The sequence below is a fragment of the Mustela lutreola genome, chromosome 13, assembly GCF_030435805.1.
Source record: "Mustela lutreola isolate mMusLut2 chromosome 13, mMusLut2.pri, whole genome shotgun sequence".
Lineage (NCBI taxonomy): Eukaryota > Metazoa > Chordata > Mammalia > Carnivora > Mustelidae > Mustela > Mustela lutreola.
In genome coordinates this window covers 76,957,405-77,101,125 of record NC_081302.1, presented here as the reverse complement: position 1 = coordinate 77,101,125, position 143,721 = coordinate 76,957,405, and the positions used below count along the sequence as shown (strand labels likewise).

At 44.6% G+C, this 143,721-nt stretch overlaps 2 protein-coding genes, 1 long non-coding RNA gene and 1 pseudogene across 3 annotated transcripts; all 4 read left to right on the top strand.

Annotated features, from left to right (window-relative positions):
- Nucleotides 1-24,396: 24,396 nt before the first annotated feature.
- On the top strand, nt 24,397-51,805 carry LOC131813497 (ubiquitin carboxyl-terminal hydrolase 12-like). The gene is made up of 6 exons (XM_059143802.1): nt 24,397-24,626; nt 30,113-30,189; nt 30,308-30,391; nt 44,183-44,380; nt 47,177-47,255; nt 48,623-51,805. Exons 1-6 carry the CDS (start codon nt 24,414-24,416, stop codon nt 48,722-48,724), a joined length of 753 nt encoding a protein of 250 aa, XP_058999785.1. The 5' UTR covers nt 24,397-24,413; the 3' UTR covers nt 48,725-51,805.
- Nucleotides 51,806-68,803: 16,998 nt separating this feature from the next.
- On the top strand, nt 68,804-121,502 carry LOC131813500 (uncharacterized). The gene is made up of 8 exons (XR_009346849.1): nt 68,804-68,891; nt 69,303-69,386; nt 69,511-69,615; nt 87,580-87,712; nt 104,882-104,988; nt 116,821-116,883; nt 117,610-117,694; nt 118,177-121,502. It is a non-coding gene; the product is annotated as an uncharacterized LOC131813500 (long non-coding RNA).
- Nucleotides 95,311-98,233, top strand: LOC131813495 (proton-coupled zinc antiporter SLC30A5-like; annotated as a pseudogene).
- A 7,794-nt stretch (nt 121,503-129,296) lies between the features above and the next one.
- LOC131813498 (ral guanine nucleotide dissociation stimulator-like) lies at nt 129,297-135,257 on the top strand. The gene is made up of 6 exons (XM_059143803.1): nt 129,297-129,402; nt 129,818-129,875; nt 130,274-130,381; nt 131,970-132,163; nt 132,750-132,809; nt 133,743-135,257. The coding sequence occupies exons 3-6, from the start codon at nt 130,289-130,291 to the stop codon at nt 133,954-133,956; spliced, it is 561 nt and encodes a 186-aa protein (XP_058999786.1). The 5' UTR covers nt 129,297-129,402; nt 129,818-129,875; nt 130,274-130,288; the 3' UTR covers nt 133,957-135,257.
- Nucleotides 135,258-143,721: the final 8,464 nt, after the last annotated feature.

The window sequence follows — 143,721 nt, the reverse complement described above, 5'->3', positions numbered from 1 at the left end:
AGCCTCCTTGCATCCATGGTTTCTGAAGAGAAATCAGTTGTCAGTCTTACTGAGGTTCAGATGTATGTGATATGAGGTATTTTTCTCTTGCTGCTTTCAAGATTCATCAAATTCAGCAAGATTTTGGTTATGTCTTCAGATATTCTTTCTGCCCTCTTTTCTCTCAAAAATGACATATGCCATTTTTGTGGGGTTCCAATTCTCCATATATTAATACTCTTGTTAGTATCTCAGAGGTCCTTGAAGAGTGTAACCTTTTTTTTTTAATCCTCATTGTTTTTCTTTTTGTTCCTGAGACTGGTTAATCTCTATTGACATATCTTCGAGTTCATGTCTTCTGCCTGTTCAAATGTGTTGTGAATTCATTTCATTTGTTATACTTTTAAATTCCAGGATTTCTATTAGGTTCTTTACTATAACTTGTATTTCTTTATTGACATTTTTCTTTGGTGAGACGTCATTCATATGTTTTCCTTTAGGAATTTCCTTTAGGAATGATTTTGTATGTTCTGTAATGCCTGATATAAGTCATTGTCTACTAAGATCAATGTCTAGGCCTCTACAGGTATAAGGTTACTATGATACATACACAATGCTTCTTATCTCCCATCCCTGTTGTCTTTGGGGATTCTCCTGATGTACATGTTGATATGTTTGATGGTGTCACATGGGGCCCTCCGTTGATTTTTCTGTATTCTCTTTTCATTGACTCTTCAGCCTGGTTAATTTTAATTTCTTATTCATACAGCATTCTCTTGATATCCTTTATTAGTTCTTTGGGCACATTTAAGACCTTAATTTAATACCTTAGTAATTCTTAACATCTAGCATTCCTCAGGGATAGCTTTTATCAAATTCTTTTTCTCCTCTCAAAGTGCTATGGTTTCCTGTTTCTTTGTATGCTTTGTAACTTTTTAAAACAGATTTTTATTTATTTATTTGGCTGAGAGAGACACAGTGAGAGAGGGAACACAGAAGGGAGTGGGAGAGGGGAAAGCAGGCTTCCCTCGGAGCAGAGAGCCTGATGTGGGACTGGATCCCAGGGCCAAAGGCGGATGCTTAATGACTGAGCCACCCAGGCATCCTGTTTTATACCTTTTTGTTGAGAACTGGACCATTTGAATATTATGGTGTGGAGACTTGGGAATCAGATTCTCCCCTTTCTCAGTGATTGCTTTTGAGGGTTGCTGTCATCTCTTTGTGTGGTGACTTTTCCAAAATGACTTTGCAAAACCTGTGTTCTTTGCTTTGTGTGGTTACTGCAGTTTCTTTTACGTTATATTTGGTCAGCTTGTGACCTGGCAGAGATTTACTTAAATGTCTAGGTCTTCCCTCCCACCACCCAAAAAATCCAGAAAGGGAAGTTCATGCAGCCCAGGAGGGTGGAAACAAACGCAGGTGTCTCTGTTGTTTCCCTAGGCTGCCTCCAGTATGATAAGATACATAACCCTAATGTTAGCAGGGCAAGGTCCCCATTGCCCACCCTGGCATCAGCCAGCACTCAAGGCACATGGGCCCTATGCCTGCCTGGGCTGTGAGTCAGAGGGACAGGGGCTGTTTGCTGGTTCATGCACTCTACTCTCTGACCTGGGTTGAGTATCCTCTGTCTTCAGCAGCCACACCCCTGGGTGGTGTAAATGCTCTGAAATAGTTGATTCTCATGGGTTTCCATGATTTTGTGGAGGTATTGATCCCTGGAGCTTCAATTTTCTGTGACGTCACTCCACCCGTGGTTATATTTTGGACATGCCGTGGTGGCAGCTGCAGTCAGTTCCTGTCTGTGTTTGACAAAACTATTTAAGTTTGATGACATTTTAACTTTATATTAGGGTGAGCAGGAGTACATTTAGCCTAGAATCTGGAGTATGAACTCTGTTGTAGTAACAGTAACTCAGGAAATAATTTTTATTTCCCTTCAATTTAATAATACCTTGTCTCTATATAGTGATTTTTGTCACAGAAATGTGACAGGCTTTACAAATAGGTCATTATTTGTAAAAATGGAAGTGTTCACGTTTTTGTAAGTGGAAAGGAACTGAACATGTGTTTTCTGATTGAGCGTTATCATACAACCAGTTATCCTAGTCACGTGTCCAAACTTGGCCTAGTACCAGTTCAGGGTTCCTTATTTTTTATAGAGCAAAATATTCTGTTCTATTATTTGGTAAAATAGAATAGAAAAATGATAAAAAGAATATTGTAGAGCTTAAAGTAATGTCACATTTCTTGTTATTTGTTTGATCAGAGTAGGTGAATCTCCACAGAGAGGCTGTAAAAACCAAATCTTAACCTTTTTTGTCATAAGTAAGGTAGCATTAAGGGAGTTCAGGTATGGTTCTGTTTTAAATGTGTATCTGTACGTGAGAGTGTTGTATAATTTTCTCAGGAATGGTTTTTGGCTTTGATATAAATAGGATTTGTAAAATTCAGTGTACTCACTCAAATTAAGCATGCCATTATATGAAGCTTGGTCATATTGGAGAACTTTCTTTTTGATGTTCTTGTTAAGCTGACTGGAGGCTTGGCAGAGTAATTTGTGCTAATCCCAGTGTCACCATCATAACTTTCTGACAGAGGTGAATTAAGGAGAGCGTTTTCAGTAACTCATTGTCTTGTGAACACTTAAGAGATTAAAGACGTGGATTTTTGTTGTTGTTGTTTTTGGCACCAAGTCAGTGTTATTACTTTCTCATTCTTTGACTGATTTAAAAGTGAATCTGAATCTTATTTTATTCTCTACATATCAATATTCTCTACAAATAACACATTTATTTGTGAAATATATAGCTAATCATTTCACTGAAGATGTTAGATCAAGTAATACAGAGATCATAGCTTTTAACATCTAATAGGAATATTGAGGTTCTAATGGATATGTGAACTTCTGGAGGTGAAAATTACCTGTCTGATGTTTTTGGTTTGGTCATTTATCATTGAATTATAATGATTCAGATATGTAACTTGCTTAGCTTCTGTCTCTTACATGGTGTGTTTGTGTATATATTATTGTTAGGTGGAAATGATTATATAAGTGCAGGTCTGAGTAAATTGAAATTTGCAGTCATTTGGCCAGTGATTAATCATAGAATTGAATTTTTCATAGTTGCTTGGATGGAGAATGTTACCTGTGTAACTTACATGTCATGTATATGCCCCTAAGGCGGCTGCTGACGAAGGGAGTAAGCTGCTTTAATTTCTTCTGAAAAGAACTATATTCTTGAAAACTTTGAAAACTTGCCAGAAGTCTTCCCTGCTGGGTTGAAGATTTTTGGGGTGCTGTGTAAGATAGAGGGAAGTTGGAGGTACACGTGAACATGCACATATGCACCATTGGGTAAAAAGTTTATATGGCTTCTCCTTCTCCATGGAACTTACAAAGAGGGCTTTCAGAAGACCTGTGATGGTAACAGAGGCCAGAGCCCGTCGGGAGTGTGATTGATTTCCAGAGGTTGATAATTGGTTGTATAGTAGTTTGGAGATACGAAGGTGTTTTGAGTTCTCCATTCGTGTTGGAGACCATCCCACCCTCTCTGTGTGCACCATTTATACCATGTGATGTCTTGCCAGGGTTGGCTTTGCTTTGTGCTGATCTCGGATTCTCAGACAGTACTTGCCACCCTCTGTGACATGCTTTGAGGGGGCCTTGCCACTCTTAGGCCTGGCCCAATCTTTAGAAGCCCATGTACTTTCTGTGGAGCATGTTTTCTCTTTGATGGCCGAGTTAAAACCAGAGGAGGCCACTGTAGAGGTCCTAGACCAAGATTCTTAGAATGATGGTGCACCAGTGTGGAGTGTCCAGATACTTTCTCAGTTATTTTGGCAATGTCAGTCTCTTGGGGGGTTGATCTGAAGTTGGGACTAAGAAGGAGTAAAGAAACTATTGGTTTAATGCCTACTGTGCCAGGCATTGTTCTGAATATTCTATACATTTTTTAGAAAAGGCCATAATAAGTATGGGTTTTTTCATCTGCCCTGTTTTCCACATTTGGAAATTGGAGCACAAGGGTGTGAACTGTTTTGCCTTAAGTTCACACCATGATTGTGAATCCATTTTGCTGCTGTCTTAGAATTATAACATGTTAGATTCACAGTAGATGCCATAAATCCGGTCTCTCTTACCTTGCTGATGAGAAAAGCAAGGCAGGAAGCTTAGCTCCTACTAGGCCAGGAAGGCAGGCCTCCTGCTTACAGGCCATTACTGAGTCCATGGCACAGCCAGCATTTGGAATGGTTAAGGCTCTACTCATATTCTCTGGGCTTTTGTTTCACCAGCCTGTAAAGCTAGAATCGAAGTCCCTCTGAAGGAAAATTCAAGGCTTGGCTCTTTTAGTTACATCTGTTTATGAAGCCTTTCCCTATTCTGCAGCTCCCAGAGTCATTCCTGTCCTGATAGCCTATAGTACATACTGCATACTAACATATTTGACATTTGTTTTCCCCTCTGTAACTTTAAATTTATTTGCAATCATTTTCTATCTGGTTTCATGAAAAACCAGTTTTTATTCATTGTATACTCCTCAGCTGGATCATGACTTCACGATTCTTTCTTACCCTTTTAAATCTTTGGTAGCACGGTATATATCAAAACTTCTTTTTTTTTAAGATTTTATTTATTTATTTGACACATTGCTAGACACATGGGGATGGGAGGTACTGTAGATTTTGAGGTCTTGCTTATGAGATAACCAAGGTCCAGAGAGAGAAGCATTTTGCCTCAAGTTGTTTCAGCTAGTTATTCAGAAGGCCGGGACCAGAGAGACCCAAGTCTGTACCTTTCCTAGGTCAGTGCCATAATAGTGTACCATGGTCTTGCTGCAGCAGCTCCCCAACTGATCCAACCCATTCTTCCATGAAATATTTTCTGTAAAACAACATTTCCTGTTTTTAATGTTAGTTTGAATTTCTAGCATTATATTGGCAGGAATATTGACTAAAAAATACTACCCAGGGAGCCTGGGTGGCTTTGTCAGTTAGGTGTCCAACTCTTAAGTCTCAGTTCAGGTCTTGATCTCAGGGTCATGAGTTCAAGCCCCACTTCGGGCTTCATTTAAGAAAAAGAAAAAATATTAATTACTATTAACCTGGATATTCTTAGGCCTAGCCGTTGAGTTTTTTCTCTTTTCCGACTAATTATCTTATTAAGACTTTCTCTTCTTGGCGGGTATTACAGGGATTTTCCGTAAAGCTCTGCTCCACGTGTGCGTAGCCTCCATCATTATCAGCGTCCCCCGCCAGACTGGTACTTTTTGACATAACTGATGAACTGCACTGAAATATCGTGATCACCTCAAGTCCAAGTTTATGATACTGTTTACTTTTTGTATACAGCCTAAAGAAACGTATAATGACCTAGTCATCATTACAGTATTATACAGAATATTGACATTTTTCAGTGTATGTAGTTCTTTTTTTTTTTAAAAGATTTTATTTATTTATTTGACAGACAGAGATCACAAGTAGGCAGAGAGGCAGGCAGAGAGAGAGAGAGAGAGGGAAGCAGGCTTCCCGCGGAGCAGGGAGCCCGATTCGGGGCTTGATCCCAAGACCCTGAGATCATGACCTGAGCCGAAGGCAGCAGCCGAAACCACTGAGCCACCCAGGTGCCCCTAAATAGAATTTCTTGATCCATGCTTTGGTTTCCTGAGGAAGTTCTTGCGAACTAGTTTTTAGTCATATTATTAAAATCCTTTACTCTGCACTATCATCCTTTATTTTCCGGTAATGTTAGGGAGTCAAAGGGAACATCGTTTTTAAAGGATTTCTCTGTAATGCCTCTATAACTGTGAAAACTTAATACTACAGATACTAAGATCTCTGCTTTTGTTTTTGTTTTTTTAAAGGGCGCCAATGCCTCGGCATTAGAGAAAGAGATTGGTCCAGAACAGTTTCCAGTCAATGAGCACTATTTTGGATTAGTCAATGTAAGTACCCGTTGATACTTAGTCTTCACCAGTACCTTTGGAAATAGTTTTTAAAATAATGCATGCATCTCATCATTTATTAAAGGGAAATTGTTTATTTGGCTCACTAGGCTTAAGGCCAAGAAACTTGATTTGAAATTCCCTTTTTAATGAAAGAGAAACAAAGTTGCCCAAGGCCATAAGATTTTTAAAATGGTTTTTAAATTTTTTCTATTTTGTGTCAGAATTTTTCATAACTTAAATTTTGTATGGCTTACACCAAATGATCTCTTGATTCTTTGAGAATCCTTTAAATGCCTAAATATAAGTGGTCCAAATGTATAGTTATAATAACCTTTTGTAAATGCCTCCCTGTGTCTGTAAAGTATTTGTCAACTTCTGGCCGTGTTTAACTAGTATAGATCTACAAGGGCAAAATACAAGTAAAGGGTACATTCCCCAGGCTTGTGGAGGTAATTCTAGTAATTATGCATTATTAAAACTTTGGAAGAACTTTCTTTTAGAACTTTTAACTCTTTTCTGAATCATCAGCACACACCACAAATCTGTGTTGTAGGGTACTATTAGGTGGGTCCAGGGTGAGTGTTCTACGCTATAGAGAGAGAGAGTAATTCGGGTGACAAAGAAAGTTCCATTGAACACACCTGTGTGTTACTAAACACTAGTATTTAATTGTGATGTGTGAGGTGGATTTCTTGTGTGATTTGAAGCAAGCAGTTTAAGTGGTGTGGGTGTTTCGTTTTTCGTTGGGAGTCCTCTAGTGGGTGTGAAGCTTGTGACCGAATCAGCAGTCCCCAGTCCACAGTGCCCTCTCCCCAGAGGAGGCTGGCCATTTTCCCTGGAATCTACCCCTGTGTTCTAGATCAAGTGCCTATGCTGCTATTAGAAACAGTCCATTGGGGCGCCTGGGTCATGAAGCATCTGCCTTTGGCTCAGGTTGTGATCTCAGTGTCCTGGGACCGAGCCCCGAATCAGGCACCCTGCTTGGCAGGAAGCCTGTTTCTCCTTCTCCCACTCCCCCTGCTTATGTTCCCTTTCTCACTCTCTCTCTGTCAAATAAATAAATCTTAAAAACAAAACAAACCAGTTCATTGACTTCCTGTACGGTAGGTAAGAAACTTAGCCCTCTTCTAGCACCATCCCCGCCCATTCTCTGGCATGGAATTCACCACTGCTTTATTTTTCCACATCCTTAATTTTCATTTATTCATTTTCATTAAATTTCATCCTTAATTTTCATTTATTCCAAGTCTTCAGCAGCACTAACAAATGCAAAAAGACTTCCTCAGTACCAGTTTGCACTGCATCAGCCCCAGAATGTTAACATTCCTCTGGAGCCCTGTCATCCTGCCTTGTGGCCTCTGCTTCCTTTTCGTTACCCTGGACATACCTTCGCTTCTCTCCTTCCCTGGATCCCCTCTTCTGCTTGGGTTTTTCCCTGCTTTGTGGAACGTGTTCTGTAGTAGCTTCTTTTTTTTTTTTTTTAAGATTTTATTTATTCATTTGACAGACAAAGATCACAAGTAGGCAGAGAAGCAGGCAGAGAGAGAGGAAGGGAATCAGGCTCCCTGCTGAGCAGAGAGCCCGACGTGGGGCTCGATCCCAGGACCCTGGGATCATGACCCGAGCCAAAGGCAGAGGCCCCAACACACTGAGCCACCCAGGTGCCCCCTGTAGTAGCTTCTTTAGGGAGGGTGCACAGGAAGTGACTTTGAGATCTTGTGTATTTAAGAATGTTTTGGTTACTGGGACACCTGGTGGCTCAGTTGGTTGGACGCCTGCCTTCGGCTCAGGTCATGATCCTGGAATCCTGGGTTCGAGTCCCGCATCAGGCTCCTAGCTCCATGGAGAGTCTGCTTCTCCCTCTGACCTTCTCCTCGCTCATGCTCTCTCTCACTGTCTCTCTCTCAAGTAAAAAAAAAAAAAAAAAAAAAAGAATGTTTTGGTTATTGTCAAAACTAGATGGAGATCCTAAGTTACAACCTTCCTAAGAATTGTAAGGGGGTTACTCTGTGGACTTCTGGCTTCCGTTGATATCGGCAGGACTGATGCCCTTCAGATTCTTCATCTCTTCTGTGTGTGGCTTTTGCCCCTTACAAAGATGTTCTGGGAGGATTTCCTTTCAGAATGTGAATGGATAGCCAGTGTTCTGAAATTTCATGATGCGTCTTCATGTCTCCCGCTGTTGTTGTGGTCCATTTAGATCCTTAGGCCCCATGATGCGATCCTTCATGTCTCCTGCTGTTGTTGGCTGTTTATCAACCCATTTTCCTCAGTTCTAGAATATTTCTGATACCAGTATTTGGATAATTGCTTCCAATCAGTGTAAATCTCTTTGTTCTTTTTTCATATAGTCTTAGTTGCATATTGAAATGCAGATTGATTCTCTGTTTTCCCTCCTTTTTCTTCCATTTTTTGATCATCTGATATTATTCTACATTTTGGACTATTGCCCTTTTTGGTCCAGTTCATTGCACTTTTTATTTCGTAGAGTGTTATCTTAATTTTTTTATGTTTTTTTTTCCATTCATGTTTTATTGGGCCCCTTTCAGCCTGGAGCTGGGCCCTCCGGTGCTGCCCACCCTCCCCGGCTCTGTCCAGTTGCCCAAGGGCAGGGCAGGGCAGGCAGAAGGAAGGGGCTGGAGACAGATCATTAGCCCTCTCCCCTCCCCCCGGGGGAGGGCCATCCCAGTCTCCAGAGCTGGCCCCAGGGCCACCAGTCCAGCCGCCCCCAGCCAAATCCCAGCTATGGGGCACTGGGGGCGGCCCTCAAGGCCGGGCCTCTGCGAGCTATGTGGCCGGCGTGTGCCCGTTGGCCAGCCGCCCAGCTGTCCGGCTCCGAGGGCCGTCGGTTGGGCCGCCCCAGGCCTGGCAGCCGCGCCGTTCTTCAGCGGCAGGTGTTCGGGGACCGCCTCCCCGTCGCTCGAATCGGACTCCTCCACGTCGCTGCGCACGTCCTTCTCCATCCGGCCTTTCTTCACGAAGCTGTAGATCATGCGGAGGATGAGGCACGACCAGAACACGTGCAGCAGCTGCAGCATCACCAGGAGGACGTTGAAGAAGTAGTAGCCGAAGAAGGGGCCCCACTTGGCGATGGACTCGTAGTAGGTGGTGTAGAGGATCTGCGTAGGGAAGAGCACGAGGCGAGTATAGAAGAAGGAGGCAATATTCTGTGTTTTTTCCCAAGATATTATTTATAATTTTTGTTGGTGAGGTTTTCTTATGCTTACTGGATTGTTTTGAGCCCCCCCCCCCCCCCCCCACTGTTTTAAACTCCGTCTTTTCTAATGGAAACTTTCCTTAAATTTCATTCACACATACAAGTGAGATTCTGAAAAGCTGATTGGGACTTGGTGTACTATGGGTGGAGCTTGTCTGCTGTGGTTTCCTCTAGGGTGACCCTTGGCAGGCAGGTGTTAGAAATGGCTGCATCATCCCACCTCCCATTCCAATGGCTGGAGCATTTCCTCTGGGACTCTTAAACTTGGTGCTGAGGGACTTTCAGTTTCTGTCAGAGGTAGCTTAGTTCAGGGTTTTGTTGAGCCCTCTGTTTTCTGTTTGGTGCCTCACTGCTGTCCTCTGCTGTCCTTAAGGGCTTTTGAACCGGATTCTTCTGTGCAGCTTCTGTGGAGACTAAACCTGCAGTTGAAAGAAAGGGTAAGTGTCATCTAGGGGTCTAAATGGTCCTTTTAAAGGACTTCTGACCAGACCGTGTTTTTAGGGGAAGCTCGACCCCCTTTTTCTTGGCCTTTTGAGTTTTTGCTTAATATCTTCTTTTACTGTCATATTATTGGGGTTTTGTGGGGAAGGTGGGGAGTTGACTATTTAATTTCCCTGTTTTAACACGATCTGGGCCTCTTCTCACGTCTTAAGCATCCGTGCTTATGAGTAGAGGTGTCTGGTGATTGGAAGCCTGGTGTACATTCTGGCAATTCTGGCAAGGGCAGCACCCTAGCTGCTCCACTCCCATGAACTCCTTCCCTACGGCTCCCACCCGGATTCGGTTCACGTTCTTACGTTGATGTGTGTCTAGAATTGTGTCTCAGAAGGACCCATTTTCTTCAGCAGAGGAACGTTTTATATATTGAAGGCTGTTTTACCTTTAATCCTCTCCAGTTTAAATATTTCAGTCTCTCTGTTTTGTGTCTGACTGTAACTTTTTCTGTAGATAGACTCAGAACAACTAACACAACATCCTTGAGAAAATTTATTATAAAATGAGTTCTGAAATTAGTCTATTTTTTTGTTATGCTGTTTTTTCTCTGGTATATTGCTCTGTGTCAGCTGTGTAAAAAAAAAAAAAAAAGGATTTCTAAGAAGGTTTTATTTTTATTATTATTCTCCATGGATCAATCAATCCACATTAATAGGGTGGTATTTGTGCTTCTCCCTGAAACTGACTAACTGATACTGAGTAACACCTAAGAGAAGCAGGAGGGAGTGGAGTTAGTAAGAGATCTTTAGAGGAAGCTTTGTCTTTTATCCCTTCCAGAGACTCATCTAATGGGTAGAAATGTAGTTTCTGATCTCTGTGCCTAGTTATTATGAAAAATTGGGATCTCTGAGGTAGCCAGCGCTCCAACTATGAAAGATTGATGAACACCTGAATTATATTGAGAAATTAATTGGTGGTCAGAGTAGATGCAGCAGAACTAGTATAGTGTTTAACTCTGTGATTTAAACTTTCAGGCTACCTTCCGACTGTCTTCTATACTGTTAACTTTATTGTATAGGTCCTGTTTTGCAGCTCTTAAAATATCATCACTCTTTCTCTGTCCCCACCCCCCCCCCCCGCGCCTTCTTCCTTTTTAAGAAATTTTTGGAGTTAATCACACTATAGGAGTCCCTTAAAAACGAAGGGTGGAGCTTTGTGGGTGGAGGGTAGGAGAGGGTAGCTTATTTAATTCAGAGGTAACATTGTGACTTTTTTTTCCCTCTCTGTACCTGTCTACAAGGTAGTTAGTGTTGAAACAACACTGGAATGTAACTGCTTTAAGAACTCTGGTTTATCTTTTCCAATAATTGAATTTTGTTAAAATGAGGCACACATGTATTTTCTTTCTTTTATCAGTATGCTCTTAGCTAAGTATGCATTTTCAAGGTTTATTTTAATTGCTTCTAACAAAAAGCTTACACCGAGAAGGGTTTCTATCAGAACTGCCTGTTTGGAGCCTTTTTGTGACTGGCTTTTTTTGTGACTTTTTGTGAGTGGCACAATCATTCACTACCACTTGCCTTTGGCAAATAGTACATGTATTGGGGCACTTAGAAAATCAGACATTTTTTTTTTTTAATGGACAGAAGAAAAATAACCACAGTTTAATTAACTGGCAGAAAATTCAACATAGGGGTTACTTTCCATATTGTTAGTATAACCTATTTTCCATTACTTTCAGTTGCAGTTATCTTTTTTTGGAAGAATATTTTCACAGAGGATCGCTTTGATGGCAGTTCTTTCTTACTATTCTGATATCTGTCACTGTACTTTATGTAATACATTGAGTGGGGATTTCCTGTTGGTTTAATTCTTGTGAATGCTTTAATATTTCTGATGTTATTAGAAAGCAGGAGGAATACTACTGTGGAGTGGGGGTTCAGAAACTATCTGGAGTAGGCAGGGTAGCCTTTTGAAAGCTTTCTGTTGCAGCAGAATATCCTGCTTAAATGTCACCTTTATAGGGTCAGCTAACTTCTTTGAAAATGAATTGTTTTGATCCAATGAACCAGATTGCCTTTTTCCCCTTGTATCTTTTAGCTAGTGAGTACTTCTTTTTGTATGTAGATAGAAAAGGGGTGATTTCAGTTAGCAGTATCTCTTTCCTACTTTTGTACAGTCTACCTTTTTAAATAGTCTTTTCTCATTGTCTTATGATATGGTTCTGTATTAATTTTCTAATACAGTAGGAGCCAACAGACATGTCGCCTCAGCAAATCTATTTGTGAGGTTACAGTGGAAGGTGCTTTCCCCTAAGATCTTTGTTACGAAATAACAGTTGAGTTCCTAGACCATCTTACAAAAGGCTTTTTACACCTGGTCATTGGTTCGAATTGGTCCAGGGGACAGGAGCATTGTGAAGAACAGCGACAAATAAAAATGAAACTTTCTTTCCATTTGCGGGTTATAAAAGGACATCCTCAAGAATAAAGTTGATTACGCAAATGTCTTGGTTCTGTTTTTGTTTGAATTGATTGTCATTTTGTTTCTCTCCACCCGATGGCCATAGGCTACTTGAGGGTTAGATTATCAGAGATCCCAGAGAATGTTTACATTAGATCTGAGAGAACAGCTGTGTCCCAAGTCCTCTGCTGAGATTGGATCAAGTGTCCAGCCCTGTGGCAGGGTCTGTGAAAGGGTTTGTGATTGACAGCCTTGCAGAATGTATGTAGAGAAGTTATTTTCTGTAAGAAAGGGTGGGGCAGCGGAGTTCAGGGGTATGTGGTGAGGAATGCATTTCCACTAGCACATGGAAGGACACTTTTAGATCTGGTCCACTTGGCTGTGGTGAGACTGGTGAGTAGGGGCATGTTGGGTACAGTGTTCAAAAACAGGGCCACCTAAACAAACTGTAGTAGGGGAAGAGGGTCTTTCCTTAGAAGGGGATGTTCATATCCTTAGAAGAGGATAGGCATCATCGTCACCAGCCTCCAGCATGGGGGACAGTGGAGAATTTAAATATTTTAAAACTTTTTTTTTTTTTTTAGGCGATACTGTTAACATAATGGTGGTAAACACCAGTAGTCTCCAAATGATATACGTAAGATGAACGATTGGGCTGTGGAAAGAAATACAGAATTACTAATGTTTATTTTTATCTAAAAATGAAAGTGTATATATACCACATCTTCTTGATCCATCAAAAGAAATGAAATCTTGCCATTTGCAACAACATGGATGGAACTAGAGCGTATCATGCTTAGCGAAATAAGTCAAGCAGAGAAAGACAACTATCATATGATCTCCCTGATATGAGGAAGTGGTGATGCAACATGGAGGCTTAAGTGGGTAGAAGAATAAATGAAACAAGATGGGATTGGGAGGGAGACAAACCATAAGTGACTCTTAATCTCACAAAACAAACTGAGGGTTGCCGGGGGGAGGGGGTTGGGGAGAAGGGGGTGGGATTATGGACATTGGGGAGGGTATGTGATTTGGTGAGTGCTGTGAAGTGTGTAAACCTGGTGATTCACAGACCTGGGGATAAAAATATATGTATATAAAAAATATATGTTTATAAAAAATAAAAAATTAAAAAAAAAATAAATACAAAAAAAAAAAAATGAAAGTGAAGCCTTACTAATTCTTGTTTTTAAAGATTCTTTTATTCATTTTATGGAGAGAGAGTGTGTGCACCCAACCGGGGCTGGAGATAGCTGGGTGGAGGTGGTGGCAGAGGTAGAGGGACTTCCCGCTGAGTGTGGAGCCCGCGGAGGGTGGAGTCCAGAGGGTGGTGTCGGATGTGGAACTCCATCCCAGGACTCTTGAGATCATGACTTGAACTGAAATCAATATAGTCAGATGCTCAATTGACTGAGCCACCCAGGGGCCCCAGCCTTATTAATTCTTATTAAATGTTTGATACTAGTATCCACACTCTATCCATGTGTGAAGTGGTCCTATGTCACTTCAGGTTCCATAGCACTAAAGAGTTGACAGTGTAACTGTCTCTTATTCATTTATATGTTTATAAACTAGTACAATTTCAAGGTAGATTTAGAGATGATACGATTTAATTTCTGTTAATCTAATTTTTCAAAATGGTCAAATGACTTAAAAAGATAGTTTCAAAAATAACAGTGCCGTGATGAAGGCCAGGGAACTGTTGTTAGTGCTGCAGGTGGATTATTGGTTTAGTTCTTTTCAAGATTTTAGGAGGTGGGCCCTGTGTTACAAACCCCGTTTATAGCCGAGGACGCGGATAAGCGGAGTGGCGTGGCAGTTTCCAGAGGTCAGAGAGCAGAAGCATACTTGGACCTAGACAGTTTGCTTTCAGAGCCTGTTCACTTCGATGCTGAGCGGTGCTGCTTTCAAGGCCGATGATCACTCCAGTGAATTCAAGCAAATTTGGTAGATAGGATGGAGAATTTAATTTCAAAAATACAGTAAGGCCGTAAAGGAAACTTTCCCCCTTGGACCTGTCTATGCATCTGTGTATCTATCTTTGATTGCCATTAAAGCCACATTCAGAAATAACTGAACATAAATTCAGACCTCAATCGAATATTAAAATCTTTAGCCCACAGTTTATCACACGGTGCACTTTGTTTCATTGCTGTCACTTAAATATTAATAATTTTTAGTGAAAACAAAATTAATGTAAATAAGAAAAATTTTACATATTTACTTTGTCTCAGTCACATTTGTTACACAGTTGACGGTTGAACAACACAGGTTTGAGCTGCCTAGGTCCATCTATGTGCAGTTTGCTTTTTTTTTGGTACACAGTATAGTATTGTATTTTCTTTTATGATTTTCTTGATAGCATTTTCTTTTCTCTAGCTTACTTTATTATATATAATACACATAACATACAAAATGTTTGTTAATTAATTGTTATAGGTGAGGCTTCTGGTAAGCAGTAGTCTGTTATTAGTGATGTTTTTGGGAAGTTGAAAGTTACACACAGATTTTTGGCTATGTGAGGGGTTAGCACCCTTAACTCCTGTACTGTTGAAAAGCTGACTGTATGTAATGTATATTTTTATGTATATAAATTTACATTTTATAAAAGTGTATTTTCATGTATATGATGAACCATATAATTTTTATTTGTATTTATTAGGGATGTGTGTTCAAGATAATCTTAGTGATGGGGCTATGATAAAGATTTGTGGAGGAGCAAAAGGCAGTAGAGGATGTCATTGTGTCCAGTAAGCAACTGAAAAAGTCAATGTTCAGACCATGAGGAGAGTGGTGGCTTTTAAAAATTTTCTTCCCTTTATTTTGAACCTGGTTATACGTTTGATCTTCAAAACAAGCTGAGAAGACATAGGGTAGGTTTCAACCCTTAAAGCAATGTCTTTTTTGGAAATTGAGCATTCAGAAACAGGAGTGTGGGGGAAATCATCGCAGACAATCTTTTGCATGAAAGCTACACACTAGAGAGATACATTTTTAGGTTTTAGGAACTTGGAGGAAAGTTACTGTCAGGGAAGCTGAAGACAAATTTTCAGAGTTATGAATAAGATCGAAAGTTACTGCTTGTTCTGGAGAAATTGTAGTAGTTTCAAGCTTTGATTTTTCTTTAATGGGATTGATGAAGATCAGTGCAAGACCATAAGAGAAGACCCCAGAGAACTGATTATAATGTTACTCATTGCCTTATGTTCAGAAGATGAGCAGGAGTCTACCTCCCAGCATTCTGTATAAAAGAATAGACTCCCTCTGGTTCCTTAGCTTATCATTCCATTTGCCTCTTTTTTTATAATTTGGTCAACCTTTATTATAAATTTTTCTAATATACTGCAAAACGCTGTCTTTTGCTGTTACCTGTTCTGTGGAAGTCATTCAAATCCCTGTTGCATATTCTTTAACAGAAGTGTCCAGTGATGGAGAGTGACTCTTCTCTCTGATGGCAGAGGCATAGTTTGTTGGTCATTAGCTTCATTAGACTGTGATACAAATACTAGTATTTTTCAGACTAATTAATACTGAATAATCGGTAAATTAATCTTAGTAATACTGTAGATTCTACTGCAGGTGTACTTAGCCCCCGGATAAGCTTTATTAAAGTATATCCAGAGTTACATTTATCGGTAGTACCAATGCATCATCTCCTTTTCATCTACTTCTTTTAGCATTTACCTAGAAAGCCTTTAAAGCACTTGTTTTTATGGAAACCACTTCTTGGCTCTGACCACCAATAGGAATGTAAAAATCATATATTCTCATTGGGCCTCATGTTCTATTCTTTTTTTTTTTTTTTTTTTGTAGTATTGTTTAACTCATTTCTCTGTTCCTTAAATATCTTGTAAATTGGTAGATAGGTCTAGACATGTGATTGAAATTTATTAGTTTAAAAAAATGTAGTACTTTTGTTTTTTAAGACAGGAATTCTTCCTAAGAGTTGCTACATATTTCTGCAAGAGACAAAGGTTTGGCTGTTCATTTTTATTTTTATTTTTTTAAAAATATTTTATTTATTTTATTTGACAGACAGAGACCACAAGTAGGCAGAGAGGCAGGCAGAGAGAGAGAGAAAGAGAGGAGGAAGCAGGCTCCCTGCTGAGCAGAGAGCCCGATATGGGACTCGATCCCAGGACCCTGAGATCATGACCCGAGCCGAAGGCAGCGGCTTAACCCACTGAGCCACTCAGGCGTCCTGGCTGTTCATTTTTTTTTTTTTTTTTTTTGATATTTCCCCCATTCTTTAATTTTTTTTTAAATTTTTTATTTTTTATAAACATATATTTTTATCCCCAGAGGTACAGGTCTGTGAATCACCAGGTTTACACACTTCACAGCACTCACCAAAGCACATACCCTCCCCAATGTCCATAATCCCACCCCCTTCTCCCAAACCCCCTCCCCCCAGCAACCCTCAGTTTGTTTTGTGAGATTAAGAGTCACTTATGTTTTGTCTCCCTCCCAATCCCATCTTGTTTCATTTATTTTTCTCCTACCCACTTCTGGCTGTTCATTTTTAATTTGTAGTGCACTGGGGCTTCAGATAGTTTTTCAAGTTCCCATCAGCCACTAATGCTTTTGGTATCCATTGATAATTATTTCCTACTTCATTATTTGTAGTCATTTCTTCTGAATTTATTAGCTGGATTTATTCTATAAGCTGGACCTTCTTCATCAACTCGTTAATTCCCTGTGAACTATAGTTCTTACAAGAAAGACAAGATAAGGGGCAGCTGGGTGGCTCAGTTGGTTAAGCGACTGCCTTCGGCCCAGGTCGTGATTCTGGAGTCCCAGGATCTAGTTCCCCATCAGGCTCCCTGCTCAGTGGGGAGTCTGCTTCTCCCTCTGACCCTCCCCCTTCTCATGCTCTCTTTCTCAAATAAAAAACACAAGATAAGGGGCACCTGGGTGGCTCAGTCAATTAAGCATTCAACTCTAGATTTTGGCTCAGGTCATGATCTCAGGATCCTGTGATCAAGTCCCTTGCCTGTCTCCATGCTGGGTGTGGAGCCTGCTTGGGATTCTCTCTCTCCCTCTGCCCCTACTCTCTACCCCCGTGCTCATGTGCTAGCTCTCGGGGCTGGGGGGAGGGAGGGAACAAGATAAAACTTTGAGGTTCTCTTTTTATATATGAGTTTACAGCATCCATGGAGTCTAATGAAAGGTTTTATAAAATATCATTATTAATTCATAAATATTTATATGTTTAATATGCCTTTTATCAATTGCAGTATTTCTTTTGAATGAAATTTGGCTCTTGAATCGGTACAAAATATATTCCAGGCTGATCTACATTTGTATATTTCCTGTCCCAGACCTAGTGTAGCCATATCTGTAAGACATCCTAGTTCCTTTTTGTGGGAAAAAGGTTCTTAAAGACTACAATCTGTGTGCCAGGGAAACTTGTTGCTGCTAGGCCTTTCAGTGGATAGAAGTTGAAAACACACACACACACACAAACACGAGTTTATACTAATACTTCAAATTCCAATTTAAGGGGCGTCTGGGTGGCTTAGTGGGTTTAAGCCTCTGCCTTTGGCTCAGGTCATGATGCCAGGGTCCTGGGATCAAGCCCTGCATTGGGCTCTCTGCTCAGTGGGGAGCCTGCTTCCCTCTTACTCTCTGCCTGCCTCTCTGCCTACTTGTGATCTCTGCCAAATAAATAAAATAAAATCTTAAAAAAAGAAATTATTAAAAAAAAGATTTCTTCTTTTTATTCTTAGACTATTTCAATATGCATGGATAGTAAAAACTCCATGTTTTAAAGTTGCTCGAACCAATTTTTTGTGTAGTTCTCCCATGGACTGGATAAACATTTCGGTGTCACTGATCTCTGTTTCCTTTCAGCTTTAGGAATTTCTTTTTTTCCTCTGAGATATTTTCGATTTAATTTAGTTTAAAAAAAGATCAGTGCAAAGTAAATATTTTTAAAAAGGTACTTTGATTCCTCTCTACTCTTCCTCTTTCTCTATATCCATTTTTATTAGTTTTTAATTTATCCTTCCTGGTTTTTAAATATAAGTAAATGTACATGTCTGTGGATGTGTTTGACATTACCCTTAAAAAAAAAAATACTTATTTTTAGAGAGAAAGTGTGTGTGCAAGTTGGGGTTGGGTAGGTCAGTGGGAGAGAGAATCTCCACAGATTCTCCGCTGGGCACAGAACCTGAATTGGGGCTCGATCCCACAGCCTGATACCATGATGAGATCAGCTCCTGAGCAGAAACCAAGAGTCTGGTGCTTAACCGTCAGAGCCACCCAGGCATCTTGACACTGCCCCTTAAAACAGTCTCCTCTGCCTAGGCTTTTTAGGTTAGTGAGGATGTGACCTCACTGCCTGGTAGTGCTTTGAGAAGTGTCCTCTGCCCTCTTCTTACACTTTCAAAGTCTCCCCATGTCCTCATCAATCAGCTCTCGGGTGTTTTGTCAGCTCGCTTTGGGAACCAGTGTCTGTTAGTGGGAAGGAAAAAGGAAGACAATGAATGTTGATCAAATTGTGTGTCATTTTCTCCTAAGGTAGGATTATTTCCCCCCATTATTAAAGAGGAGGTCGTTAAAGTTCAGTAGGCTGTAGTTACACACGGCTGGTAAGAGGTCGGTTCATGTGGAGGATTCAATGCACCTGAAGTCTGTTTGTAATATATCAAGCGTGATGTGCAGGTATCTCAGCATTTCAGTGGTGGTTGTGCTAGCATACTGAAAAGTTGTTGGTGTTGTTTTTAAGATTTTTATTTATTCATTTACTTGAGAGAAAACACAGTGTGGGGGGATGGATGGTAGGAGCAGAGGGAGAAACAGACTCCCCACTTGGCAGGGAGCCTAATGTGGGGCTTGATCCCAGGACCCTAGGATCATGTCCTGAGCAGAAGGCAGACAATTAACTGACTAAGCCACCCAGGTGCCCTTGAAAATTTTTAATCTAACATTTCAAAGGATCTCATTTTATTTTGCTTTTTATTATTAATATTTTTTAGATTTTTTTAATTTATTCATTGGAGAGAGAGCAAACATGAATGGTGGGTGGCGGGGGAGAGATGGGGGGAGGGTCAGGAGGAGAGGAGGGAGCACACTCCCCACTGAGCAGGGAAACCTGATGCAGGGCTCAGTGCTAGAACCCTGGGATCATGAACTGAGTTGGAGGCAGACGCTTAAGCAACTGAGCCACCCAGGGACCCTTTGTTTTTATTTTTTGATGGCACTTAAGAATCTGATAGAAAACGTCACTTTTGTGTCTTTTCAAAAGAATTTTTGAGAGTTATATTTTAAAATGTATAATATATGAAATGCTTAATATCTACAATGTAACAATGGGAATTGAAAAAAGAATTATAAAGAAGTCTAAGCCTTTTAAGTACTCTTACTGTTTAAACTGTATAGTTTTTAAAATTAGTTTTCATGAAGGCCAAATTTATTACATATATTTTCCTTCTGTTTTAAGCTGAAACCAATGCCTGGAGCATCCGTTTAATGTTCAAATGGCAGATTAGTAGACAGAATAATTATTTCTACTCTCAGATACCTTGTAATTTATGAGGACCATAAATTCCCTATCTTCTCTCTGTTTTCTTAACTATACATGGAAATTCATTCTCTTGAAAATGTGTTGCCCCATATTTAACAAATTTTTTTTTTTTCCTATTCTAGTTTGGGAATACCTGCTACTGTAATTCAGTTCTTCAAGCACTTTATTTTTGTCATCCATTTTGGGAAAAAGTTCTAGCATACAAGAGCCAACCTAGGAAGGAGAACCTTCTTACCTGCCTAGCAGACCTCTTCCATAGCATAGCCTGAGTTCTTGAAGGATGACAAGAATATTCATGTGGCTGGAGTGGAGTAAGAGCAAAAGGGCAAGGGCCTAGAACTTGGGCTTTAATTTGAAAGCCATGGTGAGCGGTTAGGGTTGCTGAGCAGGTGGGTGATGTGTTTAGATCTGGCTGCTGGGTGGTGTGGTAGCATGAGCGGGCATGGGCCGCATGAGTACAGCCCAGGAAGCCAGCCAGGAGGCTCTTGCACTAACCTAGGTAAGAAGTAAAGCCCTCTGTTCTACACTGCTAACTTCCCATAGCCACTCTACCATTCTAGAAGACTCAAAACACAGACTGATGAGCTACTTGTGTGCTAGCTAGCAGTGACTTGGCTTGGGATCACTTCTGGGGGGCTTGAAAGTCCCATCAGCTGGCACGTGTAGCTGTGTGCTCTGACTCACTGGGTCTTAACAGCACAGGTAGTTCACGCTATTGTTTGGGCCCAGATTTCTTCCCATGTTGTCATAGCTGTTTCCGCCCCTGTTGTTCATTTGGAAGTTTATTCATTTGGTAGTTCGTTCGTTCGTTCATTCATACAACGCCAAGCACATCTAAATATGTGGCAGGCATTGTCCTGGGTGCTGGAGATACAGCAGTGAATGAGACAGAAAAGATCCTTATTCTCAAGAAACCTGTATGTGCTTAGCGATGCTTCAGGTGATGCAGAGAGATACTGATATAAATATGTGAGAATATATATTTAAGGATTGGTCTTCCTTAAGTGAGGAAATTATTACAAATAACACCTGTTAAATAGATGTGAGTGAATAATTCCCATGTTCATTTTAATCCTGTTTCTCCAAAAGAGCGTAAAAGATTTTTGTATTAATAAAAGCTAACTATTTCTGAATTATGAAGAACACATAACATTTTTACACGTTGATTTAGTTTCCCCCCCCCTTTTTTTTTTTGCATTAGTGTTGCATCTATTTGGGACTTTAATAATTTATACCTTTCATATTCATTTATTTAATAATGAATTGTCCCATTAGACTGTCAGTTCCGTGATGAGGGGAAGTCATTTGTTTTTGCTCATCATTGTATTCCCAGCATGTAATCTAGTTCCTGGCACGTAGTAGGTGCTTACTAAATATTTGATGAGTGAGTGAGTGAATGAGTGAATTTGTTTAATTTGCCAAAGCAACTTTGAAGCCCACCTTTCCCATCATGCTACTTAGCAGAAAAGAAAGCAAACCATAAGGAAACCAAGATTTTAGAAATTAAGTGTACTACAGTTTATGGGTCTTGTCTGTGGCTATTTAGTTGATGTTGTTTTGCTGTTTATGTGGTTCTGGTTGAAGTTTTAAAATCTGTATTGACTACTCAGGGATAGCGAGAGTCTGGCACATTTACCATAATGTGTTTATAAAAAATGGACTGCCAATTATTTTAAATATTTCAACAAAATGCTTTAAGAGTATTTTCTGGTTTACTCTATATCTCATTTCCAGAGTGTTCAAGTCAGTTGAGGTATGTCTGTGCATGTGAAGTCCTTTGTTCTGTGTTAAAAGAACATCTAAAAAAAGTTGTTTCAAGTTTTAAAAAAACAAAAGTATTTGCCTATTTTTGCTTTATAAATTATTTTGAAAGACAGACATAGATGCTAAAATAACTTCTAACAGGAAAAAAAATGAGACTTATTGTTTATTGTTTTTTCTTAACCAGAAATTTTGAAATTTATATCTTTTAGTTATTTTCTAATTTTATAGTTTATTTTAAATATTCACAGCCAAAATACATTCATTACAACTTTGGTTAGGGGGCGCCTGGGTAGCTCAGTGGGTTAAGCCTCTGCCTTCGGCTCAGGTCATGATCCCAGGGTCCTGGGTTTGGGCCCCGCATTGGTCTCTCTGCTCCTCAGGGAGCCTGCTTCCTCCTCTCTGTCTGCCTGCCTTTCTGCCTAGTTGTGATCTCTGTCAAATAAATAAATAAAATATTTTTAAAAACCCCAAAACTTTGGTTAGAAAAATACTTGATTTCATGGGAAAGAGACTACTTTAGACTGTGGCATTGAGCCAGCATATAGAGAGCCAGCATATAGAGTAAATTGTTCATATCTCACTTTAACTAGGCCCTTAGAGTTTTTATAAAATATTTTTATGGTGCTCTCCCATTATCCTTCCTTTTAGATTCCTCGCTGACTTTTCCAATTTGTTTGTATTTTCCTTGAAGACTAATCAACTCTAGCCTATTTCCTTCTTAGCAGACATGGGTGGTTCTTTTGTGACCTGGTGATAGATGAGTAAGTGAGAGATAAAAAGGGGACTTTTAAGGGTGTCCTGTACACTTCTAGAAGCTGCCCAGACACTCAAAGTGTCAGGGTTGGTGAAGGAGCCGGGATGGACAAAGAGGCCAGGAATCAGGCCTTTAGGAGGTGAGGGGAAGTTGACAGATGACCACAGAAAGAAGGAAGTTCAGGGTAGTATGGCCAGACCTTAACAGGTTTTTTGACTGAGGGTGAGTTTTTCATATGCAAAGCAAAGTGTAATGATTTAGAAGTGGCTGCAGAGAGCTCAAAAATGCCAGAGGCTGAAAAGATGGGGAGTTTAGAGCAGAACAGTTGTTTCTGGTGGGAACAGCAGAAAGGGTTGAGAAAGAAGAAAATCCCAAGGATGAGGAAGGAAATAAGGAACAATAAACGACTCAGAGTAATAGAGGATGGGAGAGTGGGGTTGGGAGGTAGACTAGTATTTTCAGGGATGAGGCATCATTGCACTGAGAGGCAAAGTGAAAGGTGATTGACTTCAGTTACCCCAGCCTTGCCTAGACCCATCCAGCGGTGGAACCATCTAAGGGTTCTGACCATGACTTGGTTTGTCTCAGGAAGATAGAGTAGACAGCTGGGAGGTTTTGCAGTGAGCTGTGTCAGTGTCGGGAGTGACACACAGACTTCTGGCGGCAACAGGGGATGGGGAATGGTGTCACAGTCTCTTGGATCTGACCCTCATGGGCAAAAACCACTGGACACACAATACCAAATTATCATCAGTTAAATGTTAACGCCACATAGGCTAATGCAGTATCTCTCAGGACTCAAGGCTTTCATTGTTCTTAAACATAAAGGGCTTGTTGGAGGCTAATCAAATCCCTCAGGACAAGTTTACAGAAGAGAAGTGGGGAGTGGCTCTTACTGCGTTAGTATTATTGAGTTTGACTTGAACTCCAAGAAGGAGGTTTAATAAATTGCCTGTGACATACATGTAATGAAAGGTCGAACCATCCTAGGAATCCAGACAGTCTTGCTCGAGCAGCTGCACCTTACATCTGAGGCTCCTTACAGGTCTTTTTGACACCAAGAGTGAAATGAGTCTTTATTTGTTTTGACTGTACCTCCCAAATCCACATTTTCACTAGTTCCCATTCTGTTTGTACAGTAACTTTGCAAGAGAAGATGGTATTCCGTTTTCCAGACCAGAAAATCAAGGCCTTTTTGATTACCATAAGATTGAACATTTTCTCACATTTTTTAACTTTTTGAATGCTGTTTCTATAAATTGTTGATTTCCACACTTGGTATTTCCTTTTATATAAGCTCTTAATGTGTTGAAGCTGTTAATAGTTTTTATGTTTTTTTTTAAACCTTTTCAGTGATTTCTAATGCACAGAAACTTAATTTTATGCAGTCATAACTGTAGCTTTTCTAAAATGTAATTTTTTTTCTTTTTATCTTAGACTTTGCCTAAGTTTTGTTCCTAATTTGTTGTCTTTTATTTGAAAAATGTCAGCTGTGATATCTTTGGAATTTATTAAATGTGCCTTGAGTATCTAAAGGTAAAATATTGCTGGCCAGGTCTTCTCAGTGTGTGTGATCGCTGAGCAGCAGGTGCCAGTTGTGGGGCAGGGCCTCCCTGGGCAGGCTGCTTTGTATGCAGCAGCAGGGCTGCTTGGGGACTGCCTGCTTTGTGTCCTGGGCCTGCCACTTCCTGGCGGCATGACTTTCCCTCTCTGATCCCATTCCCTCATTTGGAAGATGACAATAACAGCGTCACAGAGTTGTTAAAAAGAGCACCTGCAACACTGCCTGTGAAGTCCTTACCTTTCAGTTTCAGTGGTGTGATGTCCAGTGCTGGGTATAAAGCAGTTCATGTTAGTGACTGGTTTTCGGTGATATTTTTCATTTGTATAGTTACAGGGAACATTTCACAGAGTTACAAAATCTCACTTTTAGAGACTATCTGGATTGAATAGATCATTTGTGATACTGATGTTTCCTATACCTGACTGCAGATCAGAGTCCCCTGGAGGAACTTTGGAAAGTTCCAGGTTCCAGGCCTCACCTCTGACTGAATCCCTAGGATGCAAGGCCCACAATTCTCATGGATCACTTAATATTGTTGCTTTAAAAAGAAGATCCTCATTTGTCTTAACTGTATTTTCTCCAAGTTTAGTCATATGTTTTTGTGAAAGATAATCTGTTTCTTGTACATGACTGACAATACCAGACGTTTGTATTTAGTTCTGATAGAATATTGGATATTTGTTTTACATCTAGTTTTAATCAGGTTATTAATTTTGAAGTAATTCTCTAATATATTTTTATTTTTAGAACTTTTTGACAACTACATGCAGCAAGATGCCCATGAATTCTTAAATTACCTGCTAAATACAATTGCTGATATTTTACAAGAAGAAAGAAAGCAGGAGAAACAAAATGGCCATTTACCTAATGGTAATATTGACAATGAGAACAACAACAGCACACCAGACCCAACGTGGGTTCATGAGATTTTTCAGGGAACACTGACAAATGAAACCAGATGTCTTACTTGTGAAACTGTAAGTATGTCATCAAATTTTTTATAGAGCAGATTGAATTCATTTTTATTAAAACTTCTTAGAGATGGAATGTGAGAGATGAACATGAAGGTTGTAATTTCTTAGGTGTAGCATAAATGAATTATCAAAGCTGTACTTGCTCTCGTACTCGGTATGCTCTGTAGTAATGCTGCTTATAAACAGTGAATACCTGAGCTGACTGAAAAATACTTACTGCGGTTTGGACTGTAGTTGACTCTTGAACAACAGGTGCTTGAACTGCATGGGTCCACTTATTTGTAGATTTTTTTTTTTTTGTATACGTATAGTACTGTAAATGTGAGGTTTTTAAAAATAATTTTCTTAACGACACTTTCTGTAGCTAACTTTATTATAAATACATACTATGATACATACACAAAGTGTGTGTTAATCAAGTTTTATGTTATCAATAAGGCTTCTGGTCAACCGAAGGCTCTTATATTTAGCTTTTGGGAGACTCAGAGATGATTTTCAACAGTGGCAGCGTGGGTAGGAGGTTTCGGTACCTGTCACTCCCCCTGCATTGCTCAGGGGTCAACTGTATTTGTTTTTATTTCTGTGTAAGAGGCCATAGAGTCATGTTCTGGAAATTGTTCGTCTATGTCTTACTTAAGTCCATAAGAAACTTACAGGTCAGGGAGGTACATTAATTTGTTTTCCCTTTTCCTGCAGTTATGTTTATTGTTGATTGTTGGAATAAAAACTAAAGCATACTGTGTACACTCAAGCAGGGGGAAATACCCACTGCTGGATACTTCGTAAAGCAGAGCAGTAGGGAAGAAGCCTGAAAATGGATTTTATGTGGGGTCAGATAGCCCAGTCCTTTCGTAGTATCATTACCTTCTTAAGACATTTACATTTTTAAAGAATTTGTCCTTTTTTAAAAAAAATCTAACATTTCTCATAATGAGTTTATCTGATGTTTCCTTCTAACTGAGACGCAGGTATGCATTCTTGGCTGGAGTGATTCAGTTAACGTGTCTTTCTCAGGGTCTCACGTGTGGGCACACAATATCCGTCTGCCTCTCGTTGGTAAAATTTTGATCTCTCATTCAAGGTGTTGTTCACTTTCTCCGGTTGATAATGTCTTGTTTTTATGCCTTGGTAAAGGCATTCTGTGGGGAGACACAAATATTTTGTTCACCAGAATCTCCCGCAACATTTAGCATCCACTCAGGTCCAGTCCTACTATGATGGTTCTACAACTAGTCTTTAATAGCACAGAAGAGTAGCATCATCCATTGGAAAAGAGAATTCACAAGCAAGAAAAATAAGACAGATGTTTTATGGATGTTTGGAAGAATAGCATGGTTACTTGTTTATCTAAATCAGATAAACATACCTAGTATGTTGAGTGAGGCCAATAGGAAATTACATTTTTTAATTAATGGACTTCAGAAAAATTGAGTAGAAAGTACAGAAAGTTCCCAACTCTCTCTCTCCTTTCTTCTACTTTCCCCTATGATTCATGTCTGGTATTAATGAGGTACATTTGTTGCAGTTGATGGACCGATAATGATACATTATTATTATTATTATTATTATTATTATTATTTTAAGATTTTATTTATTTATTGGACAGAGAGCACAAGTAGGGGAAGCAGCGGGCAGAGGGAGAGGGAGAAGCAGGCTTTCCGCTGAGCAAGGGGCCAGATGTGGGGCTCGATCCATTCTGGGATCGTGACCTGAGCCGAAGGCAGATGCTTAACCGCTTAACTGACTGAGCCACCCAGGCGCCCCATGACACATTAACTAAAATCTGTAGTTCATATTTTGAGTTCAGTCTTGGTATTGCCTGTTCTGGGGTTCCATCTGTTTTGAGAAATGTATAATGACACGTGTCTGTCATTAAAGTATCATACAGAGTAGTTTCACCCTTTGTTTCACAAATTCATCCCTCCTTCCTCTCCAAATCCCTGGCAACCCCTGATCATTTTACTGCCTCCATAGTTTTGACTTTTCCAGAATGTCGTATATTTGGAATCATAGAGAAGTAGCTTTGTAGCTCATTTCTTTTTTTCACTTAATTACATTTCATGATGTGGATATTCTGCAGTTTATCCATTCACCTATTCACTTATCCATTCACCTGCCTCCCAAGTTATGATGACTATTGCTTTGTCTGCTCTGGGCCTTGTGCTTCTCCATATAAACTATAGAATCACACAATATTTAAAAACTAGCATTGTTCACAAGATAGTGTGCTGTGATTTCAAAGGGGATTGCCTTGACTCTGTAGATGAAGTTGGGAAAAACTGCGTCTTCACAGTCTTGAGTCCAACTGTCCATTTACATGGACTTTACATTTATCTACATCTTCTTTGATTTATAAAGAAATCATCTTGTAGTTTTCATGTTGATCTTGTACATATTTTATGTTGTTATGTTTGTATAGATGAGTGGGGTTTTTTTGTTTGTTTGTTTTTGGCTCTAATAGAGTAAGTAATATTGTAGTTTCTTTCTCTCTCTCTCTCTCTCTCTCTCTCAAAGCAAATGGTGATTGTTTTGGTTCCACCATGAATTAAAAGATAGAGTCTTTAAATAGAACTATGACCTATACCAATTAATGATCTATTGACTGTTGATTATGCATTGATCTGTTTAACTATAATCAGGCATTTGGAAAATGATAGTTGTCAGTAGTATAACTTTAGTTAATGAAGGACACAGTAGTAATAAAATTCTTTTGTGGAAATACATTTTTATTGGTGACCCTCTCTCACATCAAGTGAAAGAGGTATAATTGAGTGTTTAAATATATTAATATGTTGTGAAGATCTTTTTGGGTTAGAGTAAGGATTATTGCTCACTGCTGCAGCCATTAGTTAATTGTAGTAAGAGTTTGGGCAATGTTTGATGGCAGGAATTGGTCTCAGTACTCATATTTATTCGATCTAACCAACTCCATTTGTTTTTTAACACAAGTTTTGTAGATCTTATAAAGAAGAATTTTATTGGAGCTGAGTTCTAAGTAAATATATTGTCCAATTATTAGAGCAGTGTTTTGCCTGGAATCATAGGTACAATCAGGGAACTTGACAGTTGCTTTTGATGCTTATGATGGAGTTTGGTCTGTGTTAGAAGATATGTATAATTCATCCTCTTCGATAAAACAGAAAATAATTAAATTTGTTTAGCATGTTGAGAAATGCAGTAATAGGTGAAGCTGGCAAAGTAGATTTGGGAGGGTTTGGGGATACTGTGATATAAGGTCTTTGAAGTTTATGTTACAGACTGAGGATGATGGGAGTGAGGATTAGATGGAGAAAGTGATATCACCCATTCTTGTTTTGCTCAAATATTTATTAATTTTACTTGTAATGGATGGATAGTGATCCTTCCACCCATTCCTCGCTCGCTAGGTCCTCCTGTGGTCTGCAATATGTATTTGCAGATAGTCTCCCAAGAATTAAGGGTATGAATTGAGAATATTTCCTCAAAATCTCAATCGTCCTCTTGCAGACTCAGTAAATGATCATTAGTACCATGCCTTTATCAAGTTCAGCTAGAGGAATGAAATTGAGAATTTCTCAGAATGAATATATAGCATTTCTTCATTTTGTTTCGTACAACTATTTGAGTACCAACTATGCCAGGTAGAAGATGGGTAGAGGTTGGCGGAAGATGAGTAAGACCTTAATTCTGATCTCAAGATGCTCCCAGGTGAGCATGCAGGCTTCCAACAGATAGGTAATTCCAGTACAGTATGTTGTAGTTCAAGTAAGCATGAGTCTGTGGGAGTCAGACAACAGTGGAGCTGACCTATCGAGGTGTGAGTGGGACAGAGTTGTGCAGGTTCAGAGTGGGCTTCCTGGAGACAGTGTTCATATGGCAGATGTTAGTAACACAGTGGCTAATGTCGCAGTTGGTAGAAGATTGGGTTTCTGTAATGGCACCCTCTTCTTGTGTTCTTCTGTTCTTTGATGCTTTCTTCTGGTCCCATTCTTTTTCTGCTATTAATCCTTAAATTGTGGGCTTCCTCAGGCTTTTGTTTTGGGCTGCTTGTCGCTCTGCCTTGGGAGGGTCATGTTCCATTTTGTTATCGCCTGTGCTAATGACTCCCCACCCACATCTCTAGCCTATAGGGCTTTACTGAGTCTTCCACATCCTGGGTGTGAACTGACGCTAGAATGGGGGAGTCCAGCAACAACCAGACGTGTTTACCAACACTTTAAAGAGTTAAATACTGCCCCACTTGGTAGTTTCCCAGTACCAACAGAACTGTAAATCCAAACGTAGTAACTCAGATATATCCAGGTGATCCAGAACAATCGTTATGTCAAAGTTTGTATGCTATAATAAAGATCAAAATCTAAAATGAAGACCCCTGAGGCCGTGCCTGAGAACCACAAACCTCATTTTGAGAAACACCAGACTCTCTAATCTTTATTTCTCTTTAGCCTACACATAAGGCCCTGCTCAGTCTGGCTTTCGCCTGTCTGTCCCATACTATCCCTTGACATCCTACCCTTCTTCCTCCCAAAATGGGCTGATTCTTTTTCCTTAGCACCTCACGTTCCCTTTCCTCTCTCTGTGAGGAGTCTTTCTTTTTCTCTTTTTCACTGAAACCTTTGAGATCCAGATCATTTCCCTCGTGGTGTCCCTAGAATGTGCATACATGGTACCCATAGCTACTCCTGTTTGCGTAAGTACATAGTATGTACAGCCACGTAATCTGTCACAAGTTAATGATGCTGATCTTAAAAAATTGATGCGCCAGTGAAGCAGGAAGGCATTTACTGCACTGGCCCTTGTGTGTGAGAGGTACAGTCAAGAGATCTCCTGTTGTGTGCTAACCTTAAGCATAGAGTCTTTGAAGGGAAGAGCTAGGAAAATTGATGTCTGTAGTTCTGTCCTAATCCAATTCAAATGAATAAGTAATAACTTGAATTTTTTTTAATCAGATGAGTTACCCATAATTCAAACAGAACTTTATGTTAGATTTTATTTTTGAAGAAGAAGAAGGATTAAAGGAGGTCATCGATGAAGACTATAATTTGGTCGTCAGTAAAGATTGTAATTTGGCATTTTAGGCAAAATTATTTCCTTGAATAATAAAACAGCACAGGTGTGATGCCCTTTGCCAAGTGTCCCCATTTCGTCTTAGCCCGTGTTTTTTTTTTTTTTTTTTTTTTTTTAAGAATTAGTATATATGGGCAGTTTGTTTCTTGTGTCACCATAATACCAAGGTTTTGGAAAATGATGTGATTTCCCATCCTCATCTTTGCTGGAAAGGGAATCAGTCACAGGTGGACGTTGCTGTTTCGCCTGTACGTGTGTTGAGAGTCCTTTACTCAGTGTCCTTTTGGATAATCCGGATCCAGTAGATTTCTTTTGAACTCGTGGAAGATGATTTCTTCATGTACTTACTACTACTAATAGAATGAATGCATTTAATTCTGTCACTTCAGAACAATGATTTACTGACAGTTAAAGAAATCAAAGGTAATTCCCTATTTTTACAGATAAGCAGCAAAGATGAAGATTTTTTAGACCTTTCTGTTGACGTGGAACAAAACACATCGATCACTCACTGCTTAAGGTAAATGGAGAGTTACTTATTTTGGAAGTTTAATGAATATCTTTGGTTTAGAGTACTTTTAAATGAATACACAGTTTTCTGGTATAGACTAAATAAATTTATCTTGAATTTTACACAGGGGTTTCAGCAACACAGAAACTCTGTGCAGTGAGTACAAATATTACTGTGAAGAATGTCGCAGCAAACAGGAAGCACACAAACGGTAATGTAATGTTTTTAAAATTTGGTAGTAGTTCTCTGGCAGTGGGTCATGTAGATGGGCTTTCCGAGCTGAAAGTTATGCCTGAAAATCTACAGAGTAAAAATGCCTAGTTTTATCATTAAGTAATTAAGACTCACTAAGTTATTCCTGGGTAAGCAACAGTCAGCTCTGCAACCTCCAGTGATTTTCTCCACTTAATGAAATTTTTTAAGAATCATCAACCAGGGGCACCTGGGTGGCTCAGTGGGTTAAGCCTCTGCCTTCGGCTCAGGTCATGATCTCAGGGCCCTGGGATCGAGTCCCGCATCGGGCTCTCTGCTCAGCAGGGAGTCTGCTTCCTCCTTCTCTCTGCCTGCCTCTCTGCCTACTTGTGATCTCTGTCAGATAAATAAAGAAAAAAATCTTAAAAAAAAAAAAAGAATCATCAACCAGTACAGTTAAAATACTTGACTTTGGAGCTTGCATGCTTTATGTAAACTTGGTCTTGGTGAGGAGAAAGAGTGGGGAAGATCCTTTTCCTCGCCTCTACTGTCGCTTCTGCTAGCCCCACCTAGGATCTTGTGCTCTCTCTCATTTGGTATTTGGTGTCGAGGAATGGAATCGCGTCATCACCATTCTTATTATTTTACTTTTTATTTTGGAACAATTTCAAGCTCAACAAAAAGTTGTATGAACAGTACCAAGAATGCTTATTTACCCCAAACCACTCAAACGTAAGGTATGATGTCCTGTGATCGTGAACACGTGAGTGGCTTCCCTGCCAACAGGGAAGTTTCCCTATTGCCATAGTCACCCCCCTGGGGCAAGTCACGCTGTCATGTTAACTGTTCTAGTAGAAGGTATTTCATTAGCACGGATGTCCCAGTACTGTCCTTTCTGGAACAAAATGATCCAGTTCAGAAAACACTTTATCTTTAGTACTCATGTCTCTTTTGTCTTTTTACATTTGAAACAGTTTTTTCTTGGCTTTAAAAATTTCGACGCTTTTGAAAATTATAGATTTATTTTATAGATTGTCCCTCTTTGGGTTCATCTCAAAGATTGCCCCTCTTTGTGTTCTTATGATGAGGTTCAGGTTATGTATTCTGGTGGGCATCTCACAGAGGTGATGCTCTATTCTCATTGTATCCTCTTATCCATGATTCCAATTTGTCTCACGTGTGGGGTCCCTCAGACCACTCCTGAGACACACTGGAAGGACTCGCGAGACTCTGCATGTATGATCAGGCCAAAGCCAAGACTTGTTACAGGGAAAGATGGCAAAGCATCTCCGCAGAGCAGAAAGCCAGGGGAGCTTCCAAGAGTTCAGTGCCATGGAGTCCCGCAAGACACCTAACCTCCTTCAGTACTGAGTAGGACATAGGGGAGGTGTCGTCTCCCCCAGAGGCTCATTATAGACCTAGTGTTCAAGGTTGTAAACTGAGGGTCAGACATGTAGGTACCCCTCTGTCTTCCAGAATTCTAGACCCTCTGAAGGAAAGGAGGTGTTGAGTGTAAACCATATTGTTTGTCCAGACAATTTAGGCCTGTTGAGACACTCCCATCATTTAGGGAATGGTGGGAACACTCCTCAAATCCAAATTCTCGTATGTTAACCAAGGACCGTCCTTGCCAGCAGGCCTTTCCAGAAATAGTCTGAGGCCTGCGAGGTTAACACTTTCCTTCCTATCCAGTTATTCAGTTATCTGGTGCTGTTCTGTTAGAGCACTTGACCGTGGTGATGTCTCCCAGAGGTCTTCACTATTAAGCAATGGTTTTGTCCATTTATATAATTCATAAGTATTTTGAGTGGAGGTATTTTGAGGTTGTAAATATGCCCATTCCTCATCACACTTCTAATTTTTTTCATTTTCTAAATCTCAGCATGGACTCAAGGATTTTTTTTTTTTTTTTTAAATTCAGTGGGTAATGCTCCATTACCATTCGGCCAGTGGGGACCCCTTCAAGCTATCACCTGTGTCTTTTTGGCATGTCCCATATTCTTGAGTGACCCTTTACTTTGTAGCGTAACAAGATGTTCCATGCTCGTCTTGTACTCTCCTTGCCCCGACTCTGGTATCAGCCATTTATCCCAGGAGGCCTGCTTTCTTACAGGAGGACGATGATGTTTAGGAAGCAGGACTTTGGTATATAGGTATGCTCACTGATACCAGGATGTCTGTGTTTTCCTAAGCCCCCTAGTGAAAAGAGCTGGACGGTGTGTGTGTATGTATGTATGTACTCCACACATGCTTACGTCTACCTGTCTATATTATCATGGATCTGTCTATATTGAGAAACCATGAAGTCACAATTATATCCACAGTTTCAGCTGACACCATAGGGTTCATTCTAGTTTTGTCCTTTATAATATTCATAATTTCCTTCTGACAGTACAAATTGGTTCCCAGTATCCTTCTGTATTTACTTACTTGGTTAGTGACCCTGTCCATAACTGATCTTACCCCTCAACCGTTATGCGTGCACACAACTCCATATTGCACAGACATGCTTTCTGCTCTGCTCAGTCTTCTCCTCTCCACTGCCTGCCCAGATATCTACCCTGGAGGGCCCTACCTACCTAAATGGCTACACTGAAACATTCATGAAAGGAAGAAGAACTTAGATTTTTAAATGACTGTATTTTGACACATGTATCTATTAGGAAGGGAGAGGTTTTAGGTGATGGGCCCAAGTAATCAAAACAGAGTACTCATTGTCCCCTTCTATTAGTGACGATGATTAGAGTACCTCCCCTAAGTTTGGTTATGTCATGGGGGTTGATAAATTAGATTAACCCTGAAAATGTTGTAGAAGGTGCCTAAGACTATTGGTTAAGGAAAATAGAGTTGAGGACTAAGTGTAGCTCAGAGGAGTGCAGTGACAAACTTCTTTGGCTCCATGGAGGTAAGTGCATCTGTGAGCATGAGCTGATCTTCATCCAGAATCACAAATAGCCAGACATGAGTAATTAGAAATTGTCCAGCAACTCCAGCTGCTTGTTTTGAAGACATCCATGTGAATTTAATATAGTATTTAATGGTACATCTTTTATTAATATGTGTGGGAAATACATATACTCTGTCAAGAAATTAGAAAACACAGATTAAGTATAAATCAGTTAACAGTCGTTATTTATAGAAGCATTGTTAACATTTTTGTGTGTATCCTAGATTTTTAAAGAGTGTATGTGTGTACATATGTAATTCTTGAAATGGATTTGAATTCTATGTAGAGTTTTATAATTTTTTCCCTTAATAAATTACAGACGTGTCAGTGAAAGTAAACTTTTACATCATTCTTCAGAGGTGCTGCATAGTACTTTTTATATGGGCATGCCATAATCTACTGAGTTTCTCAATCTAATAGTTTAGATTGTTCCCTTTTTTCACTGCTATAAGGCTTTGATAAACATATTTTGTGTGTATACCTCTACCCATACACACATTTTCACACAGGTTTTAGGCTGTTTCTATAGGATAAATTGTGTGTGGGTTTATGGAAAGATAGCAGTACAGAAATCATTTTCTACTAGGATCTAGTGTCAGCCCTTCTGATAACTTGCATTGTGATATTGGGCAAGTCATTTAACCTTTTGGGTCTCACTGGATTAGTTGCTCTCTAAGATCCCTACCAACTATAGAAGTCTATAGTTTCTAGTCTCAGAATAAAAGAATAAGATAGTGGATATACAGATCATCATTCTAATTAAACAAAAATCATTTTGACATTAAAATGTTTCAGTCTGGGGGTGCTGGGTGGCTAAGTTGGCTAGGCATTTGACTCTTGATTTCAGCTCAGGTCTTGATATCAGGGTTATGAGACCGAGCCCCCACGTGGAGTCTGCTTGGGATTCCTCTCTCCCTCTCCTCCTATCCCCCTTCCTGCTTGTACACATTCTCACTTTCAAGTAAATAAATAAATAAATAAGCAATGATTTCAGTCTGTTTGGAGGACAAAAACCACATGATCACCTCAGTGGATAAAGAAAAGGTATTTGATAGAATTCAACACCTGTCTATGATAAAGAAAAAACACTCAACAGACTAGGGATAGAAAGAACATACCTCAACATAATGAAGGCCCTCTGTGACAAGCCCACAGCTACCATACTCAGTGGTGAAAAACTGAAGAGCTTGTCCTCTTGGATCCAGAACAAGACAAGGATGTCTACTCTTGCCTCTTTAATTCAACATAGTGTTGGAAGTCCTAGAGCAGTTAGGTAAGAAAAAGAAAAGAAAAGAAAGACAGCCAGATGGGAAAAGAAGTTAAATTATCTCTGTTCACAGATAATATGATCTTGTACGCAGAAAACCCTAAAGATTAAACAACAACAACAAAAACCCTTGTTAGAACTAGTAAGTATTCAGCAGAGGTGCAGATACAAAATCAGCACGTGAAAGTCCATTGCATTTCTGTACCCTGACTTGAACAGTTAGTGTATAATCTGAACAATCTGAAAAGATTGTTGAACTATCTGAACAATCTGAAAAGAAAATTAGCAAAATAATCCCATTTACAGTAGTATCAAAAAAGAATAAAATATTTAGAAATTGACTTAACAAAGGAGGCCAAAGACTTATGCACTAAAAAAATAGAAGATATTGCTGAAAGAAATTAAAGAAGGTAAAAAATCAATGAAAAGATACTCTGTGTTTATGAATTGCAAGACTTAACGTTAAAATGGTCATAGTACCCAAAGCAGTCTGCACATTCAATTTAATGCCTACCAAAGTTTCAATTGAGTTTTCTGATGACATAGGGAAAAAAAAATCCAAAATTTCATATGGGAAATCTTAAAGGACTCTTAAAGCCAAACAATCTCAAAAGAAAAAGCTGGAGACCTTATAGTTTTTAACTTCAAAACATATTATAGAGCTACAGTAATCGAAGCAGTGTGGTAGTAGCAATAAAGACAGACATGTAGGCCAATGGTATAGAATAGAGAGCCCAGCAGTAAATCCTCATTTATATAGTCAGATGATCTCCAAGAGTGCCAGTGCTACAGATAGATAAAGTATAGCTTCAACACATATTTTGGGAACACTGGATATCCACATGCAAAAGAATGAAGTTGGACCCTTATACCATATACAGAACTCAATTCAAAATGGATTAAAGACCTAAACGTAAGGCCACAACTATAAAACTCCTTAAAAAAGAAACACATGGGAAAATCTTCATGACATTGAATTTGGTAATCGTTTCTTAAGTAGGACACTGAAAGCATAAGCAACAAAGGCAAAAATAAGCTGGACCATAACAAACTCAAAAACTTCTGCATAACAAAAGAAACAATAAATGGAGTGAAAAGGCATGAATGGGAGAAAATACTTGAAAACCAGTATGTGATAAGAGGTTAATATCCAGAATACATGAAGATCTCCTATAGCTCAACAACATAAACCAGGGACTCAATTTAAAAATGAACAAGGACATAGGGTGGTCAGTGGGTTAAAGCCTCTGCTTTGGGCTCTGGTCATGATCCCAGAGGCCTGGGATCAAGCCCCACATCGGGCTCTCTGCTCAGCGGGGAGCCTGCTTCCCCACCCCTTTCTGCCTGCCTCTCTGCCTACTTGTGATTTCTGTCAAATAAATAAATAAAATCTTAAAAAAAAATGGACAAGGAACTTGAATGTTTTCCAAAGAAGATAAAAAATGGCCAACAAGCATATCAGAAGACACTTAACGTCACAGATCATCGGAACTGCAAATCAGAACCACAGTGAGGTATCCCCTCATACTTGTTAGAAAAGTCACATCGCAAAAAGAAAATAAGTGTTGGTAATGGGGAGAAATTGAAACCTTGTATACTGTTGGTAGGAAGGTTAAGTGGTGCAGCTGCTTTGGAAAACAGTATGGAGGCTCCTCAGAATACTAAAAACAGAATTACCACATGACCCAGCATTCTTGCTTCTAGATACACCCAAAAGAATTTGAAAACAGTGTATCAAAGAGATTATATGTACTCCTTTGTTTATTGCTGCAGTGTTCATATTAACAAAGAGGTGGAAACAACTTAAATGTCCATCAACAGATGAATGGATAAAGAACATGTGGGATGGACATCTAGTGGATATTATTCTGCCTTAAAGCAGAAGGACATTTGGTTATACCACCAGGTGGATGGATCTTGAGTGTATTATGCTAAGTGAAATAAGCTAATCACAAAAGCCAAAAAGACACATTGTAATCACAAAAAGACAATTTCTGGATGACTCCAGTTATATGAAGACTCTACGTGGTCACATTCTTAGCAACAAGTAAAATGCTGGTTGCCAGGGTCTTGGGGGAGGGGCAAAGGAGAGATGTTCAGTGGGTGTAGAGTTTCCGTGTGCAAGATGAGAAAGTTCTAGAGATCTGTTGCACAACAATGGTGCTAATTGGAAACACTGCTATACTATACATTTAGAAAGGGTTAAGGTGCAGTTTATGTTACGTGTTTCTTAACCACAGAAGAAAAAGGCATGTGGTTTGGCCTTCATTCAGACTATATATGTTCCTATATGCAGACAATGTGTTCCTCAAAACCAGAGGTTTCAGTATTGGAATCCTCAAGAATGAATTTGGCAGATGTTACCTTAAAAGAAGTATTCCATGATCAAATGAGTTTGCTCTATAATAAAATTTCCTCTTCATTATTTATTCATGCTTCATATTACAGACTCTGAGAAGACTCACAGAATGGGAGAAATTTATCTTTTTATCTATCTTTATGCAGAATTTATCTGCGCAGGGACTCCTTTTACATGGCCCACCTGTTGGACTGTATAGGGCTGTATACCTGGGCTTGGCAGATGTAGGTGAACAGCCAGAAGCTGATGCCCAGTGGGAGGATAAAGCCCCTGAGGAAAAGCAAAGTGCTTTCCCTCAGGGAACTGGAATGTGAGGATTAGGATTCCGATGGCTTTGCTTTCCAAGGTGTTTTCCTGTCCTCTGGGCGTGGGGGTGGTGGGGGATGTTTTTGAAGCTGCTCTGCTGTCACTCTTCTCTGCCTCAGAGCAGGGTTCAGTGAGTGGCTGCACCGGGGGCTGAGCCGGCCTGACTGGTTCTCTGCTAGGCGTCCTTCCTCTCTTCACTCTTCACTTCCAGGCCTGGGGCCGGCCGTGTGAGGCATCGGGGAAGACCCGTGCGGTGCCCGGGTCAGCAGCATTGAGGTGTCATGGCCTTTGTCTCCCGTCTACTCTGGTCTAGTCATTGAGGTCCTTCCTGTTTCTGAGGGCAAGTTCTTCCGTTTTGCTCCATTTTCACAACCAGCTCCATATCCGATTCTTCCATGTGCAGGTCCTAGTCACGGCTAGTGTCATGTTGGCAGCCTTGTCGTGGCCACAAGCCCTGTCACTCCTGGCATGTAGCCTGCTGTAACAGAATACCATAGACTGGGTGCGTGACAAGCGCCAGGGGCGTCCTTAGAGTTCTGGGCGCTAGCAGTCCCAAATCAAGGCGCCAGCATGCCCTGTGCCCGTGAGGGCTCTCTTCCTGCTTCCTCGAAGGTGCCTTCTCACACCGCGTCCTCACGAGCTGGAACGATGCTGGCAGACTGTCTCGGGTCTCTGTTATAAGGATACCAGTTCCATTCCTTAGGGCTCCAACCTCATGACCTAAGTATCTCCCGAGGCCCCGCCTCCTAGTACCATCACGTTAGGTTTTGAGCATGGGACCTTCTTGGGACTTTCGGGGGCTGACTTTCCTCTCAGTGCTGACAACTCAGTCATATGGTGTCTTCGTCACCTTTGGTCTAGCCTGTGTCCCCCTCTCACTCCTTAGCCTGCCTACCCCAGGTAGGCTTCTGGATGGGATAGTATATGAGAATAATGGGATTTCATGTGTGTACAACTACGGAACTCTTCTGTGTGGTCATAACTTCTCTGCTGGGGCGCCTGGGTGGCTCAGGCAGGTAAGTGTTTGCCTTTGGCTCAGGTCATGATCCCAGGGTCCTGTGATCCCCCCACCCCCTGCTCAGCGGGGAGCCTGCTTTTCCCTCTCCCTTTGCTGCTCCCCTCCCTCGTTCTCTCTCTCTCTTTCTCTGCCAAATAAATACAAATCTTCAAAAAAAAAAAAAAAAAAAAAAAAGAAGGACTTCTCTGCCAACAGAATTTTATTAAGTTCTTAGGTGCTTGTGTTAGGATATTAAATTTCGCTCTGGCAGAGTTTGCCTATTAGTGCCCTTTGGCCCACATTCACCATACAGCCCTCTTTGCTGGGCTCACAGGGCTTATACAGATGGGAAGATATACTTTAAAAGAGTGGCTTCTGGCTTTTCTTGACCAGGGGGGAAGGGTGAAAAATCAAAACAGCAGACAGCTTTGGAACCTGACACCTGCGTTCCTGGGGCCATATGTTGTCTCTGTGGAGTAGCTGGTATTCCGGTCCGGGAATGGTGGCAGACCCTGCCCGTTCTCCAGCGCCCCCACTCCTGTAGGATGCTCTCCCTCTGGCTCCTCTCCGAGGGACTCCCCTTGGTCTGCTGCTGAAGGAAGCTCCCGAGAGTTTCTTTACCCCAGTGGCTTTTGACCAGTGGATGGAGATGAGAGTGCGAAAACACAGTTACGTTGCTGTCTGTGCAGAGTAGAGAATTCAGAGCTCAGAGCTGAAGCTGCCCTCTGTGCCACCTTTCCAGAGACTGAATCCTTAGCTGGCTTCTTCCCTTTCCTTCTTGGCTCCCTCCGGTCAGGGTCTGCTTCTGGCTAATTAGACCCTGAATAAGAAGGATGTGATTGCTGCCTCTTCTTACAGTGCTTTGATTTGTGACCTGGTGTGTAACGTCGGCAGTGCATTTTTGCCAAGAAAATAAGTCTGCCCTTCCCTGGTTTTCTAGAAAAATATTTGGATTAGGTTGGAAGAGGACATGCTTGTTTTTAAAAAATCACATTGCTGATAAGCATACGTTTTCTGCCAAGATGTAAAATTTCTGTAAAATTTAAGTGGGGTCAAGGTTTCTTTTCTTCAGGAGGAGAAGGATGCTATCTATTATCTTAAGATGCCCCTTACGTATTTATTATTATTACTTTGCTAATTTAGGAATATAAAGAAGTCTTACCATTTTTACAGTTATTGGTCTTTAGAAAGAACCTGAGGAAAAAACATCGTTGCATTTAGAACTATTGTATCATCACCGACTGAGCTTTATATGTTGCTGGGTTCAGTTCGATAATGTTCTCTTGATTTTCATATCTTTGAAATATCCTGAAGGGTATCATTAGTCTGTAATTTTCATAAACCTCTGTCAGGTTTTGGTGTCAGGTTCAGGCTGGTCTCAAAAATGAGTTGGTGATATGAACATTGGAGTACAGATGGCCCTTTTTTTTCACGACATCTGTATCTTTGGGGTAAATACCCAGTAGTGCAATTGCAGGGTCATAGGGAAGCTCTATTTTAAATTTCTTTCTTTTGTGTATGTGTGTGTGTGTGTGTGTGATGGAACTGTTCTTTATTTTATTAATTTTTTAATTAATTTTTAAATTTTTCGTAAGCATATAATATATTTATCCCCAGGGGTACAGGTCTGTGTATTGCCAGGTTTACACATTTCACAGCACTCACCATAGCACATACCCTCCCCAATGTCCATAACTCCATCACACAGTTGCCAAACTGTGGAAAGGACCAAGATGCCCTTCAACAGATGAATGGATAAAGAAGATGTGGTCCATATATACTATGGAATATTACACCTCCATCATAAAAGATGAATACCCAACTTTTGTATCAACATGGACAGGACTGGAAGAGATGATGCTGAGTGAAATAAGTCAAGCAGAGAGAGTCAAGTGTCATATGGTTGCACTTACTTGTGAGCATAAGGAATAACATGGAGGAGATGGGAGATGGGGAGAAGTGAGTGGGGGGAAATCGGAGTGTGGGGAGACAAACCATGAGAGACTGTGGATTCTGAGAAACAAACTGAGGGTTTTGGAGGGGAGGGGGATGGGGGGATGGGTGAGTCTGGTGGTGGGTATTATGGAGGGCACGTACTGCATGGAGCACTGGGTGTGGTTTATAAGCAATGAATGCTGGAACACTGAAAAGAAATAAAATAAAAATGAGTTGGTGATGGTTCCCTTTTGCATAAAGGGGCTTGTGTAAGGTGGGTGTAGGCACAGGCATATCTCACTTTATTGTGCTTCACAGATACTGCATTTTTTTTTAACAAGTTGAAGTTTTATGGCATCCCTGAGACAAGCAAGTCTAGTAATGCCCTTTTTCTGATTGTATTTGCTGACTTCACGTCTCTGTGTCATATTTTGGTCATCCCCACAGTATTTCTGACTTTTTCATTATTATTACATTTGTTACAGTGATCTGTGATCAGTGATCTTTGATGTCACTCTTGTAATTGTCGGGGTTACCATAGACCATGCCGTATAAGATGATGAGTTTACCTGATACATGTGTGTGTCCTGACTGCTCTGTCCACTGGCCATTCCCCCACCTCTTCTCCTTTCCTCTGGCCCTTCTGTTCCCCGAGACACAACGAAATTGAAATGAGGCCAGTTAGTAGCCCTACAGTGGCCTCTAAGTGCTCAAGTGAAAGGAGAACTCACATGTCTCTCACTTTGAATCCAAAGCTAGAAATGGTTAAGATTAGGGAGGAAGGCATGTTGAAAGCCAACGTAGACTAAAAGCTAGGTTTTTTGTGCCAAACATCAGCCAAGTCAGGAGTGCAAAGGAAACAATCTTGAAGGACATTAAAAGTGCTACTCCTGTGAGCATATGAATGATAAGAAAGTGAAAAAAGTTCTGTTGCTGATATGGAGAAAGTTCGAGTGGTTTGGAGAGAAGAGCAAACCAGCCCCAGCATTCCTTTAAGCCAAAGCCTGACCCCGAGCAAGGCCCTAGGTCTCTGTGATTCTGGGAGGGCTGAGAGAGGTGAGGAAGCTGCAGAGAGAAGTCTGAAGCTGCAGAGGCTGGTCCATGAGGTTGAAGGAAAGAACCAGCTCCGTAACAGAAAGTACAAGATGAAGCAGTAAGGGCTGGGGTAGAAGCTGCAGCGAGTTCTCCAGAAGGTCCAGCTACAACAGCAATGAAAGTGGCTACACACCACAGCAGGTTTCCAGTGTAGACAAGACAGCCTTCTACTGGAAGAAGATGCTGTCAAAGACTTTCAGAGCTAGAGAGGAGAAGTCAGTGCCTGGCTCCACAGCTTCAGAGGACAGGCTGACTCTCACGTTAGGAGCTAATGCAGCTGGTGAGTTCAGCTGAAGCTGGGGCTCACTGACCATTCCGAAAATTCTAGGGCCCTTCAGAATTACTCTAAACCTACTCTGCCCGTGCTCTAGAAATGGAACAATGAAGCCTGGGTGACAGCATGTCTTTTTCCAACATTACTGAATATTTGAAGCCCACTGTTTAAGACCTGCTGCTCAGAAAAAAAATTCTTTGAAATACTGCTGCTCACTCACTGATACTGCGCCTGGTCTCCCAAGAGGTCTGATGAAGATGTGCAATGAGATGAGTGTTTTTATGGCTGTTGACACGGCATCCGTTCCATAGCCTACGGATCAAGGAGTCATCTTGACTTTCCAGTCTTATTCTTTAAGAAATATATTTCATAAGGCTCTAGCTGTCTAGAAAGTGATTCCTCTGATGGATCCGGACAAAGTCAATTGAATGCTTCCTGGAATGGGATACTATTAAGAACAATCAGAAGAGGTCAAAAATACCCACATTTGTTTGGCGTTTGGAAGAAGTTAGTTCCCACCGTCCCTGAGGACTTGGGGGGGTTCAGGCCGTCCACGGAGACAGTCACCACAGAGGTGGTGGAAACTGGAGTTAGAAGTGGGGCGAGAAGATGGGCCCGCACGGCTGCCGTCTCATGATCAGACTTGGACGGATGAGGAGCTGCTTCTCGTGGATGAGCCAGGAAAGTGGATTCTTGAGCTGGAATCTGCTCCTGGGAGAGATGCCGTGAAGACTGATGCAGTGACCACAAAGGATTTAGAATCTAACATCAACTTACCTGAGAAAGCAGCAGCAGCTTTAAGTGGACTGACTCTAATTCTGAAAGAAATTCTGTGGGTGAAACACTTGAACAGCCTCCTGTGCTACAAAGAAATCCTCTAGGAAAGGAAGAGCCAGTCGACGTGGCAGAGTTTCTTGTCTTCCTTTAAGAAATTGCCACAGCCCCCACCAGCCTGCAGTGGCACCGCCCTCATCAGTCAGCCACCATCAGCAGGGAGCCAGGACTCTCATCCCCAACAGAGAGATTATGACTTGTTAAAGTTTTAGATGATGGTTTGCCTTTTTTAGCAGTGAAGTATTTCTTAATGAACGTATCTGCATTGTTTTTCTAGACATAATGCTGTTGCGCATTTAATAGTAATGGTATGGTGTAAATCTAACTTTAGTATGCACTGGGAAACCAAAAATTTCATTTCACTGGCTGTATTGCGATATTTACTTACCTGTAGTGGTCTGAAACTGAACTTCCAGTATCTCTGTGATAAACCTGTCTCCTGGATTATTCTGGTTTTTCACAATATAAGATAACTCTAGAAACTTTTTTTTTTTGAGAAGTCTTATATTTGAGATGATTTATTTCCCTTCTAGAAGTGGGATTACTGAGGCAAAGACCATAGAGACTCTTACACTGCTGGATTTCTTTCCAGGAATGATTATCTGTTTATGTTTATTCTTACTAATCTTTTTCAAAGGTCAGGGTAGAATAGTAAATGTTTCTGGAATAATAAGCTGCCCACCACATTTAAGATTTGTAGGATGCAGATTTACTATAATGCTACAAAATGATTCTTGTTTTTATTTCATTATAGACACTGGCTTTGTAAATTTCATTTTTTAATTATGAAAAGCGTTTTGCTTCATTGAACACATACAAAATTTGGTTCCGCTACATTTGTCAACTATCTGTTGTGTGCCAGGCGTGTTGTTCAGTAGAGAAATAAAATGGGGGGAAAAAAGGTTTCTACCTCTCAAGATTTCAGATCCTAGAAGAGAAAAACCCACAGTCATCTAAATATTTTGTGGTGTAATAAACCGTATTCGCCCACTGTGACTCCGCGAAGTGCCGATGGGGGATTGAAGGGAGGAGGTACCGATGCCAGGGTTACAATGTGAGTTGAGCCTTCAGAAGAATAAACTTCCGTTAGATGAAGTAGAAGTGCAGAGGTCGTGTCAGGGAGAAATGGCACTGAAGGGCATACTAAAGATTGTCCAGAATGTGGAAGATGGCCAGTTGTTTTACAGTTAAAAACTTTTCTCCTAGATTTGCAGGTCATTTAACTCCCATCCTAGAATACATGTGGTCCTCATTCTTCATCTGGAGCTATTTACCTCTGGCAAACCCCTTTCACAGAATGGTCTTTAGTAATGCTTTTCTCCCTGCGCCTGTCCTCCACCTGTTAGTGAGTTCTACTGACCGATGGAACACGCAGCTCTCGGTCTCCACGCACACCCAGAGGAGTCAGCAGCTGTGAGGAACCGCTTTTCCTCCACCCATCGTGTCGGCCTCCTGTGCAGTCCGCCCGATCCTAGGGGCCTGTATTTCAGAATACAGATTTCTGAAGTAACTTTGTTCAGATTTCTGAACAAAGGACTGTTTTGAAGCTGTATGGAGTACAAAGTCCTGTTACATTGTTTGGTGCTGGTGGTTGGGGTGGGATCTTCGCAAGACATTCGGGATGTTGCTTCGCCGATGTAAAAATAGCGGGTAGGAATACGCAAAAGTGGTCAGTGCTGGGCTACTCACACTTTCCGTGACCTGTTTGTTAATGGAATCAGAAAGTTTGAGAGTTCTTTTAAAGATGTGTTCTGAATGCCTTTCCTGAAATTTTGTTTCCGTGTTTATTTGAATAGGATGAAAGTTAAAAAACTGCCCATGATTCTGGCTCTGCACCTGAAGAGGTTTAAATACATGGATCAGCTTCATCGATACACAAAACTGTCTTACCGGGTAGTGTTTCCTTTAGAACTTCGTCTGTTTAACACCTCTGGTGATGCGACCAATCCTGACAGAATGTACGACCTTGTCGCCGTGGTGGTTCACTGTGGAAGGTAAGCGCAGCCGTGGGCCGTGCGGGCCAGGATCTGTGTCCATGGGGCAGGTGTGCAGGATGTTCTGTGCCTGCCATTTGTGGCTGGCGTGGCTTCGTACAGTACCCCCTGAATGTCCACGCTATCCTACGCAAAATGCAGTCCTATTAACAACCTGCCACGGTGTTACTGTTAAAGGGGGAATGCAAATCACTTAGTTGCTGGTACTGTGTTCTTAACAATAACGACACCCTTATAGTACCTTTTCACATCCTAACTTAACTGTGCCGTAGCCTCTTCAGATTCAGGGACAGTTCTTAGGTTTCCCTCTGCTTGGATGATGCTGGGGTTCCTGGAATTGCTCTGCTCACAAGACCGTGAGCTCTGAGATTCCTGGTCACAGCTGGGCTCCCTCCCCGACTCCTTATTCCTCTTCTCTCACTGCAATCCCCCTGCTGCCTGCCCCTCCTGGCCTCCTCAGACCTCTCTGAAAGCCGTGCTGGGTGCCCTTCTCATCCAGCCCTGCTCCATTTGGGGCCACGCCTCTGTGTTCACCCAGCTGCTGGATGTGTCCTGCCCGCAGTAACTCACTGCTCGGTACGGTGTGTGTTTATCAGTTTGGGGGGCCGTCTCTGGTAGCAGAACAGGCACTTCTTAAAACAGGAAGTGATCCTCCCATTAACGAAAGATTGAAAACATTTTCAAACCTTATTTTCTACTGACAAGATTTACTCGTAGTTACGTTTCATACGAGACTGTAAAGGGTTTACGTTGCCGCATCCTTGCCGCGATGATGCCTATTGCCAGCAGGCCTGTGCCTGCCCAGCTCCCGTGTTCCTGCTCCTGCGTGTCTGGCATCTCGCGGATTTCCGACAGGTGCTTCTGGACTTCGTGCGTGTGATCCTTTCATTCCGTCTCAGGGCCCAGCTCCACTGTAACCAACTTCCTCAGCCCTCCTCCCCCCAGCTGCCCCCTCCTGGGTGAGGCCTGTAGGTTGCACTACCCCTGCAACTCCGCTTTTATATCGTATGGGGCCCCGTATGGTGTTCTTGGAGGGGTCTCTCCTGTACTCACGGTGTCCTCAGGCCAGGAGGCTGTGGGTGCCTTTCTGAGCCCCACAGCAACCAGCAGTTATTAGCACATGGGATGTATTCATACCGTAGTGCACTGAGCATGTCTTGTGTTCAGGATGCACGTCCCTAAGCCACGGCTCTTGTAGGGTGAAGTTTTCCAGCCTTTCTTCTCTTACTAGTTTCTGTAGTGAACATTTGTCTTTTGTCCTTCAGACTGCCTCTCTGCCAGAGGAAAAGGCTGCTACCCTTTTCAGTCTCACACCCAAGGGTCCTCAGCCCACCCGCCTCCTTTCCTGTCTGGCTCTGTTCCTCTGCCTTTCTGAGACTTTTTCTTTATGTTCACCACTTTAAAAATTAAAAAAAAAATTCTTATCATCTCACTATGAAACAGAAGACTCTAGATGACTCCTGTAGGAATGAGGAAGTTTTGTTCTTGTTTTTTGGTGGGGTTTTTTTAAAGTTTTTTCCAGTATTAAAAGCCTTAAAAACAAAAAAAAAAGGTTCTTGAGGTATTTTCTTCTGTGGAGAAAGAGCAGTACTGTTGTTTTGTCATTTTGTCACCTGAGGTACTCGTCTCACCTAATAATCAGAGGAGCCTAGGCAGGGACACATGGGAGGGTTCTTATTCTATTACCTGATTATCTGATGTCACTAATCACCATAAACAGCACTTTGTGTTGAAAATTATCTCAAATTCTATAATATAATAATTGTAATAGAATTATAACTTAAAGAATTACATAGAAGCTTTTATAATGAGTCATACTTAATCTGCGAGAGCTTAAAATCCTTGCCATGTCCTTTATAAAGCAAAAGATTTTTTTGAAAAACAAAACAAAAAACAAAAACAAAAAAACCCACCTGCATTTTAATGCATTTCTAGATTTCTTTATTCCAGATTTGTTTAAAATGAGCCGCAGAGGCAATTCCAAGAATTATAATGACTAAGATCCAGGTACTTATTTTTTTTTTTTTTTTAAAGATTTTATTTATTTATTTGACAGAGAGAAATCACAAGTAGATGGAGAGGCAGGCAGAGAGAGAGAGGGAAGCAGGCTCCCTGCTGAGCAGAGAGCCCGATGTGGGACTCGATCCCAGGACCCTGAGATCATGACCTGAGCCAAAGGCAGAGGCTTTAACCCACTGAGCCACCCAGGCGTCCCAGATCCAGGTACTTAAAAATAACACTAATAATACTAGCAAAATGTCATTTGTTTTTAAAGAAGTTTCTGAGGGTCAAGCTTGATTTTAGAACTATAGATGTGATATGTGTTTTTTTAGGCATCACATGGTATTTTTCCTCAAGAGAAAAATGATCGCCAAGGGAATAAAACAGAAAAAATTCTACGTATGTTCTGTAGTTTAATTCAGGGCGCTCTGACCCTTGATCCTCTATCTCTCCCAAATGCTAAAAAATACATTTAAATTTTTCAGAGACGCAAATTTGAAAATTATTTTAAACATTATAATTAAAAAATTATTACAAAGACCACAAAAAATTTAATAGCATAGATTTATGTAAATAGAATGCTCGTTATAGCTCTCAAAGTAGAGTACTGATTATTTGATTATAAAACTGAAGGCCAGTTCACATCAGTGTAGCTTGATATTTTGGGGAGGAATAGATAAGGAGTATTTTCATCAGTTTCAGTTATTCTCCTTTATAGAACATGATGTCAAGGGCATAGAAGAATGGTATTAATAAACATTGTATATAATTAACTTCTCTTTCTCTTTGTTTTAGTGGTCCCAATCGAGGACATTATATTGCAATAGTTAAGAGTCATGATTTTTGGTTATTGTTTGATGACGACATTGTAGAAGTAAGTAGTTCATGAATTTCTTATTTTTATTCAAAGTTGTGTGTGTATTTTACTCTTCAATTTTTTACTCCCAGCCTCTCATTCATATGACAGGTGATGAATATTGGATAATTGTTGAAGTTTTCAGATTGTAGTCTGATTCCTGCTTCTTACTCCCCAATAGCCAACCCCAATGCTTGAATGGTCAGGTGACCTTCAAAATGCATAGAGTAAAACAAAGAAAAGCTTTCCACAAGAGAACTAGTTTTAAAAAGTCTTTCATTGTCTAAAAAAAAAGATTGAGCTATAATACACGTACAGAAAGTATATGGACCTAAAACAGCACTTGAATTTATTTTTTTATTTTTTTTAGATTTTATTTATTTATTTGACAGAGCTCACAAGTAGGCAGAGAGGCAGGCAGAGGGAGACATTGGAGGAAGCAGGCTCCCCACTGAGCAGAGATCCCGATGTGGGGCTCAATCCCAGGACCCCAGGATCATGACCTGAGCCGAAGGAGAGGCTTTAACCCACTGAGCCGGCCAGTTGCCCCAGCACTTGAATTTTTTATGTGTGGGTTTGCATACACACGTATGTATGTGCAATGCACACTCTGTAGCCACTCTCCAGACCAAGGGAGAGGACACTGGTAACACCCTCCGATAAGCCCCCTTATCCTTTTCCCGGTCAGTCTTCACGGATTTCCCTCCCACTCCCCACCGACCTCTGGACCCACTATTGATGACTGATCATTGTGATTAGTTGTGCCTCTGTTTGACTATAAACGGACTCCTCCGGTGTGACTTCTTTTGTATCTAGCAGTTCACTCTCGCTGCCTATGGTAGTGGTTCTTTTTTATTGCTCCGTAATTTCTCATTGTAAGAATATAACAAGTTAGAGATTTGCCTTTTTATTCCTTCCTGACTATTCTCAATAAAACTGCCTCAATCACCCCTATCTAATGCTGGATATACGCACTCATTTTTCTTGGGTAATTGTTAGGTAGGACCATAAGAAATTGCCGTTTTCGTAGGTCACAAATGGTTGGGAATTGTTGGTTTCAAGTGGGTCAGGTAATTCTGTTCCCTAGGAATAGACTTGCTGGATCGAAGGCTAGTTGTGTGTTCAGCCTTACAAGATAATGCTAAACATTTCCTCAAGGTCTCCGTTCCATTCTGCCTTCCTGCCAGCTACGTGTGGGAGCCCTGTTTACTGCACTTTCTCACCAATACTGGGCATGATCAGTCTTTTTAACTTAAGCCATTCTTGTGCAGAGCTGTTTTATAAACATAAGCAGGAAAATGAGAGGCACGATTCTAAGAAATGTGCAAGACTTTACTGGATTGTAGAGCTCATTTCTGTACTAATATTTCCGTTTTGCCTCACAGAAAATAGATGCACAAGCTATTGAAGAATTCTACGGGTTGACATCAGATATCTCAAAGAACTCAGAGTCTGGTTACATCCTTTTCTATCAGTCTCGGGACTGAGCGGGACCGTGATGAAGAGATACTTTCTGCCTCATTTCTTCTCTGGTTATTTTGGAAAGGATCAAGCACTGATTTTTCAAGACAAGAGAAATGCAGGAAGCTCAGGGGGCAGTAGCACACTTTGCACACAATAAAGCAAAGACTATGGATTAACACGCTCTTCCTATCATGGTAGTTGATTTATTTGCTCAGGTATCATGCTGTCTGTGCAGTTCCACACAACAAGGAAGTGAAATCAGAGATAGCAGCTCCTCTTGTAAAACAGCCTTCCAGTAACTGATATGCATTTCTCTTTATTAATTGCACCAGTAATGAGTTGAACTCCTTGGGGGTGCAGTAGAAAGACTAGGAATCTGTGCTAGGTTGTATTGATCATTTAAGGAGATCACACCGAACACACTGCGTAAATTTGCCCGTGTTGAAGCCACACAGAAGGAATATTTGGTGTCTTTTCAAGTGTAAACCAGAACTGCATTTGGGCCCAACACTTGTGGTTGCCTTCCTGATGTCAGAACTCAGCTCACTAGAATCCAGTGTCAGGAAGGCAAATATGTTTTGCTTCTCTGAAGAAGCTTATAATAATATACAGTATATGTATATGTAGGGAACAATTGGTCAAAAGTGGCTTTTTGTTTCCCCAAGGGGAAAGACTGGCTTTGTAATTATCATTTTTTTTTCTTATTTATTTTACTTAAAACTGGTAGAGTCTTAAGTATTTTGTGAAGTGCCCATGATTCTGTCAGTAAATTTGAGCATATTTTTATTAGTTTTTGTCAGTTTTACTAGTCCTTTTGTTTGTTTCTATTTTGAAGGTGAATTTTAAACTCTATTTTACAGTCCTAGGATACCTTAAGAAAAATTTGCAATGCGAGGAGATAAATACTCTTTTTCAGGAGGAACTGATATCTCTGGATAATGTTTGTCCTTTGTTAGAGTTTATAAATCAGTTGTTCATCTTTAATCTCAGCAGCATAAAAAACTGTCAGAATCTCCCTGTCACAGTTGGAAGGATGAAGGAACGTGTGGCCCCGTGGGGGCGCACCAGTCCTGAGCACTCTCAAGTTCTCGGACGTTTCAGGATGAGGCCGTGCTTGGAAAATTGGTGTCGTAGCAGTTATGTTCTTTTCAAACGTCATTCTTTACCCGGGAAAGAAGTAATCTGTCAGAACCCCAGCAGCCCCCGAGGCTCGCTGCACACACCGACGAAGATGAAGCGTTTGTGGCGCAGGCCGGGCACACGCGGAGCAAGTCCTTTTCTCTTCCTCCCACCCCCTCCCGCCATCTTCACAAACCTTCCTGGAAGAGTGTTCAGAGATTACACTTTGCCTTTGTTAAGACTTTCTTCTGTTGGGAGTTTGAAGAAGTAATATATGTCATGTCAAGTGCGCGTGAACCATGGCGGTCGGCACTTTTCCACGCATCATTAAGTTGTCGGACGGTGGCCCAACGTAACATGCAGGAGATGATTGAATACAGAGTCCAACTCACAGCGATCAGGCCTTGGATGTTCTTTAAGTCCCTTTAGGAAGTAATTTTTTTTAATTGCTGTAATTTTCTAAACTTCTTTGACTAATACTGTTGAATATGAAAAAAAAAAACTTTTTTGTCTGCTGCTATTTATTAACATTTATTATCTGTCTCTGTTAGCTCAGGAAATGACTTCACCTACTCATTCCATGAACTGATCTTTAACAGGGTCATTTGGCTAATCGGGCTGTTTCAACAGATGTGCTGGGAGAATATGATGTATTTTGACAACTTGCTTTTTAAGATTATAGTTGCTAAAACCTGATGCTGGCTGGAGTGGGTTTGTACCAATTATGTAGCCTGCCCAATGACTACATTGCACAGAGAATCATGACTGAGAATGTGGGGAAGGTCACAGACGTGGAAGTGGATACATTTTTTTATTTTGAGGGCTTAAACCAAATTGTCTTGGAACTCGAGGCTGTGTTTCTGCAGCGTCGAGCGCAGAGAGACGTAAAGTGAGGCTGAGGCAGTCTTCACTTGAGTCAGGCCACAGCATGGATAAGAGAGATAGATGAAGTCATTTGCATAGAGGTACAGCATTGGAATACTACGCTGTGTTTGTTTCTACATTTTGCATTTTTAAAAAATACAGTAAAAGCAAGGTTAAATCTCCTATTAAAGCAAGTTCTAGCATTTTTATTGAGTTCTTTGGTAGTCACACACTGTTCACATCTACACCATGTTTAATAGTATGATTTGTCCGGGGAGGGACTGTGGGGTGATGGTTCTCAGTTTCCTTTTTACTCTTGTACAGCTGCATCTACATAAAATGTTTTGAAGCTTATCAGAAACTCAGTATACTTTGAAAACAAAGGGTTAGGGTTGGGGGGAAAAATGCAGGTATTTAGTAAGAAAAATGACCCATCTAGAAAGCATTGTGAGGTTGTATCTTGGTTGACTGTGATTGAAATGAGGGGCGGGGGTAGTAAAGGGTGGCTGACTGCTCTCTAACCATGTACATGTTTGTTGGGATGGCTGTCCCATATTTTTTGCATATTGGAATAGAAATTTCTATAAATTATTGTAACTGAAAGTAAATATTCTAAATTAAGTCTCACTGCTAAGTCCTATGGCTTCTGTCTTGGAAACTTCACCTTTAGAAGATTGCTTAAGACAGGAACCATGAGACCAGGAAAAGGGAAAAAAAGGACATGTGTAATATATGGGTCTTGTTGCCTCTAACCATCAGTATCGGGTTTTTTTCTTTTTGGTGATGGCAGTAGAAAGACCTCACTTTCATAACATACTACTCTTGATACTTTCTTTAAGGACACTTTTCATTAAAGATTCTCCCATGAGGTATTTAACTGGGAGCCGGGAGGCTAAGGCGCTCAGGTCCTGGCTCTTCAGTGAATTTAACTGTGTGACCTTGGGCAAGTCACTTAACCTCTCTGTGCTTCAGTCTCCCTATCTTGTAAAATGGGAGTAATACCTACCTCACAGGGTTGTTGTGGGGATTAATTAGATATAATGTCTGTAAAGCATCTAAGGTTCTTGAAGAAGGCGCTATATAAATACAAAATGATATCTATTAAAGTTGGTTTATTTGTGCTTGTGGGCTTTTGAGTGTGTTTTTTTCTCTCTGCCTAAAATATCTTTGTGAATTAGAAGAAGAGTTGACCCATGAACAACACAGAAGTTTGGGCTGTGTGGGTCTGCTTTTAAGTGGATTTTTTTCGATAAACATAGTACTATGAACATGGTTTCTCTTAGGATTTTTCTTAACATTTTCTCTTCTCTAGCTCTGTTGTCAGAACAAAGTATATAAAACATATACAAACGGTGTGTTAATGGCCTGCGGATGTTATCGGTAACAGGACAACAGACTCATAATAGTTTTTGGAGAGTCAAAAGTTAGGCAGGGTTTCTTCGACTGCCTAGACACGGTGCCCCTTACCCCTGGGTGGTTCCAGTTCAACTGGATACACTAGGAGAACGGCCTTACTGCTTTTGCTGTAAACTTACTCCCTCTGTTACCCAAAGAGATTGTCCCAGAACAGCCTTCAGCACGTGTAAAACAGCACGCGCAGTCACGTGTGATCCTCACGTACCTCGCATCCATCTTTCCATAGTAGCACTGTCTTTCCCCAAATCCCAAGATTAAAAATGTAAATTTAGGATCACAGACTCTGAGAGGGGCAAATAGGTTAAAGGGCAGCATTTTTAGCACTCCTTGCCCCTCCCAGTGTAGCAAAATCGGTATGTTGGGGGTATTCCCCCTGTGCTGGAGTACTCGAAGCCCTGCTCCCCCGCTCACTGACTCAGTAAGTAGGCGCTAATCCTGCCTTTCTGTGTAATCCACCTCCCTCGCTCTTGGGTGACCATCCCGGAAACACTCTTGGGTATTCATCTCTCTGAAGGAGCGCAGTAATGGGTGAACTAGATCATCACTGGGGACCTTAGATGGCATTCTCTCTTATAAACATCTGTATCACACACCTTGTGTGGAAACTTTAATCCATGAAAGTGTCTGCACTCTCGAGAGCTGCTCGTGAACCGTTGCAAAGCCAAGACTTCCCCTCCCTTTATTCAAGTTCCTTCGTTACCCAGTACCTGTTTCTCTTCTTTTGAAGCTTTTTTTTTTTAAACTTTGTGCATTTGTGTTTTCTTTTTTTTTTTTAATTTTTTAAAAAGATTTTATTTATTTTTATTTGAGAAAGAGGGAGAGACTGAAAGAGACGTGAGAGGGGAGGAGACCTGAGGTAGAAGCAGATTCCCCACTGAGCGAGGAGCTTAATGTGGGACTCGATCCCGGGATCCTAGGATCATCACCTGAACCAAAGGCTGTCACTTAACAAGCTGATCCACTCAGGAGCCCCTCGATGTTTTCTGTGATAACATAGTACTTTTTTTTATTTCCAGAGCTGCTGCAATAACAACCCATCATTTGTTGGTTGATGGCATGAGAGGCTGTTGTTATACTCAGCATTTTGCTTTCGATCTTGACAATGACCTCCATGGATATGTGGAACCCTCATTTTACAAGAAGAAACGAAAACTCTCCAAGGCGGAGGCATTTTCCCACAGTCACTCAGCTGGAACGTAGTAGATCCAGATTTCAAGTAGGTAGAACTTTGCGGCCCATCCCTTCGCTGTGGCTGTCATTATCAGAGTGTTTTATTGTGGAAAAAGCACAAGACATACAGTTTGGCATTTAACCATTTTTTTTTTTAAGATTTTATTTGACAGCACAAGGAGGGAAGGCAGCGGGCACAGGAAAGGGAGAAGCAGGCTCTGCTAAGCAGGGAGATTGATGCGGGGCTCGATCCCAGGGCCCTGAGTTCATGACCTGAGCCGAAGGCAGGTGCCTAACCAACTGAGCCACCCAGGTGCCCCCATTTTAACCATTTTTAAGTGCAGTGAAGTGACATTAAGCACATTCACAATGTTATGCAACCAACTGTCAACACCATTGATTTCTAGGATTTTTCATCTTCCCAAGCAGAAACTTTGTATGCATTAAATAATACCTCCCCACCCCTGGCCCCAGTAACTCCTTTTCTGCTTTCTGTCTTTATGACTTTGCCTGCTGTAGGTCACTCATTCAAATCCTATAATATTTGTACTTTCATGTCTCGTTTATTGCACTTATTGTGCTCGTTGCACTTACGTAACGTGTTTAAGCTTCACGGTGAGGCACGTGTCAGCATCTCCTTTGTTAGTACTTGGTAACACTTCATAGCATGCCACATTTTTATCCATTCATCTCTTGGACATTTGGGTGTTAAAGCCGCTATGAACACAGATGGACAAATATCCGAGTCCTTGACTTCAGCTCTTTCAAGTCTATACAAGAGATTGCTGGACCACTTAATTCTATTTTACCTTTTCTCCCCCCAAGATGTTATTTATTTGAGAGACAGGGTAAGGGAGAGAAAGATTGAGAGAATGAATGGGTGGATGGGTTGAGGTCGAAGCAGATGCCTCGCTGAGCAGGGAGCCTGAAGCGGGACTCAGTTGCAGGACCCTGCGATCCTGACCTGAGCCAAAGGTAGATGCTTAACCGACTGAGCCACCCATCGGCCCTGTTCCAGCTTTTTAAGGAACTGTTTTCCATGCTGTTTTTCTATACGCCTTTACGTTCCCCAACGGTGATGCCCCAGCACGGCAGTTTCTGTATAACCCCGCCAACAATTGTTTCCACTTCACTGGAATGTTTTTGGTAGTGGCCGTCCCAACTGGTGTGAGGGGATCTCACTGTTGTTTTGATTTGCCTTTCCCTGATAACGAGTGATGTTGAGCAGATTTTCATGGGCTCCCTGGCCATTTGTATAACTTCTTCAGAGAAATGTCTATTCAAGCTTTTTGTTTTTAAAATTGGGTTGTGTATTTTTAAAAATTGAATTCTTTGTAGGGGTTCTTTTTAAGTGCTGAATATTCATCCCTTTCCAGGGAGATATTTTCTCCCTTTCCACTGTCTTACAGATGGTATCCTTTTTGATGTAGTCCAGTGGATCTGTTTTTGTTTTTTTTTTTCTTTTGCCTTTGGTGTCGCATCCTAGAAATCACTACCAAATCTAGTCAAAAAACTTCTCCTCTGTTTTCTAGTAAAAGTTTTATTAGAGTTTTAGCTCTTATATTTAAGTCTTTTATCTATTCTGAGTTAATTTTTAAACATGGCATTAGGTAAGGGTCCCACTTCATTGTCTTACATGTGGATATCCAGTTTACCCAGCACTACTTGTTGAAAAAACTGTTCTTTTCCCATTGAATGATCTTGGCATTTGTATCAGAAGTTGATTGGCCGTATATGTGAGGGTTTATTTTGTTCCACTGGTCAATATGTCTGTTCTTATGCTGCTGTGACACTTTTTATTCCTGTAGTAAGTTTTAAAATCAGGAAGTATGAGGCCCCCATCTTTGTTGTTCATTTTCAAGATTATTTTAGCTGTTCAGGGTCCCGTGGAATTTCATATGAATTTTAGGACTTAATTTTAGGACAACAAAAGTTTCTGTTGAGATTTTGAGCAGGATTGCATTGAATCTGTCTTCCTGGAAGATGTCTGTTTATTTGTGTTGCTTTCATTTCTTTCAGCAATATTTATTTATAGTTTTCAATGTAACAATCTTTCACCTCCTTGGTTAAGTTTATTCTTAAGTATTTTATTGTTTTGATGGTATTCTAAATGGATTGTTAATTTTCTTTTTCAGATTGTTCATCATTAGTGTATAGAGAAGAAACCGATTTTTGTGTGTTGATTTTATGTCATGCAACGTTGCTGAGTTTGTTTATTCTGAGAGTTTGTGGGGCAATCTTTGGGGTTTTCTGTATCTAAGATCACATTATTCACAAATAGAAAATTTTACTTCATCTTTTTCAAATTTGTATGTCTTTTATTTCTTATATAATAAGGCAACAGCCTTATTGCTCTGGCTAGAAGTGAAATCAGGCATCCTTGCCTTGTTCCTGATCTTAGAGAAAAAGCTTTCAATCTTGCACCTCTGAGTGTGATGTTAGCTGGGCATTTTTCATGTATGGCTTTCATGTTGAGGAAATTTCTTATCTGTAGTTTGAGTGTTTGTATCAAGGAAAGGTATTGAGTTTTGTGAAAAGACTTTTTTTTTTTTTTTTTTTTGCTTTGCTTTGCTTTGCTTTGTTAATGTATTATAGTGATTTTCATAAGTTGAACAATCCTTGCATTTTGGGAGTAAGTCCCATGTGGTCTTAGTATACAGTCCTTGAAATATGGTGCTGAATTTGCTTTGTCAGTACTTTGTACATGACTTTTGCATGAATATTTTAAGGGATACTGGTCTGTAGTTTTTTGAATGATCTTTGGCTCGGGTGTGAGAGTAATGCTGGCCCTATAGAACGAGTTAGAAAGTATTCCCTCCTTTTCAACGTTTTGGGAGACTTGGAGAAGATCAAAGATTTTTACAAATAACCAACACTTACATGCTCACCCTGGGTCATTAAGAAAGTCAAAGGCATAGTCTTTGACCTTGAGGAATCTACCACCTAAGAAGGAGTCAAACGGCTTGTTTGGAAAGTCAGCTGCACGCTTCAATATACACACAGCTTTACAGAACAGGTGGAGAAAGATGAAGTAGAAAGATATTGACATCCACCGAGATGCAGTCAGACTACTATGCCTACAGAGAGAGCCCCACAGAGAGATCAGGAAATCAAAAACAGTCAAAGGGATTGGAGATACTAAGTGTAGCAAGAAATCAAGAATACTAACTCCTAATACTCTCCAGTAATAGAATTTCTAAGCTTGATTCAAATACTTACTCCCCTCCCTCCCAGCCCCGGGTTCTCCAAGGAGAGTCTCTTAATTTAACTCTCAGGAACTCACCAGGCAGCTACTACGGACCTGATTCCCAAAGAAACTAGCTTATGCCATCCTGTAGCATGTTGCTTATTATAATTCACCTAAAAAATTGGTTCCTTTCTTGAATTTCCTCACCTGTTGTCAATGATTTGCCCTTGACATGAAGACTTAATTAAATGTTCCTATGTTGCCTCCTAATTGTTTTCAAATAAGCAAAATTCTGTTTGAAGATCAGGAAAAACGGTCCCACTACCTTGATTTGATGAGTCATTCCCAAACCTGGGTGATGAGCAGAGTCAATGGGGAGTTGCACAGATGTTCAGATGCCGGGCATCCCCAATTTTGATGCTCTGGAAGGTTCACAGGTGATTCTAATCACCCGGGTTCGAGTCTCCCTGGGGTAGAACTCCTCCCAAGTTCAGTATCATTTTTCTGTAAGGTCACTGCCAAACTGGAGTTGACCTGAAGCATTCTCAATAAAACAAATTACTTCAGGAACCATCACGGGAAATTGAAGGGGAGAGGATGGGCACTTGTCTTTACAGCATTTGAAAGGTTGCCATCCGGAGGATGTTTTGCCATTGTGGTTCGACGGGGACAGAGAGGCAGAGAGGGCAGAGACCATATTAAGTACAAGGAAAAGCCTTCTGTTTTTTCAGCAATGAGAGCAGCCAGCGAGCTAAGAAATGAAGAGCGAAGCTTCTAATGCCATTGACTGTTTGTAGGTAGGGCTCTTCGCTGGCTAGGAGGCTGTACCAGAGAACCCTGTGCTTCTTTGCAGATGAGGCAGGGAGCCAGAGGACGAGCGCTAGGCTGGATTTTGTATTCCAGGGCTCATACTTAGCTCTCTGTATCCACACATAATTGGACGTAGAGGGTCATCATTTACTGGGGGCAGGATTTAGGTTGCTCTCATGGTTAGGATGGAAAGCAGCCTGTTCCCCAGTCACTGGCTCAAAAGGAGGGAGGTGGGTTGAATAAAACATAGCAGTCTCGAGTTTTCAAATGTGGCAGTTGTAGAATTCATTTTTCCTTCCGTTGGAGCAGAGAGACGCCCTGGGCGAATCGAACGTCATAAATCCAGTACTTCCCACTGTCTCCCCAAATACTTCTTTTGAGGAACCTTCAGGTCCTTCGGATTTAGGGAACTCTGAATTGTGGCTGATAACAAGACACGTTCAAACTGGACTGAGGTGTGACCTGCTCCCATTCTATGAGGGACACCCTGCTCACCCAACAAATTTGGGAAATCGCATGTTAGGTCATTAATAAGGAAAACTGCAGAAGAATAAGGTACAATCTTGATTTTACTATACTCAGCTGTGTCATTACAAAGTGTTTCTCCATTCCCTGCAGGGCCCAGAAAGAAAACAGTGAAATCATGCTGCCTGTGCACATTTTGGAACAAACGCAATGATTGTGTTGTTTTTCACTGAAACTTCCATTTGCTGGGAGCCTTTTTCCTTCAGGTAGAAACCATTTTCCTAACTGTGTTGATTTTCAGCTGCATAAATGAACATTTTCTTCATTGGAGTTCTGTGGCTAGTTTTGTTTAACCTGCCAGAGTTTTTGCATGGATTTTAAGGAAAAAACCGTAGATGATAGAATGATGAGGAAGGTAAACTTGCAAAATTACATGTCAGTGGATTAGATGATCAGATGTAACAATGGAAGCTCCCCATTTTCCCAGTGTTCCATAGACTTATCATCCTAAAAATTTTATCGGTTGCTGCACTGTGTTCAACAGATGTATTTTTAAATTCCTGTCGTGAACACAGTAGGGGCCGTGTACTCTCTGATTTCTATACATCATAAATGCTCTGTATACTCCATATACAGCTACTTATTAGAACTGATGTGAAATTACATTAATTGAGTTAGTTACAAACTGAGATCAGGTTTATGAACTTCTGCCAAAGCAGGGAGGGGTGGGGAGATTTGTACTCCCAGAAAGTGCTCCTGGCTGTGGTGTGGAAGGAGCCAGAGTGAGTGTGATGAGGCCTCAGGGGGTCAGGACTTGGCACCAAGTCAGCTGGCTGGGGACACAGGAAGGGGAGTGTCAGGACTTAGCTCACACAACCGGGATGAGAGGAGCCTTTTGCTGGGAGCCTACGAAGAGGACCAGGCTTGGGGGGTCAGATCACAGTGCTCCGTGGTATGGAGGTACCACAACTTTACAAGCATTTGCTCTTAATAGGCCAACACTGCCAGGCAGTGTGAACAGGCCCAGCCGAGAAAGCGAAATTCCTGTGTTCAGACTGTACCCCACGTGCCCCATGTCCAAAGCTGTGACTTCAGACGTGAAGATTTGGTAGAAAGCTGAAACGACCATTGTAGTTCTGAGGTAATTACTCTGGGTGAACTCACTGAATGTCTCCCAGAGTCTGCAGTGATTTTGAGGCATTTAATAACTTAGGACAGACAGAGATAATGTACACCTCATGCTGAAGAACGCTGGGGCCTTTTGAAAGCTTTTACTGGAAAAAAATGTATCATTTGTTCTGGCATTCAAAAAGCTTCCTTTCCTTTATGGAAAGTTGATCCATGTAAGGATCCTGGAGACACCTGAAATTAAGGCAAAAAAAATGCTGGTCCTCCTGAAAACTTGTGGAAAGAAGTTTTGTGAAGTGAATGTAATGCAGGCATAGAGATGAAATCCTGGATTAGAGAGATCTGAAGACCCCCCCCCCCACCATGGCCGGCTGTGGGCTGCAGGGGGTACTGTCTCATCTGCGGTTGGGAGGGCTTCCAACCCTCGGTCCCACGTGGTGTGTGTCTCCAGGAGAATCCCCTTAAGTGTCTCTGGCCAAGGTCTTGGTCTCTTTCCCAGCCCCTGTTGGCCCCTTGGTGACCATACTGCTTCCCACCTCCTAGCCTCCTGAGCCCACATTGCTCATTCACAAAATGGTAGACGTAACAGTTTGACGTAGGAAGGTTGTGAAACGGACTTGAGATACATTTGGTACACTTCAGGGTCACAGTTGCTCTAATAGTGTTGTTTTAGAAACTTGGTATGAAACCCCACACTGATTTCTTAGGTAGGTCATGACTGTGGGGAAGGAGGCATTATGGGAAAAGCGTCGTATCCGTTGTTCCAAGGGACATAAAGATGAAGAAGGCATGACTCCTGTGCTCAGGGAGCTTCCAATGCAGAATGTAAAGTTCCTTGGGGAAAAAAAAAAAACAAAAAACAAGACGAAATGTAAGTAAAATATCCAGAAGGAGGCCAGAGGTCATGTGGTGTGGTCAAGAGCACGGGTTCTACAGGCAGAGCCCCCTTCACAGCCCCGCTTGAGGAGACTCCTGTCAGAATAGAGAAATTCTGTGGGTGTCCACTTCACACATAGTGAGACGAGGATTCAGGGAGCAAGGATGACTTTGAAGGCACTCAATAAATGTTAGGAATGATGTCCTAATTTGGTGCGTAGTTACATGTCTACTGCGCCAGCTGCCGAGAACACAAAGTTGAATGAGACTTTGTGTATTCAGGTCAGCGAAGGAAACAGACCCATCAATAATGAATTGCAATGATGCAGAGTGTTGAGAGCCATAATGGGTACATAAATAAGATAATGTGGGAACACAAGAAGAGCATCTAAATCAGATTGCTGGGCAGGGAAGGCCTCCCAGAGGAAATGCTACTTGAACGGAACTTTCAAGAAGTAAGGTTATTCGGATCCAGGAAAGGAGAGAGGAGGAGGCATCAGGTTTAAGGAAAGGAGATGGGGGAGGGCACCTGCAGAACCCTGCATACTGGAGCACTGTGGGTTTTGTGTGGCTACAGCAGACTATGTTGGGTGACATGGAGCAAGAAAGGTCGAGTTCTAAATCCCAAAGCCCTGATTTATTAAGCTATTAAGTTCGGATTTTATGAAAATGACATAGAGGACTTCTGAAAGATTTCAAGTCGATGACTAATTTCTCAGAATGACGTTTAGCTGCAGTGTGGACGTCAATCCGTCCTGATTAGAAGGGGAAGACCAATGAGAAACTTGTAGTAATCCAATCAAGAAGTCACCAGAGCCTAGACAAGGTGGCATCAGAAATGGAGGTGGGGGGTGGGGGGCTAGAATCTAAAGGACCTGATTGAAGAATTAGCTGTGCAAGTCAGCATGGGGGAAGGGTTCTGCTTGGGCCCTGGGGGTGAGGGGGTGTTCTCCAGGGTTCTCTTCTAGGTCATTCACTCCCTTCCCTTCACAATTCTGGACACCGTTCGTCAGCACCTGACACCAGTGGCTACCAGAGTCTCACCTCTAGCCCGGGTACCTGGAACCCACATGCTTCCAGTGATGTCCACAGACACCTCAAACTCAACTCAGAACATGGCAGCTGGGACCCGTGAGGAAGCATCCCCAAAGAGCAAGGCAAAAGTATATGGTGTTTTAGTGATCTCTCCTCAGAAGTCACCCAGCATCTCTTCAGCCTTACAGCATCACCCAGATGGAAGGGAAGTGGATATAAATCACATCATGTGGCAGGAGGAATGTCAGCATCACACCCCAGGTAGAGGAGGTGAGATGGGAGATACTGTGGCCATCTTTGGGAAATCCGGTCAGCCACAGTCACTCTCCTATTTCTTCTCTGTGTGACTTTGCTGAGGAGAACTATCGTCTAGAGTGCATATTTACTCAGGAAAAGCATTTTAGTCAGGCAGATGTTCAAGGTCCAGAGGGAAGAGTGAAAAGAGAAGAAAGGAATTCTAGGCCTGAAGATGCCAATAGGGAAAGGTGTTGGGAGCAGGTCACATCATGTAAGGAGGGTTCACAGCCACAGGAGGTTAGTCTTCTCACAGGTACGTGTCTGGGTCTGATGCTGCTGTGAGCACACGACATAGAAGCAGGGAGAGGACGTGTTGTCTGGCACATAGAGAGCCGCACACTCAGGCATGTCCTTTCTGCAGTCTGTGTAGACAGAACGCTGACCAATGGAGCCCCTTTCCCCTATGACAGTCCACCATGAACCCCTGAATGTGGGGCCAGCAGGCTAAGCATGCATCAGAAAGTGAACAAAGAATGGTTTGGAGGTAGTATCTGTCATCTTTTGGTGTCAAAGTATTAAATAAAATCAGCTAACACATTGGTTGCCAAAGTTATGAACCCGTGCCTTTTCAAAGACTTAGTTTTACAATAAGTAGGATTTCTTCAACTCAAGAGATACGAGAGAGAAATCAAGCACAGGTGGGCAGGCATTTAAAAATAAAACAGAAGATTGAAAACGGATGTATTGATAAGGATTCTATAATGGTTAAGGGAAAAACATGTCAGCTTTCTTGAAAGAGACTGTCGCTCAGACACTGGGCAGATACTTAAACCGAGGAAGGGGTCATTCATTCATTGCTTCATTCAAGAAATACGGTTAAGCAGGTAGTTTGTCCTTGGCCCTATTTCAAGCAATAAAGAAGTGAATGAGACTGGCTGCCTTCAAGGAGTGTGCGCTCTAACGGGGGCAAACAAGACAGAGCATTAGACACTGTGCTGTGTGGGGAGGGCATGAACAGGGCTGTGTGTTACAGTGACTGAATTGGGTGAGGCCCGCCACAGATGAGGTGGTGACAGGCAAGGCCTCTCTGAGGAGGTGACATTGGAGCTGAACTTGAAGGGTGAGAAAGAGTCAGCCATGCCGGGGCTGGATGGAGAGCATCCCGGCCACTGGGGCAGCGGGCAAACACACAAGCTCCGAAACGGAACAAGAATGCTGGGCAGAAGGAGGTCGTGTGGCTGATTCTTCAGGAACCCTAAACATGCATTGATTTACTGCTGTGTTTATTTATTTATTTATTTATTTATTTATTTATTTATTTAAAAGATTTTATTCATCTATTTGACAGATAGAGATCATAAGCAGGCAGAGAGGCAGGCAGAGAGAGAGAGAGGGGGAAGCAGGGTCTCTGCCGAGCAGAAAGCCCGATGTGGGACTCGATCCCAGGACCCTGAGATCATGACCTGAGCTGAAGGCAGCGGCCTAACCCACTGAGCCACCCAGGCACCCATCTGCTGTGTTTAAACAGTGAGGTGTTTTTTTGTTTTTTGTGGGTTTTTTTTTTCCCTGAGCGTGGAAGTTTGAATGGTCCCTAGATGGGGATTTCAAAAATGACTTAAAAATCATTACATCTGTTTTCCGTGTACATTGTAGAATCTTTGATGTGTGGAATGAAAGGCAGAAATGAAACAGCTAGTTAGTTTCTTCAGTGCCGTTCACTGAGTAAAATGTCTTTTCCCCATTGAGTTGATAAAACGCCATCTCTATTGTGTACGGAAATTCACCATGAACCTGTGGCTCCTTGGGACCCTCTCTTTGGTTTCGTCCATCTGCCTCTCTGCTCCTGATCCCGGGGCTGTACTGATTGAATCTCTGTGCTCCTGTCTCAGCGGCGCCTTCCTGAAAACCAGCATAGATAACTACACAGCAGTGCTTAGGGTTTGAGTTTCTAGTAGGTTGTCCTCGAACACTATTAGCATCCCACGGAATGCCTGTGTTCCCTGGACCTCAGTTTGAAAAATACTAAGCTTGTACTGCCTTGCTTCGGAAAGGACCAGCAGGCCTGGAGTTGCCTCTGGAAGAAGCCAGATTCGTACAACATTTACACATGTCAGGCCTTGTATAGCACACTTTCGGCTGTTTCATCTCCTGTAATCCTTACCTATTACGTCCTCTGTTTTACCAGGAAGGGTCCACAAGGTTAAGGGGCTGTGTTCTAATGGATGTCTAATAGATACCAAGCAGTGCCAAGTGCTCTGAACAGAGAGATGCTTCTGCCCGTATCCTACCTGCAGTCAAATCGGACTGCTTGATGGGCCCCCCAATGCTAAAAATAAGAGCCAGTATTTGTGGAGCATCGGGCCTCACCCTCCACTTGCAACGTCTCATCCTACCTTCCTGCCACGGGATGGTTTTCTCCTCTGGGAAGCTCTAGCTTGTTCATAAGTGACAGGGAAGATCGTGTGCCAAGCCTGAAGGGAGGCAGATGGCTTCTCGTTGTACATGTGAGGAAATGAAGGTGTGGACAGTTAATGCTCTCGCTGGCAGAGTCACACCACGAACGAAGTGGCAAAGCCGAGATCTGGACCCAGAAGCAGCAGGTTTGGAGTCAGTCCATGGCACGGTGGACCATCCCCCTCCCCACCAGGTCCTGAGCTTTTCCTCCTTGGGGCCTTTGAGCATGCCACTGCCTCTGCCTGGGTTTATCTTCGAGGCCAAACCAGAGACCTTGTATAGGGAGGATGGCTGGGCGAAAGCTGGAGCCCATCATGCCAGACAGACGGCATGTCGTCTCTCGTGATACTCTTGTAGGTGATACAGAGAAGAGTATGAGGCCCAAAGGTAGGCAGAACTGATTTGGAAATTGCTTCCCCCACGTATTAGCTCTGTGCTCCCTGCAGCTCAGTTTCCTCACTTGGGAATCCTTCTGAGATTTATACAACGCAATAATTCCGTTAATACAAAAAATCCCGGGGAGATGTCGTCTCTGTCCCCAACTCCCTCATTTACTCAGCAAATACTTGTGAACCTCCCATGAAGCTCCAGGCACTGTGCTAACCATTATACTTATCAGTTGTTTCTATAGAATAGTATTTCAGGGTTCAGGCTGGGAGTACCCCAAGAGTGGGCTAATATCGCCAACATCGTGCTCCTCCTTGACGCTGCCTGTGGAACTTCCTTGTCCAGTTCCAAGGGGATGTTACCTTCATAAGCTACGTGTGATTTTTTTCAAAGTTCTACATGAGCTGGTGACTGCGTAACTCAACTCGGCTCTTTGGTCTTGTCACAATTGCTATAGGACCCAGAGCCGGTGTGGCCAACCCTGGGGTGACCCCAAACGGGGCTGTCAGTCCGGGGGTGTGGAGAGTGAAGGGAGGCCTCTCCCCACAAGTTCTTCTAGGGTAATTCTATGGATTCTTTATCCCTGGGGAGTTGCTTCTGCAATTAGAAGGGCTCTCTGGGGCGCCTGGGTGGCTCAGTGGGTTAAGCCGCTGCCTTCGGCTCAGGTCATGATCTCAGGGTCCTGGGATCGAGTCCCGCATCGGGCTCTCTGCTCAGCAGGGAGCCTGCTTCCTCCTCTCTCTCTCTCTGCCTGCCTCTCTGCCTACTTGTAATCTCTGTCAAATAAATAAATAAATCTTTAAAAAAAAAAAAAAAAAAAAAAAAAAAAAAAAGAAGGGCTCTCTGTTTCGATGGCTTATGACCTAATTCCATTGTCCCGTGCCTGAGGTGGTCAGATCCAGGCCTTGCAATAAGTCTCCAAAATCAGGGCCAGAGGGAGTTTAATGGGTAAGGTTACTATTTCCTCAAGGATTAAAATAAGCAAAGAGGATGGGTTATTACATAATCATTGACCCCTTGGTTGAAAACACAAATGTAATTTATCTCAAAATCATCCTCTAGTTTGTTGTTCTCCAAAATTAGATTACGCTAGCAAATGTGTTGAGCCTCTTGAACAGACAGTTATTTTCATGTCAATAGCCTCTGGAAGAATAGTCTTCCCAGGCCCAGATTCTCTATGGATGGAATTTGGGGAAAAAAGCACTTCAAATCCAAACATTCGACCCATAGTTCTTATAGTCATTGAAGGCTGAGAGACAGCATGGCCTAATGGGGAAAGCTTGAACTTCAGAATCAGATTAAACCTAGATGGAGATACTGGCTTCTTTACTGACCCACCTGTGTGAATATTGTTCAACTTCACCTTTCAGAATCTGTCTTCTTAGCTAAACAAATAAAATAAAACACTTAAAAATGAGAATAACAATTATCTACCTTTCAGGATTATTTATAGGTTTCTGATACTGTATATGGACGTACATGACAGAGTATCTGGCATACATTAAGGCCTCAGTCTATGGTAACTATTAAGTCTACAAATGCTTAGTAGAATACAGATCAAAAGACTGAATTGGTTCCAGAACCTGAGGGCTCTGTCTTAATCTTGGAAAGAAAGAGACACATAGCCAGTGGTTCTCAGCTCCAGCAGCTCAGAATCTCCTGGGGGTCTTCTAAGAAAGGCTACTGTCCTAGTCCTGCCCCCAAAGATTCTGCTTCTAATTGATTTGAGCTGAGGCTGGGTGTTGGGATGCCTCGCAGTGCCAGTCGGAGAACCTCGCCTGCATCTCCATCGCTGGGGCTGGCGGACCACACGTGGGGAAGCCTCACAGAGATGTTTATCAGGGGTCTGGCCTTAAGCCTCACAAGTTCAGAAACCCTCTTATTAGACCTTCAAGGTGATGGGACTCAGACACATGCTGAAAAGGAAACGGAGAGGCTCCTAATTTATCATTGAAAATATACCTATCAAACAGACCAAGTACATGCATTGGACTGAAGAGCATGTTCTCCCTTTAAGCAAACTCCAAAGGAAGCCAAATGATGGAGAAATGACTCGGAGCCCAGGAAGTGGTTACACAGATTAGATGTTGCCTGGCATCTGGTGTTGAGGTCCCAGCAAGGGCTTGTGCCCTCCAGGCAGGCTGGAGGCTCTATCTTCCCATGTAGCAGCCCCTTCTCACCTGTGAATGGGGCTTACGGGATAGGTCCAGGTTTTGCTACTGGAACAACCCTTTCCGTGGGCTTCAGAGGTTCCCCTGCCTGCCACCATTCTCAGGTCATCCCGACGTGGGCCCTGTAATGTCAGTCAGAGCAGCCGAACTGGCTCACATCTGCATCTAACAAACTGACTTGCCAATGCACCAAAGAGGGCAGGGTGTGAACCTCAGCTATGGTCTGATGAAAGCAAGGGTCATACACATGCGTGGGAGTGCCCCAGAGGAAAGGATTTTGGCTTTGACCTTCATCCTTCCCATTCCACAGGAGGATTTGAAAGCTGTAGCTGAAACGCCTGCGGGATCATAAACATGGGATGTTGCTTTTAGAGCCCATTACTGATCCCACAGTTTCTCGCCAGTAGGGAGAGGATCTCAGTGAATGATGGGATGGTGAATGTGCTTGGGGAGGAGGTCCATAGCCAAGGCCAACATCTGCATCAGCACAGGGGAGATGGATGGGCACAACAATAGGGTAGTTGAGACATCTGGGTTTGGTATAAAATGTTAACAGGTGAAGAAAGCAAGAATCCAATATTAGGGTCATTCTGGGTTCAGAAGTCTTCATACCTGGAGGGAATAATTTATTCAGGATCGAGAATCACTGTTCTGTCCTTCTTCCCAGAGAGTGAGAACTATGTTCTGTTTATTAGCTGATGATACGAGATAATTACACCTATGAAAACCAAACTTTCATCATGGCTATAAGCAAACTCTAGTTCCTTTGCACGTTGGGTATTTCCTTGGCCAGGAGAAGCAGAAGGAAATTTCTTGTCTGCTTCTGTTTGGATCCCTGTTGTACTGAGCTGACCTAATTTTGCTTTGCCCATTCTCTTGGGTGGGGTCCACACTACTTTTTATCAGAGTGGCCATGTGCTTGTGCCAGGAGTTTTATACAGCAGAACAGGTTTTATTTTCCACCCTCCTCTGAGTCGACGTGCCAGGCCCAGTGAACGTGGCAGCCCTCCAGCTCGCTCACACCCCTTTGAGTTGTGTGGTGTCTGCTCCTAAAGCAGTTTATGCCCACAGTACATGTTACAGTAATTAAGTGATTTAGTTACCTACTATGCCAACCAACTTAATATTATGTAAACCGATACAATGAGTATGAAAAGAAAGGGCTATTTCTTTGAGAACTAAGTGAAATTATTTGGAAAGACTCAATAAAGGAAAATTGATTTAAAGATTTCCTTTAAGTGTGGGGAGGTTGGGGGAAAATCAGAAGAATATGGAAGAATTCTGTCCTGGAAGTCTTTTTCAGGACTCTAAAATTTCATGCCACCTCTTAAGAAGTTGAAATTTAAAACAGTGGATAACACTTTATAGGTGTGATTTATGCAAAAAAAGAGACAGCAAGGATCCCAAGTGAGGGCACCAGGCTCAAAGAAAAGGCTTTGGTCCTATGTCAAAATGTTGGCAAATAGGGGTGCCTGGCTGGCATAGTTGGTAGAACATGCGATTCTTGATCTTGGCATTGAGTTCAAGCCCTACGTGGACGTAAAGTTTTCTTTAAAGAAATATATGTTTGGTTTTTTTAAAAGATTTTATTTATTTATTTGACAGAAAGATCACAAACAGACAGAGAGGCAGGCAGAGGGAGGGGAAAGCAGGCTCCCTGCTGAGCAGAGAGCCTGATGCGGGGCTCGATCCCAGGACCCAGAGATCATAACCCATGCTGAAGGCAGAGGCTTTAATCCACTGAGCCATCCAGGGGCTGCAGAAATAAATGTTTTAAGTTAAAATGTTTTAAGTATATATTTTCATCCTTGATTCATCATTTAACATATATATTGAGTGCCTACTGTGTATCAGAATTCCAGGTTCTGGAACTGCAGAAATGAATAAGGCCAACAAAGTCCCCGTCCACAAATGAACATTCTGGTGAAGGAGACGGTGGCCAACGGCGACTTACAGGCTATAGGTAATGTATGCCGCGATGCACATTTGTGAACTCAGTGTAAACTGATTCACAATGGGGTAGACAGGCAGTCACAGAACAAGCCTTGCCAATGAGGAACCAGAGTGGAGATGCAACTCCGTGGGCAGAGGGGAGCCATGTGGACATCTAGGGAAGACTCCGGGGACAGAGGGGCCAATGAGGCTGAGACCCCGAGCTGGGCCTGAGCTCGTATTTAAGGAACAGCAAGAAGGCCAGTCTGCCTGGAGGAGCAGGATGGAAGGTGAGAGCCCAGGGGTGAGGGGAGCCCTAGGCCCATCCAGGGCATGGGGACCCTGGGGAAGACTTTGGATGTGACTCTGAAGCTGAGAAGCAGCCACTGGGGGCTTCTGAGAATGGGACAGGCCAGGTGTGATTGTTCTATTTAAAAGGTACACCTGCTGCTCTGTGAAGAGAACTGGCAATGAGGGGCAAGAGTGGATGCTAAAAGCTGCAAATGAGGCAGACAGGAAGAGTCCGTGATGTGAGCGGGGCCCGTGGAGACCGGCTCCCAGAAAGCCACGCTGGGGCAGCGTACCAGGCTCAGTGGGACTGGAAGGTGCTCTGGGGGCCCAGTGAGGCCAGGGGAGTAGCCTCGGAGGAACAAGGGGCCAGAAGCTACTGCAAGGAGCGCCAGGGAGTCTGAGCCCTTTCCAGTGGCTTGAAGGGAAAGGGCTGGAGAGACAGGGCTGGAGAGAGAAGGGCCCTGGAGAGGAGCAGGTAAGAGGCTGTCAGGAAGGAACCGGGAAGTGACCCCACAGGCCTCCCAGAGTCCTCTGCAGGGAGGCAGAGCTTCCAGAGGATTAGCAGAGATGGCTTTGTTTAAGGCTGGGAGACAACCAGGCAGAACTTGGCTTCCTTCACCATTAGAAGCAGTTGGCCTGACTTAGGAGGTATTTCCTTATTGTCTTCTGCTCTTCCGGTTTTCTTCTCCCTCCAGTGGGGAGGACTGACTCAGGAAGCCCGCAGAAGCCTGCTTTTGTTTGTCTTTGCAACAGACTTGACTGGAGGGGAGAGGGAGGGGTCTGAGTGCCTGAGGTGGGGCCTGCAGAGTATCAGGGAGATGGCCTGCTGCCCAAGGGGGCTAATCTTGCCCATTTTTGGCAGTCACTGTTAGGGAATGCTACTGGGCAGGGTTCCCATGTCAGAGGGAAAATAAGCTCAAGGCTTACATTTCTCAGGCTTTAGGTAGACTCTCCGTGGTTTTCAAGCTTTTGAAAAATGTCTGTTTATGGGAATCTATTTTATATATAGGTATCAGAATCGGAATGGAGAGAATTTGAGGGAATCTATTTTATATATAGGTATCAGAATTGGAATGGAGAGAAAGTGGTTCCTGGCAGCCTCAGGACCTTGCTGGGCCCCCAGGATGGACTGGAAATGTCCAGGTACGGGGCCACTTTTGAGGATTGGATCTTTCTGGCTGGGTAATGGAAGGAGCCTGGTTCTGAAATTTTACCCTAAAGGCCTGGTCTGGCCTTAATTTTTCACCATTTTTGCCTCTACCCCTAGGTACTGACCAGCCTTTGGGAATAGATGAAAGAAGGGGTTGATCTTCAGGCTTGAATTCTGCCTCAACACAGCCCTTCCTCCTTTTGAGGTGCCCAACAAAGAGAGGTAAAGGCAAACATGTGCTTTTGATGACGACAAAGCCCAATGTAGACCCTTGTAACCTAGTGTTGGCCCCTGTGGAGTGTGCCTCCTTCCTGGGCTGGAGGCAGGCCTAAGGCCCAGAGTAAAAACGGGCTACGTGGACATTCCCTCCTAGCCCACACCAGAATCTTTCAAGTATGCATCCCAGGAAAGGCCTGCACACTGGGGAGAAGCCAGAGCCTGAAGCCTTCCCAACCTGACCTGTATTCTGCTACTGTGCCCTAGGCCACCTGGGGTAGGGGGAGGACTCATGTGGGAGTCATGGTGCACATGTCCCCAGGTTTCTCTGCAGTGTGCACGTAGAATTAGAAGTTCTGGGTTCACATATCCATAATCTTAGAGATAGTGCCGAACTATTTTCCAGAAAGATGACCTGGGTTGTCCAAGTCTCTGTCCTTGCTGTTTCTTCTCTGTTAATTCCTGAGAGAAATATGTCAAACCTCCCACTATGTTTGTGGATTTGTCTGTTTACCATGTGTGTTTTGTTGGGGTTCTTTTGCTTTTAGATTTGAAGCTATGTTATTAGATTCATAAAATTGTTCTACCTTCTTGGTGAATTGATCATATTCAAAACAGTTTGGAGGTTCAAGAATGTTTCTAAGAGCATTATGCTTTGCCAATGACACTTAACCACAGCCCCAGATGGGAAATGGTCCAAATGTTATTTTTTCACTAGGAAATGACCTTAGTTATCTCTCCTGATGCTTTTTGCGTTAAAGTCTATTTTGGACTTCTAACCTTGTTGCCTCCAGGATCTTGGGAGAAAGGGAGCCCAAGGCAAAGTGAAGTTGATACAAGTAGACCAAAGAGGGCTGGAGAGGGAAAAATAAGGCTTACTCCCCAGTGAACCACCCAGCCCCTCTGTGCTCAAGGAAGTTGAGGGATCCTCAGTTCACTGCCTTGGGGGGACTGGAATGAGGCAACAGAGGAGGAGTACAGCCTTGAGGACAGCCTTCCCATCAGAACACCTGCTAGACCGGGGATCGGAACATGGAAACTCAGCTGTGTGCATACATGGCCTCTTCATCTGTTCTCCCTGCAGCTCCGGGGGGTTTGTGGCCAGTGGGAGAGCCTGAGTGCTCTCAGGTGTGTGCGAGGATGTACTTCCTGCCAGCCCACAATAGAACTCCAGATATTTCTGAATTTGTCATTCTCTTCTTCGTGGACGTACTTATCCAATCAACAAAAATTTTTTTTAAAAGGATAAAATAAATTTTTATTTATAGTCTTATAGTAAAGGGGAAAGACTTAACTTGCAAGACAATTCTTGGGCAGTATGTACAATGTACCTTTTACTTCCACGTGAGGGAATCAAACATGGGCTGAGACTACACAGTACATGCTGGAAATCAGCAAATGCCAGGAATGGAGTAGGAAAAAGACAAAGAAATATGGCCTAAACACACAAACCCCTTCACCGGGATCAGGGCTGGTCACACACTGGGAGCGGGTTCCAGGACAGGTGGAAGGGGAGTGGGGTGAGGGGAGGGTCTGCTCTGGGGGACGGGTTTAGTATCTGGTCAATTGCTCTTAGTATTTACATACAAAATCGGTTGGCTCTGTTTCTTAGAAATGCACAAGGAAAGAAAGGAAAATCTGATCATTGCTTTATGAATTTGCCACTTTGCAATACCGACATCATCAGAAATAGAGACAATTCACACAGATACAGGTTTCAAGAGCAGGAAAGTATATCAAAACATTGTCACTGGCCCCCAATCCAAAACCTCTCCCTGGCCTGATCCTCCCTCCTTGTCCCACCCCTTACCCTCCCTTGGCGGCTACCATTTCACTGCTGCCTGCTGTCTCCCACACATACCACACTGCTGCCTGCTGTCCCCTACACATACCACACGAGTGTCATGCACCGCCCCGAGGCTGGCTGAGAGAAGCAGGAGTGAAACAGGCCGATGGCAGTGCTCCAACTCTGTCCCCACTTGTTTTTATACCACAGACTTCTTCAAGGATCTGGCCTTTCAATAGGAAGGTAAATAGCTTTTTAGAAGAAAAATAGATTCTCAAAAAATAGGGGGATTAATTCTGATGACTCCAAACCAGTCATCTTTGTAAAGTAGAGCAGTCCACAGATTCACCAAGTCTATCAAACGGAGGTGAGGAGGCCCCTGGAGGAAAGGCCTGTTAGGGGCAGGAGTCCTTGGGGCATGTGCCGGGGGCCAGGAGGGGGACGGCAGTGGAGGAGCTGGTGGCCGGTCGGAGGGCCGGCCATCTGTCCTCCAAAACAAAAGCTGCCAAGTTGGGGTGTCTTGGTTTAAAAATTCCTGGTGAGGACAGGGAATCCTTGCAGGGAAACCTCAGAAAAAAAAAAATTGTTGAGATGGGGAAGGAGAATGAGAGCTGTTGTCCAAGAGCTTCGATGTGAAGATCAAGTTTGAGAAAAAAGAGGGGAAAAAAAGTCTCTTAAATGATGGGAGGATTCTAGGGAGGAGCTGACAGGTGGCTGGGAACATGGAGGAGATGGTCTTTAGCTGGAGCTTAGCTGTCTCCATCTGCAGCTCCTCCCTGCTCTGTGGCTCCGTGCCTGCCCCCAAACCAGAGTCAGAGCCTCGGGCAAAGACAGAGATGGCACTTCCCTTGGCGTTGTGGTAGAAACGGTTGTCTGAGTAGGGGTGGTTGGCCAAGTTGAGCACTGCACCTCACCGTCTCCAGTGCATGGACTTCTTGCTCCAGAGGAACATCCTGCTGCTTGAAGTCATCAGTGTCTTGCTGGTGTGTGTGGTTTTTCCTTCACATTTCCTGGATGTCCTCTGTGGCTTTGTCTAGGACTTGGGCCCGGGAGGCCTTCTGTCCTTGGAGTGACAGGTACTGAGTACCACAAACTGGGAAAGCTTTCTTAATGTGCTCCCTATGTTTTCATTCCGGGAAATTATGACGAGCCAGTTTGTCAGTCGTAGGTTGAAACCTCGGTTGCTCTTTGTCACTCTCCGTCTCAAGGTCATGTCGTCCTTATGGGTCATTTCCTAGGGTTTCCTCCCAAGGATGGGGGGGCACCTCCCTGACAACAAGCCAAGTCCCCCCACACAATCACTCACTCAATTGTGCGTGCACACATACACACACACACACACACACAAACATGGACAAGAACCACCTTCTCACTCTAGTCAACAGATACTTATGAAGTGCCTACTGTGTGCAGACACTGGGGCCCATTCCGACTCTTCTCTTTGAGGTTCCTGGTCCCTGTTCAAGGGACACTGGACAAAATCTCCCATCCTTGAAAGGCCCAAGCTGCTCTCTGGGGGCCTGAGTTGACCAGGAAGGCCTCAGCCAGTTAGCAGGGGAGAGCAAGATACTAAGGCTTCTTAATCCCTCAGACCCCTCTCTCTCCTCAAAAGCTAGAAGCCTCTGATATGGACATTTCTTGCTCTGGAACAGTCCTCTGGTCCTACGAACTAGAAAGACTTGTGACTGGGAGATGCCACCCGAAAGCGGCTGAGATCTCTCCAGTGTGAGGGTGGTATGAAAAGAGGTTTATGCCTCCAAATGTCCCTTATTCTTTCTCCTCAAAGTGACAAGATCCTCATTAGGTTTCAGCCCAGGGGAAAACTCATGAATAAACCAACTGCCAATGCCACGGGACTCTAGAAGCTCAAAAGTGTCACAGCCATCAGCTAGACCAAGGATAACCATGTAAAGTTGTTGCCAAACTAGAACACTTGAGAATGGCAAGGAGTGCTGTTAATATGCGCACTGAACAACCACCAGAAACCCAGACCATCCTGGGCCAGCTGAGAGGTGTGGTCACTCACTCTAGAATGGAGTTCCTCAGAAACAATCTGCAATGGAGAAATTTGGTTCCCCGTCAGCCCTCTCAGGATGTGACTCAGAACTCATGCTAACTGAGAGGAATCTTTCCTAGACAGGCCCACTCCCTTTTTCCAGAACACATGGCAGGAGAGCCTCCCCAAATGAGGATGGGGTGGGCCACTTTAGAGAGCCACCCTGAGGGACCTCGAAGGCAGAGAGGGACATGGAAAAGATGCACGCAGGCCTCCTGTGAGGAAACTCCATCAATGCTGGAAACTTAGGGGCTCTTTGAAGATATGCTGGCCAGGAGGAGGAAATTCTTGTAGTCAGTGAGGTCAGAACACAGGCCTCCGCTCCACACTGACACTTTTCTAGAAGGTCAAAAATGTGTTTGGCCTTTGTAGTTGGTTTAGGGGAAGTTTCAGGCTCTGAGATTGAACTTTCCAGGCTCCCATCTCTTGTTTCCATGTGGTGATGCATTTATGGACTGTATTTTTAGAAGAAGATATTTGAAAATGGGAAGGTATTCATGACAGAGGAGTGACTCAGCCCTCATTGGCCGTGCCTCTGTTCTGGATGCCTTGAGATGGCATGGCATTCAGGACATGAGTGGGACTCGGAAGGTCCCAGCCTGTTACTATGAAGTGAGCGGAGCCTAAACATTTTAACCAAGAGGCAGGCTCCCCAGTAGACCGGAGGCAGGGATATTCTAGAATCCAGACTTACCCACAGGGCTGGAATGGAGCCAACCTGATGTGTCTCAGCTCCCATCTTAGCGCGAGTGTCCAGCAGATAGTATGCGTATGCGCCCTTCTCAGGTGAAAACCTTCCAGATCTGCTCAGCTGTCCACCCAACCAATACGTGTCCTCTCTTCTTTAAGTACTGAAGTCATGAGATGTGTCACGCTGCTCTTGGCAGAAGAGGGTAGCCCTGGAGAAGAGCTGGTTGCTCTGGACAGGGGTGGGCGTGGGCTGATCCTCTAGGCTGAGGGCATGGCACCAGGGAACAATTGGTCGACCTTTTTTTTTGTCTCTAAAAACGGAAAAGGAAAACCCGGAGAGACCAAGAGAATAGACTTGATAATTAATTCTTACAACTAAAGATAGCTATACTAATAATAGCGTTCATGGTAATAATTACTAGGCACAGTAGCCAACATTTACTGAACATGCTTAAATGCAGGGTTTTAATGAATTCTCATGATAACCCTCTGAGGTTGGTATCATTGTCCCATATTTTAGATGGGGAAACAGGCAGAGAGAGGCCACATCACTAACCTGATCTCCAACTGCTTTAAGTGGACCTGGCTAGACCCAGCCTTCTTGGCAGGACATAATGGCCGTGGGTCAGAAGGGAGTGTCCTTGGGCTCCCACCACCGAATCCCATGGCTTTCCCTCTGCTTCTTGCCATCCTTGCTTCTGACTGGTGAGAAAGGAAGAGGCACAGCTTACCAGTCTGAGGGACTATCCTCCTGGCCTGGCCCTGACTTCAGCCTTTCCCTCCCTTACAGGTTCTTCCCATCACAAAGAAATATATGCAAGTCTCTCAGGAAAAAGTACCAAAAACTAAACCCTCTTCTTGGAGCGCATTCCCTTCCACCTCCTCTTCTTTCTACCCCCTACCACTAAACTTCTAGAAAAATTTGTTTGGGTTCTCTGTGTCCACTTCATTTCCTTTTACTCCACAACCTGCTCTAACCTCTCTTCTGCCCCATCCCCATCCCCTCTCCACCAATGACCTTACACCCTACCCAGCGTCCATCTCTGTCTCTACTGCACTTGCCTTCTTGAAGATTCCATCCCTGTTGGCCACTCTTTCCTTATTGAAGGGCTCCCTCCCTGTGACTTCCCTCCTACCACCTCCTTTTAATTTCCTCCTATTCCTCTAGCTTCCCCTTTGTTGGCTTTATAGGCTCTATCCTTTCTGCCTACCTGTGATGGTTAATTTTATTTGTCAACTTGACGGGCCCACGGGATGCGAAGACATTAGATTAAGCATCATTCTGGGCATTACTGTGAGGGAGTTGGCCTTCTAGAAAAGTGTCAGGATCAGATTAACATGTGAATCAGTGGATTGAATAAAGCAAATGGCCCTCCACAAAAGCCCTAACTAGACAAACAGGCTGAAAAAGGGAATTTGGTCTCTCTGCATGCCTTTGAGTTGGGTCATTAGTCTTCTTCTGCCCTTGGACTTAGACTCAGACTAGAAATTACACTGTTAGCTCTCCTGGTCTCCAGTTTGCCCACTGTAGATCTTGGTCCTTCTCAGCTTCTAGAATCACATGAGGCAATGCCTTATAACCAACCTATCTCTCTCTACCCAGTACTCCTATAATATATATGATGTCCCACTGGTTCCGTCTCCCTGGAGCCCTCTGACCAACAGGCCGGAGCCCCTGAGCACTCTTCAATCCTTACCCCATCACATTATGTCTGTCATAAGAGAATGTGTTTCACATTATCGTAGCCTAATGAGCTCCTTAAGGACAGAGATTGTGTTTTATTCATCTACCCAATCCATAATAAGTGCTCGGAGGTGTTTGTTGAATGAATGAACAAACCACAAACTTGGACGCAGATAGGACTAAGTACGATGCGTATAACCACAGGTGAGGCTCTTTTAATGTCCACATGATCTTCACGTTGGCAGTGCGGACCGCCATCTAGGCTAAGTAAGATTCATGTACCTTAAATCCAATCTAGAGCTTAAAGTCCCTCAAATGCATTACTTCAGTCAGGCCTCCTGTGCTTTGGTCTCAACGGCCAGGCATGCTTGTCGGCTCAATAAACAATCTTTGGGAAGGAAAAGAATAAACATATATTTTCTTTCTGAACCTACAGACACGATTTCAAAATCTCACCTCCACCCAAGGCGCCAGATTCCCTTTCACTGTACACTCTGTCACTTTCTCTCTCCACCTGTCCCCTTGCTATCACTCCGTCATATTTGCAAGACAGAGTTCTTGGAGAAGAGACTAAGACTGCATGCCTCTTGTCTATAGCTAGAAATTATTTGGCAGGTTAACAGTCAGCCTTAGGCCTTATTCTCTGTCTTGAATTTATAGGGGAAGTACCTACACTCCTCAGGCTGACATAAAACCACAAGAACCTGTTTTGACTTTTTTGGGGATGGGCTGGGACCAGTGTGCAAGGGACCTGTACAAACAGTGCAGGGGAAATGTTAGAAGGCATGTCCAGGCCTGAAGGCTGCAGGTGGTGACAGCAGGAGAGAGTTTTGACAGAATCCTATAAAACAGAAAAGCGCAGAAAAACAGCTTCTGAAGGTTCACAGGCCCATTAAGTAGAACATTCCATGATGTTCCTTCTGTGTTTTTCCCAGCGATATAGAACTAGTTTCTCCCCTGTAGGTCAGGTACCCCACTTGGGACCCAAGGTGGGGTGTGAAGTGATAGAGAGGAGGGTTGAGTGCTTGCTTCCAGGATGGGCAGCCTGTGGTATAATCTTGGACGAGGCTGCAGCATCTCCATCTTTGAAGAGAGGTAGGAAACACCTGCCTCCAACATCCACTGGCTTCTGACGTATGCAGTGTATGGAGATCTGCTCCTTTCCCCCAATGTGTTTATGATCCACCATTAAGGTTGCTGCCTCTAGCTAAATATTTATATTGAATGTTCATTGGTGAATATCAGTGTTAATCAGACCGACATAAATCCGTGGAGCTGGTAGAAAGCTGAAATCCTTCCTTAATTCTGAAAGGAGCCCTAGGGAGAACAGCAAAAATGCCCGCCATCCTGTGGTACCAATGGACTCCACCTTTGTTGGGCCGGATTTCTCCTGAGTTGTGATCTGTGTGGCTGAGCGGGTCCACTACATCTCTGTTGGGGATGACTCTGAGGCAGCATTGAAGTCAGTCACTTGCAAGTTTGAAGTTGAATTCTTGGAGCGCCCAGCGCCCATACCAAACAGTACAGAAGTAGAGCCTGAGGACCTTCGTGACTCTGGTGACACTGAAGCCACCTCCAGTGATGGCCCCTTCAGCGTCAGGCCCTTTGCTCCTTGGGCTTATTCCTAATCAAAACAGATCTTCTCATGGCGGAGACAGTCTGAGCCTGAAGAATTCTCCCTCTCACTCATGAGGAGCAGAACAGAGGGTTAGAACCCAGTGCCTCTCATCCATAGTGATCTCCCCATTATTTCCACTCAGCCTATTTCCTATGACTCCTTGGGTCTTTTTCTTTCTGTTGTTCTTTTTCCTGCTTTCCAGAGAAGCTATGGAGAAGAGCCCCTTGCTTGCCTAAAGTGACACGTTCCTGGCAGTCTTGAAAAGCCCAAACACCTGTCAAAGGCCTTTCTACTCAGAGATCTCCTTTAGGCAAGTCTGATCCCTTCCTGTCCGCTTCCCTGCTGTGCCCCTGGCTGTGGGGTGCCAGTCAGCAGCGCCTGGCTCTTGTTCCTTTTTGCGTTCCAGGGCTGAGCCCCAGCAGAACGTGGTGCATGCTGGGTACGGACAGAACTTTCTCCTTCCTCAGTGCCACATGTCCTGCCGGCCTTTTCTCCTATGTCCCAGAGTCCTGACTAGGACACTAGGCTAGAAGTCTGAAATCAAGGTGTTGCTGTTGAGGCCATGCTCCCTCTGAAGGTTCTAGAGGGCAATCTGGTTTTTGTTTCTTTGGTTCCTGGAAACTCCAGGTGTTCTTTGGCTTGGGGTCACATATCTCCAAACCTGCTGCCTGGGTCCCATGGCCTCCTCTTGTCTCTCTGTGAACTCTCCCCCGGCCTTTATCTTACAAGGACACATGCTGACATTTAGGCCCCACTGGGTACTCAAAAAAAGTCTCCTCACCTCAGAATCCTTCATGGAGTCACTTCTGAAAAGACCTTCCAGCTAGGTCAGATTTACAATTTCTAGGGATCTGGACTTGCCATCTTTGGGGGCTGTTACTCAGAGGACCACAGTCCTTTGAGAATGGGCCAGGAGGGATCCCAGGTGCAAGTGGGGGCATGAGGTGGGCAGCAGCAGGGAGCCTATCACTCGGAGGAGGAGTGGGGGGCACTGGGATCCGGGGAAGTGTGGGAAAGGAGTCATGGGTGAGGAGTAGGGGTGGGTACTGGTAGGGAAGCGCCCACAGGGAGATTAAAGAGAGTGTGAAATCACTTCTGAGAGAATTAGAAAAGCAACTTGAGACCCGGAGAAGAACTGCCAGCAGCACCGAGGTCGCTGGGGGCTACAGGCCACAGATTTGTAGTGACACCAAACTCATGCCTGGGGAACATTCTCTGATAGTTTAAGCCTGTGTGTGTGTGAGAGAGAGAGAGAAAGAGAACATGGCACAGAGAGCCCACCGTGTCTTTGGCCGGGTAGGTTTGCAAGGAGGACAGGGAGTGGGGCCGTTGGTGGCACTGGTTCAAGTCTGGGCTGCCCAGGAATGCCCAGGAAGGAAGGATCACCAGGAAAAGTGCAGAAAGATGGCTAGTGAGTGCTGTCAAAGAGCAAGTGTGGTGCCTGATGCTGGAATGAGTGTTTAAAGTTTTGGAAAATTGCCAATTAAGCAGAGTCCAAAGTTTGGGATGATGAGGGTGCAGGATCGTAGGTATATTGAGAGAAGTGGCTGAGATGGGCGGCGGTGGGGAGAGGGATAATGGGGGAGGGCCAGAGCTCTGGGACCAGCCTGCTGGATGTGACAGCCCTGGGGTGGGACTTACAAGGGAGGAGTTATGGGCTCAGGGGCCAAGGCCTTCCTTGAACACGGGAGGGATGGATGGGCAGCCTCAGGATATCTAGGGGGCCTGGTGGGTGGGGCGATCTGCCTCTAGGCTGCAAACAGAACTCCAGTCTCTTCAAGGCAGAGCTGTGCCAAGGCCCTGGGGTGGGGTGGCGGTGTGTGGGGGGCCGAGTTAGCCCTGGAAGTTTCTGTTCCTTATTTGCTGACAGTGCCATGTTTGAGAGAGGTAGCTAAAGTTGGCGTTCGCTGCTGAAAGGCACTTTCAGAGCAAAGAAAGAAGAGATGGTCTACTCTTGGGTCAGGGCCTGACGTCTGTTTTGGTTGCATAGGTTAGTCATTTATTTGCCAATGCTAAGGTCTGTGCTTGAGAAGCCCCTCTAGTCCGCGGAGCTGATGGCAAGCTCCTGCCATCAAGGAGAGGAGAACTGCAAGCTGAAAGACTGTCGTGGCCCTTTGGGGTCTGCCCACACGGGACCGAGCAGCCTCCCTGCCAGAAAACCACCCTTGTGGCTGGACAGACCCACTCTGCTCTAACCTCTATTAGGGGCAATAACCCCCCTTGGTGGAGAGGTGAGGCTCCAGGCACCCCTAGGGACCGGAGCTGTAAACAAGGGAAGACTTTGTACTGAGACCTTGTAGTAAAGGGTGGCCTTGGGTTAGGCAGGAAGTGACTTTCAACTCGCATAATTTAAGGTTGTTGCTGCAGAAATAAATACGAAGCAGGAAGACAGGGCCTTCTTTTTTAAAAAAAAAATTTATTTATTTTTAAAGATTTTATTTATTTATTTGACAGACAGAGATCACAAGTAGGCAGAGACAGGCAGGGAGAAAGGAAGGGAAGCAGGCTCCCTGCTGAGCAGAGAGCCCAATGCAGAGCTTGATCTCAGGACCCTGGGATTATAACTTGAGCCGAAGGCAGAGCTTTAACCCACTGAGCCACCCAGACACCCCTTTTTAAAAATGTTTTATTTATTTTTTTAAAGATTAAAAAAAATTTTTTTAGGGGGACAGAGAGAGAGTGAATCTCAAGCAGGCTCCCCACTTGAGCACAGAGCCTGTCACGGGGGCTCCATCTCAGGACCCTGAAACCATGACCTGAGACAAAATTGAGTCAGACGCTTAATTGACTGAGCCACCCAGGTGCCCCTAAATATTTTATTTATTTATTTGGCTGAGAGTTGCTTTAAATCTTCTCCATCATTGGCTTTGTAATATTTTGCCATGTTCTCTCTCCACAGTTGCCAGGGCGGGGGATTGGCGGAGCACAGTGGGCTTCTCTGTGACATGTTTTGTCACATTTAACTTCTGCTCCAAAGTTAATGAATTTCAGGCAGGTTTTTCAGCACCTGCACCTAGTGAATACTTGAATGACATTTTAATAGGCACCAAAAATACTTCCAATTACAATGTTAGCGAATGATAAAATAAAAGCACACCAGTCCTCAAAATCACTCACGCGATTTGCAGGGTTCAAGAACAGCCTGGCTCAGGGGATCCCAAACCCAAACCCAGTCTCCAGCTCAAATGTCATAAAAAATATACATATTGGATATTTGACCCTGTTCCTGGCACAGAGTTCCTAATGTTATATAACAAATTAGTATTTGGTTTTCCTCCCAGGTTCTTGGCACAGAGTTTCTAGGGCCCTCGGAATTTCCCAAATGATAGTTGTCATTCATAACCAGGCCCTTTTGCAACCACTCCTGAGTTTCTGTTACTGCGGTGAGTCTAGGAGTATGGGGGCCAGTTGCCGAAGGAACCTACCCAATCCTTGAGTATCTTAGAGTATCCGAGAGTATCACCAACCCAGTGATTAAAGGGCTGGAACATGGGGTGCCTGGGTCGCTCAGTGGGTTAAGCCTCTACCTTCAGCTCGAGTCATTGATCTCAGGGTCCTTAGATCGAGCCCCGCATTGGGCTCTCTGCTCAGTGGGGAGCCTGCTTCCTCCTCTTTCTGCCTGATTGCTCTGCCAAATAAATAAATAAATAAATAAAATTTTTTTTATAAAGGGCTGGAACTTTTAGTCCCACCCCTGGACCTCTGGGAAGGGGAGAGAGGCTGGAGAATGAGTTCAATCACTGGTGGCCAACAATGTGATCTGTGTAAGGAAGTCTTCACAAAGACTGACTGAAGGTGCTGGAGAGCATCAAGGAAGGTGAACTTGGGGAGCTACCTGGAGAGTGACGCACATGAGAGGGTGTGGAAACTTCACGCCATTCCCATGCCATTCTTCATGCCATATTGCCCTATGCGTCTCTTCCTTTGGCTGCTCCTGAGCTGAATCCTTTATAATAATTAGTAATAGCAAGTAAACTGTTTACCAGGGTTCTGTGAGATGGTCTAGCAAATTACTGAACCTGAGAGGGCCCGAGGGGGGACCTGTTGGAATCTTTGATTCTGTAGCCAGGTTGGACAGAAGTTGTGGCAATCTGGGGACCCTCCACTTGTGATTGGTGGCCGAGGCTGGGAGGAAGTCTTGTGGGACTGAGGCCTTGGCCTTGGGGCCTGGGCTAACTGGGCAGTTCGCGCCAGAATTAAATTAGATTGTAGGACACACATTCAGTGTCTGCTAGGAACTGGAAGATTACTTGGTGTAGGAAAAAACCACTTTCAGTGTCAGAGTGTTAGAAGTACAGAAAGAGAGGTTTTTCTTTTAACCAAGATTAACAGCAGGAACATGGCTTACCATTTCCTGTTCTACCAGCTTCAAAATCCGGTGACTCTTAATGAATTCTTACATTTTGGAAACATTTCAAATTTTGCAAATAAAGTGAGTCTTTATTAATATTTTACCTGGTACCATTTCAGCTTTGTATAATCTTTAAAAAAAAAAAAAAGATTTTATTTATTTATTTGAGAGAGAGAGCCAGCACAAGCAGGGGGAGCTGCAGAGGGGGAGGGAGAATCAGGGTCCCTGCTGAGCAGGGAGCCCAATGCGGGGCTCAATCCTAGGACCCTGAGATCATGACCTGAGCCAAAAGCAGACACACAAATGACTGAGCCATCCAGGAGCTCCAATTTTGCATAATCTTAATTAGCATGAAATCTGTCCAATCATTCAACAATCTTTTTTGCGGTATCTTCTGTGGACCAGACTCTCTTCTAGAGATTTAGCAGTAAGCAAAACAAATGTCCCCCCTCCCCCACCAAGGACTTCTTAGTCTAATGGGGAGATTGATAATAAACAAATAATAGATACATGATAGATACTCTTACCTCCGATGTCAGGTAAGAGTAAGTTTATGAACAAAAATAAAGCAGAAATGTGTGAAGGTGGTCAAAAGGTACAAACCTTTAGTTACAAAATAACAAAAGTCCTGGGGATGTAATGTTCAGCCTGGTGACTACAGTTAATAAAACATTATATATTTGGTGGGGCGCCTGGGTGGCTCAGTGGGTTAAAGCCTCTGCCTTCGGCTCAGGTCATGATCCCAGGGTCCTGGGATCGAGCCCCACATCGGGCTCTCTGCAGAGAGCCTGCTTCCTCCTTTCTCTCTCTGCCTGCCTCTCTGCTTATTTGTGATCTCTCTCTGTCAAATAAATAAATTTAAAAAAAAAAACATTGTATATTTGAAAGCTGCTAAGAGAGTAGATCTTAAAATTTCTCATCACAAGAAAAGTAATTTATAAACTACCTATGATGATAGATGTTAACTGGATTTACTGTGCTGATCATTTTGCAATATATACAGGTATCAAATCATTGTGTGTTACACCTGAAACGGACACAATATTATATGTCAGTTATAGCTTGATGAAAGAAATATCCAAATAAAGAAAGAAATATATAAAGCAGGGGAAAGGATAGGGAAATACAGAGAAAGAGGCGCCATTCCAGACAGGATGCTGGAAGGAGTTGTGTAGATATGGGGAGGGGACACCGTAGGCAAAGGGAACAGCCAGGAGCAGAAAGGTCCTTGGTGACTATTTAGCTCCTGAAGGACTTAGTCTAGCATTGACCTAGGAGGTGGGTTAAACCCACTAGTTATGGAATCAGACTTGATTCAAAACCCAGCTCTACCACCTACTAACTACATTTCTTTGGGCAAGTGAATTAATTTTTCTATGTTTGCTCGTCTGTTGAATTTGGGATAATAGTCTACTTGGCTCATAGGGTTGTGGTAAGCATTAAATGTGACAATGAACATAAAACCTTTATCTCTGACCCTCATCATAGGATGGGCTCCAAACACAATGACTGTCACTATTATTATGATTACTGGGAATAATAAGCCCTTTGAAAGCAACATTTGTGCAGTTACTACTGTTGACACATGGAACTCGGGCAGGGCACAGAGGCTGTCTCTGCAGGGAAGAGTATCACATAAAACACGTCTGTGGATATGCAGGCCCATCACCTCTCCGGACAAGGGCTGGTGGGGGCCGAGGGCAAGAGAGCTCGGTTCAGAGCAACGGAAGAGTGAGAATGAGTATTACCAGGACTCGCTTTTAGAGCCCCTGCCCATTGTTCTGCACCTGCAAGCACCTCACCAACTGGGTCTCTGGCTGTCAGACTGCATGTTGGGTGAGCACTGCCACTTTGGGAAGAAGAATGTTGACTCACGGCCACATGTGCTGTTTGCAGAACCAACTTGGGCTTTCCTCTTAGCTTCCAGATGCCCAAACCTTTGGCCTACCCAGCCTGGGGTGACCATAGTCAGATGTCAGCCCTGGGAGGAGCACCCACAAGTGTGAAGTAGAGAATGGAGTTTGGCAAAAGGAAGTGCTTGTGTTTTAATAAACACAAGCAATTTGAAATCGAAGAACACGTCCTTCTCTTACACCTGTCAGTGGTGTCCCAGCTGTACTATTATAATCACCTGTTACCTTTCCCAGCTCTTCCAGAAGGCTGGGAGGTCCTTGAGGGCTGAGGCGGTTTTCTCGTATTCCTAGAACCTAGTACCTAATAGATACTCAATAACGAATGAAAGAATGAATGAATGAATGACTTCAATGTCAAGGGAAAAATATAATTTACAGTGCTAAGTAGCCTTATGATAACCAGGTGTTCATGTGTAAATGTGTGTGAATATAATACAATTTTATTTCTTGACCTAAGATTTAATACTCTATTATAACATTTTTCCTGTTGTAAAAACTCAGAGTAGCTTTTCTTAAACCACTGTACAATATTGAAATGTGTGGCTAGGCCACGTTGGACAGTCAGCCATCCTTCACTGGTGAGCGGTTCCCATCTGCCCCACACCCTGCCAGCTTCTTCGGGGTTCTTCCTGGCCCATCCTGTGCTCTCTGCTGGCTCACCATCCAGAAGTTCTGTGGTGACCAACAAGATGCTCTCCTGTGACCTGGCAAGAGGCAGGCAGTCTGTGAATTCTGGGAATGGAGAGGCGGAGCGAACCCACCCTTGTTCCCCTACGTGGGTGCTCTCGGGAAGTCTTGCTCGGGAAGACTTAGACCCCTTTGTGGCCCCCCCCCAGGTACAGGAATCACCCAGCCCCACCCTGTCCCTGCTCACCTGCGTTTTCCCAGGGCCCCCTAGCCCAGCTGCTGGCTCTTATGAGGGGGATTGGGTCTGCCGGGCTCCCTATTCGATTCCCAGTGCTGGACATTCTGCCTGGCCTGCGGTAGGCACTCTGTAATTGTCTGCTCTCCCTCTCTGTGGCTCTCACCCATGTGACTACCTCACACACTGTGTCGGGTTATCTCATTACACCAGGGCTCCCCTTTCTCCTCCATGCCCTGTCCCTTGCTGTTGTGACCAGCATGGGGCTTCTGGAGACAAATTCACCTCAGCTGCCTTTTTTTTCTTATTTAAGATTTTATTTTTAAATAATCTTGACACCCAGTGCGGGGCTCAAACCCACAACCTTGAGATCAAGGGTTGCAGGTTCCCCTGACTGAGCCAGCCAGGGGCTCCTCTGAGCTGCAGGTTTCCCCTCCATCTTCAGGCAGAGTGTGGAAGCAGTGTAATTAGCATAACAACACGGAGGCAGTTTACAGAGTGGGGGGCTGGTGAGGGAATCTGAGACAGCAGAGGGGAAGCATCTGATGGAAATGGACATCCGGAGGTGGGCAGCCTTCCACTCCGGCACCTTCCACTCTGAAGGCAGCTGGTGCTGTTCTCTGAGATAGAAAGCAGCCCCAGAAGAGAGTCACTGAGCGTGGCCACATCTGTGCGCCTGTCAGCCTGGAAGGCCAGTGCCTGGGGGCGGGGTGGAGGGGGTCACGTGGTTCTGGGCCAAGCATTCCCCTGTGTGTCCTCTGCAGGAAGGAGGCAGCATTTCCTAAGGGCTGGATTCTGTCCTGGGTGGCTGGTTTTTCTCTGGAGCCACTTAGGTTCTGTCTCTGCTCTCTACTTACTGAGTTGGTAACTTGAGGGCTAAAATCAAATATGACTTTAGAAGAATTCTTAGCCTGATACGAATGAACGTAATCCAGACACTACTGATGCAGTCTTTAATATCTTTAATGTGGACACTATTGATATGAGGAACATTTTCCAAGCTTCTAGGGACCCTCTGGAATTAAGCCTAGATATGTTAAGAAAGGTGTATAAGAACACCCTCCCCCACCCCCCCAAACATGTACCAGCTTCCAGAAGGAGATGCAGCTTCTCCTTTGGTGTTTCGCCTTCCTTTCCACCTCCTCCTCCTCTTCTCATGCTCTTCTCCACTTTTTAAAGTTGTGGGGTTTTTTTTGTTTTCTTTTGTTTTTTAAGTAAGCTCTATGCCTAACAGGGGCCTTGAACTCATGACCCCGAGACCAAGAATCACATGCTCTAGGGGGCATCTGGGTGGCTCAGTCAGTGAAGTGTCCAACTCTTGACTTCAGCTCAAGTCAGGACCTCAAGGTCCTGAGATAGAGCACCGCCCCTGTTGGGCTACGCGAGGGGTATGGAGCCTGCTTGCGATTCCCCCTCTCCATCTCTCTCTGCTCCTCCCCCTGCCTTCTCTCTCCAAACACACAAACAAAGCCAAAAACCACCCCAAACCCCAAAAAACAAAAAGAGAATCACATGCTCTACCAACTGAAACAGCCAGATGCCCCTATTTTTAAAAAGATTTTTAATGTCTATTTTTTTCTGGTTAATGAAACCCATATTCAGGAGTATTGTGTTTATGATTTAAGGAGATCAAAATCAATAAATACTCCAGTGCAGTGACACACCATGGTGTTCAGTAGAAAGGAAAGCTCTGTGGAAACAGTCATTTTCACTTACAGTGGGTTCGGCTATGGCACTTGTGAATTTGTTTCAAAGCAATTGATAGATTAGGGAACAGTGGAAAAGTTAGGTGCATTCTGCCTTTGCCTATGAACAGTGATCTGCACCCACTGGAACTGAGTTAGGTAGGAACACACAAAACATGTGCACACATGTGCACACGTGCACATGCACACGCATGTGCTCACACCTCAGCTACTAGCTACCTCGGTTCACCACGTGCACTCTCTCAAAAGGTGGTGCTTTGCGATGTTTTTGCACATGTGTGCTTTTTGATATTACAGCAAACAAATATTCATCCAACATCCCAAACATGTCTAAGCCCGCTGGCTCCAAACCCCAAAGAGTCCCAGCGGTGAGGAAAGCATTATTTATATATGAAGATCTTAACGGCAATTGCCGAGTCCTGCAGAAGTAACTCCATCCCAGTGCCAGGAACGGCTCATTTTGTGGTTTCAAGCAACCATTGCTACAATTTCCAAAGCACTGAGTGCAGATGAGAAAAATTAGAAACGGTGATAAAAAAATTCTAAAAGAAGTCTATAATGTTGGATTCGATTTTCCATTTTGATGAAACCACTATCTATCAGAAACACATGCTGCAAGGGACCTGAATCTCAAAGGCAGAAAAACATGTCTCAGGATTTAAGGTTACAGAAGATTGCTTACCTTTGATATTTGGTGCCAAGGGAAACCAAGGGTGATAAACCCACCCATCATCAAGGATGCTCCCTCTTTCTGATCAATTTCAAATAATGCTCTTTCCACTGTTCAGGATCACAGACATGCCACAACCCTTCCCAGCCTCCTCTACGAGCACACCTCAGGGTCCTTCTCAAGGGAAAGTGCCCTATTCACTGTCATGTTTTCTGTTATTTATGAACCACTTCACATGTTCTAAACTCCCTGTTTTTATTCGGGTCCCATCTTCTTTCTTGGAACGTGTCACTGATGGCATTTAAAATGATGCGGAAATCACATGGACTCCCCTGGCCCTGAGCTGTTTAATTTTGCTTAGTCTAGTGATTTTTAGGAACACCTACATCAAGAGAAAGCACCACGGACTGTATTTGGAAGTGGTTTGTCAGCTGCATTACTTAATTAGACTTAGTAATCTTGCCTCATGGCCGTGAGTGACTCATGAGGTGAGGGGCAAGGCGAGCCAGTGTTAAACTTCTGAGGACCTCACATTTATTTCCTTTTTATTATGTGGTTTCCCAAACATACACAAATGTTCCTTTTCTTTTCTTTCTTTCTTTTTTTTTTTTTTTTTTTTTTTTAATGTTGGAAGCTATCAACCTGGAGCTTCTAATGTAAAAGATCCTGGAGCTGGCAGAGTTGACAAAAGACACCAGGGCAGGCACTGCAAACCCAGCGAACCCACAAAACGAACCGAAGATGATTCAAGAAAACATGTCAGAGAGGTGTGTGATCTGGGCAGACTCTCCAGAAGTGCAGCAGGGTCAGAGGTGTGAGCTCAAAGTGCGGGCTGGCGCTGGCAGGGATGTACATGTCTGGTGGTGGGGGATTATTCTGGGGAAACAGGGGTGGAGCAGAGGGTGTGGTGGAACAGGTGGGAGGTTATAAGCAAGAGAAACAACATATTTGAAGGGCTGGGTGCGAGAAGGGGGGCCACACACCACATCTGGACAAGACCAGTGATTCCTCTGGGCTCCTGACATCCAGTGTTTGGTTCTGTGGATGATGTCCCCCTTGCTTCAAGGTCTCAGTCAGTCAGAGTGTGGAGCCTTGGTCTCTGCAGCCAGAAGGAATGTGCTAAGGTTTGTGAGGAGTGCCCTGGGAATAGCCACCAAATCCCTAACTGAAGGGAGCAGAGAGCGCGCAGAGCTCGTCTCATGGCAGATCATAGCGGCCTCCTTGCTTCCCTAGACACACAGTTTTAAGAATCCGAGAGAAGCTGCACAAAGCAGGAAGGGCAGAAGGAGAGGTGGAGTGTGGGGCAGGATGTTGACGACCGGCCTCACCACCCAGGCTTATCCCACAGGAGTGACTGGAGGGGCCAGAAAGGGACCCCAGCCAGGAAAGCTTGTCTCAGGGCTCACATTGCTCACTCCGTTGTTCAGTTGTTCAGTGTCGTTGTTCAGTTGTTCAGTGTCGGGGTTTGGGTAGAAGCAGAGGGGATAATCCCGACTCAGCTGTTCCATCAAAGCTTCCTCACATTCCTCTGGGTCCTACCACTCCCTCTGGCATTGCTTCCTGCTTTGGTCTTGAGGCTAGAGTCCCCTCCCTTGTCTGGAAGTGTGGGGCAAAGGACCACCTCTCCTCCTCCATGGGGGTGAGGGGTGACACCAGTGTCCTGACAACTCTCCGCTAAGAAATCCTTCCTTCCCACTAACCACCTCCATCCATTCTCCTCCCCACATCCCCCTACCTCAACTGCTCTCTCAGACGCCAGGGTGTCGGGGGCACCTCCGAGCAACGTCTGACGTAGATAGTCCAACATCTCTAGACTATGTGGGCGCTTGTCATCTGTTATTTTCAGCTGGGGAGCCTCTGTTGAAACACCACCACAGTGAAAGATGTCTTTGGTTACAATCCTCCGCACATGGACCTTCTGTGAAATTACTGTTCTCTTCCCTTGCTCCTTTGTGTGTGCCATGTCATGACTACTGTGTTTTTACCCTGAAGACCTTGTTGCATGTCTGATTCTCTAGAAATGTGGCATATCTGCGACCCTGGAATATATTCTCAGGTTGAAAAGAACAGTAGAGAAATCTTAAATTACATTCAGTTTTATTTTCTGTAGTAATGTTGGCATGGTAATTTTGAAACACATGTATATTGTAGGATAAAATAGGCAAATCTGTGGATGCAATGAGTCAAGATTTTCAGGGAGAGAGAAAAGACATATAAAATTAAGGAAGAAAACCTTTTTGTTGATTTTGAACTGATAATATTGGTGTAAATTCACAATTAAAAATAAAAAGTATTTCCTAGCTTTGTCCACTGAAAGGCACCAAAACTATGACACACAGCAGCAATGAGCACATTTTGGTCCAGACCCTGGTTTCTCAGTATTAGGCTGAAAGCTAGAAAATTGCCATATGGTATGGTATGGTATGGTAGGTATAGTATAATTAAGTCTAATATTTACCTAACTAAAGGAATCAGAGCGTTTGGATATATGGCTGATTTCACATCTAGGCAGAAGGATAAGGGGACCTTGATGTATCATGCGCCAAAAAGTAAGGAATCTGTCAAAGATTAATGGAGTCGTACCAAAAACACACAGATTTGAAGGGGTTTCCTAATAGCCAAATTTGGGACAGTCTGAGCACTGGAAGAAAAAAAAATTAAGGTTGATTATAATTAAATAGATAAATATTTTGCTAATGGTTGAATAAATAAAAATCAATGGCTCCATAATTTTACAGACAAAGGGAGAAAAAATCATTTCCCACCATGGGTTATGACAGTTACACAAATTTCTTTCTCTACATATCTGTAATTAAAGGGAGAGAATTAAACATGTATCCTGCCTTTTGAGGAGAAAGTGTTTTGCATTTCTCATTGACAAGAAGCCATTCTTTACAGAAGAATGTCAGTTAATATGGGTAGAAGAGCAATTGAATGAGAAACTTACCATTTGGTGAACACCAGTGAAATAATTGGCTTGGGAAATAACTGAATTCTTTAAAACATGGACTCAGGAAAGTACCTTCTACCCGTCAAATCCAGCCCACCATCTCTCTGATATTGTATATACCATGAATTGAGAATGTTTTTAAAAAATTTAGATAGTTGACAAAATCCAAAGGACAGCAATCCGTCTTGACACATGAAATTTTTATGCAAATTGAAATTTCAGCATCCATAAGTAAGGTTTTTTTTTCTTTTTAAGGCTTTATTAATTTATTTGACAGAGAGAGAGACACACACAGCGAGAGAGGAAACACAACTGCGGGGAGTGGGAGAGGGAGAAGCAGGCTTCCCGCTGAGCAGGGAGCCTGATGCAGGGCTCAATCCTAGGACTCTGGGATCATAACCTGAGCCGAAGATAGACGCCTAACGACTGAGCCACCCAGGCACCCCCATAAGTAAGATTTTACTGGACCACCGCCATGCTCATTCATCACTGTGTTGCCAATGCCTGCGTTTGTAGTCCAATGGCAGATTCACATAATTGAGATAGAGACAATGTGGTCTACAAAGTGTAAATTATTTAGTATCTGGAACTTTACAGAAATACTTGGCTGACTCATGCTGCAAACATTTGTAGAAGGGGAACTGAGGAAGAGGGTGTTTGTACAGGGCAGATGTATCATTCTATAAATCATTCATTAATTGCAAAAGGAAAATGCACTTTATAATGGGAAGATCTGGCAGTCACCCCTTGCCAAGTGATCAGCACTTAGCATCACTGAGAGAGCAACACCCTGACAGTCTGTACCCACTGGCGGTGAGCGACAGCAATCCCTGTGCCACCTCAGGGGCACTCGTGCCAACCATGTTTAACTTGACAATTTTTAAATAGTTTCATCGAGGTAGAGTTGACAGACAATAAACCACACGTATTTATTTATCTTTAAAAAAAAAATCTTTTAAGACTTTGCTTATGTATTTGAGAGACAGAGAGAGCATGAGCAGGGGAAGGGGCAGAGGGAGAGGGAGAAGCAGACTCTCCGCTGAAGAGGGAGCCCCACGTGGGGATCGATCCCAGGACCGCAGTTTTAGGACCTGAGCTGAACACAGATGCTTAACTGACCAAGCCACCCAGGCGTCCCTAAACCACACGTATTTAAAGTGCATGATCTGATATGCTTTGGCGCTTGTATACCACTAAGTGAAACTACCACCATCAAGATAATGAACATGTCTATACCAACAGAGGTTCATCGCACCCCTTTTTAATTCTGGGCTCCCACCCCCCTCATCTCTCTCTATCTCATCGATCTGCTTTCTAGCACTGCAGGTTAGTTTGCATTTTGTAAAACATTAAATAAATGGAATCCTACAGTGTGTACACTTTTTTATCTGGCTTCTTGAAGTCACCATGATTATTTCGAGACTGAGCCCTGTTGTTTCATGAATCAGTATTTTATTCCCTTCCTTCCACCTAAAAATAGGGATATATTATTATGTTCATTTTTCCATTCACATGTTGATGGGCATTTGGATAATTTCCCAGTTGGGGCGAGGACAAATAGAGATACTGTGGACATTCATATATAAGTCTTTGTATGGCCAAGTACTTTTAATTCTCTGGGGAAAAGCTCTAAGAGTGGAATGGTTGAATCATATGGTAGGTTTATGTTTAGGTTTTTAAGAAACTTCCAAACTGAGTTCCGGTTACTCTGTATCCTTGCCACCCTTGGCACGATCAGTCTTTTTAGTTTTGGTCATTTGTGGTTTTAATTTGTCTTTCCTCTAATGACTAATGATATTGAGTATGTTTCCGCAGGTTTTTGCCATCTGTGTGTCTTTTATCTTCTTCTTGAATTTTGAAAGGTTTTTAAAAAGAATACATTCTATTTGCAAAAACATGGGTGGAGCTTGAGGGCATTATGCTAATTGAAACAATCTAGACAGAAAAACAAATACTTGTTTGACTTCACTCTCATGTGGAATCTAAAACAAACAAACAAACAAACAAAAAACCCCCAGAAACCAAACTCATAGAAAAGAGATCAGATTTGTGGTTACCAGAGTTGGGGAGCTGCAGGGTGGGGTGGGAAACTGTATCTGGATGAGGTGGTCCAAGGTACTAACTTCCAGTTACAGGATAGATAAGTGCCAAGGGTCTGATGTATATCATGACCTTAGCTAACACTGCTATGTGGTTTATTTGAAAGTTGCTAAGATAGTAGATCCTTAAAGTTTTCATAACGAGGAAAAAAATTTTTTTTTCCTTTTTTTTTCAAGCATTTCTATGAGATGATACATGTTAACTAAGTGTATTTTAATTATTTCACAATATGTGTAAATCAAACCATTATGCTATACACCTTGCCCCTATACAGTGATACTTATCAATTATATCTCAATAAAATTGAGATATAAGATTAAGAAATAAATACATGTTCTGGAGACAAGTTTCTTCTCAGATATATGACTTTCAAATGTTTTCTCCCAATCTGTGTCTTGATTTTTAGTCTCTTACCGTTTTTTCAAAAAGCAGAAGTTTTCATTTGGACAAAGTCTAATGTATCCCTTTTTCTTTTATGGACCATTTCTCCAGAGTTGCCTCTGCATCTTTGTAAAAAAAGTTGTCCATATGTATGTATGTGAGTCTGTTTCTTGAATCTATTGTTTCATTGATCTGTGTGAGCAGTGCATTCTCTTGTACAGGATTAGGTAAGTCTTGAAATCTGGTAGTGTTAATTCTCCAACTTTGATTTTTTTTAAGAGTTTATTTAATTATTTGGCAGAGAGAAAGAGATCACAAGTAGGCAGAGAGGCAGGCAGAGGGAGAGGGGGAAGCAGGCTCCCCACTGAGCAGAGAGCCCAATGCGGTGCTTGAGCCCAGGACCCTGAGATCATGACCTGAGTTGAAGGCAGAGGCTTAACCCAATGAGCCACCCAGGCACCCGTGATCATTTTTTTAAAAGTCATTTTGGCTGGTCTGGTTTCTTTGGCTATTCTTCACGTGTCCATATAAATTTTAGAACCAACTTGTCAATATCTATAAGAAAGTCTGTTGGGATTTTAATTTTGATAGCACTGACTCTATAAATCAATTTGGAAAGAGTTCATATCTCACAAATATTGAGTCTCCCAACTCATGAACATGGTATACCTCTCTGTTTACCTAGGTCTTTAATTCCTTCCAGCCATGTTTTGTAGTCTTTACAGTGCAAGTTGTGGTTGGCAGAGTTCAAAGATGTACCGCAAGGAACGCCTGGGTGGCTCAGTCAGTTAAGTGTCTGCCTTTGGCTCTGGTCATGATCCCAGGGTCGTGGGATTGAGTTCCACATCAGGCTCTCTGCTCAGTGGGGAGCCTGCCCTGCTTCTCCCTCTGCCAGCCACTCCTCCTGCTTGTGTTCTGTCTCTCTCTGACAAATAAATAAATAACATCTTAAAGCAAGCAAACAAACAAATAAAAACAAAGATATCCACCAAAATTCCTGTCTCCTGGGATAGGCACCCGGTGTAATCTCCTCCCCTTGAGTGTGGGTAGGACCCATAAGTATAGCGTGTGGGTAGGACCCATTACATGCCTGTAATGAGGTTACTAATGGTTGATTCTGAGTTAATAAAAAGGATGTAATCTTACACAGCCCCGACTTTATTAGGGGAGTTCTTAAAAGAGGATGAAACACTGAAAAGACTTTGCAGAGGTCCCCAAGCATCAGAGGAGACCATAGCTTCAGTTGACACTTTGCTCATGGCCTGGGTGACCCCAGCAGAGTATTCAGATATGCTGTGTCCAGACTCTTGACCCACAGAAACTATGAGTATATTTCTAAGCTGCTGAGGTTATGATAGTCTGCAGCACAGCAAAACAAATCCATAGGCCTTGAACATCTTCTGTCAGATTTGTCCTTGTTTCAGATTTTCGGAAACAGCTAAAATTGTCAATGAACTTGTTTTCTTAATTTCATTAGTTAGAATATGGAAATACAATGGATTTTTGTATGTTGATCATGGATTCTGCAGGACTGCTAAGTTTATTTCACAGATTTCTTAGGATTTTCTATATGGAGGATAATAGAAAAAACATCCCATAGAGTCTACATATAGAATAATGTGAAAATTAAAATGTTATTTTGTCCCTTCCAGTCAGCAAACCTTTAATTTATTTCTCTTGCCTACTTACTGCCCTGGCTAGATCTTTCAGTTCAGTGTTGAACAGAAGTGGTAAAAGAGGACATCTTTGCCTTGTTCTCAGCTTAGTGAAAGGCATTCAGCTGCTCACTCTTAGTTTAGGGATTTTTTGTATATGCCTATTATCAGGTTGAGGAAGTTCCCTTGTGTTCCTGGTTGGGTTTCGTTTTTTTTTTTTTTTTGTTTTTTTGTTTTTTTTTAAAATGAGAAATAGATGTTGGATTTTGTCAAAAAATTTTTTGCATCTGTTGGGATGATCATGTGTTTTTTCTCCTCTATTCCACCAATATGGTGAATTACATAAACTGATTTTCTCATGGTGAACCAACTTTGGATCCCTGGGACGTGTCTCAATAGGCTACGATGCATTATCCATTTGCTATATCGTTGGACTCTATTTGTTAATATTGTGTTTATAATTCTATGTTCTGGTTTGTGCCTTTCTTTTCTTATAATTCTTTGATTTTAGTAATAGATAATGCTGATCTCATACAATGAGATAAGAAAGGTTCTCTCTTCTTCAGTTTTCTGGGAGATTTTGTATAAATGTGTATTACCTTTTCCTTAAATATTTTACAGAAATTACCAAATTTGCCACTAAAATTGACCACCTTTGGGCTGTGGTTTTCTCTGTGGGAATATTTTAAGTTACCAATTCTATTTATTTACTTTTCAATAGGTCTTTTAGGGTTTTCTATTTGTTCTTGAATCAGTCTTGGCAATTTTGTCTTCCTAGGATTTTTTTTTCCATTTTATCTCAGTTGCATCATGTCTTGGTGTCATATTTCGGTTTTTGGTATATTTGGTCTTTGGCCTTGCACAGAACTTCTAAAAACCTTAGGATTTTTCTAAGTAACGAGATTGATAAAGGTGTCTTTTGTTGTGAATAAGGTGACTTGTGGAAAGCCCCTAGACAACCTAAAGATGGGGACTGGTTACCAGGGGAACCAGCCCTGTGATTAAAAGATTCGAGCTGATGACATGGCCTGGCACCATCTGCTCCGGTGCGCCTCCAGGGACCCCGGCGCCGCTGGAACTGCCCGCGGCCTAGAACCGACGTGCGTGTGCTTGTGAGCCAGAGCCCGGTACAGCGGCGGCGGCGGCGGTCGGGCCTGCGGGGACACGACGGGGCCGCTGCATGGGGGAGTGACGCGCCTGCGCCCGCTGTTCCCTGGCAGCAGGGAGACATGAGGAAACCCCGCGGCGGGGGCACTGGCAGCGGCTCCTGAGCCCTGGAATGGAGGAGAAATTCGGCGGCGAGGTGCTAGCTGGCCCCGGCGGCGGTGGCGGCGGCGGCCTTGGGCCCGTGGACGTGCCCAGCACTCGATTAACAAAATATATTGTGTTACTATGTTTCACTAAATTTTTGAAGGCTGTGGGACTTTTTGAATCATACGATCTCCTAAAAGCAGTTCACATTGTTCAATTCATTTTTATATTAAAACTCGGGACTGCATTTTTTATGGTTTTGTGTCAAAAGCCATTTTCTTCTGGAAAAAGTATTACCAAACACCAGTGGATCAAAATATTTAAACATGCAGTTGCTGGGTGTATCATTTCACTCTTGTGGTTTTTTGGCCTCACTCTTTGTGCACCACTAAGGACTTTGCTGCTATTTGAACACAGTGATATTGTTGTCATCTCACTACTCAGTGTTTTGTTCACTAGTTCTGGAGGAGGACCAGCAAAGACAAGAGGGGCTGCTTTTTTCATTATTGCTGTAATCTGCCTATTGCTTTTCGACAATGATGATCTCATGGCTAAAATGGCTGAACACCCTGAAGGACATCATGACAGTGCTCTAACTCACATGCTTTACACAGCCATTGCCTTCTTAGGTGTGGCAGATCACAAGCTTCCAGAAAACTCTCTGTAGATGTTGGTGGAGCCAAACGTCTTCAAGCTTTATCCCATCTTGTTTCTGTGCTTCTCTTGTGCCCATGGGTCATTGTTCTTTCTGTGACAACTGAGAGTAAAGTCGAGTCTTGGTTTTCTCTCATAATGCCTTTCACAACAGTTATCTTTTTTGTCATGATCCTGGATTTCTATGTCGATTCTATTTGTTCAGTCAAAATGGAAGTTTCCAAATATGCCCGCTATGGATCCTTTCCCATTTTTATTAGTGCTCTACTTTTTGGAAATTTTTGGACACATCCAATAACAGACCAGCTTCGAGCTTTGAACAAAGCAGCACACCAGGAAAGCACTGAACATGTCCTGTCTGGAGGAGTGGTAGGGAGCGCTATATTCTTCATTTTGTCTGCCAACATCTTATCATCTCCTTCCAAGAGAGGACAGAAAGGCACCCTAATTGGATATTCTCCTGAAGGAACACCTCTCTATAATTTCATGGGTGATGCTTTCCAGCATAGCTCCCAATCAATCCCCAGGTTTATTAAGGAATCACTAAAACAAATTCTTGAGGAGAATGACTCTAGGCAGATCTTTTACTTCTTGTGTTTGAATCTGCTTTTTACCTTTGTTGAATTATTCTATGGCGTGTTGACCAATAGTCTGGGTCTGATCTCAGATGGATTTCACATGCTCTTTGACTGCTCTGCTTTGGTCATGGCTCTTTTTGCGGCCTTGATGAGTAGATGGAAAGCAACTCGGATTTTTTCCTATGGGTATGGCCGAATAGAAATTCTCTCTGGATTTATTAATGGACTTTTTCTAATGGTAATAGCCTTTTTTGTGTTTATGGAGTCAGTGGCTAGATTAATTGATCCTCCGGAATTAGACACACATATGTTAACACCAGTCTCAGTTGGAGGGCTGATAGTAAACCTTATTGGTATCTGTGCCTTTAGCCATGCCCATAACCATAACCATGGAGCTTCTCAGGGAAGCTGTCATTCATCTGATCACAGTCATTCCCACCATATGCATGGACACAGTGACCATGGGCATGGTCACAGCCATGGATCTGCAGGCAGAGGCATGAATGCTAACATGAGGGGTGTATTTCTACATGTTTTGGCAGACACACTTGGCAGTATTGGTGTAATTGTATCCACAGTTCTTAGAGAGCAGTTTAGATGGTTCATTCCTGATCCCCTGTGTTCTCTCTTTATTGCTATATTAATATTTCTCAATGTTGTTCCACTGATTAAAGATGCCTGTCAGGTTCTACTTTTGAGACTGCCACCAGAATATGAAAAAGAGCTACATCTTGCTTTAGAAAAGATACAGAAAATTGAAGGATTAATATCATAACGAGACCCTCATTTTTTGCATCATTCAGCCAGTGTTGTGGCAGGAACAATTCATATACAGGTGACATCAGATGTGCTGGAACAAAGAATTGTACAGCAGGTTACAGGAATACTTAAAGATGCTGGAGTAAACAATTTAACAATTCAAGTGGAAAAAGAGGCATATTTTCAACATATGTCTGGCCTAAGTACTGGATTTCATGATGTTCTAGCTATGACAAAACAAATGGAGTCCATGAAATACTACAAAGATGGTACTTACATCATGTGAGATAACTCAAGAATTACCTGTGGGATATGAACAACGAAGATTAATTTACTTGGTATTTATAATATTGCCAGAAGGAAGAAAATTGCACATAATTGTACAGAAACATTTGCTGTATTCGAAAAAAATTCTAAAGCTCCCTGCTATTGGATCGAGGAATCTTTCTTAAAGGAAATTTAAATACAGAACAAAGCATTAATTGTACAAGGAAAATAATTACTTGAATTATGTGTATAACAGGAATCTTAAAATTTGAGTGAACATGATGTATCACATCATCTTCAAAAATGAACATATAATGATGGATTCTAATGAAGACCAAAATTACTTGTGTGTTTACTTTCTGTCAGAAAGCATATCCATTGTAAATAATGTATTTACATGTTTATTACAAAGACCCAATTGAAAAATTTTTAGTCAATTTTTTGCATAGCCCTAGGATAAAATAGGAATAAATGTTCTATATTTATGGATTTTCTGTATATAAAACTGGTTTCTAATTATAACTTAAATCCATTAAGTAAAAGCTGTATTGCCACTTTAAATGTAAACTAAATTATTTGGGAGAAACCAACCACTGAAATGAGACAAGCATTGAGAATAGGGAAGTATATAACATTATTGATGTATTACAAAAACCAACCACTCTGTAAAATAAATCTTTTTACTTTTGGTAATATTTGCAAATGAATAATTACTTTATTAGGGTAAAGAACTTATACTAAGTTGTGTGCATGTCTTCTTCCTCTGAAGTAGAATATTCCATTTCTTGTTATGCATCTGCCATTCCAAGTTGCTTGTCAAGCTGGGATCCAAGCAATGCGAGGGGTCTCATTTTTCATTTAGTTCCATATTTTGTGAAACAACCAGCTGAGAGAATCATAAATAATGTCAACTCACATTTGAATTTTCTGCCTTAAACACAGCTTCTTTTTTTTAATTTCTGGGACATGTGGATCTATAAGAAGTATCAAAGAATAGGTAGTTATTTTAAATTTAGTAAGTGAATCTTGTCCGTAAGTACTTGTGCATCATGAAATCAAAATATCTACCCTGTAACTACTTTATTTTTTTTTTAAGATTTTATTTATTTATTTGACAGAGAGAAATCACAAGTAGATGGAGAGGCAGGCAGAGAGAGAGAGAGGGAAGCAGGCTCTCCGCTGAGCAGAGAGCCCGATGCGGGACTCAATCCCAGGACTCTGAGATCATGACCTGAGCCAAAGGCAGCGGCTTAACCCACTGAGCCACCCAGGCGCCCCAACCCTGTAACTACTTTCTATAACAATATCTAATTTATATTTTTTCATTTCCAATTTAAACTGAATGTATAGTCTGAAAAAATGTATGATAAAGAGATCTATAATAACATATGCAGTTTTATGAACACCAAAGAATGTTCAAAAGAAACCTTTGAATACCTATTTATAAGCATTTGAATATTTTCATTCATATATTAGGAATTTTGATAAGTAGGATGAATTAATTTTAGTATGGGTGTTATTTTTTTAACTATACCATAATGGCAAACATGTATTGTAAATCATATTTTTATCTTAACAATTTTAATATGTGAGAGGTTCTAGAAATTTGTTACAAGTTATTTTGATATTCTTTGTCTTATCCTTACACATTTTCTGGTCCAGAATCTTCAATACATAATTAAACTTTTTGAGTGGTGGGGAAAAAAAAAAAAAAAAAAGATTCGAAATTTTGGGCCCCACCCCCACTGCAGCAGGCACCTCAGGCAAGGGAAGAGGCACTGGAGATTCAATTCAACAAGTGGTCAATGATGTAATCAATTGTGTTTATGTGCATGAAGCCTCCATAAAACCCAAAGGAATTAATACACGGAGAGTGGCATAGGAGAGCCAGCTCAGAGAGGGCATGGAAGCTCTCTGCACCTTTCCCTATACTTTACCCTCTGTACCTCTTAGATCTAGCTACTCCCGAATTATATCATTTTAAAATAAACCAGTGATATAGTAAGTAACATGTTTCTCTGAGTTCTGGAAGCCACCCATGCAAATTAATCAAAATTGAGGAGGGGTCGGGGAACATCTGATTTATAAATAGTCATTCTGATGCACAGGTGACATCCTAGACTTCGAACTGGTACCCAAAGTTGGGCTAAGCAAGTCATAATGGACTGAGTTCTTGACCTGTGGGGTCTGATGCTATCTCCAGGTGGATAGTGTCAGCATGGGTTTGAACTTGTGGGATACACAGCTGGTGTTACAAAATTGCTTGGTAGCATGGAGGAAAAATCACACACTAGAGTCAGTATGAAGTTATTCATAATTTTCCCTTATCATTTTTTAATATTTGTAGACTCTGTAGTAGTGCTTCTTCTTTCATTCATGACGTGTACTTCTGTATTCTTTTCTTTTATCTTGGTTAGTCTGACAAAAGGTTTATCAATCTTTTGACATTTTCAAAGAACCAGCTTTGGTTGCTTTATTTTTTCTGTTGTGTATCTGTTTTCTATTTCATGGATTTGTTTTTTGATATTTATTATTTCCTTCTATTTACTATGGGCATGATTTGTTTTCCTTAAATAGTTTCTTTAGGCAGAAACTCAGATTATTGGTCTTAGATATGTAATTTTTAAAAAAGATTTTATTTATTTACGACAGAGAGATATCGAGAGAGGGAACACAAACAGGGTTTGGGGAGGGCGGAGCTAGAGAGGGACAAGCAGCCTTCCTGCTGAGCAGGGAGCCTGATATGGGGCTGATCCCAGGACACTGGGATCATGACCTGAGCCAAAGGCAGATGCTTAATGACTGAGCCACCCAGGCACCTCTAGACATGTAATTTTTCTAATATATGTATTTAAAGTTTTTTTTTTCTCTAGGTATCACTTTCTCTACATTTCATAAATTTTGCATTATGTTTTCACTTTCATCCAGTTCAAGATATTTTTATATATTTTTATTTTTTTTAAGATTTTATTTATTTATTTGATAGAGAGAGAGCTCACAAGTAGGCAGAGAGGCAAGCAGAGAGAGAGGAGGAAGCAGGCTCCCTGCTGAGCAGAGAGACCTACGCAGATCCCAGGACCCTGGGATCACAACCTGAGCTGAAGGCAGAGGCTTTAACCAACTGAGCCACTTAGGTGCCCCTCAAGATATTTTTTAAAGATTTATTTATTTATTTTACAGAGAGAGAGAGAGAAAGAGAGAGAGAACACAAATCAGGTAGGGGCAGAGGGAAAGAGAGAATCTTCAGGCAGACTCACAGCTGAGCGTGAAGCCCAATACAAATCCCCAACAGAGCTCTATCCCAGGACCCTGAGATCATGATCTGAACCAAAATCAAGAGTTGTCTGCTTATCCGATTTAGCCATCCAGGTGCCCCCTATTCAAGATATTTTTAAATTTGTCTTGTGATTTCTATTTTGACCCAGGGTTACTTAGAAGTGTATTGTTTAACTTCCAAATTGTTGGTCATTTCCCAATTTTCTTTCTGTTTTTGACATCTGATTAATTCTGTGGGGACTAGAAAACACATGTGCTATTATTTAATTCTTCTTATATTTACTGAGACTTGTTTAAGAGTCTAGCATATGGTCTATTCTGGAGAATCCCTAATGTGTATTTGAATGTCTAATTCTGATATTTTGGGGAGGAATGTTCAAGTCTTTATATCCATATTGAGTTTCTGTCTAGGTCAATCAGTTTCTGAGAAAGGAGTATTGAATTCTCTGTCTATAATTGTTGTATTGTCTCTATTTCCTTTCAGTCCTGTCAGTTTTTCTTTATGTATTTTGAGACTCTCTTGTCAGGTGCAAATACACTTTTCACTATGATATTTCACTGATGGATTTTTCATCATATTTACAAAAATTTTGGAGATTGAAAAATTTACTTGACAATTAGTTTTTCAAATAATTTCCCTATTCTTTCTCTTCTTTTCCTGTTTTTCTTAGACTCCCACTGCATGTATGTTGGTGTACCTTGCTGGACTTTGAACCTCTGTTTATTTTTCTTCAATCCCGATTCTTGCTATTCTTCGGTTTGGATAATGTCCATTGATCAGTCTTCAATGTCACTGAATCTTCTGCCAACTCTAATCCCCACTGAGCCTCTCTAGTGAGTTTTAAATTTCAGTTATTGGATTTTTTTAACTATAAAATTTCTGTTCAAATCTTTATAATAGTTTCTATTTCTCTATTGAGATTTTGTGAAGTCATTGTATTAATCTGTTCAGGCTACCATAATAGAATACCACAGATTAGGTGGTCTAAACAATGTTTATTTTCTCAGTTTGAAGTCTAGATGTTCCAGAACAAAGACCTGCGAGATTGATGTCCAGTGAGGACTTTCTTCCCAGCTTGCAAACAGCTGCTTTCTTGCTGAGCTCTCGCACTGGTGGAGAGAAAGAACGAAGAATGCCTCTTCCTCTTCTTCTGTGGGTACCAGCCCATGCCTGTGGTCTCATTTAACCTTCATGACAGGATTCCTCACTATCACTATGTCTAAATACAGTCACATTGGGGGTTGAGCTTCAACATATGCATTTTGGGGAACACAACATTCAGTCCATAACAGTCACTGATATAATATTAGCTGTTGATTATTTGACAGTTTCCTTTACTTCTTTGAACATATTCTTACTAGCCCTTTGGAAATTTTTGTTACTGAATCAAACATCTGATTCTACTCAGAGTCAGTTTCTGTTGACTATGTTCCTTCCCTTGAGTACAGACTGCCACTTCCTGTTTTTAGCATGTAACTTTATTAAAAGATTCTATTTATTTATTTGACAGAGAGAGAGATCAGGCAGAGAGAGAGGCAGAGAGAGAGGGAGAAGCAGGCTCCCTGCTGAGGAGAGAGCCCAAGGTGGGGCTTGAACCCAGGACCTGAGATTATGACCTGAGCCAAAGGCACCAGCCAGTTGCCCCTGCATGTGATTTTTTTAATGGAAAAACAAACATTTTAGATAATATGAGGATTGTTGATGTTGTTTAGTAACTGCTCCCTGTTCATGTGCTTCTGGTGATAAACCTGGCTTACAATGGTGATGTGTGCCTTAGGATGGAGACCTTATGGTGCTGTGTTCCGTTCTTGAGGACACCCATTTAGTGTCCCTCACAAGACATTCTTGTCTCAGATGGATCTTCTCTACACTCTCCCCTGGCATTCTTAGCAACTATCTTCCTTGTTGCAGTTACCCAGTCTTTGAGGTGTGGGGCATTCAGGGCCAGGGGTTCAGGAACGCTCAGGGGCTAATCAGTTTTCCTTGGTTGTTATGTGTGTCCACCACTCATCCCCCTGGCTGCTATTGTTGCCACAAATTTACTATGGTGTTTCCTCATCCCGGGGGCTGTAAGGCAGGCATCAAGCACCCAGGTCCTATGGAGGAGAAAGGAACACATATTAGTCTCTTCTCCGGTGGTGGTACTATGCCCGCCTCTGCCCAGGCCGCTCTGTACAAAATGAATACCCCCTATCCCTTCTCTAAGAGTAAGTCACCATCTTTACTTCAGTTGTTCCACTTTATACATTTTTCTTGCAGACCTTTGGCATCTCCAAGGTTGTGCTTGGTGAAGGGGCTAGCAATGGGCACTGCTTTGCCATCTTTTCAGGACTTCCTACTTCCTTGATTCATGCCTGTCATCTCTTGTAGACTGATGGCCTCATGAAGGTGGGCCTTGTCCCTCACTGCTGGGTCCTAGAACAGTGCCCGTTACATAGGAGATATTCAATAAAAATGTCCCAAATGAATTGCCTACTTCCTTTTGGAAAGGCTCTGTTGTCTCTTGATTTTTTTACTCCTTCTCGGGGCCCTTTTCAGGCTCCCTCCTCTCACAGGCCCTGAAATATTGTATCTAAGTTTCTGTCCTAAACTACATCCTTTCTCTTTCCCTGGGAATTTCATCCATATAAATAACTTAAACTACATGATGATGATTTTGTTCAAACTAGAATTTGTTCAAACTAAATTTCTTTCTTGAATCTAAGACTGTAATCTAACAATGATGGGCCTGGCTCATGTCCTACCAATGATCCATGTTCAATGTGATCAAAACTAAATTAACATATTTCCCTGAAACTGGTATCCATCCTGCCATTTCTGAGTGGAGAGGTCTCCATGGACTCTTCCCTCTCTGCCATCACTCTCATGTCATGTCTTTTGTGAGCTCATGAAATCCTGTAGACTCAGCCTCCTTTATGTGTTTTGTACTTATCTCCTTCTCCCCAACCCAGTGACCACTGCTTTGGATCTGACCTTGATCATTTTTCACCTAAGTAACTGCATGGACAATAGTCATCTTGCCTTTAGTTATTGCTTCCTCTAGTTCAACCTCTGCATGGGTCCTAAAGAGAACTGTTACAAATGCCATTAATTAATTATGCCTGTATGTGATCAAATCCTGTATCACTTGGCTCCCTGTGACCTTTTAGAGAACTCCAAATTCTTCAGTATGTATCTAGGATAACTCTGTGATCCATAAAGTAAACTGCATGAGGGTAGGGAGCATGGCTGTCTCATTGCATTCAGTGTCCAGGAAAGCACCTGGCACAGAGTTGCTGCTCGGTAAATATTTGTTGAATGATTGAGTGAATGAGTATTCTTGCACACCACTCCAGCTTCATTTCTTTTTTTTTTTTTTAAGATTTTACTTATTTGTTCGAGAGAGAGACAGAGAGACAGAGAGCACAAGCAGGGGAAAGGAGAAGCAGGCTCCCTGTTGAACGGGGAGACCAATGTGGGACCCAATTCCAGGACCCTGGGATCATGGCCCACGCTGAAAGCAGACACTTAAATGACTAAGCCACCCAGGCGTTCCCTCCAACTTCATTTCTTGATGTAGCCTCCACTCCACTTTTAACTACACTAAAAATTACTATATAGTCACATATAGCTGAACACTTCATCTTGAGACAGCTGAGATAGGGATGTCTGGTGCATGGAGTAATTGATGTCTCTCCCCACCCACATATCTATGGCCACTGATTTAAATGAGAGCAGAGAAACTCCCTGTGGAAAACACTCAAAATATATCTGAAACTGAGCCACACACAATTCAGGAGTCATGACCAGGTCATGGAGATGTGCTGGTAGAAGGGAGTCACAGTACAAAGAATGGATCTGAGGCATTTGAGAAAATTCATCAGTGGATCCGTACAAGACAGAAGGGGAGGTAGTGTTTTTAGGAACAGCCTGGAGGCTGGCATGTAGAGCCAGCCCTTAGGATAAGATGTGAGCTCTGGGAAGGGAAAGACCACAAGTGCTAATCTGTAGAACAATTCCCTGAACTTTAGCACTTTCCAGTCAAGCAAACCTGATAGGGAGCCATTCTCATTCTCCATTCTCAGGGTCTGCCAAGATGTTGGGTCACATCAAGTCTGGGATCCATCAACAGAGATCTACAGTGTGGAGCAGTGGAGGCTGCACAGAAGAGCTGGGCTCAAGGAGGATACAGGTAGTGAGCAGCACTCTAGACTGCATACGAGGAAGCAATGGACACTGCTTTGGGATTACCAGAAATGAATGGGAGCATGGAAGGGGCCTAATGGTGGAGGTGGGAGCTGTGAACCATGGTTGTTTGGGTCTTAGTTCTGTTGCTCGCCTACCTATAGCCACTTTTTCTCTTCTTTTTTGCTAAAGAACCCTGGTTTTGTTCAGTTCAGCATTGGTGGAAGTATACATGTAGAAGTTGGGTTCAATAGTGTGGGATCAGTCATGATTGGTTGAAGCATCACAGGACCCTGTTTTTCTTTGGTTCATGGTTCATGAACTGGTAGTGAGTGGGTACATGACTTAGTTCTGGACAATGAAACAAAGAGAGGGACTGCCGGGAGATGTAATGCTTAATTTTATGTGCCAACTTGCCTAGGCCATGGGGTGCCCACATAGTTAGCCAAATATTATTCTGGGTGTTTCTGAAATGGTGCTTTTGAATGAGATTAACATTTAAATGAGTAGACAAGTAAAGTAAAGCAGATTGCTCTTTCTAATGTGGGTGAGTCTCATCCCATCAGCTGAGGGCCAGAATAGAAACAAAAGCCTGCCTGACAACCTTCAAGTTGGAACATTGGCTTTTTCTTGCCTGCAGATTTGAACCAAGACATTGGCTCTTCCTGAATTTAAGAGCCCACCGGACTTTGAACCAAAACTTACACCATTGACTCTCCTTGTTCTCCAGCCTTCGGTCTTGAACAGGAATGACACCATTGGCTCTCTTGTGTCTCCAGCTTCTGACTCCTTCTGCAGATACTGGCACTTCTCAGCCTCTATGACTGAGCCAATTCCATATAATCTTTCTCTCTCTATAGATAGGTAGATAGGTAAAAACATGTATCTATATATCTGTTTACATACATATCATATATATTTTGGGAGATTATATAATATTATAATATAATTATATTATATAATTATAACATAATTATATAATAATATAATATAATTATAATTATATAATAATATAATATAATATAATATATGTAATATAATATTATTCTGTGAGAGATTTTCCTCTCTGGTGAAAAGAAAGAGGTGAGGAGAAATGCCCTTTGTTGTCTTTGATTCTGTTGTGCGAGGATGGGAGGTGCAGAGCTTGTAATGGCCATCTTTTGATTATAAGAATATAAGATGAGGGGCGAGGTGCTAAGGATGGCAGGACAGAGAGACAGAAAAGCCTGAGGCTGTAGTGACATTGTTGCACCACCAAACCCCTCATGGAACCACCTGATCCAGGTATTTTGCTGGATATTTTAAGGCTTCCCCTTGACGTTCAATTCTTGCTGCCCAAAGTGTGGTCCACCGCTCATAGTGATTATATTACCAATTACGTTTCTGCATTTCTTTTTTTATTTTATTTTTTAAAGATTTTATTTATTTATTTGACAGACAGAGATCACAAGTAGCCAGAGAGGCAGGCAGAGGGAGAAAGAGAAGCAGGCTTCTTGCCGAGCAGAGAGCCCGATGTGGATCCCAAGACCCTGGGATCATGACCTGAGCTAAAGGCAGAGGCTTTAACCCACTGAGCCACCCAGGCACCCCACGTTCTGCATTTCTAATGAACTTGGCCCCACCCCTGATCCTCTCACTCAGTATCTTCATTTTAACAAGATCCCTGGTGATTTGTGTGTGCACTGAAGTCTGGAAAACCCTGGCTTGAGTTATTTTAGCTGGGTGTTATTTTTCTCACATCTGAGCACTAATATAATTGATATGACCTCATCTGGATCTACGGACTGCAGTCTGTGACTGGATTATGTGGTGTTCTGGCTGGGTGGTGCCCTTTCTCTCTTGCTTGTTCCTTTGGACAGTCTGGTCTCTCCCTTCCTTCCACTTACACATGTACTAACATACCTCCTTCAAGACTCAGCAAGACCTCGCCTCCACCAGGAAGCCCACCTGACTCCCACCAGGTTGAATCGAAAGCGCTTCTGATTGAGGGTATTGGTGTCATCCTTTCTTTGCATCGGTCCTTCTTTGACTCTCCTAGAACCCCAGTACTTTGAGACAATCTTTATTTACTCTTTGTACCCTCCACACCTATCTACTGTCGGGCACATACTAACAGCTGAGTAAGTGTTTCTGGAAGACGGAATGAAGTGTGCTTGGCCGACCTGCTGCTTGTTGCCATGTCCTGCCCCACAGGGCTCCGGGCATCCGAGGTGCCGAGGGTGGGCAGCCCAGGCAGGATTAGAGAATGAGGGGGCTGCTGGCCCAGCAGCTGTCTCTCCCTGCCCTCCCGCCCCCTCGCCCTCCTGGGAGCACACACATCAGAAACAGCTGCTCTCTTTCCCAGGAACAAATGTCACGAGGCACCCTAGTGACAGCTGAGCCAAAGGAAGACCCCACAGATAGGAGCTTCTGGAGCTGGAGGGGCTTCTCCTCCTGCCCGCTCCCTGGATTGGAGCCTGTGAGTGCCGCCAAGCCTCTCAGGCTCTGGCTGTCATTCTAGAAGCAGAGTGGAGTGGTAATAAAAGTTAACGAGGCTGGGGCCATGACAGCATTCTGCCAGTTACACCGTGAGAGCCTAAGTGCGTTTAATGGCACTTTCTTATTAAGAAATCATTAAAAATGGGATCTTTCCCCCTTGCTAGATGCGGTACACCTGTTTTTATGGGCTGAGGTTTTTAATCAAAGCAACCTGGCTTTACTGTGGGGTAAGCCTGGGGCCTTGGCCAGGAGCAGGCTCCCAGAGTGGGGGGATGCGGAGCCCAAGTCTGGACCAGAGCCAAGAGCCCCTCCTGGGCAGGCATCGGTGAGCAGCCTGTATGGCTCATTTTCCAGCAGGCTGTGGCGCCCGTGACTTTGCCTCATTAGCTGGCGTGCCTCGGCCATCTGTGGCAGGCACATATGGCAGGGTGTGCTTGGGAAATCAGCTCCTGAGCTGAGCCACACACACACACCCCCCCCCAGCTGGTGCCTGCCTAGCCTGATGTGCAGATGTGCTAATGGCCTGGCCTGACTTCAAGCAGGGGAAAGTACAGAGGATTCCGGGTGAAGAAGCATGAGTGTCTTTCCCTAGAGGGGCCCACGTGGAACATTCCTTTGGGAGGCCGTGGACATGGCAAAGCCATGAGTAATTCATTGACTTTCTAAATGTTTTTGGAGTGAGCTGCTGTGAGCAGGAACCAGGGTCTGTGGTGTGTCATCAGGATTCGAATGTGGAGGTCATGTTCTTTCCCTGAAAGACCCATCCAGTGGGAAGGGGTGGGAGGAGATGGACAGACAGACTGACAGATCTTATCTGGTGGGCTAAGTGCTGAGATACAGGTGACCCGAGGGTTTGAGGGGAACAAGGAGCCCAGGCCAAGGGGTCTGAGAATGTCCTGAGGAAGGAACATTGAGCTGTTTCCCAAAAAAACAAGGCTGGAGAGGAGGAAACTGATGTGCATGCAGAGCCCGTTATGCAGCTGGCAGCTGGTCTCATCACCCACATCTTGTCCTGTGACCCTCCACAGATGGGGAACCAAAGCTCAGGGGGTGCTCCCTGGCCTACCTGAGGCCACAAGGGAAACTCTGGAGCCTTATGCCATGACATGCTATCCACCAGTTATGCCGGGGATGAAAGAAAGGGCATTCTAGTCTGTTTTAACCACATTTTCTAGTTTCTGTAGTTGATGTTTTGACATCTAGAGCCTTGCTGACCAGAGAGACCAACACCCCCCACCCCCCGGGGTGAGCTGATTCCTAGGGGAGGCAAAAGATGGTCCTGGGAGTTTGCTTTAAATGCAAACCAGTCAATCAAGAGCCCACAACCCACCCCCTCTTATTGGCTCCCTCACTCGGGACCTCTAGCCACCATGCTTGAATTTATTTAAACTAAATTAAATTAATTAAATTTAAAACACAGGCAAAAGGAGTTGTTGGTGAAAGGGGCTAACAAAAGCAAGTCATACACATTCCATGAGCTATTTGTGGGGCTGGAGCCCAAGGGTGTGGGGGGCCTAGGAAGGTGGGCAGACACTGGTGGCCACGCTGAGAAGAGTCTTGAACCCAGAGGCGTGGAAGTGCCGTTGAGTTTGGGAGACAGACCGTGCTTTGTCATAATCCCTTCCTCAGCAGCTAGGAGAATGGTCGGGAGAGAGAGAGAGACAGAGAGGTGAGGACCTTGTGTACTAATCCCAGTATAAAAAGAAGGGAGATTTAACTGGGACCATGTTGGTGGGAATGAAGTGGAAGGGACAGACCTGAGAACCATGGAGGAGAACACAAGGACGAAAGCTTGGTGACTAGTTTGGTGGAATAAAAGGGAGGGCATGAGTTTTGGCAAAGAGATGAATCAGTGGTGGCTCCTTACCAAGATTGGAACCGCTGAGTCTTCCGCCGTGGACATCCATCTGGTGGGAGCCATAGACCACTGGGCCTCTGGATTCAGAGCTCAGGGAAGCAGATTAAACCAGAAGATTTGAGTTACATGGGAGGCTTGTCCTTTTACATAACAATGTTAAACTCCTTTATCTTTTGTCATTGGTTATTATTAAGCATTTCTCACAAAAACTGAACAGAAAATCTAATTGAAGGAGCTTCACGTATCTTCACACAAGGATCCCCAGAACTGTTAATAATCACGTGACAAAGAACAAATGTTCCTTATATAGTCTAGTTAGGGAACCGCTACGTTCTACATAGGGAGCTTGAAGGTGCTCTTTGTCCACCATCCCTTAAAAGACTGCCACCACCTCGTCGAAGGAGCTGGGAAAGCAGACGTTTGGGAGGCAGAGAATTCGGATTTGCAATCTGAGGTTGATTGGGCAGGCATCCAATATTCTGGAATCACAAACACTCAAAGGTCAGGCAGGCCAAAAATGACTGATAAAGAAGAGAAACATCTGTGTGCTGGTTGGGGATGAAGGACCCGTGGTAGACACTCGCCGCTGGGTTCCTGTTCTGCACCAACTGCCAAAGTGCTGTAGGAGTCGTCCAGCCCTGGCACAGGGATCAGGTGTGATATGGGATCCTGGGAACCTACCTCTAGGCCCCAGGACCTGGTGGGGAGCTTCCCAATAGACCTGACAAATTAAAAAAAACGTGTGTGTGCACAGGTGTTGTGGGGGTAAGCGGGTGCTCATGGAATGTTTTCGTACTAGCAAAAGGGTCCACAGCGGAGAGCCTCTGGAACTTTGTGCTTGAGAGATCCCAAAGCAGATGATGCGATCCTTATTCCCAAGCACCTTCCAGGCACTTGGAGGTGCCCAGCCCTACGTGAAGGACCTTCAGACATCTCCAGGGTATAATAAACACGAGTGTGCGGGATCTGTTCTGTAGCTGGAAAGGCCAAAGAAATCAAAAGTGGGAGCATATCCCCACGGATGGCCCAGGGGACGCGATGGAAAATGATGGACTTCAAAGCAGAGCGTGGCATCTTTATTACCCTCACGTCCTTCTCGGAGGGGAACCGGGCCCTTTGCAACAAGGTCTCTGGCCTCAGATGAGTTCAGGCCCCTGAGAGCCTGAGCTGTGAAAGTGTTATTTATAAGCTCCTGCACCTGTAGGGCACAGTAGAGTACCACGCAGACCCACAGAGGACATCGTCCACACCTGGGCCTTGGCCAGTTGGAGTGGATTTTGCTGGGTGCTTTCTGAGAGTTGTAGGGAGGCACACTAACGCTTTTCAGTCTCCTGAAGAATCACGGAGTTCATTTGGTACCTGGAAAACAGAAGAGACAAAAGTAACCATAAACAAAATGAGAAGGCGGACACACTAGGGAACAACACTGGCTGGACAGTGACAGATGAAGGCTGAGCATCCTTACTCTGTAAAGCTCATGCAAATGCTCAGAAAAGTAACAAGACTGCAACAGGGCCGTGGGCACAGGCATAGGTGGGGATGTCTTTTCCCTGCTGGGGAAGCCCACTCTGGTGGTAGAGACAGAAACACCAGGAAGCCTCACTCGCTGCTTGCCTAGCAGATTCGTATTGGTGTGTGTCCAGTTCTGACCGATGAGACATCATGACGTGGACTCAGGCTTTGGGGAAAGTACAGGAGGAAGAGGGGCCGGCGGGACGCCCTTCCTCTTTCCATCTAGCTGGGGAAGCGGCCTAAGTCAAGGGTTCATCCTCTGGCTGCTTGGAGGGCCGCAGCAGGCCGGGACTGTGAGGGTATCCCAAAGAAAATCACAGAACGTTTGACCACAGCCTTTAAGTCACTGATGCTCCGAACCAAGTTTCCAACAAATGTGAGGTTTTTCAATAACCTTGTGTTGCTGAAGCTGTTTTTAGGTTAAGTATTCTGTTGCTTGAGATGGAGTCATCCTAACTAATAAAAGATGAAATAGGTAATTTTTGGAGGAGGAAATGACAGTCAGCTCATAAAGATATGCATAGTGTTTTGCCTCACTAACAGTTAAAGGAAATGCAAACCAGAATGACGCTATTATTTGATTATCAGATTTGCAAACATAACGATGTATGTGTGCCAGGATGGCTCCCTTATCCACACGTGATGAGAGAGCTCATTGGCATGATGTGTTTGTGAAGGGGTTTTATGATATATATGACGATGTAAAAGTTCTTCCTCTTCGAGTCACTATTCTACTGCTGAAAATCATCAGAGATTCGAACAAAGATGCGTTGACTATTTATTTGACATCTTCATGTACAATGTTTTATGGGCTCTTTTAGTTTTCTAATGGTACTATTGCAAATGATCACAAACGTAGTGGCTTAAAACAATACAAATGTATTATCTTATAGTTCTGAGGTCAGAAGTCTAAAGTCAGGATGTTGGCAGAGGCACCTTCCTTCTGGGAGCTCCACGGGAGGATCTGTTTCCTTGCCTTTCCAGCTTCTAGAGGCTGCCTGTGTTCCTTGGCTCCTGCGACTTCCTCCTGTCACTTCGATCCCCACTTCTATGGCCACAGCTCCTTTATCTCCAGGTTTCCGGCCTTCCTCTTAGATGAACTCTTGGGTTAGGGATGCCTTGGCGGCTACCTGGCTTAAGTATCTGCCTTTGGCACAGGTCATGATCCCCACGGCCTGGGGTCCAGTCCTGCATCGGGCTTTTTGCTCAGTGGGGAAGCCTGCTTTTCCCTCTGCCTGCGACCCCCCCCGATTGTGCTCTCTCTCTCTACCTGACAAATGAAATCTTAAATAAATAGATAAATAAATAATAAATAAAATGAACCCTGGGCTACGATGGGCTCACTTCGATGACAACCTCATCTCTAGACCATTAACTTAGTCACACCTGCAAAGTCTCTTTGCTGTATACGGTCACAGCACAGACTCTAGGGATTAGGGTGTGGACACCATTGGGAAGGCATTGTTCCGTCTGCCACACAAGCATTTCCGACTTAAAATATAAGAAACGTCAGTTCTGGGGCACCTGCGTGGCTCAGTGGGTTAAAGCCTCTGCCTTCGGCTCAGGTCATGATCTCAGGGTCCTGGGATCGAGTCCCGCATCGGGCTCTCTGCTCAGCAGGGAGCCTGCTTCCTCCTCTCTCTCTCTCTGCCTGCCTCTCTGCCTGCTTGTGATCTCTCTCTCTGTCAAATAAATAAATAAAATATTTTAAAAAAAAAAAAGAAACGTCAGTTCTGTGTTCTTTTTTGCCCCAAACACTGCCTCTTTTCTTGCCTCAAATCTCTGTGCCATGATCTACACAGTGGTCCAGCCCAGCAAACTGAGTGTCAATCCTGGCTTTTCCCTCTCTTATCCCCCATGTCCTGTTGTCATCTGTGAGTGTCACTTGTGTAGCCAGCACTGTTCTAGTCACAGAGACTCAGAGATGAGGGGACACATGGGGTCTCTGCTCAGAGGTGAACACACAAGGAGATATCACTGTGCTATCAATGCTTTAAAAAATAAAACCGAGGCAGTGTGATATGTAGATTGGCTGGGGAATAGGTGGTTACAGGAGGTCTCTGAAGGTGAAGGATTTAGTCTGGGATTTGATAAGGAGTCAATCACACAAAAGTCTCAAGGTGGGACAGCCCAGGTAGGGGAAAGAGCTTGAGCCAAGGCTTGTGGTAGGGACAGGCTTGTGTTGCTCAGGGACCTGAAAGAGCAGAGAGATCAAGGGCAAAGGAGAGATGAGGCCAGAGCAGAAGGTAGGACCTAGTTGACCAGAGCAAGGATTGTGGGCGTTGTTGTCAGGAAGCAAGCCTCTTGCTTCTATCCTACCTCTGCCCTCGTAACCTGACCCACAGCCACCTCTCACTTGACTACCATCATTGCCTTCCTCTTGGCCTCCCTCCTTGACCTTTGCCTCCAACGATCATTTTCTACATGATAGCCAAAGTGATACAGTACTTTGGCAAATTTAATGTCTGTCCCAACATTCTCCCACTGTCTATCTATCTGTCCTACAGCGGCTTGATAACTGAAGACCCTATTTCCCAGACTCCATGCATCTTGGCTTCCAGAAGCACTTTAAATCAGCTCAGCTTAAATCAGATGTACTGGTGGACCATGTGAGTTAGCTCAAAGAGAGGCAGGGAGAGAGACACGCCCCATAGATGTGGGTCTCCCAGGTGTGGCTTTCACAGGGGCGTCTTGTACATGTGGGTCTAGTAGGTGTGGCTGACACAGGTGCAGAGAGCCTTGAAGCTCTGGCTTGTGGATGTGGGATTGCTGCCTCCATGGTCAGCAGGTGCTGCCTCACTTGCCAGATTCCACAGCTTCCTGACTGCAGCAGATGTAATGGCTTCCCTGGCGGGTGAGCTCTGTGGTGATGTTCCAGAAACCCCTCCTCGAGGCCCAGTCCACAGCCTGTCCTTCCAGCCCTTCCAATAATCTGCAGGCAACTAACTCCCCGGGTTAGATTTCTTTCTATGTAAAAGAGTGAGAGTGCTTTCTGTGATCTTCTGTGGATCTTGGAATACAAAAGGACCATCCTGATCATATCACTTCCCTGCTTCTCGACCAGAGAATAAACCCCAACATCCAATGCCTATGAGAGCCCTCATCTTAATTTCAGCACATTCTCCTTTCCTCTATATCTGTCAGGTGCCGGCTTAACGTTACTTCCTCAGAGAGGCCTCTTGCGTCTAGGGCTGCTATAACCAAGTGGCACAGATGGGGGCGGGGTGGGCAGCTTGAATAGCAGTAATGTATTGTCTCAAGTGCCAGAGGCCAGAAGTCTGCAGCCAAGGCACCAGGAGGACTGGTTCCATCTGAAGGCTGTGAGGGAGAATCTGTTAGGGTTCTCTCCCCTTGGTTGGTAAGTGCTTGTCTTCATGTTCATGCGGTGCTCTCCCTGTGTGTGTCTCTGTGTCCAAATTTTCCCTTTTAGTAAGCACACCAGTCATATTGGATGGGGCCCCCACCCAAACGCCCTCATCTTAATTATATCTGCAATGATCTTCTTTCTAAATTCTAATTTCATTCTGGGGTCTTGGGGGTTTGGGCTTCAACATATGTATTTGGGTGGGGGAGCACAACTGAGATCATGGCAGTCAGGTTTCCAATTATAAGCTGTCATCAAACTCCACTTTTTCATCCAAGTGGTCAGCACAGTGTACAGCAATGTAGGCATTTGGCTGGCTGATGTCTTGCAACCAGACCATAAACTCCATTGGCTGGGAAGACCGTGTCTGCTTTGTTGGTTGCTGCATTCCAGCACTTTGTACAGTGACTGGCGCATAACAAGTGAGCAAAAATGATTCATCAAATTAAGTAATTAATGAATTGATAAATAATGATTATCTCTAATAGCTAATGAAAGACCTAAAAGGCTAATGATAGGCAAATGGCCAAATCAACCAAGACAGCTGTTTATTACATAGCTATTATAGCTATTTATTACATGGTAAAGTCTGTTTCTGAAGAATTCCCACCCCCCCTTTCTGGTAGCCATCAGTTTGTTCTCTGTATTTAAGAGTCTGTTTTTTGGTCTCTCTTTTTTTAAAAAATTCGTTTGTTTTGTTTCTAAAGTTCTACATATGAGTGAAATCATGTGGTATTTGTTTTTCTCTGACCGGCTTATTTTGCCTAGCAGAATACTTTCCAGCTCCACCTATCTTGCAAATGATGAGATTTCATTCCTTTTTATGACTGAGTAACATTCTATTGTTAATACGTACCACATTGTCTTTATCGATTCATCTGTGAATTGACACTCAGGCTGCTTCCATATCTTGATTATTGTAAGTAAAGCTACGGTAAACGTTGGGTTGCATGGATCTTTTCAAAGTCATATTCTTTGGGTAAATATGCAGTAGTAGAATTACTGGATCGTATGGCATTTCTATGTTTAATTTTTTGAGGAACCTCCATACTGTTTTCCACAGTGGCTGTACCAGTTTGCATTCCCACCAACAGAGCACGAGGGTTTCTTTTTCTCTGTACCTTCACCAACACCTATTGTTGCTGAAGAATTTTTAACAATGTAGGGAGATGCTTATTATTTGTCATTGAGTGACATAATAGAATGTAACTATTTGTGCAATATTATTTGAAAATAGAAGAGGAAAATGAGGTAGAGTCCAGCATTGACCTTTGCAGTAATTGGAAACCTTGATACAAACTAGAATCAAGTTTGTAAGTTTCCATATAGACTTTATTCAACAATTCTGATTATTTGCTCAGTGCCTTCCTGTCAGAGCAAACAAATGATTCAGATCCTATTAACTATCCTATATTCTTTGGGGCATAAAATATGGCGCTATGAGGAAATAATAGGGCCTTGATGGAACTTCTCTGGGCTAAAATAATCTTACTTTTAGTCTCTCATTTTGTCATTAGTAAAATAATGTCTGATCATATGTAAAAATGATGGGTTTGAACTCCCTAGGTTGCATATTTGTTCCTTAGAATTAAAACATTTTTTTTCTGATTTCAGAACTAATATGTGCTTATTATCAAAGAATTAAATGTCAAAGTAAAATAGAAATTGAGGTATTCTAAAATTCTGCCTCAAAACAATAATCATTGTATCATAATCCTGGTAATATTCTTCCAGAATGTACTCTAAATATACATATATGCTACGTTAATAGTACACAAGCACTGTGCAGAAAGGAACCCACACTATGTGATGGTCTGCAAATTGCCTTTTCATTTTGAAACATTTCTTGGCCACTGTTTTACATCAGTTTCCATGTGCCTCTCTGGTTCCTTTTATCTGGAGAGTCTCAGACTTTGACTTGGTCACTTAGGGTCTGAGAAAATGAACAGGAAGCGACTGGTTGTCTTTCCAAGGGCTTAGTGGCCAGGGTCCAGGTGCCCAGGTTGGTTCATACTCTTTTGCTTATTGCTTTTCCCGGCATGGAGGCCATGTTCACCAACCACATGTGCTGGTGTGACCGGAGGAATCATGTGTGGAGTCCTTTTTGGGTGGAAGCTATTCCATAAAGTAGAAGAACAGAGCCAGGGCTATCCTGTGCCTGCTGCAGTTAAAATCCTACCACTCTGCAGAATTTTCTGGAGCTTCCCAAGATTGGAGGAGTTATTTCACCATTGTTCAGAACTGTGACCCAGTCTGTGAAACTGTGTAGTGGGGCTAAGAATACAGTCAATATCTTTTAAGTGGTGTGGTAATGCTACGGGATGTGGGTTTTGTGTGTGTGTGTGTGTGTGTGTGTGTGTGTGTGTGCGCACATATGATCTCAGCATCTGAGATCGAGCCCTGTGTTGGTCTCCTCAATTGGCATGGGGGTGGGAGTCTTGCTTGAGATTCTCTCTCCCTCCCTCTCTGTCCCTCACTCCTTTCTCTTTCTTTCTAAAATAAATGAATCTTTTTAAAAATAGAGGTTATTATAGTCTGTAAATAGAATTTTTTCTCACAAATCTGGAGTAACATGAAGATCCAAGACTGATTTTCTGCTCTGTTTTCCTGTCTCCTCTGTGAGTAAGGGCTTGTGCTGAGAAGACCCAGTGTCACCTTCCCAGGGAATGACGAATCCTATGACGCTCAAGGTAAACAAGGATATTAGCTTCCAGCTGTGGGGAGACTAATCTCTGCGGAAAGGAAAACTGCAATCTGAAGGTGTTGTGGGTGTTATTATTTTTTTTTTATGATTTCATTGCCTTGCATTAAAATATTATATAAGACAATCTATCAATTATCTCATATTAGGACAGTTTTTCACCAATTTAACAGAGCAATTCTGTTCACCTTTTTTCAGGGTATAGTACAAAGTTTAACAGCCAGCAATTAGGACAAAGAGGCTCTGGGGAGCCTTATTTCTGTCCACGATGCATACATCACCCATGTTTATTGGCTTCATCCCTGAAACTAAGCTAGGCACCAGACATGTCCTTTTATGTCAGAATCAGGAGATGCATTTCCTGGAGCAGCGATCGCACATTATTTCATGCGATGGAGAATTATGTGAAGCAAGTGACGAGGGTACACAAAAAAAGACCTTGAGCCTGACCCTTGATTTTGAACCCTTACTGACACATTATGATGCTATTTTCCTTGTCTAGCATCTGGGCAGCAGACCGCTGGAACCTGTCTGCTGGCCCATGTCCTGGGATCGCTCCGCAGTCCAGCTTACGGCGAGCTCTGGGGCAGGGAGGGGAGCACTGTCCCAGTCAACCTGCACCTGGAGCAAGGTTCTGAACACAACAGGAGAGTGCTTGGCAAACTTTGCTCTGTCACTTAGACTTAACTCACTTGGAATTTCTTTCTGTTTCTAGTGTGCTTTCTGAAAGGAGTTCAAGAAACAGAAGCAATTTGAGATTGGGGTTAAACCTGGCTCTGTCTTCACTGCAGGTATTTTCTGTATGTATTTTTTTTTAAAGATTTACTTATTTATTTTGGGAGGGGGAGGGGCAGAGTCAGGGGGAGAGAGAGAATCTCAAGTGGGAGACACCTTGATAAGCACGGAGCCCCATGCAGGGCTCGATCTCATGACCCTAAAATCACGACCTTGGGATCATGACCCGAACCAAAGTCAAGAGTTGGGTGTTTAACCTACTGAGTCACCCAGGTGCCCCTCAAACAGCTCTTTTTTACAAGAATAATTTGGAAAGTGGGGGGAGAGTCTCCTGGCTTTGGATTAGGCAGAAATGATGACACTGATTGTTACCTTCTGTTCAGGGAGGGGGGTGGAGTCGAAGATGAAGGAATGGCAGTCAGTGTGCAAATGTTGGGACTGTGGCAGTGGATGAGAACACATTGTATAGTTCAATGGAAAGTGTAGGAGCCAGAGTTGAATACCAGCTCCTGGTGCCACCTTTTCTGTTTTTTTTTCTTTTTTAAAGATTTTATTTACTTACTAGAGAGAGTCAGAGAGAGTGACAGAGTGCATGAGCAGGAGGAGAGGAAGGAGCAGGCTCCCCACTGAGCAGGGAGCTCGATGCGGGGCTCAATCCCAGGACCCCAAGATCATGACCTGAGCCGAAGGCAAACGTTTAACCAACTGGGCCAGCCAGGTACCCCTTTTCTCCCTTTTCTTTTCTTTTTCCTTTTTAAAGATTTTATTTTCATGGTGCCATCTTGATCACTGACAACCACAAACCTTCTTATGTGACAGAGCTGTGGTTTGAACACAGACTTGGATATGCCAGCCTAAACTTGGTTATGCTGAGACAGGGCCAATAAAAGCTGAGAAATTGGCTTAGTCTTCCTGAAGATACAGGCTACACATGCAAGTATATCATAGTTGTTATTTTTGAACAGGCAATAACTCATTAAAGGAACTTTTTTTTATCATTTTATCTATCATTTTCATTTCTTTTATCTCATTTATATATTTACATGTTTCTATATAAATACATATTTATATATAATAAAAATTATATATTTATCCATCATTATTATCATGGTAATATAATATAATAATATAATGATATCCATTATTATCACTGATTAATATTATTAATGGAAAATTTTAATCTAGAACTTAACTATATTCCATGCAAAGTGCTTTTTGTGCCTTATCTCATCTAATACACACATGTACACAAACAGGATCTGATAAAGCAGATGCAAGCATCATCCCCATTTTACAGGTGACAAAATTAAGGCTTTAAATACTGTATAGCCCAAACAGTCTTGAAAAAGAACAAAGTTGGAGGACTCCCATTCCCTGATTTTAGAACTTAACTACAAAGCTGCAGTAATTGAAACAATGTGGTTCTGGCCCAAAGACAGATATGTCGACCAACAGATTAGAATAGAGAGCCTAGAAATAAACTCTTGTGTTTTTGGTCACATGAACTGTTGACAAGGGAGCCAAGAGACATGCAATGAGAGGAAAGACCATCTTATCGACACATGCTGCTGGGGAAACTGGGCATAAGCTTGCAAATAATAACCCTTACCTAACGCCATATACAAAAATTAGCTCCAGTTGGAGCAAGGATCTCCACATAAGAGCTACAATGATAAGACTCTTAGAAGAAAACAGGACAACAGCTTCATGAGGTTGGAGTTGGCAATGACTTCTTGGATGCAACACCAGAGGCACAGGTAATTAAAGAATTGTACAAACTGGACTTCATGAAAATTAAAAAATTGTGTGCATTGAAAGACACGGTCAATGGAGGAATGAGGCAACCCATAAAATGCGAGATGATATTTGCAAATCATAGCTGATAAGGGATTAATATCCAGAATATAAATATATATATACATATATATATATTTATGATTAAAACACAACGACAGGAAAACTCAAACAGCCCAGTGGACAAAGCACTTGAGTAGATGTTTCTCCAAGGAATACACACAAATGGCTGTTATTCACATGAAAAGATGGCACTAATTAGTAGGGAAACACAGACAAAACCACAATGAGATGATGCTTCACACCTGTTGTAGGACGGCAATTATCAAAAAACAAACAAACAGAAAATAACAAGGGCAGAAGAGGATGTGGGGAGATTGGAGCCCTGTGCCCCATTGGTGGGCACGTGTTCCAGTCATTGTGCAAAACTAGTTGGTAGTTGCTTCAAAAACTAAATATAGGATTATCATAAGGTCCAGCAATTTCACTTCTAGATATATATCTAAAAGATCAGGTGAAATCTCCAAAGATCCTTGTTCACTCGTGCTCAGAGCAGGATTACTCATAATAGTTAAAAGGCAGAAGCAACCAAATGTCGAGGAACAGGTATACAGAATGTGGTGTACGCATATAAGGGAATATTAATCAGTCCCCAAAGAGAAGGGAATTTCAACATATGCTACAGCATGGATAAATCTTGAAGACATTATGCTGAGTAAAGTAAACGGTGAACCAGTCACCAAAGGGCAAATATGGTATGGCTCCCCATATGGGAAATGCTGAGAGTAGTCAAATTCACAGAGACAGAAAGTAGGACAGTAGTTGCCAGGGGCTGGGAGGAAGGGAGAAGACGGAGTTAGTGTTAATGGTGTGATGGTTAATTTTATGGCCACGGGGCTGCCCAGATATCAGGTTAAGCATTATTTCTGGATGTGCCTTCGAGGCTGTGGAGAGCCCGGACTAATATAAATGGATACAGGGTTTCTGTTTTGCAAGGCAAGAAGGGTTCTGGAGATGGATGGTGGGGAAGTCTGGATCGTGTATAATGCCACTGAACTGTGCCTTGAAAAACAATTAAAACGATAAATTTTATGTTATATGTATTTTCCCATAATTAAAAAAAATGGGGGAACAAAAGAATAGCGCAATTTGCTCTCAGCCACACAACTAGCAGATGATGGAGTTTGGATTTAAAGTCGGAATTTTGGAACACTGAAAAAAATAAAATTAAGGTGTTAAAAAAAAATAATAAAGCCATGGCTTAAATAGCTATGTAAAAAAAAAAAAAAAATTAAAAAAAAGAAAATAAAGTTGGGTCTTTGGGATTCCAAAGTTCTGATTCAACACCAGGCAGTGGGTCTGTCTGTGGGACTGAGGCTGATCATAGGTTGCTTTATAGAATATTTTACAGTTGAGGTGGCTGGCTTTGTGCCCTGCTACTCTGAGAACCCTGGGAAACAACCACCCACAAGGCAGAGAGAGCGGGGGCTGGGGTTGGGCCTTGGGGAAGTCTGCACAACCCCAGACGGGAAGCCATAGGGATAGTAAACAGGTGGGGCATGGACCCTGGTCACCATTCCCTCTGTGTTCCCCTACGTATCTGCAGCTTCCCAAGCACAAGGCTTTATCTGCTATGGCCCGTGGGAGGTGGGGAGGATGGAGGCCATTCCTGACCCCAGGCTCCTCCTCTCTGCAGCTCAGCCGCCGTGCCTTCTGCCCCTGCTGCAGAGCATATAAGAAAGAAATTGGGATCTGGTGGGGGAAATGACCCAAATGAGATAGAAATCCCTCACGGCACCTGGAAAATTCTACTGTCTAAGTGGGAATATGAAGGATGGTGACAGAACAGATACCAAGTTCACAAATGTGGGAAAATGTCTTTCTCTGTCACCCTCAGTTTTCAGGGACAGACACTGGGACAAGGTGCCAGTAGCTTTTTAGCAACCGCTGCTGATGTTTTATGAATCTACTGTGTGTCAGGTAGCCTGTTGTTTGCCCTCTTCCTCCACCTTCAGGAATAGTGGTTGGAAATTACTAGTTGGTTCCTCTCTCCCTTGGGTCCCATGACATACCACAGAACTCCCTCAGTAAATTACTTTTTTTTTTTTTTTTTTGCTCAAATCAGTTTAAATAGATTTCTGTTACTTTCAAGGGTCTGTGACTAAAGTGGTTCATACTCATTTTATAGATGATGAAGCTGAAGCCGGAGGAATTTAATACACCCAAAGCCAGCAAATGGCAGTAACAGCCCGTGACCCCAGGTCTGTTTGGCACTAAGGTCAGCCTTTTCTGTGTGCTGCCTCCGCAGGGGTTGTCATCATAGGATGTGGTCCAGTAGACAATAGCGTCACTGCTCTACCCGGAAGGGAGAGGAATGGGCTGTGCAGGGGCCTGAGGTTGGCGACTGGCCAGGCCTGCCAGGAGAGAGTGGGTTGGGGGTGGAGGTCCGTGAAGGGCATCCAGGAAAAGGCCCACCTTGAGGAAGAAACTTCTAAGACAGAGGCTCTTGGCACTCAGAACAATCTGTTCAGCCTTGACCCTTCACCATCTAAGGGAGGCTTCCCTTCTAAGTTATTAATACCACAAGTACTGGCACAGGTCTTTCTTGGATGTAGAGTTTTGAAAGTAGGATTAGTGATAAATATTTTATATTGAAAATCATTAGCTTGAAGGCAGCTTTTGGCTGGAAAGCTCTAGGTGGATTTTGATTTCCCACTTTCTATTCCCTGTCCTGCCCGCCCCCCATACACACCTAGGTGGCAGAGTCCACATGTGCTGAGGACAGAATGTCCCGGCTGAAGGACAGACAATCTATCCGAGGTGCTTTTCCCAAGCATACAGATTCTACTCTGCAACACGTAAGTCTCAGTCTGGGTTGTTGGCTCCCTGAGGGGGCTGGACCACCAACGCTGCCAGCAGGGGCTCAGGGCTCTCCAAGTGAGGGCAACAGTGGGCAGCTCTGGCCTTGGAGAGATTTTATACACCACCCGAAGGACAATCTGTGTAGTTGGAGGATACCTGTACTCTGTGGGAGGAAGCCTGCTTTGCCCGTTTTCTTCAAAGAAAACCAGACATGTCTCTAGATATGGAGACAGCTTTTCTTACTGGTTGGGGAGGGGGACTCCAAAGGGTTTGCTGAGGTTGGCCTGAGCAGAGCGAACTCACCCCTTTGCCTGCCTTCTTACCTGGACTGTTCAACTGGAGGCAGATGCTGTCAGAAGCAAGAACCTTTCTGTTGTGGTGAAGCAGGTGACATCCCTCTCCGTTTCCTGTCTCCTGCCTTTGTGCGTTGGTGACTGACCTGGTTCCACCCTGTCCTAGGCTGGTACAGATTTCCATCCCTACTCTGGTTGGCACTCCGAGATAGACCCATCCTGGCCTTTCTGAAAACATGGGGACATAAAGATATTGTTGTATAATTAAAAGAGTGAAAAAAAATCAGTACCCAAGACTCCATATTTAAAATATCCGATGAACAAAAAATGCTAGCGCCGTGACTCGTCAGTTCGACAGTCGGATCTGTGGACCGTGGCTGAATCTCCCCTAATTCACTCGTCCTCAGCCCTGAGGCTCGTGCGAAGGGTAGACATCTGAGATATCCAGGGGGCCAAGCAAGCCATTCATTCTCCTCTCCTCATCCCTCAGGAGGACAAGCCACTTTAATTGGAAGAATCACAAATTGCTGTGTTGAACCGAACCCGTATAGTAAGTAGTCTTAGTAGAGAAACCCTTGTAGATTTTAGCTTAAATGGGCCTTTCAGTGATTTTGAATTATGATTCTTGTCACAGTAAAGAGTAATTCAGCTTCTGAAGTTTTTTTTTTTCTTTTAAGATTTTATTTCTTTACTTGACAGAGACTCAGTGAGAGAGGGGACACAAGCAGAGGGGGTGGGAGAGGGAGAAGCAGGCTCCCTGCTGAACAGGGGGCCCGATGTGGGGCTCCATCCCAGGACCCTGGGATCATGACCTGGGCTGGAGACAGGTGCTTAACTGACTGAGCCACCCTGGTGCCCCTCTGAAAGTTTTTAAAAAGCATCTATTTATTCATAGAGCAAACGTTTGCTGAGCACCTAGTTGGTGTCAGGCGCTATGCGGGGTCCCGTGGCTGGCCCTGTAGCCGGTCAGGGACCATCCGCCCTTGCAGAGGGTCACTGCTTAGGGCAGAGAGCCAAGTAGGTGAACCCTTGCAGGAGGGAATATGCTCTCCTGCAATCATGGGTTGTATGGGCGGTGTAGCTAGAAGGACTCAGGACTCCTGGGAAGGTGTGTGGAGGCCAGGTGTCTGTGTTCAGACCTGGCAGGTGACTGGGAGTTAGCGAGCAGCAGGAGGACGGTGTTACAAGCAGAGGGACGTTAGTGGCAAATGCCCAGAGCTGAGAGAGAACATGGCGCCCACTTCAGGGACTGAACTTCACTGTTGGTGCTGGGGGGGATGGAGGGTGGGGAAAGGGATAAAATGGTGAGAACTTCTTCTGGAGAGACAAGCATGAGCGAGATGACCAAAGGCAGAGAGAACATGGTCAGAAATTTGGACTTTTGTCCTGAGGCCAATGGGGAGCCACTGAAAAGCTCTTAGCAGGGAAGTTACATGATCCAACTGACATTTTAGGAAGATTGCTTTGGCTTCAGGATGGGAAGTGGGTTGGAGGTGGTGGGGAGAGTGTGGGTGGGAACCTGCTTAGGAAGCCATTGGAGGGATGTAGGTGGAGGTCTGGGAGCCTGAACCAGAGAGGAGAGGGGGCCGAGCAGGCAGAGGGAATATATTCGCAGCAGGAACCATCCATTAGACCGACTATGGGAGGGAGAAGGGGTGGTGGAGGGTGATCCCACGACTTGTGTGTGAGCAGATGGATGGAAGTTGGTGTGATTCTCCAGGAGGTGGGACACGAAGAGAATCAGACTGGGGGTGGTGGTGGGCTGGGTTGCCGTGGGGAGACGTAGTCACACTGGTTTTGGACAGCTGAAGCTCTAAATGATAACATCCAGAAGGCAGGCAGCCCTTCTGAAGCCACAGGAAAGGATGGTGAGGCCCATCACCACAAACCTAGTACCTAAAGACGTAGGGCCAAAGGTGCTGGCCCAGGAGAATGGGTGCATGGAGCAGTGCAGACAAAGGCCTGGGACAGGACTTCTCAACGCCAGCACTGCTGACACCTGGGGCTGCGTAATTCCATGGTGGAGAGTGTCCTATGCATTACGGGGTGTTTAGCAGCATCTCTGGTCTCTACCAGTAGAGCTCCCTACTTGTGATAGACACGATTTCTTCTGGTCATTGCCAGATCCCTCCTGAGGCCTGAAACTGTCCTCTCTTGAGAATCATCGGCCTAGGACAAAATAATGAGAAACATGGATTTTTAGAAAATGGGAAGAACCTGAAAAGGAGAAAAGGAGGAACCTGGGAAGGAGACTGGGAAGCAATGGCCAGAGAAGAGGGAAGAAAATCAGGAGAGTTTGAGAAACTAGAAAGTATTTAGAGGGGGACGAGTGGGTCAGAGCTGTCAAATATGCTGAGAGGCTGGGGACGAAGATGAGGACCCCACCAGAGGTAGGGTCAGGATGTGGCCCACACAGGAGGTGGCCTGAGTGGGGCAGTGGGGGGGGGGGACAGAAATCAAGATGGCGAGGCTTTCCTGTCAGGAGTGTGGGGGGCAGTGGCTGGAGAGGGTGACTATGGACGGCACTTTCAGGAGGCGGGGCTGGGGACAGGAGACATGGCTCTGAAGGCGGTGAGGGATCCCAGGAGCTTTTGGTTAAGATGAGAGAGACTTGTCCCCGGGCCAGTGGTGCTGGGAGGGGTGGGTGATGAACGTGGGGAGAGGGGAGGGGTGCAGCTGCAGGAGCGATGGAAGCAAAGGACAGGAGGGGAGGGGAAGCCAGACATGGGGGAGGGAAGCCGCCTCTGTCTGGTCCTGGGAGGGCAGGATAGGAAGCACAGAGGCTGAGGACATTCCCGTATGGAGGCTTCTGTTTACCAGAAAAGCAGATGAGCTCATTTGCTGGTGAGGCCACAGAGGTGTGAGTGAGCAGGGGAGTTGGAACAGCTGTTATTGGGAATGGGTGAGAGAACACAACGGAGAGACCAGAGTGTGGGGAGGGGGTGGCGGTGGAGGGTCAGAGCTGAGAGGCAGGTGAGGCTGGAGGCTGTGGCTTTACAGAGATGCCAACCTTCAGAGTCTGCAGCTTCCTCTAGCACAGCTCAGTTGCCTAGGGCTGGGGTTCCATGGAGGGACATCCGGCAAGGGAGCAGAGGCTGCCGATAAGAGGGGTTGATGGGATCACTGAAGAGTGTGAGCCCCTGAGGAGAAAGTGTGCCAAGGGGTCCCACTGTTCCTGTCACCCCACCAAGGACAGAGGGCCCCAAGGGAAGCATTACCAGTCCAGGGTCCTATGTGCTGTCTGTCCCACTCTGGAAGAGCCGGGGGGCAGAGGGGACTGGGGCCCATGTTAATCATTGGGCTATTCCTGATGTTTTCCCCATTTTATAAGATCAGTTCTGCTTCATGATCCAACTGGTTCACTCCTGTAGGTCACATCTAAAGACCCCACTGGCCAGAGGTGTAAGGGACTCACTCCATGACCTCAGCCTGTCGGATGACCCAAGAGCTGTGACCAGAACCCAGTCAAGTCTCAACAGCCTGGCCACGTCCAGGGTTTTGTGCCCCAGTGCCTCTGTATTGAAGCCAGAGGGATTGTTCCAAAAGCACTAACCGGAAGGTGCCCGTTCACCACTTAAACCCTCCTGTGGTTTCCCATCACATCAAGAATGAAATGCAAACCCACTGTCAGGGTTTCCCTGAGCTTGGGCTCTGCTTCTTTTGGAGCTTATCTGGCTTACTCTCTGCCTCATAGCTGTACTGGCATCCACTGCTCAGTCCTCCTACCCCAAGGCCTTTGCATGTGCTGATTCTGCAGGCGGGGACTACTCCCCCATCTTCCCAGGACTGGCTCCTTCTCATCATTCAAACTGGCTCACATGCCATCTACTCAGAGGCTTCTCTACTCAGTGTCATGCCATTCAGAGCTGTCCTCCGCAGCCAGGCACTCCTGATCACATTTCTTGGCTTATTGTCTTTATAGCATTTACTATGGTTAAAATGACCTTGTTTTGTGTTTGCTCATTTACTGATCGTCTGTCTCTCCCATGGGAATGTCAGATCCCTAAGAGCAAGGACAACGTCTAGTTCCATGCTTTGCCCCTAGGGGGCAGCGCAGCTAGGATCACTTAGATGGTGAATGATACTTGGACAGTGTCTCGCACACATTCAACATCTGTGGGGGGGCGGTGCTGAGTTATTACACAGGATTTCCTAGAGTCCAACTGCAGCTGCTTTGGAATAATCACATTTCCTATGATATCACAAAGCTGTTTGAAGAGCACCCATGAGCATCTCGTCTTACTTCCAAAGCTCTCCTGGAGGGTGGCTTGGAGGCAGGTTCACTCAGGTGTGAACGAACGGTCAGTCTTCCAGAGGAGACTCAGCGCTGCCCTCCCGCCAGCGTCCCCTCCCCCAGGCCTATTGTCGTTGCCCTGGGAGCACGCTGGAGACAGGGGCAGTTTGCCAGGAAACTTAGCTCCAGCCTTTTGCCGTCTAATTCAATGCATCCAAAGATCAACAGAAATATTACCAAATCAGAAGCTGTGCTCAAATCCAAAGCTCACAATTAGCGAAGGTAAAAGCTTCCTGAGCTGCGTTGGCACAAGGTCTGGAAACAGCCCTGAATGAAGCCACCTAGTGTCCGACAAAGGCAGTCGTTTCTACCCAAACGAAACTGGAAAGATCCGCCAACTGCAGTGCTCCATCTGGTGCACTGACTGGGTGTTCGGGTTCCAGCAGTCTTAAGTCCCAACACAGCCTTAGATGTGACCTGCCCTGCTAACTGAGGAGACACGGTTAAGGGGCGGAGATCGCTTCCCTCTGTTGGAGGGCTCGAGGGTGCTCCTGAGATTATCCAAAAAATGACGAAGAGCTGTACCATCCCCTGCACTCTTGACCGTGTGTATTGAGAATGCTTTTACCCTCCTAGATCATTCGTAGGATCAGAATCTGAATACTGGGAAAGCACACCTTGGGAGAGCCATTGATCCCTGAGAACCCAGGAGGACTAGCATCTTGGGATGAACACCCGGTGAGGTGCCCCCTGGGCAAGTGTCTACCCCCCCCCCCCACCCCGCTCATGCCCAGCACTGGTTCTGAGGGTCCCAGATCAGCCACGGCTCTGTTTCCCACCTGCCCACAGGACGAGACTGTGAACCCAGAGGCTTTGCGTGCTGGCCAGGGCTGTCACGTGGCTGCGAGTGTGCTTGCACGGAGCCGGGAGGGGAGGGCAAGGCATGCCTGCGGCAGCACACAGCTGTTCGTGCTAACTCGTCAACCCTGCATGTGGGGTAGCGGCGGGAATTTCCTCCTTCAGTGGGTGGGAACGCAGTGTCCCCGGGGCTCTCAGGACAGCACTTGGGGTCCCAGGTGAGGAGTCCTAGCTGTTGGGTGTGGCCCACATTAGCTGGACTGAGTGGGGGGGGTTAGGAGAGGGACCAAGGCGGACCCCCTCCCAGGAGGAAGCACCGGGGGAGACCCTGCTTAATTGGCCTCCGGTTTGGGTTCATGTAGTTGGATTATTGCCCGGGCTGGGCCTTGTTAAACCACAGAGCCTGGTTCCTTTCCTTTGTCACACTGGGGAATGACCCTAGAGGAATGTGGAAACTAGATTAGCAACAAGGTTCAAGGTTGGGGAAAGCAGTTGCTCACATAAATCCCGGAGTGTGAAGGAGGGGTGGGGGCACTTTGTTATTTTATTCCATTTCCTTGTTTTCACTTTGTCCACTCTAGCCCCAACTACACATAAGAAAAGGGGTGGCCTTCACTTGTTTTTAACCCAACAGATTACAAACTGGAGGGCAGGGATGCCACGTCCCCAGATAGGATTGGCACACAGCGATGGCACGGGGTGCCTGGTGGCATGGGGCAGTGACAGGCCAGGCAGCCTGGTTTCCTGCCCCAGCTCTGTGCAGTTACTGGGCCACTGGTGGGCTGTTATTCTGCCTGCCAGCCTCAGTCTCCTCATCTGTGAAATGGTCCTAACACCTGCCCTACCATCTCATAGGATGACTATGAAGATCATACTGACCAACTGCGAGGTGTCGGAGGTCTCACCAAGGCTTCTGCTTCTTCTAGACCACTCCCAGGAAAGTGATCACCCAACTATGCTGTGATTCGGAGTACAGGGCTTTACAGAGTAGAAAGCCAGGATGTAGCTTCATGGTTTTCAGCCATTTTCCCTAACTGATGTCTGGGAACTCTGAAGCATTCAGGGCCCACCTGGTCTTCTGCGGACCACCAGGATACTGAGATCATGCTGTCACACCTGGGATATCACCCCACTTCACCCCTTGAACACTTTTAAGTCAGGAATGTCCCAGACAGGGGTGAACACCTAAATGTTTCAATCAAGCACCTGTCTGTCGATAGAAACTTTGCAGTAGGCTTCTTCAGGTAGGTGCCTCCCCTCGGATGTATCCAAAGCCCTATCATCCGCATAACTTGTTCCCACCCAAGGGCCAAGGGCCAAGGGACAAGGCCAGTCCCTTACTAAGGGATTTCATTGAAAATTCGAAGCCTAAGTTCTTGAGAAGCTATTACCCAGCCCTTTGTAGGAGGGGCTGTCGTCTTCTGGGACTCCAGAATATGAGCACCGATGAAGACATGTGTGCACTCAGGAGCGAGTGTGCTTGTGCACACAAACACACACACCCCAGGAGGGACTGTGGGGTGGGATCTGATTAGTAGCAGATTCCAAGAAGTTGATAGGAGGGAGGAAATTGGGAGGTATTTCCTACCTGTGACAGCACTCCTCTAACATCATAGCTATTATTCAACCTATGCCTGTGGACATCTGATAGAAAGACATGCTGGAATCATCCATATTTTGCAGAGAAGCCCATCCCTGTCAGGCACAATGGCTTATCTAAGGTCCAAACCAGGTAAGCATAGAGACTTGTGTCTGAAACCAGGTGTGTTTGCAAGCTGGGGCACTGGCTGCTCCCAGACCTTCCCTGGGGGCCTGTTCCGAGGGGTGTGTTGGGGTCACTGTGTACAGATAAGATGTGGCCTTGCATGCAGAAGGGGGAAGAGGAGATGGCAGACCAGAGCACTGTTCGTGTAGGGGTCCAACCAGGAGTGGGCCCCGGTAGGGGATCACAGGCAGTGATGTCACTGCCTGGATCACAAAGGCCCACAACTTGTAACCCCTGCAACCAGGACCCACACTCTAGTCCGGTGTCAGGGCTATTTGGATAGAAACGTCTGAGACAGAAAGATGTTTTCATCCTGTCTACGTACATCCCGGGGCTCTGGGAACCAGAACCCCCAAGAAAATGGCTTGTTTCCATGTTGCAGAAGTTGGCTGAAACCACCCCCGCGATGCCTCAGGATATTTCGAGGGAGACGCCATAAGGTACTTACTACTGAGGAGACTAGGCGATGCCCACCCCTCTGAACCGTGCTAGGGAAGCCCCATCCCTTCCTCTGGAGTTTGAGGGGAGGAGGGATATGTGGGGGTTCCCGCCCATGGGCTGGAGGAGGGTGAGCACAGTGGATACCCTGGTGATCCCTTCTTGTTCACACCAATGTCAGGGTGGGCAGGGTGCACCGGGGATTCCTGAGGTGACTCTGAGCTGTGCCAGAGCACATCCAAGGCCCTGAAGCTGGGCCACGTTTCTCTTCTTGGGGGAGGGCTCTGCCACCTGGGCTGTGGTGTGTCTGGAATGGAGCGCCCTGGGTCTGAAGACCAGCAAAGGCCTCCAGACAGGGCTCTAAGGTCTCCTGCCTGGCTGCCGGGCACTGTCTTTACAGAACGCTCCAGAGGACATGGTGCAGGAGCTGAATGTTGACATCCCCTGCTCTCATTCCCCAAAGGACAAGGAGCCGCACAGGGCCAACAGAGTCTGGCGCTGGCTCAGGGTGAGTGCAGGTGCTGGGGAGACTCGACCCCTGGGAATCCGATGCAGCACCAAGGGCCCCACTTCCTAGAAGCCAGCCTGGCCTCCTAGAGTCCTGTACTCCTGTGAATCTGCATCCCCTCTCTTCCCCAAACTGGCCCTCATGGTCCTGCCCACGCCTTGGACAGAAGTAGAGCCATTGTCCACATACTTATAGGAATATCATTAAAGAGACTTTAGACCAGATCTCATCCCGTTGATCTAGACTCCTTTTGCCCTGTGCTAGGCATTTTCCTAACTCGTGCTCCCAGGTGGCCCAACAGTACTTCCTCAAGTTATACAAATCTTGCAAATGATCATTTGCAAGAGTGAGTTGGGAGACTCTGATCCAAAGGGACATGGGGCCCATGGTACTCTGTCTCTTGCTCTGTGCTTTTGTTTTGATGGAACACATCATTGGGTCCCCGAGGGTCAGGAACAGGGGCCTCACTGCACTGCATGGTAGTCCAGAAGGCCAGTCATTTATCACCAGCAACGAGCCCTTTACAGGGGCAGGACTGGATATAATCCCCTTCTGTGGCCAATGAACAGTGCTGCATCCTACAGCCTCCGTGCCCTCCTATCCTAAGCCCTCTCACCTAAAACGTCTGTGTTCTCATCTCAAGAATGAGATATGTTGGGTGCCAGGGTGGCTCAGGGGGTTCAGCCTCTGCCTGCAGCTCAGGTCATGGTCTCACGATCCTGGGATCAAGGCCCACGTTGGGGGGTCTCTGCTCAGCGGGGAACCTGCTTCCCCGTCTCTGTCTGGCTGCCTCTCTGCCTACTTGTGACCTCTCTCTGTCAAATAAATAAATAAATAATCTTTAAAAAAATAAAAAGAATGGGCGATGTCATCAGAAATCACAGGATCCATGCCACTCATGCAGGGACGTGCTACCAATACTCCGCTCACAAAAGGACCTGAGATACTAGCAAGTTCAGACATCATTTTTTTCAATTCTTTGTATGGATACCAAGAACATATTCTCTTTTGCTTTAAGGTTTCTTTCTTTCTTTCTTTCTCTCTTTCTTTCTTTGAATTTTATTTCTTTATTTGACAGACAGAGATCACAAGTAGGCAGAGAGGCAGGCTGAGACAGAGAGGGGAAGTAGGCTCCCCACCGAGTAGAGAGCCCGATGCGGGGCTCGATCCCAGGACCGTGAGATCATGACCTAAGCCAAAGGCAGAGGCTTTAACCCATTGAGCCACCCAGACACCCCTTCCTTAAAGGGTTCTTAATTGATTGGTTGATTGATGGATTGAGAGGGAGGCAGGGGGAGAGTGGGAGAAGCAGAGGGAGAGACAGAATCCTCAAGCAGACACTGCCCTATGGACACAGCCCTACGAGGAACACAGCCTCAGGACATGGAGAGCATGACCTGAAGCAAAACCAAGAGTCTTAGGCTGAACCCAATGAGACACTGAGTCACCCGATTCTTTTTCGGACTCTGGGCTCTCTTGTCCCACCTCTTGTAGAAGTTCCTGAGATCTGGGGGCTCATTCTGCCCTCCAAGCCCCAACCCTCCTGGTGGCCACAGCACTGACTCATGTCTCCTCTGATTCACCTCAGGGGGAAAATGGCTCAACGAGGAAGAGGAATAAGACCTTGATACTATGGAACACTCGTGCCAGTTCATTGGAGGCCATAATAGATTACCTGGTGACTGCCGTCATAAAAGAAGATCTAAACTATGTTCACATGTTTCTCGAAATACATCGCACCCTTGCTACCACCCAGGAGGTGCTGGGCCTCCTCTTTGCAAGGTGAGCACCCTCCCCTGCCCCTAACTGCTCCGTGGGATTTGGCCAATGCCTGGTTGTGAGACTTGGCAGGACCCCAAGCTTCCCCAAGCTTCCCTTGCTCCTAACTGGGGCAGAGTTATTATAGGGATTCAGTGGGGTCTTGTAGGGAAAGAACACTTGGTAGCCTGCGCCAGTGGAAAAGTCTGTTGTTGGGCCTGTGGGCATGCTCTTTGAACATTCCCGTGCCCCTCATGATGAAACCTCTGCCTCATTCCTGACTCTCACTGTGATCTTGAGCTGGGCTCCTTTGCCACTGAAAGGGAGATCTGAGATTCCTTCTGGGGACTGTGTGTGGGTGAATCCAGAGCAGGCAACCCTGAGGGTGAGCAGGGGCCAGGGCAACTCAGATGTCGGTGATGGGCTGGTTGGGGCCCTTTCATTCAGCAAGCATTCAGGAAGCCCCAGTAGGTGGAGGCGATTGTCTCGGAGCTGAATGGGATCCCTGCACAGAACAGAGAGCACCCCAGGGCTGCAGGCTAGTCGAGGGTCAGGCGGTGAGAGCCAACATCCACAGACATCTCATGTGATGCCCCCTGGCCTCCTCTAGATTCGGATGTGTTTACTCCACGTATGACGAGGTCGGCGGACCCCAGGACCAGCGCAACATGTGAGTAAGCTTTGGCTGCTCCAGGAGGGCCTTCCCTCTCCAGCAGGGCAGTAAGGGTACTGTGAGTTCGAGGGGCTGATGGACCTTCACGCACACCTCTGTGATTCCTGCTTTACGGTAAAGGTCTGAGAGCTTCTACTGGAAACTGGGAAGGGGCCCTGGGGAGCTGAGGTAGGTGTGTGAGCACTGTGGGAGAGCAGAGGGGGTTGGAGGACAGCTTCAACCCCTGAGAGGGTCATGCTCCATCCCTGCCCCCTCCCAGCCCTCTCTCTGCCCCAATTCTGGGACCCAGAACGCAGGATTTAGGAAGCATCGCACAGCAGTCTGTTGGCACCTGCACTCGGTGCTCAGAGGGGGCTCAGGGAGAGTGGTGACCCAGTAGAGCCCAGGGAGCAGCAGGCATCCCACACCCTGTGGGAGGTGAGTGTCAGTGGAAACAGACCCACTCTCATGGCACCTAGTGACTGGGCAGAGGAGGTAACGGTGGAGGTATGGGGAGGGTCCTGGGAAGGCCTGGCTAGAGACAGAGTCCCTTTGTTCCCTCCTCAGTTGGATCTTCAAGGAGCAGAGGCGAGTGCAGTGAGGGTAATTAAGAGGCCAGACACCACCCCTCCCTGGACACATGCAGTTGAATTCAAATGGCTCGTGGGCAAGGAGACAGACTGAGGAGTGTGTCCAGCTCCCCTAAAAAGTCCAGAAATGCTCCCCCCATTGACCAAGGACTCCCACTCCCAGAGGCTTTTGGCCAGCCTGCCGTGTGGGAGCAGGCCTGTCTCAGGCAGGACTGCCAGGTCGCAGGTGGACAAGGAGTCCGACTGGTCTCGGACAGGAGCTGGAAGCCCAGGGGCCCAGGTTCCCACAGGGGTTCCCTGGGATATTGGTTTGGATGCATACCCTGTCCTCTGACTTCTCTGCCTCTATGTCTGTCCCCAGGGCTGTCTATGCCATCCTGGATATGTGGGTGGAAAGGTATCCAGGGGATTTTGTGCAGCCTCCAGAGTATCCCAACTTGCATGCTCTACTGGCCTACCTGCAGGTCAATGCGCCTGGCTCGGACCTGCTGCGCCGTGCCCAGCTTCTGCTGCCAGAAAGGCAGCGCGCTGAGACCACAGAGCCAGAGGCTGGGGGTGAGGAGGACTGGGGGTAACTGATGTGGGCCCGAGGAGGAGGCAGGGTGGGCCACCCTGAGGAAGCCTCCATAGATTGTAGTTGGGCCGAGAGGAGTGGGTTATCTCAGATCCCTGTCCCCATGGGCTTCTGTTGGGGACACCTTCCAGGGGCTGGGTCTTGAACACAGGCCACGCTGAGTGGTGGGGAAAGGGAAAGGCGAGAGGGAAGTCAACCAAGCTGATGATGCTTTCTCTTCTTGGAGCTACAGCACCGGCCCCGGAGCCAGATCAGGATGTGTCTCGGGAAGTGGTTCCAGCAGCCACTCTGGCACCCGCTGCACCTCTGGGGCCTGAGCTGGTCCCCGCCATCCCTGCTGCGGCTGCTCACTATGGGATAGGAAGACCAGTGACCCCCCCTGACCCGTTGGGGCCAGGGCAGATGGTCGTCAGGGCCCTCGTTCACTTCTCTGCCACGGAAGAGCCACCAGGCCTTTTGACTTTCCTGGATGACCAGCAGGGTCCTGCCCCCGAGCTGCCACCCCCTGCGTCCGTGGAGCAAGCAGGCTCGGCCCCCGAGCTGCCGCCCCCTGCCTCCGTGGAGCAAGCAGGCTCGGCCCCCGAGCTGCCGCCCCCTGCCTCCGTGGAGCAAGCAGGCTCGGCCCCCGAGCTGCCGCCCCCTGCCTCCGTGGAGCAAGCAGGCTCGGCCCCCGAGCTGCCGCCCCCTGCCTCCGTGGAGCAAGCAGTCTCGGCCCCCGAGCTGCCGCCCCCTGCCTCCGTGGAGCAAGCAGGCTCGGTCCCCGAGCTGCCGCCCCCTGCCTCCGTGGAGCAAGCAGGCTCGGCCTCCGAGCTGCCGCCCCCTGCCTCCGTGGAGCAAGCAGGCTCGGCCCCGGAGCTGCCGCCCCCTGCCTCCGTGGAGCAAGCAGGCTCGGCCCCCGAGCTGCAGCCCCCTGCCTCCGTGGAGCAAGCAGTCTCGGTCCCCGAGCTGCCGCCCCCTGCCTCCGTGGAGCAAGCAGGCTCGGTCCCCGAGCTGCCGCCCCCTGCCTCCGTGGAGCAAGCAGGCTCGGCCCCCGAGCTGCCGCCCCCTGCCTCCGTGGAGCAAGCAGTCTCGGTCCCCGAGCTGCCCCCACCTGCCTCCCTGGAGCAAGCGGCCTGGGCCCCCAAGCTGCCACCACCTGCCTCCGTGGAGCAAGCATGCTTCGCTCCCGAGGAGCACCTCGTGCTTGCTACAACCAGAAAGCGTGTCTTTCCCATCCCCCTTATTGCATTTTTTGTATTTCTTCTCTTTTGTGTGTATGTATATAATTACATACTAGATTTAATTAAAGACAGTAGAACTTGAGTTTACATAACATTTTACTTGCATTCTTTGCAGTGGGATATGGAGGTCTCATTAGGTCCATCCAGAGTGTTGCACAACCATGTCGTTCTGCAACGTTTCTGTCACAGAGACACCCGCGCTCCTCATCGCTCACTGCTCTGTCCCTAGCCCAGTCCCTGCAACCGCTGCTCTGCTCTCTGTCTCGGCCACTTCACCTCCACTTGGATTTTCCTCTGCCTGGAATCCTACACTATGGCCTTCTGTGTGTGTCTGCAGAACATAAGTGTGATTCCCCTCTTTTCAAACTTTGTTATACAAATAACATTTTATTAGATAGGAATGTTCCTGAAAGAACAGAGATCACGGGAAGCCCCCAAATGAACTGTTTTCATTCTGAGCTAGGTTTCCCATTTAGAAGCATGCCTTGAAAAGCAGAAACCATGAGAGAAATGTCTGGGTCCATGAGACACCTTTACATGCTTTCATTTTTCTGGATAGTCTATTTCAACTATTCTAATGGGCATGTTATCAAGTATTAAAATTATATCTAAATTTTCTCCTCTTGCTAACAAGTTACGTCATAAAAGAGTTCTTTAGGCTTTATCCAGACTATGTTTATTTAGTAAATAATGATTTAAAGATGAAAAAAGGAAGGCATGTTCCTTCTACCGATGAACAATCCCCTAAAATACACGGCATCCTTCTTCTCCGCCTTACCCTCAGTGTAGTGTGTGTGTGTGTGTGTGTGTGTGTGCGTGTGTGCACATGTGCGCACATGTATGTGACAGAGTGGGCTGGGGAAGGTTCCGGGGCTGTGCTCTTGTTCTTCCTTATGTCCCCTCAGTGGACAGACACTGTCGCTCTGTCTTCTTGGGCATTCTCAGTGACAGCATTCAGGAACCCCCTCTGTTGAGCAACTAATTCATATCCAGTTATTTGACTCTCATAATGTAAGTGATAAGCATGTCTGTGTCATAAATGTCTGTTTTTTTTAGAAATGATTCCTATAAACACCAACACCGAAACACACTTTACCCACATTTTTAGGGGACTGGCTGCTGGCTCCTCTATGCTGTCTTCATTAGGGAGAAGCATTGCTTTGGAAAGGAGGGATCCAGGATTCTATAGATGAGACCTGAAATCATGAGGAGGACAAGCCAGCAGTGATGACGTCGGGGCCCTGGAAGTGACCATAGAGCATTGGGGAGGCTGCCCACAGCGCCCTCATAGGTCCTCTCCCAGATGCTCCCCTGGCCCGTGTCCTGGAACCCACCTCACCCATGCCCTGTCCGGTGACACGCTCCCGCCACTCCAGCCCCCCGGGCTCAATCACCCAGACTCTCCCTGGAGCAACCAGAGCCTGCTCCAGGCCAGCAGAGGGGCACAGGCCAGGCCACTCCTCTCGGCTTGCTCCCTGTCCTTCCTGGCTGAACCCCATCCTCTCAGGGACGAACCTCCAAGGACAGTGCCGGTCAGCGGGTGACAGACAAGTGTTCATGCAGATGGAGTTTTAGTGGCAACAGCAAGAGCCACATGATCTGTGTGAGCAAGGGAGGCCTTTGCAATGCACATCGGCTGCTCATGGAAGCTGCAGGATGGACAGAGCCTCAACCAGGGCCTTTGGCACTGGACAGAGCTCATCCACACCCTCAGGATCCTCTGGCTGTGACCCCCTGACCCTGCCAACCCCAACCTTGGTATCCCTCAAGTTAAGCTTGTGTGAGAGAGGGGGCCGGGCTTCCTGCTGACACCCCTCCTCTCCCACAGAGTCGGGTAAGGGGGAGTCCCCTTGATCTGACGCTCTAATAGAGGTCGTCGTCAGTAACTCCGGTCTTGCCCGCCAGAAGATGGAGCTAACCAGGCACACAAGATAGGTCCTCAGAGAGAGGGCATTTGGGGCTCTCCCTGCAGGAAGAGAGAGAAACACCAGCGAGTGGGACTCCGTGAGAAAGGGGAGCTCTGAGCACTAGGGGAGGGCGGCCGTGGGCTGTGCGCTGCCTTACTGGTCAGGGGCTCAGGCTTCGTGTTGGCTTGCAGGGAGTGCCCAGGCTTCATCCCACCAGCAGGTCCATCAAAAACCAAACTGACCTCCATCAAACATTTTCAACCCCAGCCACGAAAAGGCTCTGGGGCCCTGGCAGTCAAGGAGTCCTAAGACGCTATGTACCAATGGTTCCACAGTGGGGGAAAAGTGGGACAGGCGTGATGGAACTGGGGGCAGCTCATTTCCCTGCTTTGGGGAGAAAGAGCCCCATCACAAGGCACCCCAATATTTGTTCTAAAAACAGGTGGCAGCACAGCGGGCTCCAACTTGCCAGTCTCCACACGGAGGACTGTCCATGTCCAGGACACTAGCTCTGGGGGACGTCCTGCCCCAGGGCTGGCCTGGGTCTGATGGGTGAGCACCAGTGTAGTGGGATCCCATACTGGCGGGCAGGAAGGCTTTCTGGAAGGACGACTCGGTCAGGGGAGTCTGGATTGGCAGGCTGAAGGGACACAGTAGGGTAGAGGCCCAGAGCCCAGGACGGCAGCGTGCTCCCAGGGGGCTACTCTGAGCAGGTCAAGCTGAGGATTACTGAGTATCTTTTGAGAGCATGAATCATGATAGTCAATCCCCCTAACAAGCCCATGAAGAAGGGCGAAATGCTGTCTCTGTTTGACTCCGAAGGAAACCAAGGCTTTAAGAACCTGCCCCTCTCCATGCTCCCCATTGAGTCACAGGCAGGATTTGAACCCAGGGCTTGCCAGGCTTGTGGGCCCGACCTCACAAGAAGGTTGCGTTCAGATGCTTCAGAAGGGACTTCTCAACTCTGAGGTTCCATGAGCCTTTGTACCCAGGGAGAAACCTCCTCCTGCCCAGACACAGGCTGGTGGGACTGGGAGAGTCCTCAGTGCCAAGTCACAGCGTCGTCAGACAACAGACCCAGGCCAAGCCTCAGTCAGAGGTGGCACCACTACCCCTTGAATTCAGGGAGGTCTCCAGGCCAGGGGTTGGATGTGGAATTTTGTTTCCAGCGAAACAGACTGCCCGATAACAGGGACGTTTTTTCCCAGCTGAAAACATCTCCCTGTTGAGAGAACATTCCTGGAGAGGTGACTGGCTGTAAACACATCCCTCAGTCAGTCCACGTCACAGGACCTGGGAACCTGAGAAGCATGCCCGGCAAGGCCAGGAGTCAGCGCCACATAGCACAGACTCTCTGTGTCAGTCTAACATCCCTGCCTGGGTTAAGCCCCTGGCGGGCCTTGGGTGGGCCGTGGGGCTCCTGGCACAGACTAGACCAGAGGTGACTCTAGCAAGAGTTTGACAACCAGCTTTCCAGGGGTGCAGCCTGGGCTCTGGTCCCACCACCTCCCCACACCACCCCACCCCTCTCCTGGGAAGGGTCTTACCTCCAGCTGCTCCTACTTCTGCTCACCTCCACTGTTCCTACTGGGTTTCTTGGCACTCCCATCACTTGTACTGAATTCCTGCTCCCAATTACAGGGTTGGATGGGGTGATCGATGGCACAGCTGGTTGCGAAATTGTGCACCTAGACATTTTTACCTGTTTGGGTCGCCTGTGAGGACCAAGAATGAGCCAATTTCCTTGTCACCATCCAACATCTGACATGGCCGGGCAGCAAGGAGAAGACTGAACCTGCAGCCTGGCGGGCCAGACCCTGAGTTGCCTCAGCCCATTCCCTGACGGCTCCAGCCGCTGGAAGGAAGGTCCGATCCATCCCAGCTGCTTGACAGTGAGAACTGTGCTCCAGGCATGATTCTTTTCACGTCATCTCATAGATGGGATTTCCTGCTGTCAAGAAGTACATGTGGGGGACACCTGGGTGGCTCAGTGGGTTAGGCTGCTGCCTTCGGCTCAGGTCATGATCTCAGGGTCCTGGGATCGAGTCCCACATTGGGCTCTCTACTCAGCAGGGAGCCTGTTCCTCCTCTCTCTCTCTCTCTGCCTGCCTCTCTGCCTACTTGTGATCTCCCTCTATCAAATAAATTTTAAAAAATCTTAAAAAAAAAAAGTACATGTGGAAAAGGGCTTCCTAGAAACATCACGTGTCATTGACAAAAATGCCCATTCTCCAAAAGTGCGACCTACTGGACCTCCCCTCCTGTGGTCAGATGACACAAGGCCTGGGGCCTTCGGGGGCGAGGAGCAGGCACAAGTCTATCCCCCTCAAGTTTCGTGGCTATTCTGTCAGAAGCCGGCCGACCCTCTCCTTACCCATGTGTGTGTAAACTCCATGTGGTCACAGCCTCAGGGCCTGCCTTGGTCAAAACCTTGCCCACGGTGGTTTGTGGACACATGGTGGGCAGTGGGGAGCCCCGAGGGACTGACAAAGCTCAGTGTAAGTAAAACCCCAAGAAGAAGACAAATGGGCAAACAAAACCCCAAGATCACGAGAGAATCCTCAGCCCCAGTTTCCTGCCTGCGGCCCCAGCCTGTCCTGTCTCCGTTTTGTGTCCGTGCCTCATTTCCTTCACTTTGGCCCCTGCACTCTGCTGTTTGGTTTTGCTTCCCCAGCCCGAAAACGACACTGCTTTGCACCACGCCTTCGTCCTTTCCTGGATCTCCTTCCCACAGCTCTTTTCTGCTGCATTTTGGCCAGGTTTGCAAGGGGTCGTGGCTGAATTTCAAAGGTCTGACCGCGTACCCCCCCCCCCCCCAGGGGAACGGGGCAGCCTCTGGTTCCTTCATTTCCATCCTTCTCTCTTCTCTTTCATATCTGATCCCCCCACACCAGCCCTGTGGGGCCACTCACTTTACCCCAGTGCTCTGCTTACACCTCCCCCAGCGGCCCTGCCCCAGATCTCGGGCTCCTCAGAACCCCCCCAACATACCCCCAGGGAAGGCCCACATTAGTTCCCCCTGAGCTTTGTTCTCTTTTCATGTTTGTTTGCATGTTTGTTTGTTTGTTTGTTTTTATCCTACTACACCTTCTCACCTGAGTGAAAGTTCTCTGGGTAATTTGAGGCCAGGCACCAGGACTTTGCTGTTTCTCAGGCCTCTAAGTTCCCTGACCTGGGGACGGTAGAGATCAGGGCTCAGCCTCCGTGGGCGACGAGCCCCCTGAGAGCCCTGAGAGCAGCTCGTGGTTTGGGCCCCACCTGCAGCCTCGGCCTTCCTGCCCTTCCTGCACCTGCTCCCCCCGGCCCCGCCCATCTTTCTCTGATGGGCTGAAGGCAGGGCTGGTACCACAGACTCATGCCTCGCTGCCCTGTGTGTCCCACTCAGCTTCACGCCTCTTCCCGGCCCATCTTTGTGCCCAGGAAAGCCCTCTGCATTCTAAGATTTCCAGGAGACTCCCCAGCTGAGAGCCCTCCCGTCTGACCCCAGGCTGGCACCCAGGATCCTCCCCACCAAGAACACAAGGAGCGAAGGGGGGCAGTGGGCAGGAGTGGCCGTGCCCTGGGGGATCGGGCGGGCCTACCAGGGCAGAGATCAGAAGGGACACAAACCACGCTTCCGCATCAAGGCAGTTGTCTTCCAACTTTTAAGATTGTGTACCCCTCAATAAAGAATTAGGAGCACTCGCCCCTCAATACCTATACATGAATCTATAAATTACACATATGATTCAACTAATATAGAGATTGATTATAAGAGAAAATGTGAAAATAGAAGAAAAAGATTAAATAAATACCGACATAGTTTTAGTTTATTAAAAGTATTAATTTTTTCTCTCTAATGTATTTATTTTTTAATTTAACTTTTTTTTACGTCCTCTCTATGCCCAGCGTGAGGCTCAAACTCACAACCCCCAGATGGAGAGGCACAGGCTCCACCGACGGAGCCAAAGTATTTATTAATAAGTTTCAGTGAAAGCAATCTGATTGGCTAAACATCATTTTTTGTATAAACCTCATTTTTGTATTTGGTGATACAGTATCTAGAAGTGGTTCTAGAATCTCATTTGTGCTGGTACTTGGTTGTCACGCGTCCCTGTGTCACCTCCGCGTCCGTCCACCAATTATAGTTTGCTGTTTTGGTTCAGGTACGGGAAATTCGATCTCCTCTGACGTCTGTCTATCTTTCATGGTGATTAAAAGCTCTTGCAATTTTACTTGTTGGACAAATGGTTTCAAAACACTGTGCGGGAGATTGCCTTGTAATTAGAAAAGTCTGTTTCAACCTGAAGGGTGCATGCAGGAGAGTACCTACACGCTGCAACTACAAATCGAACCTTTTCGACAACAACAATGCCATAATGGAAAGACATTTCCAAGCATCTCATTTGCAAAATGCTATCCCATATGTTTTCTCTCGGGGAAAAGTAAACAAAGAAAGAAAGAAAGAAAGAGAATTGTGCTTCCACTTACTGTTAAAGCACCTTTTTCTGCAAATGACGGATTCGTTGGCTTTTTTAAAATAAACACTGGTGTCCTAGGCCTGCCAAATGGGCTGAGGCCCTCCCTGCTTTCCTTGCCGGGTGGTTGACGAGGACTCTTCTGGGCAAATCAGAGGTCTCAGCGGCCCCTTTGTGTCTACTTGTGTGTTCAGTTCTAATCCTGTCCATCTGTAGTTTCTTTGCAGCGATCTTTTGAAAGCCATCTATCAGTTTTTCTCAGGTTCCATGTACTTAACATTAAATAATAAAATCCCCTTCACCAGACACACACACGCACACACACACTGCGACAAGTCACAATGTATTAAGAATGGAGATGTGAGGGTTCCCCTGGACACCCTTCTTTGAGGATCACCTTTTTTTTTTTTTTTTAAAGATTTTATTTATTTATTTGACAGAGAGAGATTACAGGTAGGTAGAGAGGCTGGCAGAGAGAGAGAGAGAGAGAGAGAGAGAGAAGCAGGCTCCCCGCCGAGCAGAGAGCCCGATGTGGGACTCGATCCCAGGACCCCGAGATCATGACCTGAGCCGAAGGCAGCGGCTTAAACCACTGAGCCACCCAGGCGCCCCGAGGATCACCTTTTTGTAATGGCTTTTCTCATCTACCACCTGACATGTGACTTTGACATGCAGCGTGCCAGTATTGTAATGATTTGTTAAAGTTTAAGGTTTTTATTTATTTTTTTATTTTATTTTATTTATTTATTTGTTTGTTTGTTTTTGGTGCAAAATGGTGGTTTATTAAAGCACGGGGACAAGACCCGTGGGCAGCAAGAACTGCTGCCAAGGTTTTTATTTTTAAGGAGAAAGTGAACAGAGCTCTAGGATTCTCCCCACCATTCAAAGACAATGACAAGGTGCCCCCCCACCCCGGGACCGTTGGGGGAGCCAGAGCACCGGTTGGCCATGCATGCTTGCTTCGCTAATTCTCCGGCAGCACGGTGGTTAAACTGTCCCCTCTCACCCAGCCAGCGGGGGCGACAACAAAGGCTCAGGGTGGACGTCCCAGATCAGACATCTGACCATGTCGCCCTCTGGAACCACTTCCGGTTTCTCGTGGCTGACTGAATAGAACGCAGCTTCCTCAGTCTGTCTTACATCTTACAGGAAGCGCCACCCACTGTCCGCACCTGCCTCTGAGGCTTCAGCCCACCCGCCTGCCCCGCCCCCGGACTTGTCCTCATTCCTCGCTTTGCTCCTGCCCTTCCCTGAAGCCCCGCACCCTGTGCCTCTTCTCTGCCAGAGCAAGTTCAAGTTCTCACTGCCTCCCGCGACCTTTCCTCATGGCCCATGTCCCTCATCCCTGTTTCTGCCACACTTTAACCATCGCTCCATGAAGATGTCCCTGCAGACCTGAAACAGGCTCATGTGCCTCCCTCTTCTCCGCGCTGCCCTTACTGAGCTAAACAGCGTGGGCTGGCGGGTGTGTCTGTAAAACAGACTTTAGTTTGGAATGAAAGGGACATCTCTCCTGCGCCTGCTCTGCCAGACTTCTGGCGCCTGTTATGGTGGTGATGGTGTCTAAGCTGCCTGCGGGGGAGGGGGCTGAGGTGGCTCCTGATGGCTGTTCGGGGTCATTCCCCTTCCCTCTCTCACTGTCCCTCTCCTTTCCAAGGCGGAGGAGGAGGAAGAAGAGGTGCGGGGCTTCATCTTTGTGGGATTTCGACCCACGCGATGACAGCCCTGACCCAAAGCTTGTGACTTCTGAGTAGTCTGGAGGAAGGCAGCAAGCGGAGGAACGTGTTAGCTTTTTCTGCCAACTGGAGCAGCCGAGCATCAGAATCCGGGGCCGGGGGGCGAGGAGCTCGGTGCATGCCAAATGCTATCCCGGGAGCCAAGGTTCACTGTGTTGCCTTCTCAGGCCCTCTGGCAGCTGGAGGGAGCGCCCTCTCACTTGTGCCCGGTGTTTGCAGTCCCCTGCCCCGTGCAGACTCTCCGGTGGGGCAAACATCTTATAACCTGGAAGGGATATGCACCATATCCCCACCTATGTGGTGCAGAGAGCTCGCATAGCCTGAATAAACTGGAAAATCAAGGTGTGCAAACACTGTCGACCTTCCCCACGGGCATTTCTCCGAGAGTAACTAAGACGCGAACCCGGCTAGCTCACTGCGCAGAGTTGAGCATCTATGCTATAGGG

What these genes read in the sequence shown, in the direction of transcription:
- LOC131813498 (XM_059143803.1), top strand. Translation starts at nt 130,289, where the DNA reads ATGGTGCAGGAGCTGAATGTTGACATCCCCTGCTCTCATTCCCCAAAG. An exon ending in CTGGGCCTCCTCTTTGCAAG is followed by an intron (nt 132,164 to 132,749) that starts GTGAGCACCCTC and finishes GGCCTCCTCTAG; the next exon opens with ATTCGGATGTGTTTACTCCA. An exon ending in CCCCAGGACCAGCGCAACAT is followed by an intron (nt 132,810 to 133,742) that starts GTGAGTAAGCTT and finishes GTCTGTCCCCAG; the next exon opens with GGCTGTCTATGCCATCCTGG.
- LOC131813497 (XM_059143802.1), top strand. Translation starts at nt 24,414, where the DNA reads ATGCAGCAAGATGCCCATGAATTCTTAAATTACCTGCTAAATACAATT. An exon ending in GATGTCTTACTTGTGAAACT is followed by an intron (nt 24,627 to 30,112) that starts GTAAGTATGTCA and finishes CTATTTTTACAG; the next exon opens with ATAAGCAGCAAAGATGAAGA. An exon ending in AAACAGGAAGCACACAAACG is followed by an intron (nt 30,392 to 44,182) that starts GTAATGTAATGT and finishes TTATTTGAATAG; the next exon opens with GATGAAAGTTAAAAAACTGC.